The 121,896-nt window shown below is 44.8% G+C and overlaps 3 protein-coding genes and 3 long non-coding RNA genes across 7 annotated transcripts; 5 read left to right on the plus strand and 1 right to left on the minus strand.

Annotated features, from left to right (window-relative positions):
* The first annotated feature begins 10,896 nt into the window (after positions 1-10,896).
* IRF2BP2 (interferon regulatory factor 2 binding protein 2) lies at positions 10,897-15,330 on the plus strand. The gene is made up of 2 exons (XM_066994038.1): positions 10,897-12,136; positions 12,418-15,330. Exons 1-2 carry the CDS (start codon positions 11,074-11,076, stop codon positions 13,131-13,133), a joined length of 1,779 nt encoding a protein of 592 aa, XP_066850139.1. The 5' UTR covers positions 10,897-11,073; the 3' UTR covers positions 13,134-15,330.
* Positions 15,331-25,387: 10,057 nt separating this feature from the next.
* LOC136790397 (uncharacterized) lies at positions 25,388-29,672 on the plus strand. The gene is made up of 3 exons (XR_010830281.1): positions 25,388-28,284; positions 28,556-28,778; positions 29,203-29,672. It is a non-coding gene; the product is annotated as an uncharacterized lncRNA (long non-coding RNA).
* Positions 29,673-29,797: 125 nt separating this feature from the next.
* LOC136790399 (uncharacterized) lies at positions 29,798-32,086 on the plus strand. Its single transcript, XR_010830282.1, has 2 exons — positions 29,798-30,921; positions 31,878-32,086. It is a non-coding gene; the product is annotated as an uncharacterized lncRNA (long non-coding RNA).
* Positions 32,087-51,750: 19,664 nt separating this feature from the next.
* LOC125180034 (uncharacterized) lies at positions 51,751-74,793 on the plus strand. Of its 2 annotated transcripts, XR_007158254.2 has the most exons (4): positions 51,751-52,013; positions 59,061-59,173; positions 60,263-60,342; positions 74,517-74,793. It is a non-coding gene; the product is annotated as an uncharacterized lncRNA (long non-coding RNA). The 2 variants fall into 2 exon arrangements; XR_010830283.1 differs by lacking the exon at positions 60,263-60,342.
* A 1,150-nt stretch (positions 74,794-75,943) lies between these two features.
* On the plus strand, positions 75,944-119,192 carry TARBP1 (TAR (HIV-1) RNA binding protein 1). The gene is given in 31 exon segments (XM_066994039.1): positions 75,944-76,583; positions 76,586-76,844; positions 77,068-77,165; positions 78,195-78,264; positions 79,094-79,242; positions 80,435-80,487; positions 82,316-82,413; positions 83,420-83,555; positions 84,550-84,646; positions 85,560-85,649; positions 87,393-87,531; positions 95,111-95,207; positions 95,511-95,686; positions 98,702-98,799; positions 99,918-100,079; positions 101,608-101,801; positions 102,519-102,771; positions 102,870-103,058; positions 105,569-105,768; positions 105,932-106,003; positions 106,962-107,082; positions 108,573-108,683; positions 109,690-109,839; positions 111,134-111,220; positions 112,050-112,246; positions 113,297-113,382; positions 114,677-114,844; positions 115,105-115,296; positions 116,262-116,386; positions 117,560-117,696; positions 118,812-119,192. Coding segments are annotated over 31 exon segments (4,746 nt in total). The 5' UTR covers positions 75,944-76,004; the 3' UTR covers positions 118,975-119,192.
* Positions 119,193-119,860: 668 nt separating this feature from the next.
* Positions 119,861-121,443, minus strand: COA6 (cytochrome c oxidase assembly factor 6). Its single transcript, XM_048047913.2, has 2 exons — positions 121,224-121,443; positions 119,861-120,302 (listed from the first exon to the last, which is right to left on the minus strand). Exons 1-2 carry the CDS (start codon positions 121,365-121,367, stop codon positions 120,207-120,209), a joined length of 240 nt encoding a protein of 79 aa, XP_047903870.1. The 5' UTR covers positions 121,368-121,443; the 3' UTR covers positions 119,861-120,206.
* Between the last annotated feature and the right edge of the window lie 453 nt (positions 121,444-121,896).

Below are 121,896 nucleotides of genomic sequence, written 5' to 3' on the forward strand. Positions count from 1 at the left end.
ACAGGACTCGGTCACGTTTGGGTGGAGGCAGGGGAAAAACTGTTTCACAGGCCTGCCCAAAAATCCTCGTGCTGACTCTGCCAAAACCACACCAAACATATGGTAAATGAAATAGCTGGCATGGAGCTGCTTTGGACGGCAGGAGTGTTTCAGCACTGTGGACTGCTCTTTAGCTGTCTCGAATGTTATTTACACTGTTTTAAGTATCTCCACATTTAAGGGAGAGAAGGCAAAGACAAGGGCAATGCCAATTTTTTTGTGCTTTTGATGCTTCTTAAATGCACATTATTTTTATAGCTGTGTTAGCACGATCCCAACGCTTGTCCCATCCTGTGGTTAAGGACAGGAACAGCATTGCAGAAGGTTTCCCCTCCTTGTGTAGCAACAGACCTTTATGGAAAAGCACACAGAAGTGTTTTCTCTCTCAAAACAGGAGCTCTGGCTACTTCACCGGATAAATGTCCTGCACACTTCATGTAGCTGATGAAATCATGTACAGATGGGATCCATCTTAACAAAGGCTTTATTCACACAGCAGGTTTCTCCACCGTGGATCTTTGACCATATTCCAGCTTGTGCAGCCACCTCCACCGAGCACGTCCACGGAGCCAGACAAGTTTCTGGGCAGATACCAAATGTGGAGGTGCTCTGCCCCCAGCGCTGTGTGCTCCACGGGAAGCCTGAGACTGGGGGTCAGGGCAATAAATACACCTTTCTTTCCTCACATTGCATTGCTTGAGCACCCAGTACCATTTCCAGGGCCTGTCAGGTGCTGTGGAAAAAGCACTGCAGAGCAGCAACATCCTAAGAAAGAGCATCCAGAGGTGCCCAAGCTCTTCAGTGACTTGGGAGACAGCCATAGGAACAGAGGTGCAGTGGCTACACTCGCAGAAGGATGAAAATAAAGCAGCCAAACAGTAATGACCATGCAAAATAACAATAATCATCATCATCATCATCATCATCATCATCTTCTCGAGTTCAGGGTATAGTTTTTGCTCTTGGGGCTATACTGGTGGAGTGCCAGGGGGAGAGCTCACCTCCATGTGCAGCAGCTGGCAGGCTGCTGGGCAGATTTCCACAGCCATTTGCATGTTGCAGCTTGGATCCTGACCCTTCTCCAGCCCGAACCCATCCCTAAGCTTCTCCCTTCTGTCCGTAGCCTATGGTGTCCAGGCCCTGTACTGCATTGGAGAGGGGCTTTGTGAGAGAAGGCAGGGAGGCTGCTGCCCTGCTCTTGCCTCACCTCCTGACTCCCTGCCCACACCCTCCCCAGGCCGAGCAGATGGGATGACCAAACCCCACATAAACCATACATTTAACAACCCGGTCTAGAGAAGAAAAATGGCAAACTGATCGAAGCTGCAGAGCAGGCGTGTTGGCACAGTCCAGCATCGTGCATCAATGAACTCTTCTCCCTGCTTTTCTTTTTTGCCATACGTTCAGTGCTCAGTCAGTAATTCCTTAGAAACATCTTGCGAGCTGCCCACGCTCAGAATGAGAACAGCAACAACAACAAAAGGAAATACAGAGAGGGATGACTTCAGTGAGTTTGGAAATCTCTTCTCAAGTGAAACGCTTCTTCACTTACATATACAAGAAAGCATCAAAATTCCCTGCCTCTGATGTAAACAGCAGAGAGAAAAAGTCATCTGGAAGGACAGGATGATTCATACTGAGGACCTGACTGGTAATATTCATCAGTGTTGAAATTCTCCCTGCAGGATGACTACACGTGAAAGCAACACTGGCGAAATCCCAGCTTTTGCCACGAGAAGCGTCACTAGCGGCAGAGCAGTGTGGCCAGGATCCAAGTGCCACAACCCTCGCTCATGTGAGTAGTCTTTAGTCATCTGAGTGGTCACAGCTAACAGCCAGGTGCGGCTGCTTTCCGTACGGGCAGCAGCAGCCCGGAGCACGCAGAGCTGTCGTGGCCCTCTTGCAGAAGGGGCTTCTGAACAGAAACAGAAAGTTCAATAGCAGAAGAGAAGTTTTTTTTTTCTTCTTCTTCTTCTTGCCAAAAACTCTTCCTAGGTTTTCCTTACGAAGATGCTGCCTGCCTTGGGCGCTTCAGGAAGGCTGGAAAATTCAGCCAGTCTTTCCCTTTATGTTAATTGCGCTGACCCAAACGGTAACAGGGCACAAAAGGCCATGCTGACTTCATGCATTGTTACGAGACACTTTCCCTTGCATATTTGAATCTGTTTACTTAATCTTCCAGGCCTTTATCCATGAATATTAAATTCCTTGATCACTATGCATTAGGAGTCATCTTTGCACCATCTGTTTGTGTTTGTCATCTAACCCTTGTAAATAATAAAATGTACTTTGTTCTCAAGTTCATGAATCCTAGCAGGAGAGCGATTACCAAGGAGGAAAAGTACTGTGTGAAGCTATTGGCAGCCACAGGACTCTGGTTTAGCTCCCTATCTCCTGCCTGCCCTCTGGGAGACGAATGCACCAAGTCACAGGTTTCCTATTGTTCTTTGCATTGGCCTATTTCTGCCGCCAATGCATTCGCCACTATAATACAGTCATTAAACTACAGCCAGAGCCTGCCCTGAGGGGTGATCGTTAACCTCTTTGGCTTCCTTGGAGTCCCAGAGGAGATGACTTAAGTCCACATCTCTGAAAATGATGCAGAAAGCCTTGCCTACGCTTGCAAAGCAAGCTAATAGCGGAAAAGAAGGTGGGCTGCATCCCGGACGCCAGGGCACAGCCAAGAGGTACAGCTGAGAGGCACACTTCACAAAAGGCTAGGCAAACACACAGGGAAAAATTGATAAAGCGCAGTGGCTATGATATAAAATTAATCCTTAGAGAGAGCTCTGGCTGAAAATTGTATGCAACAGGGAATGTGCCTCATGTTACTGAGGTTCAGTTTTGACTTTATCCACGGAGACAGAGGTGGGTTTTACCTTGGAGAGAGGTCCACAGCTGCAGATGCCCGGTGAGCGTGCCTCGTGTGCCTGGTACCTTCCTGCACTGAGGAGAGGCGCACCTTGCACCAGGCTTGGGATCACGTACATCGCCTGAGGATTTGCCTCTCGGTGCTCTTGCGAACGAACCTGTATGTCAGGCAGCTATCAACAAGCACCCAGGTTGTTGTAAGCCTACTTAAAACCTAATGGAGTTGGTTAAAGAAGGGATAATTTAGGAGATGATACCGGATCGTATTGTATCTATCTGACGTGTTGGTAGCGATAAATTTAGGCAAGAAAAAATCATTGCCAAGTATTTGCTTAACTGGAAGAGTTATCTGGGCTTGGACAAGATAGCACTTGCCACTCTGCTCAGCCTTGCAAACATCCTACAGGAGGAGGTTACCTATTAAGTGATAGACAATAGATCTTGTTAATTGTTAGAGCATTATGACCTTAGACTTTGCCCAGGTATTTAATAACACCATCTGCTGTCTAGCTCTGCAATACTATTATTTTTACATGAGGATTGCTCTTCTTGCTTCACAAACAAGGCTGTAATAACAGTGCTAAACGAGAGCAGAGCAGCATGGTACTTAAACCTTACAGTCCAAGTAAAACACGCGGGAGGTGCAGCTCGCCCCGAATTTCCAGACGTATTGTCTCCAGTCCGGAGCCCTGATCTGCTGCCGGCTGAGGAGCTGCAATCCAGCCTCGTGGGCTGCACTCAGGAAAAGCTCTCGTCTCGCCTCAGAAAGAGCCAGGAGTGAAATCCTGTGCAGGCTGCCTGCTGCTCTTGTTGCTGTTTTCTTCTCCAAAACGACAATAGCAATGGCCCACCGGCCACGAGTTAGGAGTCACCATGCCTCCAGACCTCTCTCTCGTTAATAACCTGCTTTCCCAGCACATGCGTTTATCTCCAAATAATCACATTTATCTTGTTTTATATCTGTAGCTATAAAGGGTCCAGTGCAGACAGTGATGTGATTTTTGGCTCCGTCTTCTTAGACAATTTTGGGTAGGGAAGAAACGAGCACTTTTCTCGATGCAGTCGGTGTCCTCTATGCAGTGCTCCCACGGCCTCTTGCAGCCCGACGTTTCTTTTAATGGCATCCACCCGAACCTGAACCTACTGAATTCAGTGACAGAAGTCCCATCAGCCAAGGTGAGTCGGTCTCTCACCCTGTAGTGATGCAATTTTTGGGAACACGGTCTTCTCTTTCTAATGTAGAGAAGCTGAAACCCAGTAGCTGGTGAGCTGCTAGGTTATGGAGAAAACACCGGAGGTGTGAACACGAAGCGCTCAGAAAAACAAGGCAAGGAGAAAGAACCCCGGCTGTACTTCAAATTAAAAACCGCACGTTTGCACTGGGGATTTTTTATTTATTTTTTGTTTCATTGTACTGCTTATTGGGGCCTGGCATTGTGGCATATGCACGAGGCATGCAGTGATCACGAACCCCACACGCCCTCCTGCTCCGTTCCTGCATCAGAGCTCAGAAGAAGAGAGCTTTCCTTGGCGCTCTGTTGCAACAGAGAGGTCAAATACGAAACCAAACATACGAATGCAATTAGGAGGCTATGTAAAATATGGGGGCTGGACGTCTTAACAGTGTCCGAGGCAGGCATGTCTTGACATGCTGTTGGTTAAAGAGGATTTTAAGTACTACAGGCTGTCGGCTGGCGTATCTGGTTACATCTGGAAAGAGCTTCTCAGTCTTTCGGTCATATTATTTTTCTGACATTTCAGGTGTATGTTTGATTCTGGAACTCCAGAATACAGAAATATGCACATCTTTTTGAAATACGAGAAACTATCCTTCTGTTACCGATGCTAGATTTGGAAGAAGATGAGAAAAAGTCCAGATTCTTTGCATACTTGCCCTGTACCAGTTCTGAAGCAAAGACAATTGTATGGATAGTTATATGTGCTATCTGGAGGTGAATACAGCAGGTTGTGATGTTTTCGGTTTTTTGTTTGTTTGTTTGTTTTTTACCATTTGTAAACAGAGAAAGTGGTATGGTCATACTTTACATAGTTGCCTGGGGATTCTTGTTGCTTAACAAATGACAAGGGAATGTCTAAAATCAGTGTCAAATGTATCTCCTAAAACACATCCCTGCCCTTTGCATACCATTTGCATTTTCTTTCAAACCTTTCCAAATTAAGTAGCAGGCAACCCCCCTGGCAACTAAAAGCATGTGTAAGGATGCAGAAAGCTTTAGAGCACATTTCCACACCCTGCTGACCTGTTCATCAGAAACACGTAACTCTGGGTGTAAAACAAAATTCAGAAGGAAGAGCCTTGATTGCATCAACCTGCTCCTTTCCCCCGTGGGCTAACTGCAGCCCTGGCACAAATTCAGGGCCTCAGTGGAGCAGCCCCTGGCAGCAGCACGCCCACCGTGCTCACCAGTGTCCTGAGATCAGAGGTGGTGACTGCAGTCGGGTCTAGATGTGCCCTTCTTCCCCCAGCCCTCTCCCATTTAAAACATTGTCCTGCTTCAGCAGCATGGTGCAAGCCTAGGCTGAAGCTCACATGATGCCAGGGAGGGTTTGTGCAGGCATAAATGTGATGGCAGTTGCTTAAAATGAATCGTATCCCCCCAGACTGAAGTACAGATGGGACATATACCTCCCTTGCACATACCTGCATGCTGTGTGCAAATTTCCCAGACTTTTATATGATAGATTTTGTGGGCACAGACACAAGTGCGTGCATGCACACACACACGCACACACGCACACACACACACAGTCTGTTTTATACCAGTTGGAAAAGAGGCTGGATAAGAAAGAACAACAAAGAAAAAATCACGCTCACAGTCAAACGTTTTCACAGCCCCTCTCTCGGGTGGTGATTTGGCCTGGCATTATGTAAGATCTCACAAAAGCTGTATAACATAACTATTTTAAGGAAGAATGTTAATTGAAGGCTGAGTCAGGCTGCAGCTAGTACAGAGATGTTTTTGAGAAGCTCGTACCCTTTTTCATTTCGTCTGTATTTTTTCCACTTAATTACAACGTGTGCGGAACTGCGTTTAACAATAATAGTAACTCGCAGAGGGAAAATGGATGATGAAGGCAGTTGCCCTCTTGCCTCTGGATCAGCAGTTGAAGCCCATCCCGGGACCTCACTACTCAGTGGCTATCACCCCCTGACAGCTGCACGGGGCCAGGTGGGAGGTGAATCAGGGGGCTTTCATCTGGCCCAGGGACCAGTCCTTGCAGCCGTTTTCCCCCACTGCTGCTCTCCCCAGGGGACGTGAAGGTGCCTGCCCATGTCCTCCGCCTCCGACGGGCTCCACCAGCAGAGCAGGGAGCTGAGAGGCAGCTGCTGAGATTGTGATGCATCGAGGGGAGACAGAGAGGGGGGTGCTGAGGGATGCCTGGCTGGCAACCCCAAGACAGAGGGCAGGTGGCGAGACCCCTGAATCGGCAGCAAGCGGTGGCTGCACCAGCACAGGCAGCTGCTCCTCGAGCATGACGCACCCTGGCAGCTCCCACTACCGAGATGACTGGTCCTTGGTCCCAAATCCAGCCCCATCTGGGAGACGAGGTGATCAGCAAGCCCCAGCCCTTGGCAAGGTGCTTTAATGATCGAAATCCGGAGGAGGAGACGAAGCTTAATTGCTGGTTCTAGCACGGGCGCACCGGTTATTAATTTTGCTGCAGTTCTTTTTATCACACAACAATTCAGTTGTGCTTCCTGGCAGGCACCTCCTTCTGGAGCCCAACGTGAGTGATTGGGCAGGAAGGATGTAGGTGCATGGGAAAGGGATGTGTTTGAGTTTTTGGGCTCCTTTGGGCTCACCCAGCGGGGTTGGAGGGTGATAATGGGGGCCCAGAAACAAACTTCATCCGCGTTTTATGGTTCCTCAGATTTGGGTACACTTCTGTTACGTCTATTTATGTGGCAAAATTGAGATATTACGGCTGCAATGACTGCCCGTGTGGAAACCCCAAGGTCTGCAGCACCAAAACTCACCTTCCCACGTGTCTCAAGCCAGCACTGCTCCAGCACAACCCCAAACCACCACGTGGGCGTCTGCAGAGGCACAGAGGCCCCAGGGATGTCTGTCTGTCCTGGCGGCCCAGTGGGGACCTGTCAGCCGGTGCTGCCAGCACCGACCTGCTGCAGCGGGGGGACACCTTGGCAATGCTCCTGTGCTGAGAACAGCTCACAGCTCTGGCCTGGGCTGTGGGAAGGACTGGGCCTTGATTTTATTTCATGTGAGAAATAAACTCCCCAGAAGTGGCAGAAAGCAACTGCGAGGCCAAGCTCCCCAAGCTGCCTGAGAAATGTTTTGGTGCATGTTTCCTGTGCGTCCTGTGCTTGCTTTGCTGAGGCAAAAAGCAAGGGAATAAAGCACAGGCGGGGAAGGAGGCTTCGGCCGAAGGAGTTTCACAGACCTCCGTCACTTTTCCAGCAGACGGTCTGTTCCTGCTCCCGTTGTGCAACGCTTCCCACCAAGTCCTTCTCCTCGCCCGGTTTTCGGAGGGCGCCCGTCGAGCTGCAGCGAGCAGAGCTGCTCGCTGGTGTCGCCGAGGGGTCACGGCTCCCCGGCCTTCCTGTTTATTTAGGGCCGGGGTCGCCCGGCCGGCCGGCCACGCTGCGCACCCCGGGAAGCCCCCGGCCCGCACATTCCTGCCCCCCTCGCCCTCGCCGCAGACAATCGCCCATTGTGGCTCGCGGTGTCAATGGGATCGCCCGACATGCCTATTTACCATGCTGGGGAGAGCGGGCGGAAGCTTTTCCACATCAATTGCCCTTTCTTCTGGCATCTGGAAGTGTCCCTCTGAAGTTTTTATTTCTCTTCGGAGTGTAGTAACCTCTGAATTTCTCAAGCATTTCCATAATCTTTTCCTTGCCGTTTTTTTTTCCACTGCTACTTGAAAAGAGGGCGTGAAGTCAACTGCTCAGTTAAAAACAGAACCGTTTCCTTTTTGTAAAAAAAAGCATACAATTTTTGCTGCAAATCGCCTGGGGTAGAGCCCACCAAGGCAGCAGAAGCTGCAGCACCCAGCCCCCTGCTCACAGCGCGACTCCCTGCTAACTAGCCCCAAACTCCTGGAGCAAAAATCACAGCAAAATAACCACAGGATGGCTTCGGGACCACCATCTATGTGAAAGAAGAACATCACCTGCGCTGCTGTTTGAATGGTACACCTCACAAACCGTACATAAAAGGTGTGTGTGTGCTGTATGGGGGGGTTCTCTTTCGAAATGACATATTTCAAATGAAAATCAGATTTTTCAGTGTTTCTAAAATGGCCACCAGTAGCTCGCTGTTACAGACAAAAATGAGCAGCTGTCTACAGGCAAGAGATGGCAGCTGCTTGGTTTAGGGGCTCTTGAAGGAGGGGACACACGCGATCACTGCCACCAGTGGGAAGGGAAATGGGACCCTGCCGGGAGGCAGGAGCGGGGAGCACAGCGAGACTTGTCTGCAGCCCAGCCCAAAATGCCAAAAAACACGGGGCGAGAAGGAGCACTTGGTGGCATTGGTGGCGGTGGCAGACGGAGCTCGTCTTGCCTGGCTCCAACTTCTCTCCTGTCCTTCCCCCAGCCACAACACGGGGCACAACCAGGACAGGACACGGGGCCGGGTCCCCACATGTGCCGTGCTGGGTGTCCTCAGCTGGGCACTGCCCCGGCCCTGCACGCCCCCAGGTCCCCCCCAGGTGTCCTCCAGTGCTCACCGCTCCTATATATCCTATATATAGCCCTGCCGTGTCATCGCAAGGGGCGTTTTGCACAGATCAGGCACAACAGCATGGTTTCTGTTTCTAAAAAAAAAAAAAAAAGAAACAAATGCCCGATCTGTTTGATTCTTGTGCAGTAACTGCTGTAACAGCAGCTCTGAGGATTTTTTTTTTCTTTTGCGATTTGATACTTAAACCACATTTCCTACGCCACTGTTTTTTATCGGCTTTTTGACATTGAGCTCTGTAACGGTTGCTTTTGCCTTTTCCACCAGAATGAATTCAAAGGCGGCGAATGCAGCAAACCGTACCGCTCGTCTCGGCTTTCCCAGCCAGCTAGTCTTCATCAGAAATAAAGTCAAATAAATACAGATCACATTTTCTGTCCTGCAGTTAAAAGCCTGCCACCGCTGAAAGCTTTGCTTTCTTCTTCTTCCCCTGCAGCCTGGGCTAGCATCGAGCTCTGCTCATGAGCTGCAATGTGCAAACACACAGCTTCTTGGCTTCCCACCAGTATATATAAATATATGTAATTTTTTCCTTCGGAGAACCTGGAGGCTAAAGCAAGAGGGCAAAGGAGTACGTGACTAAAACATCCAAACTTCCTCTTTCATAAGCCGTCACATGATGAAGTGCAATTACAATTCCTGCCTTGTCGCTGCCAATTGCAGGCGCATTGCCTCACCCGAGAAACCCGGCTTCTTCCCCGTGTGTCTGTGCGTGTGTGTCTCTGTGTGCCTGTGTGCACAGGCAGCGATCGCTGCAGCCGCCTTGGCACGCCTCCAGCTCCGGGCTGGAGAAAGAGGGCAGTGGGTGGAAGACGAAAACAAGATCTGTTTACTTTGCATGCACGGATAAAGCGTCTTTCCAGCCGGGGAGAAGGAGGGGGGGGGGGGGGGGGGGGGGAGAGAAGCAGCTTTACAGCACTTTGATGCAATGTGAAAGGAGGGCTGCTCGGCAAAACCGAGCCGCGTTAACCCCTGCAGCCCCGGGGTCGCCCGACGTGGGGATGCACCGTGGGTCCCCCCCCCCGCCCCCGCAGCCCCGTCCGCGCCGTCGGGCGCCCGCCGCCGTGTGCGGGAGGCAGCTCCCGGCCGGGCCCTGCGCCCCGCCGCCCCCCGGCGGCCGAGCACGTCGGAGCTTCCCCGGCCGGCCCCCGGCTGCCGCCTCCCTCCCCCGTAACCTACATAACGCCGTGGGAAGGGCGGCCGCGGCGGGGGGAGCAGCCTCCGCCGCCCTCACCCCGCCCGGGCCGCACACGCGTGTCGGGATGCGCCCGGCGGGGGGGGCCTCGCCCGGCCTCGCCTCGCCTCCCGGGGCGAACGGGAAGAGCGGGCAGAGCCCCCGGTGCCTGCCCCCTGCCTCCCCGCGTTCCGGTGTGCAAGCAGGAAAATGTCCGCTTTACATATATATATATACACATATATATACACATATATGTATGGGGGGGGGGGGGTGAGGACGCGGCGTTTGGGCCAGTTTCGCTCCTCTCGCACCAGGGACCCGATGAGTTTGTGGTTGGAAACGACAGGAAACCTAGGGTGTCCCGTTTCCTGCGCGAAATGACAACAGTTAGCAAAAATAAATAAAGAAAAAATAAATGAAAAGGGGGCGATGGGGTTTTTTCTTTACAGTGGTCCCCGCGCGGCCAACAAAGCCGGGCAGCCCCGGGGCCGGCCCCGAGCGGCGGCGGTGCCCGGCACGAGAGCGGTGACCGCCGCCGGGGCACGGGGCCCAGCGCCCGGAGCCCGCTCCCCGGCAGCCCCGGGGCGGGGCGGGGGCTCGGCGGCCCCCGGCGGCGGAGGAACCCCCCCGGGGCCGGGGCCGGGGCCGGGGGCGCGGGCAGGGGCCGGCGCCGGGAGCGCGGCGGCGGCGGCGGCAGCGGGGCGGGGGCGCGCACCGCGCAGGCGCGTCCGGCACTGTCGAAGAATCGAGGCGGCGGCGCGCAGAGGCGGCGGTGGCGGCTGGAGCCCGGCACGGCACGGCGCCGCCGCCAGCCCCGGCCCCGGCCCCGGCCCCCGCGGCAGTCCCCGCCCCGCCCCGCCGCGCCGGCCCCCGCCGCCCCGCGCCGCCCCGTAGTAGCCAGCGAGCGGGGGAGCCGTGCGGGCGGCAGCGGCCGCAGCCCTGCGCCAGCCGCGCCGCGGAGATGCGCGTCCCCGCCGCGCTGTGAGCGCCGCCGGCGGAGACGGCGAGGGGAGCGGCGGCCCCCGCAGCGGCTCTGCCTGCCGGGGCGCCCCCCGCGCCCCGCGGCAGCGCTCGGAAGAGGAAGGCGAGGGGGAGGGGGCCGGGCGGACCGTCCCGCTGCGCCCCAGCCGCCCCGTCGGGTCTCCGGTGGCGAGAGGAGGCGGCGGCGGAGGAGGAGGAGGAGGAGGAGGAGGCGGCGGCGGCCGGAGCCGGAGCCGGAGCCGGAGCGGGGGGCGCTCGCCGCTGCCCCGGGGCCGGGACATGTCGTCGGCGGCGGTGGCGGCTGCTTCCCGCAGGCAGTCGTGCTACCTGTGCGACCTGCCCCGCATGCCCTGGGCCATGATCTGGGACTTCACCGAGCCCGTGTGCCGGGGCTGCGTCAACTACGAGGGCGCCGACCGCGTGGAGTTCGTCATCGACACGGCGCGGCAGCTCAAGCGGGCGCACGGCTGCTTCCCCGAGGGCCGGGCCCCGCCGCCGCCGCACGCCAAGCAGCCGCCGCTCTCCGCCAAGGAGCTCCTGGCGCAGCAGCAGCAGCAGCTCGGACACCCCGCGGCCGCGGCGGCGGCGGCGGCGGCGGCGGCCGAGGCGGCGGCGCGGCCCCCGCCGCAGCCCCTGGAGCGCTACCCGCTGGCGGCCGAGCGGCCGCCGCCCCGCCTGGGCGCCGAGTACGGCGGCGGCCGGCAGGTGAACGGCATCCTGGTGCCCAACGGCTTCCCCAAGCCCGAGGAGCCGCCCGAGCTCAACCGGCAGAGCCCCAACCCGCGGCGGACGCACGCCGTGCCGCCCACCCTGGTGCCGCTGGTGAACGGCGCCGGGCTCCCCGCCGCCATCGGCGGCCTGGGCAGCCGCGCCGCCGCCGCCGCCGCCTCGCTGGCCGCCATCTCGGCCGCGCCCGCCCCGCTGGCCGTGCCCGTGCCCCAGCAGCCGGCCGCGGCGGCGCAGGCGGCGGCGGCGGCGGCGGCGGCGGGGGGGCAGCCCGGCGAGCTGGGGCACAAGCGCCCCGGCTCCGTCTCCTCGTCGTCCTCCTCGTCGGGCGGCGGCGGCGCGGCGGGGGAGCACGACGGCGGCGCCAAGGAGAAGCGCGGCTCGGCCGAGAGCCTGCCGGCGGCGGCGGCGGCGGAGCTGGGCGCCGAGGGCAAGGGCCGAGCGGGCGGCGAGGAGTGGCTGGCCAAGCCCAAGACGGTGCGGGACACGCTGCTGGCCCTGCACCAGCACGGCGGGCACGCCGTGCCCCCCTTCGACAGCAAGTTCAAGAAGGAGCCGGGCATGGCGGGCGGCCGGCTGCTGGGCTACGAGACCAACGGGGCCGTGGCCAAGCCAGGTGAGGCGGCGGGGGCACCGGACGTGGGCTGTGGGGTGGCACGGGGCTCGGGGTGGCTTTGGGCTCGGGGTGGCTTTGGGCTCAGGGTGGCGTTGGGCACAGGGTAGCATTGGGCACGGGGTTGTATTGGGCACAGGATGGCTTTGCGCATGGAGTGGCTTCAAGCACGCGGTGGCCAGGCGTGCCCGCCAACGCCAACACCTGGACACTTCCGCGGTGTTAGCTTTGCAGCTGCGATGCCTTCTAACCTTCCTCCTCCTCCTCTCCGCCTTGCTTTCCAGGGGCCCGGGCAGCCCGGAAGAGGAAGCCGTCCCCCGAGCCGGAGGGCGAGGCGGGACCCCCGAAGATCAACGGGGAGGCGCAGCCCTGGCTGCCGACCTCGTCGGAAGGGATGAAGATGCCGCTGACGGCCACCTCCTTCATGTCGCCCCCGCCGCCCACCGCCTCGCCCCACTCCAACCGGACCACGCCGCCCGAGGCGGCCCAGAACGGCCAGTCCCCCATGGCCGCGCTCATTTTGGTGGCGGACAATGCCGGGGGCAACCACGCCTCCAAAGAGGCCAACCAGGTCCACTCCACCACCAGGAGGAACAGCAGCAGCCCCCCCTCGCCCTCCGCCATGAACCAAAGAAGGCTGGGCCCCGGCAGGGAGGTGCCGGGCCAGGGGGCCAACGCGGCGGGCGGGCTGGAGCCCGTGCACCCCGCCAGCCTGCCGGACTCGTCCCTCGCCGCCAGCGTCCCGTTGTGTTGTACCCTGTGCCACGAGCGCCTGGAAGACACCCATTTTGTGCAGTGCCCCTCGGTCCCGTCCCACAAGTTCTGCTTCCCCTGCTCCCGGCAAAGCATCAAGCAGCAGGGAGCCAGCGGGGAGGTGTATTGTCCCAGCGGGGAGAAGTGTCCCCTGGTCGGCTCCAACGTCCCCTGGGCCTTCATGCAGGGGGAGATCGCCACCATTCTGGCCGGAGATGTGAAAGTCAAAAAGGAGAGAGACTCGTGACTTTGCCGGCCTCGCGGCCCGACGCCACCTTTAACTCAAACTGCTTGAATTCTGTATATATCTATAAATATATATATATAAATATATATATATCTCCAAGACAAGGGAAATGTAGACTTCATAAACATGGCTGTATAATTTTGATTTTTTTGAATACATTGTGTTTCTATATTTTTTGAAGACAAAAGGTATGTACTTATTATAAAGGCATTTCTTCTAATTCTTCTCCTTTTCTTCCCCCTTTTTTTTTTGTTTGTTTCCCCCCTTTTTTTTTCTTCCCTTTTGTTATAGCAACTATTTGTTGTGCTTCCCTGGTGACAGTTACTGTTCAATGTAGGCTGTGACTTGCGCTGCTTTTTTTAGAGAGCACTTGGCAAATCAGAAATGCTTCTAGCTGTATTTGTATGCACTTGTTTCTTTTTTTTTCTTTTTTTCCTTTTTTTTTTTTTTAAATGCCAAATACACTTTCTGACATTGTAAAGATCGCCTTACTGTCTGTGATTCCTTATTCCTGGCCCCTGTTTCTGTAGAGCTGGTCGCATGCAGGCTCGGTCCGAGGTGGTTGGGGAGCAGCGTGGCTAGCCGTGGCGGGGACGCTCTTTGCCACCCCGCGAGCCAGGCAAGCGTAGGGAGCACGAGGGGTTTCTCCCAGAAACGGCTGTCTCGTGTTGCGGCGGCAGATCCGCCGGATCGAGTCCAAAATTCCTCAGTGTTTCTCAAGGGAAGTTGCCTTCGGAGTAGGATGTGGAGAGGTGTCTGAGAGGCGCTGTTGAGTTAGGGATTTCTGGGTTGGTTTGTTTTTGTTGTTCTTTTTTTTTTTTTTTTTTTCTTTTAAGGCAAAGTTGACCGCAGTTCACGTGATCAGTTGTAAGATTACAAAACTGCATTTGTTCACCAATTGCATACTATAACGTGGAATTTTGATAGCCAACCTAATGACACGATTGGTGAATGCACCGACATAGCACTGCCATCTCTGAAGGTCTTCAGCGTCACTTAAGTTTTTTTTGTGTCTTTGGACAATGATGGGGATGTGGGGGAGAGACTGATTATTTTTTTTTAAATTTAAATTTTAATTTTCAGATAGTGCAGGTGGACTTTGAGTTTGCTTATCAGTCACCTCTGGTGCTGTTGCTATTGTTACTATCGCTGACATGGTGTTTCCAAGTAGTGGCAGGTACAGTGTGGTACAATGACAGCAGTGACTGAGGTTCTGCCAGATTGCCTGCGGGCATATCAGTGACAGCCCAAATGTGGGTGGAGGAAACCTGTAATTTCCTTATTACGTGTGCTTGAAACAAACCTAATGCTATTCTTTGAAAATGAAAATATAAACTGGTTGAAATGAAAGCAATTAGGGCTTCACATCATGGCCACGGCCCTGCCTTTTAAGCTACTTTGGAGAACTCTTTTGTAAAGCCACTTCTTTCGATCACGCTTCTGCATCACCAAGCAGACTTCTAAAATCAATAAATCATTGGTTACTAGAAATAGTTGAGTCTTATAGTGATGTTTTTGTGCTGTTTATAGTTCGTTGGCAACACTGCAGCTGGACGAGCCCTTCTGTTGAGGTGTTTATAACTGGGTTATAAGTGGTTGTTTCTGAGCAAAGGGGTGGCCAGGTCGTCCCTTCCCTGGGACAGGCTATTAAACACTCTTGGTGCTAGAGGAGGAGGAGAAGGAGGAGGCAAAATTTGTTCAGCCGACTTTAATTTGAAGAATTTTGGGTGCTTTTGAGTCAACTGTTCTTATTGTGATAATGTTCAGACTGCAATTTAATGCAGAGTAGATCTTTTTTGGAAGACTTTTTTTTTTTCTCTCTCTCTCTAAAGAAATGGTCATTATTAGTATTTGAAGATCAGATCTGCACATGCACAGTAATTTTTTATGAAGTGTTTAATGAGCACACCCACTACATTGTGTTCCATATTACAGGTCAATGTAATATTAGATAAGACTTGCATGATAAACAAATTCATTGAGTCAATATTACGCTTTAAAACTTATACCTATAGTCAAGATTGGTGTCTTATGTAAACACATTTAGCCAATTTGAAGAAAACGCACATTATATATATATATACCTATATATATACCTATATATATAAAAACTGTAAAGGATTCTTTGGAACCACTATGATCTGTGTAAATGTGTATTTAGGCACTTTATTAAAAAAGAAAATGGATTTTGAGCTGATAGATGGTAACAAGTTCTTCAAAGTTGCTTGGCATAATACCTCCTGTGGTATGGAGCTCATGTTTTTGGTTAAGGTGGTATCCCTACTTTCAATCCAAAACCAAAAGTGAAACCCCGACACCTTCCTACAGAGGCCCCCCTTTTGTGCAACGGGGCGGCCTGGTGTGCAGCCTGGTGAGCGCTGGGCCTGCTCCCGACAAAGCAGGGCCTCGCTGGGGCCCAGTGACACCCCCATGACCGGGCCCAGGCCCGAAGGCCATGCACCCTCCTCCCGACACGGGCTCTGGTGGCTCCCCCGGGTGGAGGGGACGGTGGGAGGCCCCGGGCCCACAGCTCAGTGCCTGTGCTGGCTCAGCTGGCCCACAGGCCTCCTGCCTCCATTACATCTAGTCCTGGTCACTGTGAAACCGCAGAAGTGCAAAAGGAAACAAAACATTCAGAATCTGAGGGTTTTCATGCATACCTTGTTTTTCTCAAATTCAGCATTGCTTTTTTCCTTTCTCTTGCTTTACGCAGTTACAATACCGGTGGATTCTCCATTTCTACCAGTTCACTCTTTCCTGGGCTACAGGCTTTTTTCTTCTTCCTTTTTTTTTCTCTTATTTTGAAATGCTTTAACTGCAACAGTGCTACTGTTAATATTACTTTTTAAACTTTTTAAAAGGTGATACTGTAATTTGTGTAGTATTAAAAGTGTTTTAATGAAGAATGTGTGATTTTTTTTTTTCCCCAAACCCACTTTCATCCCATTTTTTAAAAGATCTATATTTTTTGCTGGCAGGTCATCTGCATGGTGCTTTTGTTCGTAGCTGATAAACTCCAATGTCGCAATTTTTACATATTTTTTTTCCCACTCCTTGCACTAAATGCAGGAAACTTAAGAGCTTTAAACGCCTCTTGTTCTTTATATATATATATATATAAAAAAAAAAAGAAAAAAAAAAAAAGAAAAAGCTATAGTTGCCTAAGTGCAATGTTTTGTTCTATTTTTTCAACTACTACTTCTGACATTTATTTGTAGATAGGCTGATGCACAGTGCAAGAGGCGGGGCGGGGCACGGAGCCCCCGGGCGGGAAGGCGCAGCACAAGGGAGGCTTTGACAGCCTTTGTGGTGGCCTCAGGAAACCTGGTCTGTTTTGGAGCTCCCTTTTTAGATGTGCTGTAAACCAGGCCATGGCAACCGCGTGTTTTTATGAAGTAGCACTTAGGAAAAGGGTATAAATACATTTGAGAGTGCTCTCTAGTGGTTTATTATGTCAACAGAGCCCCTGGATCCTTTCCTTCTGTGCCCGGGCCAGACCCGCTCGCCCCGCTGGCGGGGTGGCCGTGCTCAGTGGGATGCTGCTTGGGGACACCCTAGGGGGTGGCTCACCTCTGTGGTGGCACCCGGGCACCAGTGTGGCCACGCTGTGTGGTGGTTGGGTCTGGGTCTCTGAGGGCATGGCTGCTGGTGGCACAGGAAAGCAGCATCTGCTAAGGGAAAATGCCGGACCGTAAAATTCGTGGCACCAGCACTGGCTGAGCTTGCGTGAACGGAGGCGTTCGTAGTCCTGACTGTTGCAGCCTCAGCTTCTCCAGAGCAGCAGCCAGCAATTAGGTTGGAAAAGGCTTAGCCCTGAGCATGTTGTATTTCTCCTCCCAAAGCGTTTGCATTTGGGTAGCTCCAGCTGGAGCAATTGAAAAATAATTTTTAAAAAAGCCTTTCCCCAGCGTGGACTTGGCTTGTTCAGGCACCACAATCCAGTTGGGGATAAACTACAACTTCAAGCCTGCACTCCAAGAGATAATGAGGCGAGTTAAAAAAAAAAAAAAATCGCTCAAAACATGTTTTTTTTCTTGAACGCGGCAATTAAAACAGAAAGTGCATCTGGGCAACAAATACATAGCTTCATTTTCTGACGCTGGTGAGTACCGCGGGGCGGCACCTCCCATGCGATGGCCGGGCTGGTCCCACGGATGACATGCGGGCCACCAGGACTCCTGAGTCACCCTCCTTCCCTCCTCCTTTGTTCCCAGGAGCGGGACCGCCTTTCCTCTGCGGCCGAGGTCAGGCTGCGCAGCAGATGAATGGAGGCATGTTCACCCGCTGCATCACTGCTCGACGGGGCTGCAGCTCTGAAGTAACTCTTTCACTGCCTTCGGGCAGCTGCCGCAGCACGCCCTGGGCTTGTGGTTCAGACTTGAATTGCTCGCAGCCCCCTAGATGCTCGTGGATGCTCAAGAAGCCTTCCTTCTGGGAAATAAGAAACACAGATGTCTAGCACAGGATATTTGGAGGTTTCCTAAGTGCATGTTAGGGTCCGTACTCTCGTCTTGTTTGATTGGCATAGGTGTGCTGGAGCCTGCTGGATGGAGCGATAACCACATGGTTATTTTTACGCACACTTCAACCAAATTTGCTTTTCTTTCTGCTGCTCGAGAGAAATTTTTGTAGAGATTTGTCTAGCAGAGTAAATGCAAAACCTCCAAATGCTGCATCAGGTGGAAGCTCCGTGTACCATGAGCTCACGGAGACGCCAGGAGCAGCTGGCGCAAGCTTCCCGCTGCAGCCCACACCTCTTCCTCCCATTGCTGTTAACTCAGGAAACCCTGCAAGCAGCACCGCTGCCTGTCAGCCCCTGCCGCCCCGCAGGCAGCGGGGAGAACCCATCCTGCCCTGCATGGCCCTGGGACCCCCACCTCCCCATGGGACAGAGGGCCGGGGCCAGGCACAGGAGCTCAGCAGCACAGTGGGGCTGCCCTCAGGGAATACGGAGGAGACTTTGGTTTTCCCGGAGACCTCAGCCTCTAAAGGAGGGCAGCTGCTGCTCACTCAGTACGGACTGGAAAAATGCAAAGTATGCATTTTCTTTTACCCTTTTCCACTACAAAACATTTACTCCCCCCCCCCCCTCCCCCCGTGCCCTTTTTTTTTTTTTTGGCAACCATTTGAAAACAAACAGAAGATGAGTAAACAGAGATGAAAGGGGTTACTGGTTCACCAGGTCGCTCCCCGGCAGCTGGAGACAGGCCCTACCGCTCCCGCATGGCCCCGGGAGCTGCTGGGCAGGGGGCTGCCCCGGCGTGCGGGAGGGAGCTCTCCCCCTGGTAATGGGGTCTGGGGATGCCACCTGCACCAGGGCCATAACAAAGACAACCAGATTTTCCCCTTCTTCCTGTGGCTTTGTTTTTTTGTTGTTGTTGTATGTTTTTTATCTTTCTGAACCAAAGGAGGCCCAAAGATTTTTTGGTTTTGTTTTAATCAAAACAAATAGATTCCCTTCATTTTCTTCCCAGAAAACCAGTTTTTCTCCAACCCTTTTTTATAGGACTGTCATACTCTCCAACTGTCTAGTAGTAAGAAGACTTACAGATATTAGGCAATAACTGTATAATGGAATGAGGCGTTTAATTTCGTCCAGACTATTTACAACTCTTTTTATTTCTGTTGACTTGCTGAACTCAGCTGCTGCTAAGCAGTAGGAACAAATAATTTTCTCTTTTAAGATGCATCATCCCTGGCTAGTAGTTAGCTCAAAACATGAGGCTACTCCATGAAAGACTTTTGTGGGAGCAGAGAAAGGTGCTGCTGAACGTCACCTTTCATTCATGTCAGAAGAATCAGGAAATAAACCAGCTCCTGCACACTGACTCATGTCTTTGCAGATCTGACTTCATGCATTGCAGTGAAGCCAACCCACTGTAAGAACCACTTTTTCCATTGCACTTCTAAGACCTAATTGGACTGTAATAATTAAAGAAACCCACCAACTTTCCTGTGATTTAGTCGTGGTGTTTGAATGGGGCTCGACCGATTTTCCCTATGAGAACACAGTTGGGGCAAAGCCGCCTTCAGAAATTACAGAAGGAAGGAGTGTTTTCTTGCAGAAAGCACTGTGCTGTCTTTGTTAACGCCGGACAACAAAACGCTTCATGCAGGAACTGTGATGGGTTTCTGGTTCCCCGTACCTCGGAAGAAGAGTGCTGAATGGGCCCTGCTGGGGCTTTAACTTGCAGTGCCAGGGACTGTAATTTGTTCAAAATTTCTGCTTAGGCATGTAGGCTGCGTCTTCTGGCTTTCCCATAGGAAACAAACAATGATAAACAGCATGAAGCAATGATGTTTAGCTGTGCCATTAAATGGCTGTTTTGATGATTACTTTCATATTGTGAGAGCCCTTATATATATGTAAGCCCTTCTGAAGCCCTCTGAGGAGACAAACAGCCTGTGTCCATAACCAAACTGAACACGTTTTACCCCCAAACTGAATACGTTTTGCCCCCTCAGGGAGGGCAGCAGTGGTGGCCCCACTGGTGTTGTGAGGTCCTTGTGAGGAAGAAGGTGCAGGCCGGCAGCCTGGCTGAGTGAGGCTGCCTCTGTGTTACCTGCCCGGCACGGACATTTTGAGCCATGTCAGCAGTGTGTGTTTCTTCATCCCGTGTCAGTAAAGTTTCCTGACAATTAGTGTTTTGGGGTGGATCCCTTCCTTTTCTACAAGAAGTGCCAATTTTGGAGCCGGTTTTGATGGAAAACAGTCCGCTAAGCACTGGAGCAGCACCAATAATGCTGCTTTGTGTAGGCCCTCTGGGCTCCCTGGGGAGCTGAGCCCTTGTTGCATGAGGACGGCATCGCTGTGCTGCAGGCACTTGCTCTGGGAGAGCGCCTTCAGAGGTGCCTGCAGGGGAAGGTACTGCCCTAGAGGGTTGGATTTTGGCCACCTTCAGCCTTCTCGCTAGAGGAGCCTCAGGGCTCGTTTGGGCTCCCTCCTGATCAGCTCCATGGCGAGGTTGTGGTGCTGCCCGTCTCCTGATGCTGATGGCCAAGGGGGTTCAGCTGGTGGCCCACCGGCTACATCTGGCCTATCAAACGCTACGCATGTGGCCACTTTTGCTAGAAGGGGGGTTTCTCTTCCTTTACTAAACCTAATTTTATTACAGGTTTTCAGCTAATATAAGAGAGCTTCATGCCCTGAAAGATGAAGCTGTGTTTAATCCATAGGAAGAGGTACCATTGCAGCTCCAGCACAGGCTTCTTGGAGGTGGGAAAGGGAAAGGGAAAAGTGTTTTGCACTCTGTGCTGGAGACATGTCAGTGCCTCGGGCCTTGTGTGGGTACCGGGTGCATTTCATTGCAAAAAGAAATGGCAAAAGGTTTTAACTCTTCACCAGCAACAGGATTCTCCAGCACTGGTGAGCAGCACCAGGGCAAGCTGGAGTGTGTTGAAGCCTGATTTCAAAGAGAAGATAAAGGACTTCATGGGGACTGTCTACTTAAGAGGGCTACCCTGGGTGCCAGCCCTGCTTCTGCCAGTTGGTGGTGGGAGCTGTAAGCTAGCTGGTCTACATCGCTCATCACTCCTTTGAGCTGAAGTCCAAGCTGGCACCAAGAACAGACTAGAGATGGCAGTCTGAATTTTGATCCCTCTTGCTCAGATGGTATGGGGCATGCTGCTTCAGGTCGACCTCCTCCCATCACTTCTCAGTAACCAAACTTTGGGTTTTATCATGCTACCCGCAACCATATCAATTGGGGTCCAAATTGCTGGGAGCCATTGTACAGAGTCAGAGAGCAGTGGTTTAGGCCAGCTGTGTGCAGGACATACGGTAAGCAATACATGGAAAATAGTGTCATTTGGGTTTCATTGCCTTTTAAAGTGGGCTTAAGGATGGCAAAATAAGGTGTGTTTAACCACCAGGTGAAAAGCAAAGGCCATCTTTTAGGGGCTGAACTGCTGGCTCTCAGTTGGCTTAAAAAAAAAAACAGCAGCACACACACACACACACACACACAAAAGCATCCTTCTTTGCAATCCCTTCTCCTTATAACCCACCTGAATGGGATGCCATCCTGCCAGCAGCTCTGTCACTGACTTCACTGGTTCCACGGGGGTCCCTGTAGGTAACATTACAGCAGACATGCAGGAAGGATCAGGCCCTACATGCAAGTGATGAGTTACAACACGCAGTTTTGCTCTAATTATTTATAAGAAATCATTTCATTATAAATAGGTTTTTCAGTTAAATGTATTGCTAGCATTACCTTATTACTTATTCATAATTAACTAAATCATAGCAGATTTCTATGTTATTATCATTTCCATACACTATAAATTATTCAGAAGAAATGTTGGTCCTGTCAGGGTACTCGGTACATGCAGATAAGATGAAGGAGCTCCCTAGGCCTGAGCAGAGAGAAGTTTCTCTGTCTCGAACCTTTCCACAAGTGTGTGTTTAGAAGAACTGGGAAAGAGAGGGGCAGGGGGTGACCGATGGATACAGTGAAATGCTGGCTCCTGCCATCACTGTCGAAGGGCTCCCTGCACCATGCCAACCATCTCCTGGCTGCTTTTCAGAAGAAGAAGGAATTGCAGAGCTTATGGGTGAAGGACTTAAGGCTGCTACTGAGCCACTGGCCTGCCTTTTCCACACTGCATTTCTTAGGACTGGAATTCAAGGGAAGGGTTTTGTTGTCACTGCAAGCTCTGCTGGCCTCCTGAAAAATGAACAAGAAACGCTGCTGGAAAATTCACAAGCAAACTAAATTTAGAAATGTACGTATAAGGGACTATAATGATTTGCTTCAGGTAAATTTACCTGGGAAACACAATTCTTACTCATGAATAACAAAAGAAAAATTTATGTCCCCAAGCAGAATCTCACGAGTATTTTAAGATTTTTCTCATTGGTACTGGCATCTCACTGGCGTATAATAAATAGGAAAGTCTGGGAGAGTTCTTTGAAGCCATTTATTGCTGATGCTGTCTCCTTAGCCACGTCCTAATTGGAAAGAGCTTGGCGAGTCCTGGGCTGCAGGCTGTGTGGGACGGTGCTCCATCACCCTCAAGCATGCCGAGGAGCTGGCAGAGGTGGGAACCAGGGCAAGCGTAATGGGGTCAGACGAGTGGAAGGAGTGACAAATTCAGGAATGGCACAGTTGAGGAAATAGAAAGAATAAGGCTAAGCACCCAGCTGAAACAGGGAGCTTCATTTGAATAACTTGATCCGCTCCCAGAGCGGCTTTCCTGCTGCCGGCATGTCTGCACTGCACGTCTGCGTTTGCCCCTCGGGAAATGTGAGTGTATCGTCTCCACGGGGAAATCCCTCGGGAGCACGGCTGGCCACCAAGCCACGGCCGTGCTGAGGCGAGGAGCCTTGTGCCCGCTCTTCCTCTTCTCATTTCTTGCTGGGTGCCCTTTTGCACGGGCCCTACTACACTGATTTCAATCCGTTTCCAGCTTTGCTTTGGATAAATGCAATAAATGTTTGAAAATATTTCTCTTAAGGTGGAACAAAGCCCCGTGCTGTGCTGTTCTGCCTGGAAACCCCTGCAGGCTGCTGAGGCGGCAGGCCTGGAGGAAGGGACAGAGCAGCCATGACATGGGGCACTTTCCACCCCTCTGCTCCCGGGACGAGCCTCGAGCCAGCCAGGCCAGCAGCACCAGTCACCTCCTCGCCTTGGAAATCTCCTCATCCACTGGAAATGGCCCCGCTCAGAGAAAGGAGGGCTCAGCAAAGCCCCTGAGTCTGGGGGTGCTCAGTGGGCAGGGCCTCGTGCTGCTCTCCCCTCCCCTCCTGCTGGCCTGGTGCTAGGGGAGGGGAGGAAGGCAGTGGAGGTGATGCGGAGGAAGGAGCAGGTGAGCTGCACCCCCCCGTGCAACCTGTCTGATATAAGGTGGTCACGGTGGCTCTGCCACTGGTGTGGCTGTGGAGTGTGTGCAGCTACATGCCGCGTGTCTGGCATGCAGATGTTTGACTTTCATTTGGCTACAATCACCCAGCAGCGGGTAGGTTTCTTATGTATACACGTTTAATAGAGCTATCCTCAGTTATTGCCAACAGAGGGAGGTTTGTTGGATTTAATCCTCCGCAGCAGTCTGTGGGATGCTGGAGACAGATCCGCTCCTGCTATCCCCTGCCTGACGCCGAGCCAGGAGCAGGCTCGCTCCCCTTCCCTGGGCCATAATCACCATTTCTGCCGAGCACGGGCTCCCCGGGAGCCAGCTGCTCCCTGCTCGGCTCCAGCAGGGCACTCAGCAGCTCACGGTGCTCGACCCATCCTCCTTCCCCATGTGGGCCTGGGGCCGTGCCGCTGGCTTTGCCGGCGTCGCCGGGGGCTCACAGAGGATCTGGCTCCCGTGAATTTGCTCAGAGTTTCACTCGGTAGCGCAGGAGGAAGCAGGGGGCCTCCTTACAAAAGAGCAGGGTTGGTTTCCTCGGTCTGGCAGACGGCACTGAAACTGTACTGTTCTTCTTCTGGAGAGTTCCCCAGCGGTGCTGGGAGAGTGGCAGGAGGGGAGAGCTGCAACACGATGCCTCTCGCGCTTGCAGCAGCTGGGGCTATCAACACTCCAGCCCCCCCTTCTCGTCATGTCTGAGCCTCGGCCGAGCTCTCTGTTACACCAACCGCCTGTGGCAGTTTCCAGGAGTCAAGACTCCAGTGAGATTAGGGGAAAAAAAAAAAAAAAAAGGAAATTATTAGTTTGAAAATCAGTGGTTTGGACGTGCGGATTTTAGTGTGGAGGAATGTCTCTGCCTGCTGCTGTGCCCAGCATGCCATCCCCTTGCTTACACTGGGGAAAACGCACTCTGCCTCTGGCCTTGCAGTATAGCCCCTACCTGACATAGGATGGGCCACCAGATCTGGTCGAAAACCCTGTGTGTGTGTGCAGTAGTGGTGGCACAAGGAGAGCAGTGGCCAGCTGAGACCGAGGGAGGGAAGGGCTGCCAGGGCAAGCAGCAGTGTGGTGTGGGGTTGGCTTCAGTGCCCTGCAAAACCTCCCTTTGCTTCTTCTCCCATCCCGTCCTGCAATTACAGAGGGCCTGCTGCAGAGGTGTGGGCTCAAGGTGCCCAAAAAGAGGTTCACCAACAGAGCTGGACTTCCTTTCCTTTCCTTCTCCTTCACCACCCTTCTGTGTGAACTAGCAACTGATACTCGTTTCCTTAAAAAAAAAAAAAAAAAAAAAAGGATGGGATAAGTGGGCCTAAAGGTCAACAACCTGTCTGTGTCCGTCCACACCACTGGTAAGAGCAGGAGAGGACGCAGTCCCTGCCCCGGGCCCCAGGGAGCCCTGGCTCCCCTCCGGGCACAGCGTGGCAGGCAGGAGTAAGCAAACAAGCAGAAATTGCCCTGACTTAGCAAGAGGTCATGCAGAAAGATCCATGCTGGCAGACGAGACAGTGTGCTAAAGATAACTGTTTGACAAACTATATTTACTCTCCCTTTCTGGGAGGACTTAGAGGGGATTTGGAGCATTGTACTAATACAAGCCATTCAGTGCCTGTGGTGGAGGAGGTGCCTCCTCCGGGCTCCTTCACGTTTGTGTCTTTACAAGCCGTGAGGGGGGGTACCGATGAAAGTAGCCTTGTCTCCTAATTGTTTTGGGAATGCTCATCAGCCTGCTTGCCCGTCCCAACCAGAACAACCGGGCAGCGATACACTATGAGCAAACGCAGCTGCTGCCTTCCCACCACCATTTTGCTCCTCAGGCAACGTGAGATGTCCCTGCTCCCGCTCCCCTTCTCACCTGTGGGGGATTTGACCCATTTCAGGGCTGTTGGAGCCAGGGGAAAGCCTGGTGGCTGTGCTTTTCGGGAAATCTCTGTGCTGACCTAAGTAAAGGCAAAGAGGGGGCAGTGCTGAACGTAGGGGGAGGAGTGCAGAGACAATCCTCCCCAGCAGGCGCAGTTTTTCAGCTGATGCTCATAAGCTTCCCACTGTACGGGGAAAGAGGCACTTGAGACTTTGAGTATGCAGTAACCATAACGAATACAGAAGTACAGAAACAGCTCTAGGCAGCTAGAAAGAACAATACCGAACAAACAAATTAGCCATCTGTACCATCTCTAGCTCCTAAAAGTAAACACAAACACAGGCCCTGGAAAGAACCGCACTCGTAACACACCACTTAGCTCTGCCAGCCCTGGGGGCAGCAGGGACCAGGGGAGCAGGCTCCTCGCTGCCTCCCTTCAGGTTGGCTCTGGGCTGCTGGAAAACCTTCCTGCAGGCTCTGCAGTAGGGATGGGCCACCGGGGCGCTCCCCCCGCGAGTGACAGTGGCAGTGACACCATGGAAAATCTCGACCCCGGGAGGGAATGTCCAGCAGTAGCATTGCAGAGACTTCCTTTCCCAAGCCCTAGGCAGTGAGGGTCTTGTGATCCTTCCTCTCGCCTCTCCTTTGGGCGCAGCGGGGTGTTGGGAAGGTTATAAATACAGGCAACTGTTTGCTGTAATCCATCTCTGTCCATGGGGATCAGCAGAGCATCAGGCTCCTCTTTCCTCAGTCCCAATTTATCTCTGATTGACTCGCCCGTCCCATGGCCACCATTCATAATCCTCGGCTCGTTGCCTCGCCTACTGAAGTCTCCTTATATGCCAAACACCCACGGATAGCTGCCTTAAAAACATCATCCTCTTGAGATGGAGAGGTGCCAGGGTGGTGGTGCTAGGGGCAGTGGGGCAGGTGCTTTGGGAGCTTCGTTCCCTTCTGCCCTGCCTGGTGGGAGATTGGTGTCTTACTCCAGAGAAGAGCAGGTGGAAATGGTCAGATCTGCTAACACACTGCGCTGTGGGAGCCTGGACTCCTACACAGAGTATGAAGACGTGGGCATTTGATCCTGTAGAGGACCTGTGCTATGTACCTAAGGAAGGGAACCAAGCCCCAGGTGCTGCAAACCAAGGCCATGCTCCCTGAGCTGCCCCAGAGGTACCTCTGTGCAGCACCACGTCCTGCCAGCTGGGAAAGGACACTGGTGGGACACGTCTCTGTGGACACCCCAGCTGTCCTTCAGCATCCCAGCCCGGGCTGCATCATGGGGGCTGCTCACTACCCGACCAGGTTCAACTTTTGGGTCCCCTGGGCTGTCCCTGGCCTCCTGCAATCGGTGCAATGGCTCCACAGTGACTGGTTGTGTGGGAAGTGCTCAGCCAATACCACCACCAGAGGCCATCTGGGGCATGCTTGCAAAGCAGCGTTGCCATCTCATCACTGTTCCAACCTGTAGGCAGGAACACGTTTGCTGTTAGTGTAGAGATCAGCACTATCTAGGCCTGATTGCATCCTTTTGGGGAAGGGCAGAAGCAGGTGACACCCGAGTTGGGGGCAAGGATTAGGAGAGCAATGCAGACTGCAGGAGAAAACAAACACACCCATGAAAGGGCGGCAGACCAAGCCTAAAATCTGTCACTGTCAGAGAAAGAGCAACAGCAGCATCTGTCTAACAGCACATACTGATAGGGTAGGAGCTCTTTGTTGGAGTGTGACCTTCAAGCCATCGCCAGGAATAGATTTTGGCTCCAATTTCAGCCCTAAGTAAAGCACCTTCTCCTGTCACGGTTTTGAAGCGGAGGTATTTCAGTTTCCAGAAGCAAGCAGAGCTCGCAGGAGGCAGCCGATGTCCCTGGCATGGAGGAGGCTCAGAAAAAAGCCGGGCTCTGCACTTTGTGAATGACACGGGGACAAAGGGACTCGATGGGCAGCGTCCCCCATGTGCACTGTCTCGCACCAGCTGGTAATGAGGCCGCGTCTTTTCTTCTGGCCTGTAAGGAGCCATTACATTTTTTCAGTTTGTCCAAAGCACTGAGTATTTCTAACAGTGTAACTCAGCTGTTGTCCCAAGCTCTTGCTGCTGCTTGCCATACCAGAGCTCTACTTCTTTTTGAAGCCCCCAGCCAAGGGGAAGCATAGTTTCTGAACCAAGGAAAGCGGGCTCCCATTCAAGTTAGCAGAGGTGCAAGATGGGACCCAGAGGCCAAACAGCCATCTATTTTGCATGGCAGCTGTTGCTTTCAAGCCATATTAATCAAGCTTCCCTCTTTGACATCCTGCCCCATCTATTTCACAAAGGTGCCTATGAAATATGGTGTCCATGCTGTCCTTGATGGGAATGGCAGCTCAGAGATCAGAGGGTGGCATGAGGAGCCAGGAGGCACAAACCCTGTCTCAAATGTGGATCTGCACCCCCAGCAGCCTCCTGCACAGCCCAACCCAGATAAAAAAAATGGGTAGCGTCCCATGCACATGCTGTTTGTCCTCTCACATCCCGTAACCACCTCCAGGAAGAAAATATTTTGCTAAACGTCACCCAAAACGAGAGGTTTCAGTTCACTGGAAAGCCACATCTGATCTGCCTCTGGAGCCTGAGGAGCTGAAGTGAAAATCAAAACAAGCTCCTGAGAGCAGGCAGGGGGAGGGAGGCTGCTGCTTTTACCTCTCGTGCTTAAATCTCTGTGCCTTCAGGAACATTTTCTCTGCTTCTCTGGAATGTCACATCAGCAATCGCAGAGGGGAATACCAGCCTCTTGCTGCTGGCTGCGTCCCCCAGCTCGCTCTACTGGGTGAGCTGCGAGGCGCGGGGATATTCCCTGTCACGCAGGTAGGAAGTCTGCCTGGCAGCCTTTCAGAAACAGAGGAGCAGAGAGGGATTTACAAGGACTGCTGAATGTGCAGAGGTCTGGCACCATTAGACGGCTTCTCGCAGGTGAGGACCGCACTGCTGCTCTGTGGACCGGGCACTGCAGATGTTTGCCTCGGCCAGTCAGCCGCAGCACTGCCAGCAGGTTGGAAAGCCGCCAAGACACGGGGGCAAGGCTTTTTATTCACCTTGTGTCACTTGAAACGAGCACGAGGAATGCAGCAGAAATTCACTGTGTCTCATAAAAGCCCAGCAAAGCTGGGGGGGAAAGTTTCTTCACAGTCCTTGTGAGGAATCTAGGTAAGGGAAGCTGCACCCTCCCTTCCCCAGGAAGCCAGGACCTGAAATTTTCCAGCAGTGGAAGCTGTGGTGGAGGCAGGATGTTGTCCTCTGCATCCCTGTGTCTCCTGCTGTTGTTAGCACATTTAGCAAATTCTGGGATCCGGTTTTCTTCCTAGCAGTAGCATGCCAGCAAGATCCTACATAACCGGAGATGGAAAGAAGAGGCTCTGTGCACACAGCCTGTGACTGGTAGGAGACGCAGTGACATTTGGCATCTGCAAGTAAGTTGACAAAGCTGTTTCCTCCGTAGGATGCCAAGCTGGTGCGGCAAACAGAAAGAAGGGCCTTTGTAGACACCTGGCTTAGGATGAGCATCCTACATATGCACAGTAATGGCTGTGGTATTTTTGATGCATCCGAAAACATCGCGTGGTATTGCTTGATTCATAGTGGGTTGGCAGAGACCAGAGGGAGTGGGGGGGGAGCTTCTTTTTATTTTGTCCTTCTTTTTTGTTGTTGTTGTTGTTGTTTTCCTTTTATTATTATTATTAGAAACCACAGCAGTTCTCTGCAGTGCTGCAAAAATCCTGGAGCACCTGAAATTGCCTGAGATGCTGCTGCAGAACTCATAATCCTGCTCCCCGTGCCACCAGGAGCCTGCTCACACCGAGCCTCTTCAGAGAACGAAACCCACAGCAATGCACGGTGCCGGCTGCAGCCGCCCTCTGTACCCACAAGCAGCCTTTCTGTACAGGGCAATTACAAAACACACAAGGTTAGTTTTATTACCACATCCAACAGGCATGAAAGATGCCTCACAGGCCTGCGGGATAATTACCGGTAGTTAACACTCTCCCCAGTTCCTGCCCAGCCACGGCACAGGTCTGCAAGCTGGGAGGACAGGAGCTGCCTTGTCAGGACAGGGTGCGCTGGCAGCACGCTGCTCCCGTCCCCAGGGCTGCAACCCCTGGTCCCCACCAGCCACCAGCACGGGGCCTTGAAAGGGGTGTAGGGACCCTTCCTAGGGTCTGCCAGGTGTCGTGGGGTCAGGGTGGGAGGAGGAACAGGCTGGGTGCCAAGGGCTGCATCTCAGCCACGGAGGCCTGGAGGCAAGCAGCAGGAGGACCAGAGTGGTTGCGCCTCGGTCTGGGTGCTGCAAGGGAGGCACAGCAGCACTGCGAGCGCCCTTTGTTTTACAGATCATGGCAAAGCTCCTGGAAATTAAACTATTCTTCATGCGTAATGAACTGTGCACGCCCCGCACAGCAATAAAGATATCAAAAGTAGTGCTAACAACTAATGTGTGCCATAAATACCAACTCATATTCATAGTATTTTTGCATGGCCGTTACAACTAAAATATAAATGGAGTTTTTATTTTAAACATTTAATATTAATCAAATGGTTATGAAAATACATAACAAACAACTGTGACACGCTCATGGCCTAAATAATAAAAATGAAATGGGTGATGAATTCCTGTGAAAATCTAATTTGCAAAATAAAGAACATTGCATTAATAAGACATAATTATATCATCAAATATTTACCATTATTTTCTGGAATCCGTTTTATTTTTATTTTACATAATAAAACAGTGGGTACACAAAGCAGCAGGCTGGGCCCTGTCCTAACTCTTTCTCTGCCCCCGGGTCTTGCAGGCTGCTCATCTGTAACTCAAGTTTTGATGCTCTGCCTCATTGTTTTCCTTTAAAGGAATACCAAATATAAGATATTAAGAATCTTAGTTCTGGCATCTCCTCTCCTTTGTTAATCAGTACATACTAGTACATTTGTTTTAATACTCATCTCTACCACAGATGAGGTGGTTGGCTGGGACAGGCCAGGGATGGACATCAGTCTCACTTGGACCGGGGAGGGGGCACATGAGTTTCCCAAAATGCGACCGTGGAAGCAGCCAAGGCTGCCACATCAATGTCCTCCTCCATCCGACTGCCAGGACTGGGCTGTATCCAGCAGAGGGTGACACGGGTTGATGGCTGTGCCCCCACATTCAGCGGGAAAGACCGTGGGGGTGGTTTCTCCCTCAGCTTTTGGAGGGTATGATTGCTGCTGCCGAGCTTGGTGTCATTCTTGTTTCAGGCTGCCCTTGCTTAACTCAGCCAACGTCAAGAGACTCAGTGGGTTCTTGTTTTTTTTTTAGGTTAATTTGGAAAACTTCCCTGATTATACATCTGCCAGTGCAATTTACACCTCTGAGGATTGGGTTGATTAGAGAATCAGTGAGAATGATTAATTTTATTCATAGAAGGCAGGGCTATGAGTGTGCTGCAAGCAGAGCCTGCGACTGCGCTGATACTTCCTTGAATTGTTCAGCTGGGTCCCTGGCAAGCCCGAGCCGAAGCTGCACGAACTCGCTCAGCAAACACTTGTGCTAGCCCAAGCTTCAGCAGCCCTGCAGAGCCGAACGAGGCCCGGCCTGTCTGCTGGCTCTGAGCTTGGGGCACAGCCTCCCCACATGCAGGAGCAGCCTTCTGGCTTTGGGCTGAGGCACGGCCACGTGAGATGCGAGGCTCTGGCCCTGCCTGGTCAGGGGAGGCCTGGGCAAGCCGCTGGAGGCAAGAGTGCAGCGGCCTCTGCTCCGGGATGGGGAAGGGGCCGCCCATGAGGTACTGGTGGTCACGCCAGGTACGGGGACGGGGACATCGCCGTTCCCCCTCCTCAGGACCCAGCCAGACCGAGGACAGAGTCCCGTTGCAGGCCTCCTGCTCCTTGGGGGAGAGGCCGGAGAAGAGCAGGAGCGGTGGCAACCTGGAGGAGGTGGCTCTCAGGGGAAAGGTTAAAAGAACTGGTTTGCCCAGTCTGCAAGAGCAGAGGATGAGGGCAGACGTGGCAACGTGTCAAATACGTAAGGATTGCCATTAGACCAACTAGTCTCCAGGTAGACAGAGAGGGAGGTGAGCTGTTCCTCAGTGAGAGTGACCTGGGTTAGGTCTGAAGGAAAAACACGTCTAACTACCAGGAGAGGCAAGCCCTGGCAGAGGGCTGTCCCTGTCACCAAAGATATTTTAAAAAGGTTAAACAAATACCAGTTGGGGAAGACAGGAAGAGAGGGAAAGGGAGGCCAAGAGGGGCTGGATGATCTGTGCAGGCCCCTTGAGCCATACATGTCCGCAGCTGTTAGGATTCAAGTTGGGGCAGTGCCCAAAATACGTCTGGTGAATTCCAGTCATGAAAGTGACTCCTCAGCCCAGGTTGTGTGTCCTCCTAAAATGGTCCTTGGCTTTGCAGAAAACCCATGCCTCTTGTAAAACAGGCCACTTAGGGCATCAACAGCACCCATATCCCTGAAAATATGCACTTTTTTTTTTTTTTAATATTTGAAATGATTTTCTGTAACCTTACTTCAAGCCTGGCTGAGTTTTGAACTCATTCAGATCAAAAGTTTCTTTATTGGCATGACTACAATGCCGGCACTGCCAAAGCTAACATATAGTACAAATTAAATGATAAGTTGTATGAAATATTCTTTCATCCATATCCAACAGTAATATTGTAAGATGTAGAACCCTAGCCTCCTTCCTTAAAAACATGAAGAAAAAAAAATAAGAAAAAAAAAGAAGTGCCAAAAAAGAGCAGCCAGGAAGAAAGGAAAAGTTATTCACTGTTGTGCTGGGTATTAGCCTAACTAGAAAAAGGGGCTGAGGTTAAGCAGAATGAAGCTAATGTGTAGAATAGGTCAGTTTAGTCAATCCTATCATAAAAAGGCTGCTGTCTCACTCGTGGTCTATTTAAGCCAGGAAATTTAGTTACAATGTACTCAGGGATCTTACTTGGACTGCATTTATTTAGACCAGAAAATGTTTTGAGGTCATGTTATTTTAGGCTCAGCTAAACTCATTCACCTTTTCAGGTCCTGTGCCATGGACATGCTCCGCAGCCTAAGCTACACAGTGGTTCTTGGTGTTCATCTACAGCTCTGAAGATGGACCAGAAGTAGCACACACATTTCACAATTTATAAAATATTTATTGAGCCAGATATGTGTGGAAGAAGAGCTAAAACAGGGAGAAGAGAAGCACATAACGATTGCACAGTAAAAAAAAAAAAAAAAAAAAAAAACTTTACAAATGGTTTTGCTGCCTGTTGCCCTTAGTTTAAGCAAACCTTGCCTGTAGCCAGGCGGTGACTTTCTGGCTTGTCCCTATTTCTGCCTGCCCACCCACCCACCATCCTCTCTGTGCTATTTCTCGCTGTTTCCCCAGCTGACCCATGCCCTGTCAGACTGCACCAGTGCCTTTTACTGCAGGGATGGGGAGGCAAAGACACACAGCCGAGGTGGCATGAGCAGTGGGGAGAAGGCACAGGAGGCCAGGGGGTGTATTTAGCCCAGCGAGGAGGAGCGCTATGAAAAAAAAACAGGGCAGCCCCCGCTTTGCAATGGGGCCACGCAAACCCGCCTGTGCCCATGCTCACTCCTTTGGCATCGGGGTGGCTGCCGTTACCGCCTCCCTGCTGACACAGGGGTTCGTCCCGAGTGCAAAAACAAATGGCTGAGGACCCACGTGCTTTGCTTTGCACAGGGCAGAAGCTAGGGCAAACCCTGTCACTCACCCGCAGATATTTTGGCAGCGTCAGTGGATATCTGCATGGCTGGGAATTTCAGTCCCTGCACATCTCCAGTGACAGCACACTCTCTAGCTGAGCGTGGCATTTGCTGATCATTATTCCGGTGCAGTGAGCAGGCTCGAAGCTTTGCAGTCACAAGAAGCACATTCCTCCGGGTTTACCCTTCTCACGTTACCGGTGGCGGTGTGACCCGAATAGTGATTCGCACCTCTCAAGTGCGGCGGGCGCCGGGCTCCCACGTCCCGCTGCAAGGCAGGCGAGTCCCTGCCTGCTTCACCTCCAGGGCTGGAGGCTTTCCCGGCCGCTCGACAGTCGGGAGAGCTGTCTGAAAGACACCGACCCGCCAGGCTGGTGTACGTGTTCGGAGTCAATCCTGCGTGTTGCCAGGGCTGACATTTGGGAACTGGCACGTGTGGATGCTGCCGCACCTACGTGTGTATTTGGGGGGGGGGGCTTAGCTGGGGAATCTGATTCATTTCAGATATGCCCACCATCTGGATGACCCCCAGATCAGGAAAACTACAGCAAATGTGTCAGTATAATTTTTTTCCCCAGTGTTAGAGCTTTATTCAAGTAGGTATCACAGGTATCTACCAGGTCCTTAACTCTCAGTGGGGTCTGGCCCTACCTAGGGAGCTGACTGCAGACAGTGAAATGTGCAGTTTGTATTTTTGAAATTAATGAGGCATTCACATGTGAAATGGGTGGTTGGTTTTTTGGCAGTGCTGAGCATCTACAACTACTACCACATCCACTCAAAGCATGTTGGCACGGAGCACTCTGGAAAAGTAGGCCATGTTTCTCCAGTGCAAGAGGCTTGTTGATGTGTGGGATATCAAATGTGTAAAATTATTTGCACTTTGCTTCTTAATAACAATAAAAGGATGAGTCATAATTACTTTCTGGGAACATTAAAATCCTAGACACAATGCTTCTTGTATCGTACAGTGAGTCCGTGCAGCACAGTGTATTAAATGCTCTTCTTTATTACAGAATAGTGATGTCTAATAACTCCCGAGCTCGAGTTTCACCGCAGTATTTATAATTCACATGCATAATAACATTTTTCCATTTAACAGCCCGGGGCAGACGCCGCAACATGTTACATAGCACTGGTGCAAATAACGAGATAGGATGATGTCATTTGGTAGCGTTCCTCCTAAGCGATCTAAAAATATTCCCTCTCCCACCTTTCATTACAGCCTTCTCCCTTCTGCCTGATGCTTTTGCGCCAGTTTCCATGGTAACAGCTTCTTTTGTAGCCCGGGCTGCGAGGGGAAGGATTCATGCAGATGTTGTCATTGATCCAACACCTTGCGGCAGCTTTTATGGCGCATTGTCTTCTTGTTTCCTGCCCTCGTGTCTCCCTTCCACCCAGTGAGAATGGCTCTGGACTCTTTCTCCTGCCCTCTGCCTTTGATCTGGAGGAAGGCAAGGCTAAAAGTATTGATTAGATTTTATTATGAACCCTAATCCTTCTCCGGGCACTTTCTGAGAGCTTAAAATAATGCGCCACGGAGCCTGCCACAGGTTTCCTCGTCCAGTTGTTAAAATGGGTGCCTCGTACAAAAATACTAGAGGGATCAAGAGTGTTAAGCGTTGGGAAACCCTAATTAAAACCTCTCTCTGACAGGACATGGAAAACTTCTGCTTCATACAGAGCTGCTGCAGTTTTACTGCTTGCATAGCCTGATCAGAGCTTTTTTTTTTCTTCTTTTTTTTTTTCTTCTTCCTTTTCTTTCTCCTGTTTTTTTTCCCCCGCTAAGCGCCTGGGGAAGTTTCCACATTTTGGCTGCGTTCATTGTTCAGCTTCTCCCCACCCATGCTTGTCGTTAAGGCTTGGCTTTAAGGAAAAGGGAGGGACACGGCAGAGCTTGTGCTGGAAAAGCTGCAGCATGGGTTGCTGCAGACATGAAACGCAGCAGCTGTAAGAAAAAGCAGAGAACAAGGAAATCTGCTTAATCACCTATTGTCTGCAGTTGTTTTGCATTCTTCACCTATCACTCGGTGCTGAAGCTGGATGCTATTCTCTCGATTGTCTGAACCTGACAGACCGATCCTAATGAACGTGTAACTGAAGACCTGGGCTTTTGCATCTGCATTATTTATTCACCTAAAGCAGGAACTCTCCTATATTTAGCATATGATGTCAGCGGGTTGTTTGCATCCTTAGAAAACTGGCAGGAAGCCACGTCTCACATGTTATATGAAATCACTGATAAATGCTTCTTTTCACTGAAAGAAAAACAGCTTAATAAATGCAGCTCTTCACTGCTTTCATCCTCTCCCTCCCCGCCACGCTCCCTTCCACTTCTGGGATTTGTCTCCCCATGGCAGAGCTCAGCAGCATCTGTGAAGTGGAAATGAGCGCACAGGACCGCAGCGAGGGGAGGCTGTCGGTGAGCTCAAAAAGCCGCTGCCCTCCCAAGCCCCCCCCCTTGCCTCTCCCCCACCCTCCCAAATCCTGGAGCGCGGCCAAAGCCCTGGTGAATCAGGCGGAAGGGAAAAAAGGGAGCGAGGGAGAGCCGCTGTGCGGCAGAGGCTTTGCGGGGACGCTGGTATTCCTGGTATGTAATTAGTTTCAGTTGTTTTTAGCAGGCAGGGAGCAGGGGGACAGGGAGTGCTCCCACGCTGGCTGCGCAGTGCAAAAATGGCACCCTGACAGATGCTATCACTTATCTGCCCTGAATGCGTCTTTGAAGCAAGCGTCCAGCAAAAAAAAAAAAAAAAATCTTCCATTCGCGCTTTCGCAAGGGAAAGGCAGCCTGCACGCTTTTCTGGTGCTGCTGTGAAACCAAAGGTCATGCAAAAATAGCTAGTTTTATGCATAAAAAATAGCTTCTGGTGCCAGCGCTTCAGCTGCTGCTGCCTGGCAGGGCTCCACCGAATTTCCATGGGCCGGTTCACGCCAGCTGCAGGCCTGATCCTGGATCCAGCTGTGGGGCAAGTCAGGGGAGTAAACCAGCTCCATGCAGCCCACGCTGCCGGGGGCATGCCCGTGCTGTGGGTGCAGGGCTGGCTTTCCAAACCCAGCAGGTGCTGGGGGTCACGGTGTGTCTGCGCCCTCCGTGGCAGCACCAACAGGGCCATTTCCCTGCCACGGTTTAGCACAACAGCTGCCCCAGCAGTCCCAGCAATAACCATGAAGGTGTGGGCAGAGCTCGGGCAGGGAGCAGGCTGAAAAGGAGGCTGGTATATCCCAAGCAATGCTAAACGACAGCGTTGCACACACGCCGGCCGCAGCTGCTTTGCTGGCTGTGTCATGCCACGAGGAGGGGAGGAAAACCAGGAAAACTCTTTAAGGAAAACCAGGAGGGGGGAGATGTAGCCTTGCTGCAGCACCGTGAGGCTGCAGATGAATGACTTCGCCTGCTCATTAAACAAGCCCATTCAAGCTTCCGCTCCACAGCCATTCGCTTGATGGGTTTGAACAATAATGAACCAGGAGGAAAAACCTGCCCCTGAGAAATTCAGGCTGTTCCAGCAAATGGGATCAAATAAAGTTGGTAGTATCATGTGGCCTGCTAATGTTCAGAAATGACATCCATGTATCCCAAGCTTATTCAAAACAGCATTTTGCTTTGTTTTTGGTGAACAGGGCGACCCGCAGGTTAAGCATCAGAGAGACATTTGGGAGGAATTAAACAGGGAAAGGTGGGGACAGAGCACAAAAGGAAATTCTTTCAAGAGCCTTAGCATAAAACATCCTTCTATAAAGGAGCATGTGAGACGAGGTTTCAGATGAGACAGTTGTCCTCCCTGGAGAAACATCATGAAGTCGTTACAGAAAAACTCATTAAAGAATAAAGCCAGCCAATGCCACAAGATGACGGTATCTCAGTAGTCCCAGATGTTTGCTGCTCTGGGAAAAGGGAGGAAAGACTACTCCCCAAATTCGCCCCATGTCAGCAGGGTACTCGAGGAAACTCAGAGTGAGGTTGTAAAATAAAGAACAACACTGCTCATGTAGGCAGCTGCTATAAACAGCTAGCTGCCATCTCAAAACACCAAGTGAGTCCAGGTGGCCAGCACTACATGGGCACCAGTTTTGCTTCACACCTCTCATTATTTTGAGAGGCGTTCTCATGGAGGTTCTCGTTTTGGTGCAGCAGTCCGCTGTGGTGTGAATCCCAGCTGTGACTTCAGTATCATTTAGCAGCTGAGGAAATGAAGTGAGGGAAGGCTGAACTCACAGCAGGTTAGGTGAGCATGGACACCATCGGGTGGCTCCAGGCAGCAGGAAGCCCACCAAGCAGGGACTGAATTAGGAAAGCTGCGATTATTTCTTTTCCCCTCCAGGGAAACGTTGGAGATAACCTGTGAAGCTTCGCTCACAGAGGTGATGGAGGTGGCATTCAGTGGATGCACCCTCTGTATCCTCCTTGCAGCTCCCTGCAGCATGAAGCTGCTCTCTCCGGGCTGACAACTGCAGCAGAGGCACGTTATGCTTGCTGCTTCAGACTGGAGAATTTAAGGGCCATTCAGCAGATTATCTAACCCTAAAAGCACAACCAATTAGTTTTGGTGCTGTTGAATTGCTATACTAAAGCAAGAGAGATAAAACGATAGGATGTCAGCAGCAGAGCTGGGAGGTTAAGCCAGATGTGCTGAGTCTCTCTCCAGGGCCAAACCACACCTTGCGCCTTCCTCTTTGGCCCCAGCAGTCACATCTCATGGGCTGCTCATCACGATCAGTAACAGGGCTGTTCTGCTCTAGGGGGTCAAAAACACTTTTCACATATTTTCACATATTGTCTTAACACAGCAGTAACCTGGTTCTTTACTAGTCTAACAAAAGACAAGCTGCTCTCTGACTTTTTCATTATCTAGTATTTTGCTTCATGTGAATCTGCAAGGAGAAAAATACCTACGTATGCCCAAAGTCCCTAAACCCAAAGCATTTAATAAGAAATAAGCCATTAGTGACCTACCATTCTCTCACATCCAGAACAATTTCCATCTGAAATCCTGACAACAATGGGGTGATTCAAAGCTCACAGATGTTTAGTGAAGATTTTCTGAGAACATCCAGTCAGATGGATTTCACAAGTGGTCCCTGTTTGCCATCAGACAAATATGATACATGCTAGATTCACCTTTACCCATAAAGCACTCGACTGAGGCTTCATCAAAGAAAGTATGCTTTTCATCATGCTTTTTACTGGCAACAGAGCTGTGCCCAGAAGCACTTTGTGCTAAGCCTTTTTCTTGTAAATACTTACAGGCTTATTGCTCATCCCCCTTCATTGAGGACATGGTGGGGACTCACTAAGGGGAGTGACACTTCCAACACAGTTGTGGTGTGGCCAGTGGGGCGCCTTATTTATGCTGGACTGGGGAAGAGAAACAGATTACTTTCCCCATACCGTGTTTTTGGAGCTCAGCCTTAATCGCAAATGTGATGCCCTTCAGCATAATCAGTTATTCCTTGTTCTGTGCTCTCCTAAGTGCCTGATTGACCTTCACTGTCCCTCCAGTTCTTTGTCCCGCCTGGCAACAGATAAGATAAAACTTGTCAATGTGTTGGAGAGCTCTAGCAGATCTTTCTCATGTGCATTAAGCTGTAGTTGTTCCCTGACATTGTGTTGCCCACTTGTCCAGCTTTGGCTGTGACTGATGGAAACTAGCAGAAGTTATTTAAGCAGAAATGGCAGCCCTGTGACAAGGGAAAAGATGGGGTCAGCTTTGGCTCTCCAGAATGAGAACTGCAGTGATGAAGCAGAGTCACCCCCTACATCTTTTCCACATATGTCAGGACCCATTTTGTATCCCATGCCCTCTTTCTTGTCTGCTGGGGATCAGAAAAATATTTACTGGGACCTGTCAGGATTGTCTTCCCCTTCTTCTCCCTCTTCCTCTCAGCTTCATCTCATTTGCCCTCTCTGCTCTTTCCTGACCTTGTCCTTTTCACGCCTCTTCGTTAGCTCTCTTCTAATAAAGACCTCAAAACCCACCGCAAATCCCTTTTCACATTGATCATGGTCTGAAGGCGGTATTTGCAGAATCATTTTCTGTTCCCTCGGCTTTCTTGCTCAATCCCTTTTATTGTCTTGTCTCTCTAGAGAAAGTTCTTCAGGTCAAGGACTGCCCCATGTTTCAGATCTGTAAAATGCCTTGCAAAATGCAGGTTTGCCTGGCCCCCCTGCACAGTAAAAAAAGGAAACCTCACATGCATCCAGATCCACCATAAAACTCAAGAGACGTATGCTCTGTATTAAATTTGCCTTAGTGACAAGGGGGCTGGGCTTGTCCCATGGGCCAGCCCTGTTGGGATCAAGGGCCCCCATGGCTCTAGAGTGTCTGGCCTATGGGAGCTGAAGCCAGAGGGAACATCCTCACTCTGCAGCCTGAAATCTCCTAATGGCAACGGACTTTGTTCCCTGGTGGCGAGGTGAAGCAAGGTGTTTGTGGAATGCCTTGTGACTGCTTGGCAGGCATCTGTCCTTCCTGCTGCTGATGAGGGATGGAATTAGGTGTTCATTTCTGGGATTGTCTGATGGGCCCCCGTTCAAAGCACAACAGACAGGATGGACTCCTGGAAGCAACTGTAGGAAAACATCTTTTGGTTGGTTCATCTGCAAACTGAACCTAACGGCCTAGGCAGTGCAATGTGGAAGGGGGAGATGTGACGGGGGTGCCTGGGTCCTTGCAGCCGACAGGCCTTGTCAGTGCAATCCCCCAGCCTCCGGGGAGGAGGCCAAGGGGAAGGCGGCTGACCAGAGGCAGCTGACAGGGCGAGGCGGGCAGGGGCCGGGAGACCCAGGCAGCAGTGAGGGGTGGAAGGAGTGCCTTCATGCAGAGGATTAATTGTTCCTCTGTGCCGTTTCCTGACTCTTTGAGAAGATCCTTATAGCCTGAAGTGGAAAGAGTGATGCAGTGTTGGGGGAACCACTACCTAATTTCCTCCTGGCTGTACTACGTGCCGCCTACGGCTGGTGGGGTGAGGCTTCCCCGAACCAGCAGCTCCCCTGATAGAAGGTCGTCTGGCTCACAGAGAGTGGGCACAGAGAGGGAGTGAACCTCTGGCTGCTTCGCAGCTCTCCCAGGTTTTCAATTTGGGAAAGCTGCTCGTTCTGTGCTTGCAGGGTGGGTGGAGGAGACTGGTGCTCTCCTGCCATGAGTGACTCTGGCCTGCAGGTCACACACAGCTCCCTCAGCTCTCTAGGGGTGTCCTGAACCCCTTTTGGGACTCCTCACCATAACTGGTAGTGTTCGTGATTGCAAGGAGGCGGTGGTGTTTCCAGAAGGTGCTCTGGTTCGGCCAGTCTGGGGTGCTGCTAGCATCTTTGCCACCATGCAAGCCAGAGTGGGTGCCTGTCCCTCCCTCCTGTGCCAGCCCAGCTCTCCTGGTGCTGGTGGAGACTGGGATCCAACTCAGTATGGAGAAGTGTGAGGGATGACGTATGCTTTTATCAGTCCTATGTTAATCATGGTGCCATACAGTACATGCTACCAGGCAGAAGTAAATCCACTGACTACCCAGGGGGGCCTTTGGGTGGGAAGCTGTGGTCCCGTGAGCAGTGGCAGCTTCTTGCCCTAGTCATGCTGCCTCAGTCAGCCTGTTCTGCAGCCTGTGCTGCGCTCAGCCAGGAAATCATGGTGGAGGAGACAGGAAAGGTGCCAGCGGCAAGGGTGTCACAGCAGGAGGGTGTGAGGCAGCCCGCGTTCGTAGCCTCCTGCAGGCTCCCCAGCAGCGTGGGCCAGGCCGAGCCCAGTCACGCTGGCAGCCATGTGCAAGTGGCCGCCCTCGAGCCTCGGGCTGTGGCAGGTTGACACCTGCCATCACCTCCTCACACCGTGCCCTTGGCCCGGCTCCTGGGATCAGATATCCCAGCCTTGTGTGGCTGCAACTCCCACTGCCTTGGGTCAGAGGTTGGCTGGAGGGACCCAGCCGTGGCTCCGGGCTGTGGCCTGACACAGGTGACTCACAGCTCCCTGGCTCTGCGCACACGATGGACCAGGTCTGGACTTCTCCTGCTCCATCCCCAGAAGCCTTCCTTCCCACTGGGCTGAGCATGCAGACATGTGAGGGGTGGACATCTGTAGGGGGAAGCCAGTGAGCGTGTTTGCTCTGATTCTCCTCCAGATGGGTAGCAGTGGGCACCAAAATAAAAAAATAATTTTTAAAAAAAGTGCTCTTTTTCTGCTCATTTAACTCTGTTCCTGCATATCAAATGCAGAACCAGCTGTGGGAGAAACCGGCTGCATGGAGGCCATAAACATTGCAGTGTATGTGTGTCTCTCTTTGTAAGAGCCCACTGCAGCAGAGCTTGCTTGCCCTTGCCGTGACTGAACGGTTTTCCTCAAGGGTCTGGTCAGCATCAGATGTGCACATGTGCAACATCCATTTAAATCCACAGCAAACACGTGCACACGTTTTGTGTGGTGACAGGGCCCCCAACCCACACAAAAATGCATTTTAAACGGGCTTGGAGGATTCGTGTTGTCATTAAATTTCAAGGAACAAGGCCCACTCCCTCACTCCTGTGACCGGGGGATCTGGGGATGTGTAAGCGCGAGGGCCCAGACCCCCGGCCGCCTCCACGGGACGGAGAAACGCGACCCCGGCACTTTCTCGCTGGCGCAGACTTCCTGCTGCAGCCCTCCCCTCCCTCCCGGCTCCTGCGCCGAGGCAAAGGAAATGTGCTTAGCCCTTACTTTCTCACACATGTTTCAGATGTGCAGGGGTGTGATTGTAAACAATGTCATCAGCCGTGCCAGAGCTGTCTGCTCCTACCGCGCTCTGTTCCCAGCACCCCAGGGGTTCCAGTAATAGGGCGTAAAGCAAACAAAGCAAAACAGTAATCTGCTGTTCCAATTGCATTTTTGTTTTTAGAAAATGTTAATGATAGGTTATGTGATTACCCTAGGTTTGGCTCCACTTACTCTTTATTAAGCACATCTGGTATTTAGTAACAGTGTAAGTAGCAGGAGTTTTTCTGGCGCACAAATAAGATTATCCAACGTTGCCATGCAGCATGGAAACTCCTCAGGGAAGCCAGCGAGCTGTGCGGAGATACAAGACTTTCTTGTCGGCCGGGCAGCCGGCCAGAATAGCTAAAAAATGTGGATTGGCACGGAGCTGTTGCCACGCAAACACTTCTGGAAATTTCTGTGTTGGGGCCTGCCAAATCCTTTATATGTAACATGAGTTTCTGTCTTCCTCAGCAGCCCGTCCTGAGCCCGAGCTCTCCTGTGCACTTTAAAAAGGAAAAAGAACAATCCAGCGCAATCCTTCGGTCCTGTTTCCAGAGCGCCACTGCCAAGCTAACAATTTCACTGAATTAGGGGGAATTTCCTCAAACATTCGCTTGAGCTACATTAAGTGTAACATGTGGGAGACAACTGTGTTTCCTGGAGAAGAAAGGAAAGCTGTCTCACTCGGTGGAGACTGCCTAACGTCTAGCAGGAGAAAAACAACCAGCCATGACAAGAAAATGTTTTTTAAAACTTGGCACAGGAATAGGGTTTTATTTATTTTGAACGCCTTTTCCAGTCTGGCCAACGTAGCGTGTGCAGGGAGGGGTGGCGGAGGGAAGCCGGTGTTTCAGCTAGGGCCCGCGGCTCGGAGTCAGGAGGTCTGGGCTCTATTTCTGGCTCTGCCGCGGCCTTCCTGTGAGGCTCAGGTGAAGCCCTCGGAGGTGAGTCCCTCGGTGCCTGAGCTCCTCCGCAGGTTTAATGAAGGCAGCGTTTGCCAATTTCATACATGTTTGTGTGTGCGTAGGCTCTGTGTCCAAAATTACTAATCCTCTAGCTTTCTTAGGGAAAGGACCGGGAAGGATATGGAGCAGAAACGCAAACGTTCATCTGCTGCTCCACTGTGCTTGGCTCCTGCCAAGGCGCTGGCCTAGGGAGCTTTAAACTTGGTTGCTCGGCGTCTGGGGATCTTTGTGGGTGTTCCTTACAAACCCGGGTCAGCTTTGGCTATCCCACCCTAACAATGGGACACATGTATTTATACCACAGCCTTGTTGACTTAGTGATGGTGCCCTTGGGAAGGAGTTAGCCCAGCTAGTTTCTAGATTTTTTTTTTTTTTTCCTGTGAAGAGAGCATTCAGCATGGAAGCTGGCCATGAGCAGAAGGGTTTTAGCACAGCAACTTAAAAGCACACTGTGCACAGTTTTGGCACGGCCAGTGATCAGCACCAGCACTTCATCTCTGTGTGGCTCTCCTGTTGGTGGGTCAGCTCTCAGCACGGTGGGGAAGTCCCTGGGTGAAGCCCATGAAAAGAGTACAAAAACATCCCACCAGGCACTGGCTGGTGGCTCAGCTGTCCTCAGCGGTGAACTTCTGATGCAACTTCCAGCCACAGGAAAGAGCATCTCATCCAAAAGGCTGACTTGCCTCCAAGCTGCATACCAGCATAACTGGAAGAGGGGATCTGGCTCTACTGCTGCATGCCTGCGACCAGAGCAACCATTCCCACCTACAGGATGGGCAAAGGCAGGGGCAACCAGCAGCACTTTGTCTGTGCGGCACCGACAGTGCTCTTTGGGAAAGCGGGAGAGGATTAACAACAGTGACAAAACAGCCATAGCTGTCTAAAGGAGAAACTGATAAGCCAGGGATTTTCCTGTCTGCTGACCCACCCTTTGATAAGCACAACTAATAACCTCCCTGTGAGTTCGCAGAGATTCTTTTCAGCCTTGTCTCTTGTCTGTAAGCATCCCTCCCATGGCTGTGGCTCCTGTGGCTGTAGTGACATCCGTAGCTGTGAGGGATATCTTGCCAGGTCACTAATGAGTAAGGACAGAGAAGGTTTGCAGAACAGTGAGGTGAAAGGGGATGAGAATAATCCACAGTGTACGTAAGGGGAGGATTGCAAAAATCAGGAGGAGGAAGATGCGAGACTTGGAGGGAGAGAAGTGAATTTCCTCAGGGAGGCAAAGACTAAAGAAAAGAAAACACCAGGCAGGGAGAACTGGGTTGGAAAGAAAAGCAAGGGAGAACTGACAAGCTGGAGCAAAGAAATTGAGGATGGTGGCCAGGAATGAATGGGAATGGCCAGGGAGAAAAGAGAGAAGTAGGCAAAACCACTGTGAATAGAAAAGGAGCGTGATAATGAGCAGGAGAAGAGAAGTCTTTTGAGAAGAGGGAATTTGAACCAAGAGAGGAAAGAATGATATGAAGATTAAAAAAAAAAAAAAAAAGAAAGAAAAGAAAGAAAGAGAGAGAGAGGTGGAAAGAGGACAAATAAGAGAGAGACGTGGGAGAAAGCAGGTGAAACAAAGAGACTCATGCTGCTCTTAAGTTAATGGAGTTTCTTCTTTATGGTTCAATACTGTGTTGCAATGTCCCAAGAGGCGTTTTGTTTCTGTGGCTCTTTTGACCACTTCTGGCTGATTATTCTGGGTTCCATGACAAAGTAATTATAAGAAAAGGAAGAGAAAATAGCCTAAAAATCACCAGAATGTGTCAGAAGGCTTTGTCTGAAGGACTGCTCCCTTCAGAGAGAATTGTTTCTAGAAAATAGTTCAGATGCTGACACCCCCCGTGTGCATGTGGCTGGCCTCGATGTTGCCCGGGCAAGCTTTTGGGGCTCAAAGATTTCTGAGCCCTCCCACCCACTTTGCTTTAAATGACTCTGTTCTGCTTGGGAGGGATGATGAGGAAGGGAGGATCCCAGCAGAGTCCTCTTGCCAGAATGCCTCAGAATCCCAAAGCTGGCTCTGATCCTGCAAGACTTGACCAATATTTGTTGAAAGTGGAGCAACTCACAGCTCAGGGTGGCTTGGCTCCACACACGACTCAATGGGAAGTCAGAAAAGCAGGAGTGGGCAGTGATTTCTGTTCTCATCTGACCCTTCTTTTCTTTCCATGCTTTGCTTATATTAACTTGGTGTCTTTCATTTACTTACTGAAGTGAGACATAAACATTTTAAATTCAGGAGTTAGATGGGCCTGGCAATTGCTGCATCACTAAGAAACCTGAAGCCCTGGAGTAAACATCAAAAGAGAGCCTTTTCTCTGGAATTATATAATCCCTGCTATGCATATGGGAATTGAATGATTTCTTATAGTGAAGGGGCAGGGCAGTTTGGTTAATATAAGCAAGACATGTAACTGCACTGCACGTCTTAAACGGCGGTTCCATGGAACAGCAAATCTGGCATAAAGTGCCCCGTGCTGGACCAGAACATCATAACTGTGCGCTGCCAAGCACTGAGCTAGCACAAACTTACAGCACTGGTTCAAATATGTTTGACAAATTCTGGCAGACATCATACCGAATCAGGTAACGGCTGTCCTCCAGTCAGCACAAAACTGGCATAAATACCACATTGTGTGCTCTGGCTAATTCAACAGAAACATAATTGTGTGCTTCGGCCAGATCTGGATCCAGTATGCACAAGGAGGGGCTCCTGCAGTGCCAAAATCTCCTATTAATGAAGTTGGAAGCAGAGCCACATGCATTAGCTGCATGCTCTGAATTCTTAGGAGTGGCAGCAGTTCATGGCAGGGGGCTTTTTCAGAACAATCATAAAAGGCCATATTTTTTTTTCCTGGGGTGACAAAATCATTTCCTTTGTTTCCAATAATCTTAGCATTTGCAAATAGTGGACCAGTCCTTTTGTTTGCTGCACTCGTTTATTGCAGTTTGTACTCTCAGCACAGCTAGTGTTAGAATGACCAGTTCCTCTGCTCTCCATCACTGTCATATTGTCAAACGCAGTTATGCTGCTCTGTTTAAAGATGCTGACCAAGCACCATGTTGACTGCATTGCCGTGAAAGTAGTTTGCCATACATGAATTGTCACTTAAAATCAAAGATTTATCTCATTGAAGATAGAAGGAAGTAACTTGGTGGATCAAAACACTCCCCTTGTTTTGTCTTAATGTACATATCTCAGTGATGTGCCAGAATGGCCCTTGGTATTTTCTTGTTAAAGTTTCATGACCAAATTGAAGAAAAGCTTGGAATGATTTCTCTACCTCTGGGGAAAATCATAGACTCTCAACATTATGCTTAACCATCCCTGCTAGAGATGATTTATTCCTGGAGCTCATAAAGCATTCTTGAAAGAGTAAAATTTTTGCCTTGTGACTGCAGCATATTGCAGCAAGTGTCGGGCACTTTCAAAACAATTTCCTGAGAGGATGTGAAAGGTAGATTGAGATCCAAGGGGACGCATTTTTCTCCTTTCTCTCATGCTCCCAACTCTCCTTCCCTGTTGTGTAGGAAATGCAGTGCAGAACAGAAATCTCAGTAGACTTGGAGGAATACTTTTCCTCATTTTAAAAAGGAAAGCAAGTCTCAAAAATTGAAGCTAAACCTGGGTAACTGTAATACCACTTGGCACTTACATGCAGGTTTTCATCTTCTAGCCACTTTACATTAAGTAATGAATCCTCAGGACTCCCCTGTGGAGTAGGTGGCTGAGTATTATTAGCCCCCTTCTGCAAATGGAAAACTGAGGCAGAGATGTTAAGTACCTTGCCTAAAGCCACCGAGGGATTTTGTTGTAGAGACAGGATCAGAGGTTAGGCGTTTTTCTGCTTTCAATTCCCATATCTATTGTGTCACTTAAGTACAGAGCCATAATTGAATATCGTAATGACCCAGGGGTGGAGCAATTCCAGCTGGTCAGATCTGTGCACGGCTCCTCTGATGGCCAGAGACTCAGCCGTACAGTTGCACGGAGCAGAATGGAGCAAGCAGACCTAGCATGAAGTGTCATTTTCTTTGGCTTCCCCAAGCATTCCATTGGGTAATGGTCACTAGGCTGGTTCTAGCTAGCTCTGCATCAAGCTGTGGCTTCATTTCAAGGCACAACGCTAAATATTTTCCTCACTGGGTGTTTTCACAGTACGAAATGCACCTTTAGAAGGAGATGCCACTGGTAAGACCAAGGCTAGTGTGTCTTTACTTCTGCATGGAGCAAAAGTTGTTGTAGTGGAGCATACAACTCCCTTTCTGGCTAATTCATTCTTGAGCAGGAGTGCAAAACCAAACCCAGACCCAGTGGTCTGGACTAAAGCAGATTCTTCACTAGCTTTAGAATTAGGACTTGTGTGCTTTGTGGTCCTCACGTTACACATTCAGATGAGCCTGGGTGTCCATCCAGCAGAGCATGTGGGCGGAAAAGAGAGCACAACATGAAAATCAGAGAGGTAAACTATTACCAGTTGACACACAGTTGCTATCATGAATAAAAGGAAATGCGTTCCCATAAATTCACAAAAGAGTGCTCCCATTTCAGTGTTCTTCAGAGAAAGAAAGGCTTGTTTTTCCTTTGCTAAATGCCTATTTCCATGAGCTGCATTTCCTGCATGTTGTTGAACCGTGTTGCTGTCACATCAAGATGTCATCAGACATCTAAGCATAAGAACAGGCTTGTATCTCTCACAAGCTGCCAATGTATATTTATGTGGCACAGGATGATACATCCAAAAGGGGAGGTCCGTATAATGCTCTTGGTTGCTGATGTTTTCTTTCTGACCCTTGCATTAATATGGAACCGGCACAAATGCATTCAACTACTCACTGACTGCAGCTCTGCACGTAGCGCACATATTATTCCAGTTGGGAAGAGGAGTTTATTTTGCACCTGATGGGGCCTTCATTTTGGAATAGAATCAGAGGGTTTGGAACTAGAGACCAATCCACACCCCAGGCTTATTTTGTTTATGCACAGGAAAAATGTGGAAATCCCCAGCTGCTGCATGAAGTGGTCTGGGTAAGGATGATTCTTACATCGACAACACAGGACTATGTTTGCTCGGAGAATGAGGAGCTGACATCTTCTCACTCCTGTGAATTTTGTCTAAGGATTTTGCCCTGAAAACCACCTAGTTTTACTAATTGGTCACTAGAGATTATGAACATCAGCCTTGTGTGAACATTTGAAAAAAAACACCACGATGATCTTTTTGGAGTTCTTTCAAAAACTCCAGGAGTAGGCCAGTGAAGTGGGATGATTTGAGTAAAAAAGATTATGTAATAACACAATCTGAGTCACATTAATTGGATTGTCAGAGGTTACTGGACCACACCAGGAGGGCAATGAACCTTGCAGGGCACTGACACTAACTGATATTTATCTTCTACTTTAAAATTTAATAATACAACTCCACCTAGACCAGAGTATTAACCTGTCTGGAGTCTTCTTGCTTGGGCTATGTGTTGTCTGGACAGAAGACTTTACCACTCAACTGTTCTGGGCCCCGAGGAATCCAGCTGAGCTGCATGCAGCTCTGGAAAAGGTCCTTTTGGCTAGGGTTTTAATGCACGATCCTCTGGTGATCACCTCGCTTGATCAGAGCACAGATCATTTAGTGCAAAGGAGGTTCTCTGCATTGTATTGATGATGATTGTATTTTTGTTGAACATGAATGTTTCCAACTGTGCAAAGTGTTTATAAAGCACACAACACATGTCTGACTGAGTAAAATATGTTTTTAATATAATGTAGTATGAGCATGTGGAAAAAATAATGGAGACTGCTCTCCATTCAGAATTCAAGCACAACAAACTGTAATTACATCAGCATTTTTAGAATGTGTTTGTTCTTAAGCATTTCATTAAATATTAAGGAAATATAAACACATATGTTAAAAGTTATGCAAATGTCCTATGGATCGCATAGGAAGGACTGGATTTTCCTTTCACGTTGGCGTTGTGTCATAATTCCAGGAGGTCATCGCTGACTGCCACCGAGGAGGACTGGGCCTGCAGTTCCCTCCCTGTTGTGTGTGCATGGGCTGCAAAGGGAAGGCACGTCTGGCGCACTGCCATGTGTATTTTGTATGAAAATGTGTATTCTCTTAAGCTATGTGCCTTTCCTATTTATTCTGAAGTGAGCAAAACCAGCTGAGCCCTTTGTTTAAGAGTAGCTCTTAAGAATGGCTCTTTGGTCATCAAACATTTCACCTTTTCACAAGTCAGAGGAAGGGTAGCATAACTGTATTAACGTTCTCAACTGGCCTGATTTGTGGGGCTGTTATAACAAGGCCATCCATTCAAACCAAGCGTATTCTTCTTGAAAACTAAAGGCAATTGTTTGGTCATTAAGAGAATTGCACTGCAGTGGAAACCACTTTTTTTTTTGTTAGCACCGAAGAACAGAAATTCCCAAAGGCAAGGGGTTGGTTCAGGCACGCTGCTCACGGGCTCCATCAGGAATGCTGCTGAAACAGCACGTAACGGAGGAACTACGGGATGGTTAAGGCTGGAGATCGTCTGCCAAGGCATTGTAATGGGAATGCCTCTGTTTTCCTTACCCATTTAAACCCCACCACAGCTGGCCTACAGGCAAGGCCTACTACTGGCTGATGGGGTCTCTCCTGAAAAGGTGAGGCCTCAACTTCTGGCTGTGTTTGGTGCAGCCCTGTGAATCATATTTCTCATTTGAGAGAAGATCCCTGATGTTGGGCTGGGCAGCAGCGCGCGTCTGTTTTGGGAAGGTGAATGTGAGGGGGTCATGGCTTCTGGGGAACCAAGGTGTAGAAATTGAGTAAGAAGCCATGAGGCCAAACTCTGTTTATTCCCTGCTTTCTCCTCCCCACATCTGCCGTGCCATTTTCAGCCCCTTCTGCCCATCTCTTGCCTTCCTTCTTTTGCTCCCTGAGCCTTTCTGCCTGCTGGAGGGACCCAGAAAACCCTCCACACACTGCAGCCCCCACATTGCTCCCACATGCAGCCCAGCCTGCAGCCATTGCTGCTCTGGCCAGGGCCCAGCTGGCAGGCAATAAAGAGCAGAGGAGGAAGAGGGGGCCAGAAGCAGCATCGTGCCATGGCAGCTCCTGGCAAAAGGGAGGCAGAAATGCAAGGAAATGCCTGGCAGATGTGTGAGGTTGTGTCTGAGTGCTGATGAGTGCCTCAGGGGAGGAGCCTCATGCCGTGTGGCTGCTAGAGGAGTTATGGGCTATTGTGGGTGGACACTGGTGTCCTCTGATTTTGGTGCCACGGAAAAGTAGGGGCAGTCACTCAGTCAAATCAGCTCTGTCTGCAGTGGAAAGGTTGCCTTGAGCAAGGCCTGGGAGTTTTGCCTTTTTCATCTCCATGTAAATGGATTTTCCTGTAAATACCCAAGACACCAACCCAGCTCTCAGGTTGTTCTGTGAGGCTGACCCCCTCTGGAAAACCAGAATGATGAGGTTAATGTTCTTTTCGCATCTGGCAGGAGTTAACCCAAGAGCTAATAGTACTGCAACAGCTTTTATTTGGAAGCACCCTTCCCAAAACTACCTTTAAATTTTATCTGAAAAAAAGAGGAATAGAAGGAAGCAATGCATTGGCCTGCAAAGGTGCCCACAGCACTAGGTGTTGGACACAGGCTGGGATTCATCTACTTTGCTACCCACAAAGTTCACCTCAAGATTTTCTCAGGGGCAAGAACACACCTAGCAATGTTCACAGTTCTGATACCAGCATCCTGGGAATTAAAGTGGTGTGAGCTCACTGCTTACAGGCTGATGATACAGGAAGCTGCACGATCAGCTAGTAGCAAGCCAGTGCCCTAAAGTGGTTTTAGGGTGCAGTTAAGGACTGGAAGGGCTTTCCATGGCATATGGTATAAAGTTGGGACTATATTCACTGGAGGTTACTCAAGATTTCATCGTTCTTCTCCTATGAGCAAGCCAAATTACTACTCAGGTAATTACGTGGTAATTCAGGATCCCTGGATTCCTCTCCCGGATACTCCCCTACTCATTTCTTGTCTCAGGGTGCTGGTGTTGGTGTCCGCTATGACGAATTGTCACTGACTCCGGGGCTGACGTGTTTTGACTGCTGAATGAAGCAGCTGTGACTCCTTCTGCCAGCCTCAGTGCTGTGTACCTGGGTAGTCCTGTCTACCCTGTGAGACTTTGTTAATCCCCACGGAGCCCTTTGCTACTCATAGAAGTGCGAACTGTCATCATTAGTACATAAAGAGACTTTTTCTTCCATACTACTTCTGATAGCACATTTTATTTTCCAGCCCTGTTTTGCTCATGTGTCACACAGTAGAGGAACTGGAAGGCTCTTCTCCCCCTGGTGAACACCCAGCACTTGCAACGCATGGCCCTCGCTTGGACTTGCCATGGTTTGGGGCATATATGGGTCCGTGAACAAGCCTGTGCACACATGTGTACACTCGCAGAATGCTTGGGGTGAGTTCCAGGTTAGCCATTAGATTTCCCCTGCTATTACTCTACTGTACATATTCCTGGTAGATTAGAGCAGATTTTTTTTATACGCTCTTCTATAAAAAGTGTGCTGTATTGATTGCAGCAGAGTGAGCTGCTGTGGTTGATATCCGAGAGCTAACCCAGATAGGGATTAGCATTACATCAGACATCAGGCGAGGGAACCTGGCGAGCTGCCAGCCTGTAAAAATGGAAGACATTTGCGTCACTGTTCCCTTGGTAATGCTTCTTGGAGCCATGTCAGCTGTCCCCCGAGGTTGTTTCCTTAATATGTCAACAGACATTCCTGAATCTTTAATGCTGAATAGCTCTTTTTCCTCTTCCAAAAACACTTAGGTGACAGAGTAGCTAGTGTCTCCCGCTGCCCAGTGCATTAAAAAATTATATATCTCTGTAGATCAGGCTTAATACCTTTTGGGGGAGGGTTTACATTCAGATCTGGGGGAAGCAAAAAGCCCATCTGCAATGTGATTGCTGTTTGTGTGTGCTGAGAAAGCGGCAGCCCTGCTTGAAACCACTCCTTTTTTGCCTCCGAAGCATCCCACTGGAGTGAATGAAAGCGTCTGTGTTAGATTACTTGTTGGAATTTGCTAACATTTGGGGTAAACCATCTGACCTTGCTTTAGGAATTCAAGTTAAATACAATAACTTCAGGTTAATGCCTGAAAGCTCTAGGACTGTGTGTGCAGTGACCTCTAGCTTCCGGAAGCCATTTGTTAGTGCCAATTGTGAGAAATACTTGAAGGTTTTATCCAATGACATTTTCACCTTTCTGCTTCTCCATGCAGGCAGCTGCTATTTTCTGCTTGAAGAATTAAAATGCAGCTAACGTACAGTTTACCAAATTAGAACATGTGTCCTTTCAGCTGAAAGTAAACAACTCCTATCTCAAAGACCTTTTGTTCTTAGGTGACGACTTTAAGTTTGCCTTGCAGTTGCTGTAGTGATTAATCACAGAAGTGTAATTTAATAGTTCGGGAAGAGCAAGCGGAGAAGTCATTCTAAGAAATCACTTTGTGAGTAACTTAATTTTGGTCGAGGAGTGTTTGTGACGATTTATCACTGCCGTACGCGTTTCATGCAAGTCACTGATCATGTCGGTCAGATCAGAAGGAAGCTCCGCCGGTTAAAGCCCCATTCTGCCACGGGGGCAGTGAGCTCTGTTATTTTGCTGTCTTTCCCCAGTACTGAAGGACTTCCCGATTCTTTGCTTGAGGAATTTGACCCCGGTGGTGGAATTTGCCTCCTGCGTAGCGCCCCGCAGGGAGCTGTTTCCTCAGGCTGCAGAAGGTATCAGCACGCCTGACACGGTGGGGGGGCGCGATGGGAGCTGTGGGGCAGGGGTCTGGCGGAGGCAGGCAGGAGGTCTCTGCCGTGACAGAGCTGTGGGGTGGGAGAGGGGGTCCTCAGCAACCTGAGTAGCAACCCAAATTAGCAGCGGGGCGAACTAACCAGGTCCTTCGGGCTGGGAGCCGAGCTTTCGCGTACACCCATGTACGTACATTTGTGAGGGGGGCTGATGCTCCCGGCCGAGCCATGTGCCTGCTTGCGTGTAGGGTTGCCACCTGGCTGCTCTCCAGCTGGCAGGGCTGCCTTTACTCCACACAGACAGGGGCTGGTGACTCAGTTCAGCCTGCCTCTTCGTTATGTGGCAGAGCGTGGGGCCCCCACGACTGAGCTGAGGCAAGAGGCAGGCAGCCCTGGGGAGCAAACAGCCTTGCCCTTTGCTGTCCTGGGCCGCATCCTGGGGAATTGGCTTTCCCATGAGCCCAGTGACCCCTGAGCCCCACACAGCAGCAGGCATTGCTCGGCCTCTTGTCCACACCCCAGCCCCCCCAGCCTCTGCTGATCCTCGGTGCCAGAGCCAGGCACCGCTGGGCATTTGTTCTACCCTTGTCCTTGTGCTACCTCTGACGGGGGCACCGCTGCTCTGGGGAGGCTGGGAGAGGGCGGTGGAAAAAACGTGACTCACGGGGGTAATCCAAAACTGGGACGGGGTCATATGCTGGCGGCAGGTGGAGAGCGCTGACTTCCAAACCGAGGGGCATTTGGCTGGAGGTTACCAGCCCTGGCAAGAGAGAGGAGCGAGGCCCCAGCCGAGCAGCTGGGCTTGATGCAGAGAACACAGATGCCGGAGACAGGACTCGCCCCAGCTGGAGCTGCTTTTTCCTCTTGGCTGCTGCAGAGGCCAGCGCGGGAGGAGAGGCTGCAGGGCTTTGCTTGCCTTGCTGGGGAGATTGCCTCTGTGCTGCAGGTCTCCTGCGGGAGAGGAAGCCCCCACAGCAGGGCCAGTGACGTGGGGAGGGCAAGGAGAAGTGAAATGGTTCCTTCTTTGAGGCAGAGCTTGTAACTCCCTGCTCCCAGGATTGCCACCTTCCTTCCATTCATCTGCTGCAAACCCAGGGTTTCTCACCAGCAAGACGATCCATGGATCTTCCTTCAAAGCCCTGGCCCTTCCCTATTGTCAGCCCTGTGGCTCCTCTCTGTCTGCTGCTATCGCACACTTCTATATTTAACACAAGACTCCTGTCTTCTGCAGAGGGCATTTTCTGAGGTAAAGTTAAATACATGGCAAAACCTTCAGAAACAGAGCCTTGAAAACACAATTGCTCCATCCTCACTGCTTGTGTCATTATTCAGATAGATAGCTGAATGAAGGTCAGCTCTTGAATAGGTTTGAATTTTTATGATGCTGTGAATGAACTGTCTCCTAGTCCCAGAAAGCTGCAAGTTGAGGTCTTTTGTACTGCAGAGAGCTAGGCTTTGAAAAATCCCAGTGATGTTTGAATTCCTGAAGCTTCTGTCACACAGGAGTACAGCTTGCAGTCACTGAGGAGCTACAGCTGTAGAAGGTGGGTGCCAGCTTGCTCCTGAGCTGTGCACATCCTATCAGCATTCTGAGTGTGCTTCCTCCCCACCTGTAGGTGCAGTTTGACCCCTGCTGCCCATGCTCCCAGAGAAGGCAACAGGAACCTCGCTGCTGACCCTAGTGAACACTGCCGTAGGCCTCACAACACTGACAGCAATCTGCAAAGCACCATATAAGCTGCATTTTTATGTCTTCTTTCCATGTGTGGTCAGGATGACGAAGAAAGGCTGTAATTTTGACTGTCTGAAGCAAGCCGTCCTCAGAGGTTGTCACCGATTCGTCACACCATGTTCTTTCACCTGATCTAAGCATGCCAGCTTTTTTCAGGATGGTCTGAAATGGCTCACTGGAACTGCTAATTGGAGGACTAGACAATATCCCTGCTCCTATTTGTGTTGCAGCAATATTTCATTAAATTAGCACTGGATGCAACTCCGGCAAGCTAATGTACATCTATACCAATTTGCAAGGCTGTCTGCAGGTACTCCCCTTGGGACTGGATTCCACAGTGACTTAGTGTTAGTCATTGTTTCCCCATGACTCTGTGCTTTTTAAGCCAAATGCTCAATATTCTGGGCAGGTGTCATAGAGTGCAACTTGCTGCTGCTGCAAGCAGAGAAAGTCAGACTCAGCCCAAGGAAATACTGAGTTAGGAAGGTGTGGCTTTCTGATGGTTAGCACAGGTCCTCAGGCTGAAATCTGGAAGGCAGCATTGCCTCGGTTTTGCCCATCTCCTTTTCTCATGGAAGAGAAGGTGACTGCATGGCAGTAACTCGTGTATCCAGAGACCCAGCGCTGGGCATATCGCCTTTTGCTTTCAGAGTATAGTTTGAAACATGTCATCTCCAGGTGAGTCAACTCCTAAATAGCACAGAGAGGGTGACAGCTGCTACGGTCATATAGGAAATCTATGCCAGGCCTGAGCAGAAGGGCATTGTACATCCTTTTGTGATGCCGGAGTATTTAGAAACCCAAGCCTGTCTGCTCAGCCAACTGTTCATATTAAAAATATGTCTCGTCAGCTCGTGGTGTTTGTCCACACAAAGCAGAAGTTCTGCGTCCAGCTGTTTCTCCTAACGGAGGAAAGAAGTCTGGTTCACCTCAGCTGGTCAGCTCAGTCAAGACTAAAGTGCAGGGGAAATTCCATGAATAGCATGGAATTGGGTTAAAACGCTGTGCGCAGGGACTCGTTTGACATCCCAGATGTTTTTAATTGCTTTTGTAAAAATAAAATGAACCTTTAATACTTCATCAGTGTTATAAAAATCCTTTCTGTTTGTTTTTAACCAAGACTTGTGTTTGTCCTGGATGTTTTATTGGTCCGTGCTAATAGATATCAACAGTGCTATGATTCCCTCCATCAGTCTCTGAAATCCAGCTTGTCCTCCTGTGCCCTGACTTAGGAAATCTTCTGCTGGATACTTGGGCCAGAAAAAGGAGCAAGTGAATGTTCCCTTGCGTAGCTGCAGAATGTGGGCATAGTGAATGCTTGGAAGACCAAAGGGTAGACAGCCGTGCCTGATGGAAACACTAGCTATTTCTGGCTAGAACGTGCCTCATGTGAGAAGTGTATGCTGTATTTTTGGACACCTCTGAGGGCAAGTGAGTTCTCTTGAAGGTATGGATGGGAGCATGAGGCAGGGAGATTTCTGAACCGTAAGGACAACCACAAAGGATGTCTATGAAAATGCCTTGATGGGTCAAGGAAGGAATGTCAGGGAGGCATCTTGAGGCCTGCTGTTAGCTGTGGGTAATGAGCGTATCACAAGCAAGGTAATGTTTCTAATTGATTTCACTGAACAACAACAGTATGCGTTGAGTGTCACGTTCATGAGATGAGCTGATTCTCAATGAAATCTTTCAACAGAATGCCTGCAATAAATGTAAGTAGCACATAGATGATGGCACAAACAAAAGCAGATAAATAAGGACACCATGTAAGGCAGGTAAAACTGAATCAGGGCTGGACTTCAGGAGGACTCACAGGTTTCTGGCAGTATCGTATTGAAACGGGTATCTGCTGTGGGGAGAAAGGCCGTTAATCGTGCTGGTTGACATGGCTGTCCTAGTGTGGGGTGGGTGGTGGAAGGCTGTAGTGGAGCACTGTGCCAACAGGCGACCTGCCACTGCCACTTCCCTGCTCTCTGCACATCAGGTCTCTGGTGTTGGGAATGCACAGGGAGCCAGCCCAACCAGTATCCGCCTTCACAGACTCCTGCTGTTCACGAGTTCTCCAAATGAATGCTTCCTTTTCCTTTTTTTTTTTTTTTCATGTTTTGGGAAAAATTTAAAAGCCTCTGATAATTGATAATTCTTTTATTGAGGTCCCTGCTGTTACAGTTCCAATGGAAAAGAGGATGTCCCCTCCCCCAGACATAATGTTTTCACAGGATTCTATTTTCTACGCCAATAATGGTAACTCTTACCATGCATATTCTTCCAATTTTACCCTTCTGTTCTGGGACTTCCTTCAATACAGTAATACATTCCCCAGTCCCCATTAATTTCTGCAGATTCTTCCAGCAAAGAGTGGTGTTCAGATATCCATACTGGTTTTGGGTGTGTAGCAGATTTTGGGGTGGGAGCGTGAGTGAACAGCTGCCCTGATTTTAGGCACTGGCATGGGTGAGTGACAGCGAGAGGCAAGGCAGTGACTGCCCGTGCGGAGGACGTTACCTGAAGCTGTTTCCCAGGAGGTGGAGGGTAAGAGTCATCTGACCAAATGTAGACGTCTGTATCTGAGTATTCATCTCAGTTCCCTTTATAGTCAATGGAGAAAAATAAGCACTTCTAGTGTGTGATTCATCTGAGTCTAAAGGAGATGTACAAAGTAAATCAGATGATTCACACCCCAGACATGCCTACTTCTCTCCATTGAACATGAAGGGTGACTGGCTCAGATGTAGATCTCTAAAGCAGGGTGAGACAAATCCCACTCAAAGCATCGTGTTTGAAATGTCAGCCCAGGAAAACATGCAGGAATAGTGTCCTCCCAGCTAGGCACTGTGGAGGGAGTACCTCATGCACCTTTCCTACAGATTTTCTCTACACCTGCCATTATGAGAAGCATGTGCATTGTGGAAGAGATGCCACAAGGTGTGGGTTTTTGCTTTTTGTTTTTTTAATCCTCATTTTGCTGACCTCTTTTACAGGGAGATTAGGAGATTGCAGCAGGTTGGTAATGTGGAGGGGAGAAGAGAAGGTCTGTGGGTCTAACCCACTCAAGAAGTTTGCTGCAGAGGTGGCGAGCACGGTCTGCAGGTCAAGATTCAGCACTGTGGGAAAACAGTATGTTAAAGCTTGACATTGCCGTGCCACATGTCTCCTGTGCCTCACTGAGTGGGTCGGGGAGTATTAAACACCAGCCAGGCTAAAACAGCCTCCAATCTTTGTCCAGAGTGATGGAGAGGTTTCAGCTGGGAAGGGAGTTTAAATTCCCCTTGATTTTGTAGAAGAGCTTCCCCCCGCAGCCACACCGGGCTGAGTGCTGGTGACACCGTGCTCCGTGCCGGTTTCTGTCCAGCCTCGTGGAGCTCTTAAGCCCTGACCGTGCTGAGTCAGTTGCTTCTTGGCTGCCCTGATAAATCCTCCTGTTGACAGTGGTAAGCTATTGCAGTAAGCACAACAGGAATAACTAGGCCTGAAGTCAAGTTAGAGCAGAGACAGGCTTTAAAGACATAAACAGCCTCCTCTACTTGTTTCTGCCCAGTAACATCCTACGGTTACGTGCACTTCGGAGGGTTTTCTCCAAATGGGAATTTCCATCTGGCCGCGGCACTTTCAAGCCAGGGCCCTGCTGATGCTGGGTGTGGAAACCTGACAGCTCATGGGTTTCTCCTGCTGGATGGGTGTCAGTGTGGCTGCTCACCAGTGCTGGATGGAGGGCAGCATCCTGCCAAGGTGGTCCCAGCACCGGGAGGAGCATGCAGAGGGTCGGTGCAGATGTGCGGTGACACGGGGTGCAATGGACGTGGGACAGCGATGTTGAAACCACACCAACGTTAAAGGGACTCTGATTCTGTCACACAGTTGCTCTTGTTCCAAGGGGGAGTGAGGGGGCAGGATGTTTCCTGCAGTCAAGACATCAGATAATTAAAGGGGGAAAAAAAGAAAGAAGTGGTGCATGGAAGCAAGACGCTCTGAGATGCACTTTTATGAGTCTTTGTAATATTACACTTCCAAGACTGCCAGACATCAGTGACGGGTCCCTCATTTGCTTCCAAATATGCTGACTGTCAGAGCAGGATGCCAGGCTCTGTGCTGGCTCAGACCAGAAAGGATGATTTTGGAGGTCTTGTGCAGTTTAACTCTGTAGCAAGTCTACTTAATTGTGTGCAGGCCTTTGCTGGTGTATTTTATTGATTGTTATATGAGGCCAGGGAGGCTGTGATGGGACCTTTATAAACAAATAACAACAAAATGCTTGCGTTTCACATCGAAGCCTGATGCTTAACAGCTGAGGACCATACTGGAGACCTGCAGTGTGAAATGCTGCGGCGCTTGAGAGGTTAACAGGGACTCTGAGCACAAGGCCAGCAGCGTGGTTGCACAAAGGATCAGAACAGTGGCTCTTGCCTCAGCACCAAGTCCCCAAGAGGGCAAGAGCTGGAATACTGGAAAAACTAGACTGTTCCCTTCTTTCCCAATCGGTCCTGTGTAGCAATCACAGTGAAAGATTGGCATGTGACTCTCTTAACTGCTGGCCTAAGCTACTGCACTAGTGCCCTGGAAAGGGGCTTCCAGGGGTTTTGCAATGCCTGTACCTCTCCCCTGGATAGCCAGCAACTCTGTTGATCCACATTGCACATGGGACACGGAAGAAAAAGCCAAAACTGTGGTGCACATCTTCCATCTTGCGTGTGCCACTAGTGCTGCGAGACTTTGTGATCCTTCTGCTCCATTTGGGCAACTCTTAGAGAAAATGGCCTCACGACTTTTCAACGTTTAGATGCTCCTGATCTCTGCAAACACCTGCCGCCACTTGTTGATTGTGTTCACCTTTAATTTCTTTCCCACCGATTAGGTGGGCCTGATAAGGCTGAGAGTAATGTTGCAGTGACAGGAGTTGCACAACCAGTGAAGTGCATGTGATTGACATAATGTGGTATGAGGGAACCCTCAAAGGTTTCCATTAGTCCAGATCAGGAAGTTCCTCCTCACCCCCTCACTCAGAACAAAATAAGAAACGAGGAAAGGAAAAAAATAAAAATAAAAACCTCCCACATGCAAACCAAAGTATAAAGAACAAGTCAGGTTCACAAAGTTCAGTCCTTGAAAAAAAAAAAGGAAAAGAAAACACAGAAAAAAATACAGATTTATACTGATAAGCATATTTTTAATATGGTTGTTTTGGTCTTCACAAAAAGGAAAGAAGAGAGTACAATTGAGGTAATCTGGGGTATAGACTAATGCCAGGGGATTTCAACACTCTAAACACATGCTTTTTTAACCTTTCCCTCTTTCTCCAGCATATTCTTGGACCTTTTTTCTTCATCACAAAGCCATGGCACTTCCTGCTGCATTCCCTGTGATAAAGACATATGGATCTGGGAGAAATGAAGGGGAAGTGAAAGTAATGCAGGTAGATGAAATCACTGCTGAAGCCTGGGAGCGCATGGGGGGGGGAGAGTATTTTGTTACATAAAATCCGTGCTGGAGGAATGTGGCTTTTTTCCCCAGAAATGATTGCCTCATGTGATCAAGGCTTGTGAAAATGGGGGTTGACTGAATATTTACTTAACTACATGAACACCGAGATTAAATTTTGGAACATCTTGCTAACCCCTTGAGTAATGTTGACTTGTTCTCATTCCCTACCCTTTGGCTATTATCTGCTGTTTGGTGTCTCTTGTTTAATCTAGCTGGCTAATGGGTCATCTTTTAGTGTTACCTGACTCAGTAACATGGTTAAAAGCCTGCAGAGTGTGTCAATACAAGCAGAACAGAAATGGGTGGCCAGCAGGACCGAACAGGAGGGACTGGTTACAGAGACATTCAAGTTCATCAGATAGCAAACTGTCCAGTTGCCTTCCAGCTCTCCTGTAAGGGGTGTTTTATTTGTTTATTTTGATTAATTTTTAAGCCGCACCCATAAAACCCCATTGCTTTGGTCAGAAAGCATTTGGTTAAAACTGCTGCTGGAGCAGGTACATGTTATTCATATGACTTTGGATGCATGACTAAGTATTTTCAGAAGTACTGCCTGACTGGAGGTGCCTCCATTTCTGAACTCTGTGCTTGAGCCGCTTGGAAGACATTTCAGAAAAATTGTCCCCAGACTGATTCCTATAGCATTTAGTAAGATGAGCAAACACTCAGTTCTCTGCGATTGCGTTGTAAGCTTGCAAAACTGGGTCCTTAGTCTTGCTGTGTTCCTGATTTCTTCCATCTGTAATGATATATTTGCCCTCTACTGATGGAAGTCAAGAAGTTTTAGTCAGTAATACTTAAAGTACTGGGAAACCCAACCAAAAATTATCACTAAAGTGAAATGCATTGGCTGTCTTCAAATACTACTTTTTTTTCTTTTTTTTTTCTTTTTTTTTTAAATATATATATATATTATTTTTTTGCCAGTGAACAGCTTTAGAAAAGCCTGTCTGATTTTCAGCTGGAATTAAAATTCCATATGTGCTATATTAACTGGTTAATTGTGTCGTTCATTTTACAGCCTTCCTCTGAATGGCCTGACTGAAATGAATGGATTTTAATCTCAAGGGGGAAAAAATAGAAGGAATTAAATGCTTAAAGGTTTGTTCTTTTTCAGCACATGCATTTTGCAACATAGGTTACACTTTTAAAATAAACGTACAACGTCTTTCCTGGAATTATAAACTGTCCACTTTTGCAGTTTGACAATCCCTGCCAGGATGTGGTGGCTGTGTATGTGACTGCCGGGTAGTTCAGTGGGCAATTTGCTGTTTCAAGGGAGCAAAGGAAGGCAGTGAAGGTAGAGGAGGTGAGGAAAGGACGAGGGAAAGTGTTCTAACTTACAGTCTTACTAGTTTGGTCATTAAAGTGTATTCAGTCATTCATTAAAGCTTATTCGTGAAATTAATTATTCATTAAAGCACTTTGGGGGGGCGTGGGGGTGTGGAGAGAGCTGAACAGCACCAGTCATTATTTACACTAGCAATTTCATCATGGAGTGAGATTACGGGGCCAGATTCTTCTCTGCATTTCAGCAGCTGGGTTTCACTGACATCATGGAGCATCTACCGATTTAGACTAATCTGTGGCAGAATAGAGTACAGCCCATACTGCTCCTCTAACAGGATGCCTTGGGCAGTTTCTTTGCCGTTTTATTGCTGGCTAGGTTTCGGGATGCTTTACAAATGGATAAAAAATTAAAGAACTATGACAAATGGATCTTCTCACAGCGTGAGGTTCGACTGAATCATTCCATGACTCTGTGATTCCATTGAGATAGTTAGGAGGAGATGGATGTGAAAAGCATTCACATTAATAATTAGTAGCTCATTTTAAGGCTTTTTGTTTGTTTATTTATTTATTTATTTATATTTCCTACTATCCTGTCAATTTTTAAATAAACCGCTTTGATTTTCAGTCCTCACATAAAAGGTTCAGGGTGACAGCAGGGGACAGGGAGGGATCACACCAAAGCTCTTATTTTGTTAATATGATATACAGTGTATGAGAGCACAGTAGTCAGTAATGGGAAAGGACTAGTAAATCACTGAATTTGTGCCTTTGCTAAGAGAAGTGTGTTAGGTAATGATCATCCTTCTTCATAGCAGCACTTCCCAGCTGTGATTTTTCATTGAAGCTCATGGATGGAGCAGCACACATGCAGCTGGATGGGTGACTTAACACCTAGCAGTTGATGTACACAACTGCCCGGGGCCTCTCTGCCTAGGGGCAAACGGCATGCCCTTGGGATTTTAGGCAGAATTTCTAGAACTCATTCCCACTGGCATTGCTTGTCTGACAAATCCTACATTGTGATTGGGGTCCTCACTGTAAGGCTGAGATGCAGAATATTCTTTTCTATACTAATGAACAAGTAGATCAGGAGTCAGCTTTTAAGGCTTTCCGTGTCTGTACCCTGATTCTGCAAGTGCTGCACTGTAGGTGGGGCGGGACTGGCTCGAAGCAAAGCCGTGGCACAGCTGCTCCGTGGGTCCTTGACTTTACCCATTGCCGGTGTCCCCTGAAGGACTTGGCACTAGGATCTGGCACCAATCACATGGTGATTGAGGATGTGGGAAGGTACTGCTCCAAAACCCTACTAAACCAGGTGAATGACACGAACTTGAGCTTTTGTTGGTTCTTTTCCTTTACTTCCTTAAAAAGCTCCTACACCGTGACCTTGGACTCTCCTTGTTGTGCAGGGTGATGATGCAAGTCCCAGGGAAAGAGCCATGTGGAAAATCTGCAGCTCACAGTCATGGGGCCAGGTCCTCTGATGACAGGGAGCGTGGAGTTAGTGGACTTATTCTAGCTGGCAATCTGACCTATTGAATTTCCAGTTCCTTTTGTGGGAATAACTCAGTGCATGATTTGATCTGAATTTCTGGGGCAGGGCAAGCCAGGAAGATTTCAGGCTTCTAATTGGCATTAGAATGTCTTTAGAAATTCAGCCTCTGCCATTTTATCTTCTGATCATCTTTCAGGCTGCACAGCTGTCTCTTGCTTTGACTCCTGCACAAAGCCCACAGTCTCAGTTCCCCCAGCCCTTCCCTGGTTCATTGTTTGGGGCTTGCCCTAGCTGCCTGGTGCACCCCCAAGAAGAGCTGGCAATTTCCTTCTGGGGTGGGCTGCGTGAGCTGCAGGAGAGGAGCTAGCTCTGCTTGAAAGTAGGGGGGCTCCTTACCACTGTGCACTCCCAGGAGAGAAGGGAAGGAGAGAAGCTATGGGCCAGCAACCAGCGTTGGCTCCCTATTTCTCTTTCAGGTTCACATTTGGTGTGGACACTGAATGTGGTGGCAAAACAGACTAAGTATATGTCATGAGCAGCTGTGAAGACTGAAAAAAAAAAGAAGAAAAAAAAAGAAGAGACACAACCCCACGCTTTCCCTGAACACAGAGGTATGGAGAAAACATCATGGGTTCACACTGCCTTTCTGTCCCAAAGCTGCAGAAAATGAAAGAGGAAGCATCAACAATAGCTCTGTTAGCCATTCTTTTGAGTCACATGAGAAATCTAACACATTGCCATGGGGCTGGGTAAACAGGAAGCCGAAATAAGCCCATTCACACTGCTAGCTGAACTTGGCAGTGGCTCCCATGTGCTTCTGCAGCATCTGGATATATACCAACTGCAGACTGGAAGAACCCCATGCAAAATCCTAGAAATGTCTCAGAAGCATTTCCAGTCCTCAGAAAAAAAAATGACACATTCAGGAGGTATCTGCCCCACAGTTGTGTAATCAAGAATCTGGAGAAACAATAGGTTGGTATGCTGCCAAACTACATGGAAAATGGCTGACTCATGGGAGTAGGAGATCTTAAAACCTGAAGTAATTAGTGGTAGATTCGTAAGTGAGAAAAAAAGGGCAATGAGACTGCTGAAAGAAAATCTGTCCTCATTGCTGGTAAACTACAGGTGTGTCTAAAGCTGCTGCAAAGGCACCCAGCCAAAAACCGAGCAGCAGTGGGGTGGGCATAGCCGGGTAGAACTGATAAGCGTAAAACCTCATCAAAAGCAAAAGCATAAATATGAAGCAGGGGACGTCAGGGAAGACCTTTGGTGCTGTGAGAAAAATGTGCACAGCGTAGGAAAGTTTGCACGGTGATGACATTAATATGGTGCAAAAGGGCAAAAATAAAACTCTCCGCTACGTGCCAAGAGACAGCAGTAGCACGCCATCAGGGGAATGAATGCTAGGAAGACAGTAGGACATTACTAAGTGTGCTAGGCTGCAAAGGCTTCCTCAGAACTACGCCAGAGACGGAAAGGAATGATAACCATGCAAAGCTGAATTAAAGCAATGCAATGTCTCCGTGCCATTAGGCAGAGTAAATTGCAAGTCAAATCAGTGTTGCTGGCAGCACCAAATCCTCTGCTTTCAGCTGTACCCAGCGAATTCATCACCACATAAGGGCTCTAAGTTTGAAGCAAACAATTCATGCAGTCAATGTAAGCAGAACAAATTAAAAATAAAAATATGCAGAGCTAGCAATATTCACTAGCATCCCTGTAATGAAGCCATTAGGACGCGTATCAGGAGGTGTTTGAAGGGGAGGATGTCTTCCAGGCATACAATTGCCTTCATCTATTTCCATCTTTACAACTCATGCCTCCAGGAATAACTACAGCATTAAAGGAAATAGAAAAAATAATTGGAGCAATAGAAGGAATGGAAAAGTAAGGCATCTTTCCTAATGTCACGGGCTACCACAAGTCACATAGGCAGTATGGGTGCTGCTGAGAAGCCAGGCAACCTACCCCTTCCCAAGGACAGAAGTGACTTCAACAGGCACTAAAAGAGTGTTCAGCTGAGCGCTTACAGGTGAGGAAAGGCCCAGCTTGACAAGAACAAATATATCCATGATGCAGAGAATATTGTCAAAAACTGTTGGATAAAGAAAGAAACTACCCCCCGACACACACATCCAAGAAAAGAAAAGAGGCAGATGGCTGAGAGCACTGCAGGGATCAGATGTGAGGTGGGAAAGCACCGGCGCTGTCAGCAAGATGTATTAAAAGGGCTCTGAGGGATCAGCGTAAAGGCCCAGAAGCTAAAGGCTCCTGGGGATGGAGGCAGAGATCGTGTGGCAGAAGCTGTGATCCATCACGAACCCGTCTTCCTCTGTCAGTTAGAAAGAGTCAGGGAACAGATCTAAAGCTGAATAAAGCCATAATGGCGTTGGGATTGTTTGCACTACCTTGTGTGAGACGTCTGGTGATCTCCCCAGGGCTGGGACTGACCCCAGCAGCCTAGAACAATACAACCAATTCCCACTCTCAGAGGCACAGAATCCATCTGGAGTCTGTTGGGATCTGTAACTTATCCGACAACATTTCTTCCACAGTTTTCATATACGTGTCCTTGACATAGCTCCTGAACGAACATGCAATATGGACAACTGGTATCATCGCAGGATGCAGCTATCACACATGTGAAAGGGTAGACAAAGAATTATCCCACCTTTAATAAAGAGGCAGATATGTAACACATTGCTAATGAGGCATGCTATGCTGAAGAAAAAGACAGGTTCTCCTTGCTGACCTGTATCTCGAGTTCAGTACCTCCTGCAAAACGCAGAGATACATCCAAACAGAGAAGATAAATCTTTCAATATTATCTACAAGTGGAAAGTGTCATCAGATGATGAATAAGAAACCACTTGAGCAGAGAGTGATCATAAACTATTGGCGAGCATTTGAGGTTGCTGCTGGAAGCCCCACGTCAGCTTCAGCACATGCCTCTGGAATATTCACGCTACATTTTTAGGTATCCAAAACCAAGGAAAAGGCTATTATGGATATAGCTGCCACTGTACACAGCCCAAAAATGCAGCAGCTCAATGTAGGCCTGACAGAAACAATATAAAGACACAGAAAGCCCCAGTCAAGCCAAGCTCACCACTTGAAGGATTTGGAAGAAATCCAGGATCAAATCATGTGGTCACTTAGTTTCTCTATCTGAAGGCCAGAAAGCAGGGGAAAATGTACCTTTTTTCAAGAGTATTGGATCTTTTGAGACAGGCTGAATGCACAGGAAAACATAACACCCAGACTGCAGGGAATTGATACGTTCTTTGTGAATTGCCCAGCTCTTGTCTGGGTCTGGCCTGTCTACAGAGAGCCAGTAACACTCTGTCTTGGTCAAATACGACAGAGGCTGTCCACAGCCTAATGGTCTGTTGTGGCCTGTATGGGGCAACTAGCAAAGAAGCAGTGGGAACACACTGCCTTCCCCACTGTCCGTGGGGAGAATAGGAATGCCTCTTCTCCCCCCAGATCTGGTTACTGTGGGCTGCCGCTCAGACTGCTGGTCACTGGATGCGTTTAAAGCATTGAGTTACTGTGTCAGGGAGAGCATCACATGCAGTGGGAATACAGATCTATTTGCTTGCAAGCCATCCTCAGATTCACTCACTTGAATCATCACCACAGCATCGCCACCAAATGGCAAAGTCAAATCAGCACTTAGCATTCTTGAAATTTTCCTAATGCCGACGGACATGAAGAAAATACACAGCATATCTGTTCTTGAACACAGAAACAATTGCACAGAAAGCCCAGCTCAGTCTGCTTACATCTTCTGACGCCTTGAGCACTGGCATCATTAATGTGGCTATCGGTGATGAAAGGAATCACAGACAAACAGAAGAAGCAAGTGAAAGCCAAAGCCTCCTATAAGTGATGAAATAAAGACCTCCCAGAACTACCACCGGGAGAAAGCGTTTTTATCGGACTGTTTCCTCTGGACATACCATGTTCTGGGATGGAAACTATTTTCTTGATATCTTTGCTCCCAAAAGAAATGAAAAATAAAAGATGTATGTTATTTATATAATGAGACAGGTGCTAGGCATGTCCAATGGTACACATCAGGTTGGCACTGCAGCTTTCCCTGCCTGCTGCAAAGGGCAGGATGGGTGACTTACCTGGCTGTCGTGGGAGGCCTCGGAAGTGCTCTGTATAAATGCATGTAAATGTGCGCTTTTACGTCTCTGAAGGGTGTAGAAGGTGGTGTACCAATGGCAATCTCTTCAGGCATGAGCAAAGGGCATCCACCAGCTACTACCACTAGGTCTGCAAAAAGTACCGACCAAAATAAGCCCACTTGGAGTAGCTCAGATGTGTGCTCCCATGGAAAAATGACAGGACAGCCACTAATCAGAAAAGGGCCTAAGCTCCTATCAGCTTTATTTTCAGCCTGCTGCAATAAAATAGTCTCAGTTGTTTGAGAACTATTTGGAGACTGAGTTTTTATGGGCCTTCTGCTAAGGCCAAGGAGTGCTTGAGGTGCTTGTGGGATGGCAGATTTAGGTGCCAGAACTGCAGATAGGAAGCGGTGCATCACACTGACACTGCTGCTGTGCCTCCTCTCTTACTACGCTTCTTTGGAACAAGACATGCAGGCATTCCCCATTGCCTACATTTCTGTCCAGGTATTTCTGAAGCCTATTCTAATCACTGAAAGTACCTCCTAAATTGCAGCAACACCCTGCACTGCTGCTGGTTTTTGTAAGAGTTGATCTGCTACGCAGAAAATTCAGGATGCTACTGATCTGGATCATCTCTCAGCTGTTTAATATCTATCTTGATATGCCACAAGCAAGGCACCGAAGTTAGAGAGAGATAATGTTTAGAGAATGAAGCAGATAAAAGAAGATGTCAGCCCCCCAACGTACATCTCTTAGGATTACAGCAGACATATTCCTGGCTTCTCGGTTGTCACTGGGAGGAAGCTGCTTCAGATAGGGAGCTCTGCAGGGGCTTGTCACTCACGGAGGAAATATGGTCTGCAAGTGTAATGTCTTTTCCCTCTGCTACAGCTTTCGGTAATGCAGGTATGATCATCAGCTACCAGCTGAACAATAAATCAAAATGCTTGGAAAAAAAAAAAGACAAAATGCAGTCCATCCTCAACAACTGTTAGGCACAGAATAAAAGCAGCCACCAGCATGTGTATTAGTTAAGTAATTTTGTACTGTCACTGATGTCAATTGGCTTTAAAACGAAGCCTAAGATTTAGAATATATAATTAGAATATATAGATACACCACTTAGAATATATTTGTCTTTACCATGTAAGTCAAAATCAGTCTTACATGACACCATCTAAGTTTTTAGACACGACATGCATGGCCTAAACAATTCTGGTCCTATTTTTGTTTTAAGCACTGCATTATGAATAATGACAGGGGCTTCCTTGAAGGGCTCATATCCATAGCTGGAGAAAATGCACAGCACTCCTTTCACACTGTGGTCTGCTTCCACCATCTGCTGGATTTTCTCTGTTATTGCATTATTGCAGGAATTAAAATTCAGAGATTTTTTTATTATTATTATTTTTATTTTTTAAGGACATGATTACTTATTTTAATCTTATTTTTCCCTCATTTCTCAGGTCTGATATGCTACTAACAAAGTCCCGAATGAATGGCTGAGTGAGAAAGTATTGCTAAGTTTTAATGAAATGTCGTATCTTACCAAAATTATGGCCAGCTATGAAGGTATTTTTTTAGAGAAAGGAAAGGTTTAGTCTGTTGTCATGAGTATAAAAAAAAATAATCATCTGTAGGTATTTTTCTTTCATAGATATATATATATTATATATAACATTTTACAGACAGAAGTCGGTTGAGCTCTGTTTCTAAATGACTCTTTCTTAAGTCTGTATTACTCCACACCAGCATGAACAGGATTTTGGCTTGGACTTCACAGCATAAGCAGTGACTAACCAAGCATCTCTTACATTTTTATGAGAGTGATGCACACATGAACAGCTACACAAACATTCCTTTTCTTAAGGGTCCAGGATGAACTTGCCTCAATGGTGTTTAGGTGAGGAAAGTATTTATTTAATATAAACTGCGTACATATACATAAACATACATATATGTTTATACATTTATTTATACATAAAATTATCAAGAGATGAGAAATGCTAAATTCCTCTTCCATACACAGCCACCCATGCGCACATCCCAACACTATTTTTAGGCTCGTTTTTCAGAGTAGCAGCACATTTTAGTCCAGAATATGGAACTAGTTCAGTGTCAAAATTCAGTGTCAAAAGTGATGCATCAGCACTGGTGTTCAGGACAGTTTGATACATGAGGGGCTCTATCAGAAAAAGGAAAGAAGAAACATGGGTTTCAGCCCAGTAATGACACTGAGTCTAGAGCAGACTTACTACAGATTGCCTGAGAACATGCTTGCAGAGCTAACCAAAAGGCAGGCGTTTCCTCTGTGGCTTTTGTTTTCAACATGTTTTTGTGAGGAAAAAATCTACACCAGGATCTGTAAAAAAAAACATTTTTTTTTAAAGCACAGCTGGTGCAGAACTGTCAGAGATCTCTAGGGTGGGCTTACAAACATAACTCCAATGTGATTATGTATTATAAAATTGTTTTCCCACTAAAAAAAAAAAAAAAAAAAACAGGGAGATCTCCAAAGAACTGCAAAGCTTTGCTCAGCATTTATTTATGCAGTAATTTCAATGGAAACCAGAAGGAAACTAGGCTAAGGTTAAACGCTTCTGGAAAATGCCATCTCCATTTTCCTTTTTTCTTTTTTTCTTTTTACAATACAGTGCTATGCCTCTACAGTGGGAATTTTCAAGATTTATGTGACACTGAATAAAAAAATAGAACTAATTAGCTATCATGGCAGGATGTGGAGGGGGAAGAAAAGATTTTAAGGTCAAGATTCTCAAAGATGGATAGTTATTTTGGATGCCTCCATTTTTGGGCAGCTACTGGAAGAGAGCCATACTTTCAGAAGTACATTCAGCTCCCGAATGCTGGGTCCCATTACAGTGTTTCTACTGTCCAAATACTGATGACTAGTTATTTGGGTTTTCAAGTTGTGTAATTATTGTGGTACATCTTCCTGAGTGTAAAAACGTAGTAAAAAATGCCTCGGTAGTGTGCTTTGAGGCTTCACACATTACTGTCTATAAAATGCTTTGAATGGACTCTAATGGAGGACCTCTTGGATGGGTAGAAGACCACCAGCATCACTCTTTACATGCCCAAGATTTAAGGGATGAAGTAAAGAAGAAATGTTGTGGCAACAAGCTAAATGCCTCTTTTTTATTATTCCTGTATATAGGACAGGAAAAATTAGACCTGCAAGGCCAAGTTCAAAAATAAAACAAAACCCACTGCCTTTATAAGGAGGTTGTAAAAGAGTTGTATTTCTACAAATGAGCTGATCTGGGGGTTTCTCCTTTGATCCCGCTATCTTTAAAGCTCATTGCAAAAACTGAAGAGATTGTAGCCTCTTGGAAAAGCTTTTACGGCATCAAATGAGAGCCCTCCTCTGACTTTGAAGATATCCTGCAATCAATTAAGAAGGCCCTAAATGATGTTGGAGTGAGTCAGGAGTTTTGCAGAATAACTGGCAAGCTTCCACTTAGAGAGAATCACTGGGAATATGAGAAAACAGAGAGGATTAGCCATCCCCATTAAAGACAACAGCATTAGGAGCTGCTTTCAAAACACCAGAGCTTCTTCTTGCCTAATGCTTTCAAAGTTGCTGTTCTCAGCTAAACCGATGAGTTGTTCTGTCTTTATTTTTAGTATGGAAAATTCAAAATAGACTTAAAAAAAAGTTCTCTGAAGTCAAATGCGCAATTCAAAATGTGAAGACTACATCTTGAAACAAGTGCCTATTGCCTTTTCCTTGTGAGGTTAGTTAAGCCTAACCTAAAATACTATGGAAGATGAGGGAGGATATTTAAAAACCTTTTTCCTTTGCTTTATGGTGATGTAAAGGACTGTTGGAGATGGAAGGCAGCAGTGGTGTGGGTCTTTTACGCCCAAACTTCCCACTGATGAAATAAACCTGCTTTCAACCAGTGCCTGACCAATTTCTCCACTAATCTGAAAATCTAAAATAACTTCTGTGTATGTAGCAGGCTATGTCTGTGCTCCCAGAAGGGATAGCAGATTTGCTTTAGCTCACCACAGAAAAGCTATTCGCCCATGCTGCATCTTCTTAAGCCAAGGCCCTAAAAATCTCTTCATACCACGTATTTGGAAAAGATAAGACTTTGCAAACCTTCACCTCTGCAAAGAAAAAATACCTAGGAGTTGGAAGCAAAGTGGAAGCTTCCTCCCTCCCTCCCTGTGCCCTCCCCTTCCTCCTTCTTTCTTCCTTCCCCAGAATAAACTGGCATTTTGCTCTGTTCTCACTGAACTAAGTGAGAACTATATTGGTTTTTGTGATTTGGTTATATCTGGGATTGTTTTAATCTGCCTTCCTGTAGTAAGGCTCTACTCCCAGTAATATCACCAGGCATTTAAAAAGACTAAAGGCTCCCAGGGTTGCAGCTGGTAGATATTCATACAGGAGTCACAGAGTATTTTCCCCACTACCACAGATCCTCTTATCTGGTTCATTATCAATAGAATCCCCTGTACACTAAAATCCAGAACAGCAAAATACTCAGGCGTGTACTTAGAATAAGCTCATGTTTACATGATTTGCTGGATGAAGACCTGGAGACAAAGGCTGTCACAGAGAAACTATGCGGTGCCATATGGACATTTTCTCAATTGTCACATTTCTTCCACATCTATACATACTTCCTGGGCTGAAATCTGGAGAAGGATGGATTATGTACATTTTAACAGCCCTTTTACTTCTCTATTGAGCCAATAGTAAAATCTATTTAAGCTTTACCATCTGGCTCAGAGTCCTAGCAAAGGGGAGAGGTTGAGAATGAACGGTGTAGCCTACAGCTGAATGGAAAGTGCTAAACTTTATTTTTAATAAAAATAAAAAATAAAAAATAAATAGGGCCAACAAATGGGAAAGCGGGTTGTGACTGGGCAAATTTTTGATTCCAGTCTGTACAGCAAATGATCTTCAGCTATGTGAAGCAGATAAAAAACAACTGCAGATTTCAGCAGTGCCCTGTCAAGTAGGTTAGCAAAATAAGGACAGATGGCAAAGGATTACATCTAATTCTTTCTCCTAATTCATCTTTTCCAGACCATTCCACTGCATTCAGTATAACTAGAGATTTACCAGCTTAACTTCCTCCCTATAGCTCCTAGTGACAATCCACATAGCACAGATTTGTGAATTCCCATCACCGGGAACGTTCAATTGGACTCAACTGCTTTTCACCCGCTGCCTTTAAAAGTGCTTCTGAGAGAAGGATGTTTAGTGTTGGAACAGCAACTTTATTTTTATAGCAAACATCCTAAAAAGCACACAGATAGCAGTGTGTTTCTGACAAATGTAGTCATCCTGCTCAAAGAACGACTTCAGACTGAACATCTCTTACCTTGGTGTGGGTAAAGTCACTGCGCAATACTACCACTGCTGTCCTAAAGATACCTTTCTGTTTCCTTTTGTTGTGTATTATCTGTTTTATCAGGTACCTTCTGACCATTCTTCCTTCATGCTCCTTTTCTTGCTAGAACAGATAATAAAGGTAGCTGTGCAGCACAGCCCAGATAAAGCTGAAAGCATGCGGTCCATCACTGAGTGCAAGAGGGCCGGTTCTGCAGGCACAGCTTCTCATTACCTGCCTCATTCTGCTCTTCCTCCTTCCCCACTCAAATATTTAAAACTATTTTTTGAAAATTCTCAGGGTTTTTCAATGTCTCTGATTTCAAATGCTTGGCTTGAGATACACTTCCAGGTGACAATAGCTCCTTATAAAGTCAGTGGGGAACTGCCAGTATTCGGCACCTTCCTCATCAGAGTTCAGGGTGTCCTGAAAGCAATGGGGAAGGAAGATCCAGAATACAGCCTGTGCTGCCTCTCTGCCTCTCCTAATTGCTTTTACACCTTCCTCTGTACTAGCACCTCTTGAAAATTACAGATCTGGTCTCTCTTTTAGATAGCCCTTTTGATTTTCTGTGCATTTATCATTCTTCTCTTTGAGTTTCTTACTTTCACTAGTTGAAAATCCAGGAAATGGCAGCTATCTTCTTCTCCTATACTTTTTCTTTTCCTTTCCTTTCTGTTTCTCCACGGTCACATACTTTCTGTTCTCCAGAAAATAAACTGGAAGGCACTTGTCAGTGACAACAGCACCACCTGCTGTTCTGCAGAGATTAGGAAGCCTTCACTCATGTTTCTGAATGAAACCCACTGCATGTTATGAACTGTGCAGAATTACCTGGAAATGTGCAGGTGATGGTACAAGGCTATCTTTCTTCACGAGAAGGGAGATATTTTATGTGATCCAAAACCACCATCAAAACTAAACTTTTTAAAAGACATCTGCGTGGCCTTGCTCTAATAATCTATCATGGTGGCTCAGCTCAGCAGTGGCTTTCCAGAATTGTACATGGGGATTTCCAAAACTTTTAAATAACTCTCTGTAGTTTATACTGTAATTTTGTCCGTGACCCTTTTCCAATATAACTGAGTGCTGGAATGGTCATCACTGGACTGTTCCTCACACAGAATTGCCCGACTGTGTGATTACAGGGGAAATATTTACATCAGAACAAGGATCCAGTTGACTAAAAGAGTGTGCACTTAACCAGGGCACTGATTTTTTAACTAGGGGCATGAGGAAGGAACCTTAGTCCTCTTGTATTGCTAAAGAGGTGTAGCATTACAAATTACTGAAAAAAAAAAAAAAAAAAAGGATAAAAAAAATACTGAAATCCAGTAAACTATAGTTGTTAAACATGTGAGTTGTAAAATCAGCCTGAGCTTGGTCAGCTAGGTGCCATGTGCTGGAAACCCTAATTCATCATCAAAGGCAATGTTACACAGTTCAGATATGAATCAACACTAATATGCATTTCTCATCTCTGTCCTGCCTCCCAGAGGCTGAGTAATAGTATTAAATGGCACGGACAATCCACTTAAGGGAGAGGAGAGTGCAGTAAGCCCTTCATCTGTTACCGGGTGTTGAGAAGCATTTTGTGGCCTACAGATAGTAGCGGCCTGTGACAAGGACACGTCCAGACTGGCCCTTTATTTCAGGACTGGCTGCTGCCGTTGTGGACCAGTTTTGATGTTTCAGGTAATACCTCTCAGTCCCAGGTTTCCAAAGCAGACTAATCTGAATGAGGGTGGATATCTCATGTGGCAGGGGTAAAGAAAAGAGCTGCAGGCTGTCCTGTTTAGAAAACAAACAGCACAACAAAATACAACCCACCAACAAACAGATGAAAACCAACCAAAGTATTTCAGCCTTTGATCTAGGCAATATGCTCAGGCTGGAGGGCACCTGGATAGGTCAGGAACTACAGAACATCTTCTAAATAGAAGTGCAGAGGGATCGGCAGGGGTGGGATGCTCTGAGTGCCGGGGTTGGTACATTAAGTGAAAAGGGTTGAAGGGTGAAAAGGGTTTGGGATCCCAGAGGTGCCTGCAACTGGCAGGCTGGGGCCCAGGAGCAGGGCTGTCTTGGGAATAAGGGTGGGAAGGAATAGGATTAGGAAGTGGGGAAAACAGAACGGGACATGGTGTTTGGTGAGGTAGGGCTACGTGTTGGGAGTATAGAGCTGGAAGGCACAAATTCAGGGTTCTGAGCATTAAGGAGCGTGGTGTGGGGGTGTGAATGCTGTGGCTCTTGCCACCTGAAAATTACAAAATGCTGCTTCTTGGAAGAGGATTTTGGACAATCCCCAACATACAGCAGAATTATCAAGCTGTGGAAAAGTCATCATGTTCACGGACTGTCTACTGATGTATAAAATTTGTGGAACCTTCTCTTGGCATGTGGCAGAACCACCACTACTGTTACGGTTGTTAACATACTGCTAATAGTGAGTGTAAGGCTTGCTACATATGTATCGACTAGCTTGTTGGGTACTAAAGAGTGCCTTTCTGCTGCGTTCAGCACCAGCCAAGAAGGGAAAAACATTTCCTTTTGACGATCCCTAGTGTTCCTTTTTTTTCTCTGAACTCCATAACCACCTTTCTGTTTTTTTTTTTTCCCTTTATCTTTCTGCATCACATTCTGTGCTCAGATGCTCCCCCCGTCTATAATCTCCCACGGGCATAATTTCTCACCCACTTCTTTTTGTCTGATAAAATGATCTGTAGTAAACCAGTCCGAATTTAAATGCTGATGTTTAAGTTGATGTAATAGGACTTTAAAATTGGCACCCCATTGTCATAAAAATAATAGCAAGGCTGAAATCAGGCAATAATGGAGACCAGCAAAGCACCCAGTATTTTATTGTATTGATTACTACGTGTTGTACAGACCTTTAATGCTTCATTCAGTTAAGTCCTACAGGTGCCTGGAAGACAAGATAGATTGTAAGATTGTAATAAAGAAATGTCCCCTTTTCAGGACTTATTCAGACCTGCTGAAAGAAACACCCACAATTCATCTTGACTGCGTGCTGTAAGTAAGAAATGAAGAATTTCTGAAGAAAGATATCAAAGCAACTGGAAGAGCAGACAAAATGTATTATGGCATGAAAGAGATTTCAGCTGCAAGCATCGTATTTAGTAATTTAATGTATTCTGTCATTCCTCCTCTGAAAAAAATGTTTTTGTGTGTGTGAAACAAAGCACTATGTTTTACTTTACATTTAAGTAAATGTATGAATTTGAGTTGTTCTCTTAAGCTTTTTCTGGATTATGTATTTTATACGTAACTAAACATGCAGAATGTGAAGGCAAACAGAAACCACGTTAACTAGCAGGTCTAAAATATCTCCTTTTCCCCTTCTTTTTCTGGAATTTATCTCTTAGGCAGTCAGTCACACTATAGGTCCCTTGCAATAACAAGCTTCAGCTCTTTTGCAGTCAGTAGACTCTCAAAGATCACAAATTTCAAAAATGTATCGGGGAAGTGGGTAGCCAGGGAAAGGAGAGAGACTATACTTGTGTGATTCAGAGAAAAAGATCAAGTGGGAGCTCACAGGGAAAACTTCAAGAGGCCTTTCTTTTTCATTAGACGCCTGAGAAGTTAGCCATGGTAACTCCCATATCCATCAGAAACTATGCTTTCCTAGTGCTGCTGTGCAGGGAATTTGCTGTCCTTCGCTTTCACAGGACCAGAAGGTTCCACATTTGCCTCTCTCTGTGACATCTTCCTGGAGAGCGGTCTGTGACCATTTTCGAGGTGCTAATTTCTATCTTTTTTTTTCACAGGCCTTGTGGATCCTGTGTAGTGAATTTACACCCCCTGGAAATCAGCCTGCTTTGTCCCTTTTGGCTACATTGGTCCCCACACCAGCTGCTTGCAGCTAAGGAGCTAACGGCATGGTCAGCGCCCTGGAACACCTCCTACACAGATGCAGGGCACTCAGGTAGGCTTCATTGCCATGATTGTGGGTCAGGTCTCGATGTTTTGTGGGGCAGATGCAGGGCACTCAGATCTTCGACCGTGGGTCAGATCTTATAGAAAGTGTTTTATGGGGCAGATGCAGGGCACTCAGGTAGGCTTCATGTCCATGATTATGGGTCAGGTCTCAAAACTAGAAAATTATTTATTTATTGGAATAGATGGCAACAGCAAGCACGACCGATGGGAGAACATCTCACTTTCTGCATTAGAACTGGAACAGCACGGTTTGGTTGGAAGGGGCCTTAAAGCCGATCTCCTTCCAGCCTCCTGCCACCAAACCCGTCTGCCCGAGGCCCCACCCAGCCTGCCATCGACTCCTCGGGCTGTCCCCCCAACATGGCGGCCCCTCCCTCCCCCTCAGCGGGGCGCAGCGGCCCGGCCCCGCCTCCCCTCCCCTCCGGGGCCGCGCCTGCGCAGCGGCGCCGTGCCGAGCCGAGCCGAGCCGAGCCGAGCCGAGCCGAGCCGTGCCCCCCCGCCGGCGGCATGGAGGTGGTGCTGGCCGACGCGCTGCTGGCCCGCGGCGGCGACCCCTGCGCGCTGCTGCGGGCCGTGTGCGCGCCGCTGTCGGCCGAGCGTGCGGAGGCGCTGCGCCTGCTGCTGCAGCGCCTGGCGGCGGCCGAGGGCGAGGCGGCGGGCGAGGCGCTGCGGCGGGCCGCCTGGGAGGTGGCGCTGGAGCGCTGCCGGCCGCTGCTGCGGCTCGGGGAAGGGGCCGGCGGGGCGGCGTGCGCCGAGCGGCTGCGGCTGGGGCGGGCGCTGCGGGGCGCGCTGCGGCACTGCGTGCAGCTCTGCGGGGCGCCGCTGGCCGCTCGCCTGGCCCGCGACGCCCTGGCCGAGCTGGCGGGCGGCGGGGCGGGCGCCGAGGCGGCGGTGGAGGCGCTGGCGGCGGCGGCGCCGCGGCTGGAGGAGCCGGCGCTGGTGGCGCGGAGCGTGGCGGCGGCGCTGGCGCTGCTGCGGGACGAGGGCGAGGCCGAGGCGGCGGCGGCGCTGGCGGCCGGGCGGCTGCTGCCGGCGCTGGGCGGCAACGGCGCGGCGCTGGGCCGCGTCTGGGAGGGGCTGCTGGGGGACGGCGGCGGCGGGGGGGGCCCCCGCGGGCCGGGCGGGCGCTGCTGGCGCTGAGCGCCCTGAGCGACGCGCTGCTGCCCCGCGGGACGGCGGCCGGGCCCGACGCCAGGCTGTGCCCCCGCTTCTGGCGGCTGGTGCAGGAGGGGCTGACCGAGAGGGACGGGCTGTGCCGGAGGAGGGCCCGCTACCTGCTGAAGAGGGCCGTGGACCTCTGCGGGAGCCAGGGAGCCCGCCTGCGCTGCCCGACGGACGGCGGGGACGGTAAGGTGGAGACGGAGGGAGGCAGGGAGGGGATGGAAACACGGCCCCGCATCGCGCCCCGGCCCCTGCTGTCCGCCTCCCCCAAGGGGCTGGGGGCTCCTGGTCCCCCGAGGCGGGCACACTCGGGAAGGGAACAAGTGTGATCGCCTGTCCTGGGCAGGGGCTTTTGTGGGAGAGATGCTGGAGCAGCCCGGTCTCAGCAAGCTCTCTGCCTTGCCTTTAGAACCCAGCCTGTTCTGGTGGTCTGCTGAGGAGAACGAAACGCTTCTGCAGTTCTGGGAGACATACATCTTGGTGATGGAAACTCTGGAGGGAAACCAGGTAAGGGCGCCTCAAAACGTTAGAATCATAGAACCGTAGAATGTCCCGAGCTGGAAGGGACCCATAAGGACCACCGAGTCCAACTCCTGGCACCGCACAGGTCTGCCCAAAAGTTTAGACAGTGTGACTAAGTGTCCCTTGTGACAGCTTGTACACGATACGTTAACTTCTGGCACGTACAGTATAAATATTTCATTAAGGTAAATCATTTCCAGTTTTGGCGATTGAAGGCATTTAAGCATTATCAGGCATGTTTTTATTTTGAATTTTAAATATTTAAAACGCAGCAAGCATAGTTTGTTTGGCATAAATTCACAACTCTATCTCTGAAATCTGGTTAAGGCAGTGCATTGAACTAAGGAAGGAAAACCTGGGTTGCAGCTTATTGCACGACCCATTGGGCTACCCAGTGGGGTAACCCATTTCTCAGCAAAAATCAGGCTATTACGCTCAGTAACTTCTTTTTAGTAGAGGGCACTACATCTCCAAGTAAAGCACTTTGTGCCCTTTGGTGGGAATAATTTTGAGTTTGACTCAGAGACCAGTGTACTTGGTAGAAAGATTGCTTTTGTCTTGAGAACCTCTGTAGTTCCATGGTATAAATTAGTTGTGACTACCTCTTTGTAGTTTACTTATCTTGTATTATTTGTGCATGATTGTCCTGTAACTGAGAGAATAGTAATTATCAAAATGTTTAACTGTAGAGTTTTCTGCTGTTTGACTTGAAAGCTTCACACTGTAATTGTGATGAACAGAAGGGTTGGTTATTGGGAAGGATTGCTTTTATGATACAGTAGCATGGAAGTATCAATTCATCTTAATCTCTAGAGAATGATTACCTGTTACATACCAAGTCCTGGGATCAGTTGCACAGGCATTGCAGGGTATGTTTGTTTATTTAAATGCAGCTTTATTGTCAGTTGCTATGTTGATGCTGTTGATAGTAAGTTCTAGCTCATGACTAAGTGCCAGTTCTTAGATTTGAAATTGTAAACTGACTACTTACATTGTATCTGATTTGCATTTCAGATCCATGTCATAAAGCCAGTATTACCAAAACTAAACAGTTTATATGAGCATGCTATATCAGGGGAAAAAGGTAAGACAAAATTTTCTGAAGCATCTCTGAAGCATTAGGCGATTTAAGTCTCACTTTTTTCTTTGTTCTAGTAGCAGCTTTTTATGAAGTTTTCACAGTCAGTGTCGCTCTGCTCAGAGATGCAGCAATAAGAAATCCTAGCATATGACAAAATTGCTTATCTTATTATGAAGTATTTTTTTCTCTGCCAGCAAACCTAACTACATGGTTCTTTCCTAGTATGTTTTGTTTTGCTTGAGCTAATGTGAAAACAAAACGCAGCCAGAGATTCTTAGGGTAGGTCTTACAAGTCAAGTCACCTGCAGAGCTCTGTAGAAGGAAAAAAAAACTCAGTGGAAGTGGTGAGAGAAAAAATAAAAGGAGTGCTGAAACAGCAATGTGATCTTCTATAGGGCAAAATGGAGCACATCAAATTACTTAGCGCGAGGTGTTAGAATTTAAAGTTCCCACACGTCTAAGGTAGAAAGATGGTAAATAGGACAGTGTTGCAGGTGAATACAAGGAGACTTCTTGCAAGAAAAAGGACATGCCTTTCTATTTGTTAGCTGTTTTCATTTGCAACTACTAAAACTTACCCCAGGTTTTGGAAACCATGTTATTGTTTTTTGTTTGTTTGTTTTCTATGGGAGATTTAGTAGGGTATTTTTATAAATCTAGCAGCTATAATAATATTTTTGAAGTGTGTTGTGTATTGACTGTCACATTATCCAAAATGTCAGTGTATTGTATGTGTGTTTGATAAATTTCCTTAAAACATAGATTTGTATGAAGAGTATATTAATGCGTCGCTGTCATTTTTGTCAATTTAGAAGAATTTTTTTTTTAACAGGTTGTTGGTTGTTTCACCCATCGTGGCACATGTGCATCTATAAAAGAATGTTTGAGAGTGAGAATAAGACATTGACAAAGGAAGGCATTCTTCATTTTTTAGAGCTTTATGAAACAAAGCATCTTCCAAATTCTCTTGGTTTTTCAGAGGTAAGGGTTTTATTGTTACTTGCCAGAACAAACAGATGTTTTAACTTCTAACATATATCTTAACACTAATTGTGTCAGTATGGAATTAGGTGCATTCTGTAAAAATACCCTCTTATTTAGCTGCATGAGCAATGGCAATATTTGTAAGTGGTGTCAAATATAAAATTAATTGGAAAATGGCCAGGCTACAGGAAATGGATTCTTAAACACAGTCATTCATTCACATATTTGAAGCTAATGCTCTCTAATTAAATGTAGCACCCAACTTACTGAAACTTTTATCAAGGGTTACATTAGCAGGGGAATGATTGATGCTTCAGAGTTCCACAGCTCCTGAACTTATCCAAAATTATTAAATCAATTGGTTGAACAGAGTTGTGGGTAAACTTGGTCAATTGACTTTAAGTCTGCGCGGTGTCTCCTATTCAAGGACTGATTTTGAAGATCCATGGATAACCCTGCAAGATATTTTGAATGTGTCTGTAGTATAATCAGTATATTACTGCATCTCCATTCAAAAATACACATACACGTATCCCATATATGGAAAGAAGTATTGTAAGTTTTAAGTCCCTAGGTTTTTTTGAAATGGTAACGTGTGTAGGTTGATACCCCAACCAGCCCACATAATAGTAAGAAGTGATGCTTCTTTCTCCTCTTTATAGAAGGAGTATTGCCCTCAAAGGCTAATGTTTCTGATTTATAAAATTAACTTAGCTTCTTGATCACTAACTTGAAATCCAGTTAACCTTTTTTTTTTTTTTTAAATATAAAATACAATAATACATCCTTAATCTCTCTAGTGCTGGTTTAGTAGTATAGTGTTTTTTTTCTATTACTTTCTTCTACCTCTAATCTTTCCTCTATTTCATGTTGAAATATCTTTTCTCTTTTTATGCTGAACACCATCCATTCTCCATCTGTTTCCCAAAATGTTTTATATGCCTGCACCTTTCACGATGCTCTGCGAAATTTACCTATTGAAAAATACTGTTCTGCTTGTTTAGTCTCCTGCTCCGCCTTCTCTTTAGTTTCCTACTCCTTTTGTTACTACTAGTTATTATTGCCAAGTGTGTTCTCCAATTTCTGACTCTTTTTATACTTTTAAAGTGAGGTTGAATAATTCTGGTTAGTCTCTATGTATCAGTGCCTTGGAATTGTACATTTACCCATTGTTCTTTCTTTTTATCAGTTTGTTATCGGGCCGTTAATGGATGCCCTCTCAGAAAGTTCCCTTTATAGTAGGTAAGCCACTGATTATTAAATGTGTTGATTATTGGAAATGTATTCTAACAATAGTGGTTTGAGCATGTTAGTAAAATTTTGGATAAAGGAAAACTAATAAATAAATAGTGTTCGCTAAATTGACTGACAGGTGGAGAGTCTCAGGAAAGACGGGTGGCTGTGAGTAAGATGAAGCAGGTTCAGTTTCATACTAGTGATAGTCACGTAGGGATGCCCTAAGGTCCCACTTAGCACATAAGTGTTAAAATACTAATTTGGAAATGAAGTGAGATATGATAAATGAATAACTTTCTGAAATATTTATCTTCTCTTTTCCTTTTTGCACAGATAGAGGGGTTGCTCTAGCTGTTGCAAATTCATAACTGATAGATTTTTTTTTTCCTCCAGTGGATGACTATATTTTGGCAAATAAAAGATTTTTCGTAGCAGATTGTTAGAGTTCAAGAGGTGACAGTGGCCTCCTTGGGTATAAATACGTAACGAACAGATAAAAGTTGGAGGGGTTACGAGTTGCAATATATTCAGTGTACTGATGGCTTTCAATCCTTTGTGTGAGTTGCATGGAAAGTACTAAGAATGGGAAATAAAGTGCTGAATGCACTTTATTCCAGATGAAATGTCTTGGGTGATGAACGTTTGGCTAACAATCTGAAACTCCAACTCAGTTTGAGTAGCCTTGACTGGCAGACCTTTTTCGGCAGCTAGAAGAGTTGACATTATTTTTCCACTTTAGGAGTGGGGGAAATATGGTTGTGACTTAACCAGTGGTCAGTTTGGATTTGGTTGCTTTGGATACCTGTGTAAGCATAGTCGGAGTATGTTGTTTCATCTAAATGTGACAGGACATGTGACTTTTGCTTCAGGCTCTTGCAGCAGTTTTGTGTTTGTCACCTCAGTTAGCTGGCTGCAGTATGGTTTGCATGGGCATATGCTTCAAGTTAGCTGAAGCAAATGCTGCATGATTTGGTGTGCTTCAAGTGGATATGTATGTTAGAACAGTGTCGGGTTAAGGCTTTATAATCTTCTGTCATAGCTTTTATATGTCTGGTGAAACATGTTGGGATATATCTGAAAGTAGAGGAGGGGTATGTGTTTGATTATACCAAGAGTATACAGAGTTGTGGGGGTTCATGCCAAGCCATATGAAAGGAAACTGTACGATTTCACAACTGCCTCCTGCTAATCCTTGATAGGGAGGATTTTGAGACTTCTTACATGATTTTGCTTACCTCTATTTGTCTCATGAGAAAATTTTTGCATCTTTACATAGTCTTTTGTGCCAGTCAGATGTTTTGTTTATACTGACTTCATAATCTGTTTCAGGGAGAAATCCTTCCTCCCTACTGCATTTGTATAGGTAATTTTTCTTCACTGTTCTCCAGATCAGACTAGTCACTACATACTGTTTGGAGAATTCCCTGATCATCTTACATAGGCTTTGGTAACCTGCTTGCCCGAAGGCCTGTAGAATACTGTGAGTGCAGACACAAAGTTGAACCCACAATGCCATTTCTTACTGTGGGCTCAATACTTCATACTTCCAGTCCAGTAACTTTTACCTCAGTGTATACTTGAATGCCTGAGTGTGCTGATGCTGTACCACATCCTTGTAGGTGGCTAGGGAGATTTGTATTGTTGTGACCTTCCCCATCCTCTCTATATTTACTCTTGAACTGCTGGGCAAAGTGGAGGGAGCAGGCTGATGCATTCCATCTCTGTTGCCTGTTGGAACTATCTCTGCAGTGAAGTAACCATTCTGGTTTAAGGTCAGTCCTACTTGTAGCTGTTAACATGTCAGTTGTGTATTTCCTGTTTTAAAACTCAACAGGACACCAGGTCAGTTAATGGGAGCCTGTCCTCCATTGGGAATGAGGCTGCAGAATTTTTTGGCTACTTATCTGATGCTTCTTCCAGAGGAAGAAAAAGGTATGTTTCAATATCACCTTTATCTTTTTTTAAATAAACAAACCAAATAAAAACTGTGGACTCATTTTCCATATCCCATGTAAGCATTTACCCCAATTTTTCCACTTTACTTAAGGAGGAAAAAAAAGAGCAGTTCTCATTATGACAGTGAAGTTCCCAGAGAAGAGAGAATTCTTCAGAGACTTAGAGGGATGCTGCTGTAACAAGTTACAAAATTGTTTTAAGGAAAACTCGGGGGCACTTATTTTTTTATTAAAAAAGAGACAAAAATAACCACAACCCGTTGTTCTGAAGATGAATAGTTTTTGCAGATTCTTTTTTCTTTGTCAGTTTAGATAATGCTGTGCTGTGTAAAATCTTTAGAACTATTCTGTGTTGGTGTTCATTTCTTTTTTGTTGTTGGTTGTTTTTTTTTTTTGCTTGTTTGTTTGTTTTTATAAATCAACCTATCTGCCAGACCTTTTTGGTCACAACCTGTGTAGTTAGCACTCTTTCTTTTGAAGCCCTAAGGCAGAAGCTGAATAAGTTTTTTTTTTTTTATTTGTTTTTGGTTTTGTTTTTTTGTCAGGTTGGATACAGGAAGATTTCTGGGATGTCTCCCAAATTTTGGTGGTAGCATAGGATGAAAAGGAGCAACCTGTTAAAGACCAGAATTTAATATATGGTCTAATTGGATGAAATCAGGGTAGAACCAGTTCTATTCAATATACTCTATTCGCAGGTACATATTGTTGTAGGAAACACCTTACATGCTTGTAGTGCCATAGATGCTGTTATTTCTTTGCCCTTTCCTATGGCATGTATTTTGTTTATCACAAAGTCAGGGGTCTGTGATTAGCAACTTGGAGATACCGTTTGTCAATCATTTAGTTTTCAGAAATGATTTTAAATGTGCAATGTGAGTGCATCATGATGTTCTCCTGCTGGGATCTTTGTCATTTAAATGCATTGGAAAGCAGAAAATCACACTTGGTTTGTTTATATTTTGTTTACTTTTTATTTTAAGGTAGTTTCCTGTTAAAGTTTATTCAGAAGATGACAAGTCGGCATTGGTGTGCTGTTCCCATCTTGTTTCTTTCTATGGCTCTGGCGTGTATCCCTGCATGTAAAGTACTGGGAACTGATGGACTTCAGGCTTTAAGGTAAAATGTGTACTGCCTTGCATTCTTTCCTACTTCTTGTAAGGAAACATGCTGAACATCTGGAGAGCCAGGATTTTGTTCATGTTTGTTACTTCTGGGAGGATGTGGTGGTTGCACATGAGAAAGGAAAGTTGTCTCTTCTTTATACCTAAATCGCAGAAGAATGTAATTCAAGAACTAAAGTATTTGTATCACTATGTGACCTAGAATTAGTTTTACATTTTAGTCATTTGCCATTGCTTCTTTTTTTGGCATCGTTTTTTTTCCCGATCATCCATACTTCCTGACTGATACATGTCAATCAACTTTTATTTTAAATACATTAAAACCTTGTGTAATGGCAGTTGAGCCTACATCTGGAGACAGCCCGCAAATTGATACCTGAAAGACCTGTAAATAGAAAGCTAGGTGAAAGTTACTGGCATGCACTTTGTCCTTAATTGCACTGATTTTTTGGAAGTGCCTGCATTCACTTTCCAGATCTGTTAAGTCAGTAATTATTCCAGTTTAATTGAATTTGAACTTTGAAATAAAATCTTATGGGTGGACTAAGGAATATTGAATAAAAGTAATTTACAAAGAATAAAACAGACACATCTGCTGATAAGAGAGCAGTGAGGGTTTCATCCAGCTTCTTTCAGTGCTAGTGTAAGAATTTGATGACATACATAATTTACTTTCCTATTTGTTAGAAGTAGAAATGCAAATATTAAATTATCACTTTGAACTGATGTGATCACAGAAAATTTTCCTGTACTTTTTCAATACTTTTAATATTGTCATATACATTTATCCAAGCTTTAACCTCAGTTTTTGAAAGTACGTAGAGCAGTAGTCTGGAATTAGGATTGTATTCTGTCTGATTAGGGCAAAGATTGTTATACTTAATATGTATTTTAAATACAATCTAATATGTGGAAAATCGTTAGTAAGTAGGAAATGTTTAAACTTCCTAAACATGTATTTTCTACAGTACATATTTTTCTCTTTGCAGAGATGTGCTGCAGTGTACCATGATTACACATCAGATTTTGTTGCGTGGAGCTGCTCAGTGCTATCTTCTTCAAACAGCTATGCATTTGACAGATGTGGTGAGTTTTTTCTTCCTGATGGTGATACAAATACACCAACGCTTGTACTGTGTAAACAGATGATTAAAAAATTGCTAGACACAACATTGAACAACTGGTTTTATTGGATTTGCAATTTTGTTATTGACTTCTTAAAAAAAGTATGAGTACTTAAGAATGAGTATACTTCTGTTAATTCTGGTTTTCATAGAATGAATTTCATTACCATTTATTCGTTGATATTATCTTGTAGGGTTTTCATTAATCTAAGGATTAGTATTCTATTATGATATTCACTATATAAACTCCAGGTTTTAACAGATAGGAACTGAATGGACTTCTGTGAGTACCTAAGAGAGTAAAAGTATTCCTGATATCAGAATGATAAAATTATTGTTAATGATGAAATAGCAAAAAAGCTTTATTCAGTAGTCAAATTGTTTATGTTCTGGCTGTCTTATGATATGCTTGTTTTCTTAGATGAGTGGAGTATCAGCATTCCTCTTCAATTATAGGCTTCTGTGTTGTTACAGCTAGAGGAACGGAAATTTCCTTTCAGAAATAGAGAAATAAGACTTACTGGTGACTGAACATTTATGTCATTCATTTAAAAGATGTTAATAATGGATATCACTATTATTCTAGTCATTCATTAATTTGCAGATATATTTCAGATGGGTGTTGGAACTAGATGATCTTTAAGGTCCCTTTCAACCCATTCTATGATTTTAATACTTGAGAGAATTAAGTTACATTCCTTGATAAAGGTACGCTGGTCCCTAAGAGCCAAAAATGAGTCTGTACCATGGAAAGGCAAGGTCAATTTCTTCTTCTACAACATTTGCTAGATGAAAGTGACTTCCTGAGTCCTTAGGTAGATGTTATTCATTGTATATTATGTTAACAACTATTATATCTTAATTGATTTCTTCAGGAGAAAGTGTCTTTTCCAGAAGTTTCAAGCTTTCTTCTGTGCCTTAGACCAGATGAATCCCTAAGGAGAGATACTATGTTATGGATAGAGGTGAGAACTAAAGGTACTTATATATTCACCAAACACTTTTTAAAATACCTGTACAAATGCATAATATATTATTGTTAATATTTAAATGGTTAGCAACTTCTGCATTGATGCATTCAGGACTTTCTGGATATGGAGTCCTAATGGATTTGTGTTTCAGTTGGAAGCTGTGATTTTTTTTTTTTTTTTAATACTACAGAGTTAATGTTAACCCTAAACAAATTATTTGGCAGATTTGAAACAAAAAGGAATTCTAAGGTATGCCATCATAGTTGTTGAAAGTAAGGGAGGGAAGAAAAAGGTGACTTTTTCCTCTCTTCATGCAGAAATTCTCAATTCTATGGAAGAAAAATCTTTTTTGAGGCAGAGGCTTTTTTGAACACGGGAGCTTGTATACACCAGTTCACCACGTTTCTTAGAGTTGCTCTAGTATATCTAGTATTGTAGCTGTTGGGTTTAACCATGTTGAAATGCAAATCAGAATCAGTTCTTACTGAGACTTTGGTCCCTGAATACTGGTCCTTCAAGAGGCTTTGATGTGTTGATCACAGTCCTAGTCTTCTGCATCCTTTGCCATTGTTGTAGGAACTAAAATAACTACTGGTAAGCCTGTACTAGTATCTGTAATCTCTCCCATCAGGGATCCATGCTCACTCCTCTAAATCGTTGGTAACTTCAAGGAGAGAGTGCGAAGCAGGGCATCCTATGGAATCCACGGAGCCACGACTTGGGCTTCTCTCTCTACTTTTATTAAGGATACCAGGTGGATGTAACATCCTCAGCTGAAGCTGTTCTTGGTCATCGGATCCACAGGCAGTTATTTCTCTATATTATATATTTTTCTCTCTCCTTTGGCTAATTCCTTCTCCTTCTTTCCCCTAGACTATGTTGTAAAACTTCATTTGATGAAAAACTTTTTTTTAAGTTTATCTTTAGAGTGATAGTCTGCTAGAATGGTGCATGTTTTTCCCTTTCTCTTAGTTCTGAAGGTAGTGTCTGAGTATGCATCCTGAGACTGTCTGAATGGGCCAGTATATGGGCCAAAAAAATGTATGAGCTGCCTCTGATTTGCATGTATCTTGGATGAACCCAGCACAGGCAGGAGTAACAGGGTAATCTCTAAAGGAAAAATGTGCCTAGGGTGTAGATTGAGATTCTGAATTGCAAATTTACAGAGGATGTATGTGTTATGTCTTTGTAAGGTGCAAAATGCTATGGAAAAAAATCAAAGAAATTATTTTGTATGTAGGATATGCAGAACCAGATGATTAAGTAGCCATAGTTTTGGTTGATTGTCTAGCAATGCGATAAGAAGGTTTGTGCAGAGTGACCTCTTGTTATATATGCTGTACCTTCATCCTATTCAATTGTTTTTTGGCACAGAAGTTGAAATAAAAGCGCAGCTCTCATTAGATAACATTCAATGATCAGAAGCCTTTTTGAGATAAGGGGATTTTTTTACCCGCGTTATATTGAAGAGTTGTTTTTTTTCATTAAAATGGTACCAATAATTTCATTTTTTTGGGTACTCTGAACTAGTCTGTGGAAGAAACGTTTTCTGTATTTGAGGAGAGTAGTCTGTTAGGCCTCCCAGTAGTTCCAGTGAAAGCCTTTCATGGTGCGGATCTGTTGATGTAACAGTTGATATTTGACAGTGCTTCAACATACTGCTGTTACCTTGCTAAAGTAATGTCAGTACAGAGCTAGCAGATACAGTTAAATAGTAACATACTGGTTTTAATTTAGCTTTGCAGTTGGCTGCAAGTGAATGACAGAAACTTCAGAAAGTCCATGCGCTCTGATTTTGAGCATCAAGAGACATCATCACTATGTCTGTATGTACGTGGCCTTGTGGTAGAGTATCTTAAGACACCAGCATCTGAAAGTAAGTTCAATATTTGTTAGTATAAAAAGTTATTGAAGATAATTAAAAAAAAAAAAAAGTACTTTGGATTTTAGAAGTTACTAATTTGTTTATATTGTACTGTTAGCGTAGCAACCACATAACCACCAAGTGATTATATGAAGGTGCTTTATTCAGCGCTGGAAGCCGGGGCAGGTGCCCAAATCTGGCTTCAAGTCCCGTTACTTCCCAGCCATTATTTATACATTCAACATTACGTAAGGCATACATATTCATTACAGGTTGCAACATCAGCCTTGCATTCCATTCTAATTAGCTCCCCTCCCCTTTGCACATGCGTGGCGTACTCTGGTGGTCGTCCAGGTGGTCGTCCAGATGAAGTAAGGAGTCTTCCTCTCCGCTAAACTTTTCACCTTTCTTACTCGATGCATGCTCCCTCCGCTCCTTGGTTCTGCTTCAACTCATTTCATCATTTCCAGGCCCTTATCCAAGGTCAGGTTGTACCTGTTCCCTCCCAGGGTTCCCCTTCAATGATTCTTTTGATTGTTCAATGTACTCCCTAAGTTTCCAGTATACATAGATTAATTGATAATGTAAGTACATTTGGCAAGGCTTAATTATACTGTATGTCCCATTACCTAAGAGACATTAGTAAAACATCCATTCGATTCTCCCCAACACTAACATTTCCCCCCTTTGAAAATACTTCACTCATACCAAGAGCAAGTATTTTCATTACTATTAAAACATAATTATATACATCCTGTTTACCGGTAACATGCATATTCGGGTTCGGTTCAGGAGACTGATAAGGTTTTCCATACATGATTTCATAGGGACTTACTGACATCCCACTTCTTGGCTTTATTCTAATTCTTAGCAAGGCTATTGGTAAGGCCTGTGGCCACTGTATCTTAGCTTCCTGACAGATTTTGCTTAATTGTCCTTTTAAAGTTTGTTCATCCTCTCTACCTGACCACTAGATTGAGGCCTCCATGGGGTATGTAAGTTCCAGGTAATTCCCAGTAACCTACTAACCTCCTTAACCACATTGGCAATGAAATGTGGTCCCCTGTCTGAAGAAATACCCAATGGTACACCAAATCTAGGGATTATTTCCTGTAGTAACCATTTTACCATTTCCTTTGCTTGGTTGGTGCGACAGGGAAGGTCCTCCGGCCATCCTGAAAAAGTATCAACCCCTACCAATAGGTATTTATAACCTCTTGCTTTAGGCAGTTCCACGAAGTCTATTTGCCAGTAATCTCCAGGCTCTATCCCAGCCCTAGTTCTTCCCATCTCAGCATGTTTCCTTGCTACCGGATTATTCTTTAAGCAAAGCTCACATTTTGACATTACTGACTTTGCCATTGTTAACATGTGTACTGAGATGACACCTCGTTTCAAATAGGTCACCATTGCTCCTGCACCCCAGTGACATTCATTATGTTTTATTTGTAAGATTTCTCGCATTACTATAGGAGGCACTATGAGTTGTCCTGTCGTAGTCACATACCATCCGTCAGGATTCTTCTGGGCCTTCATCAAATTTGCAAGTCTCTCATCTTCTGCCAAATACTTTGGGTCTTTAGGTAATTTAAAACAAGAGAGGCCTACCTTTGATGGAATTAGAGCCATTACTTTCCATACTTCACGCGCAACCTTCCGGGCCGTCAAATCTGCCAGTCTGTTACCTTCTGCAATCTCTGACACCCCTCCTTGATGGGCTTTACAATGCATTATGGCCACCTGTTGGGGTTTCTGTACAGCTGTTATTAATTTCAATATTTCTTCCTGGTATTTTATATTAGTCCCTTGTGAGGATAGCATTCCCCTTTCTTTCCATAATGCCCCATGTACATGAACTACCCCAAATGCATATTTTGAATCTGTCCAAATATTCACGTTCTTACCCTCGCGTAGTTCCAGGGCTCGTGTCAGGGCGACTATTTCTGCTCGTTGTGCTGAAGTCCCTGGAGGTAGGGAATTTGCCTCAATCACTACCTTTGATGTTGTTACCGCGTATCCTGCATAACGAGTCCCATTTTCCACAAAACTGCTTCCATCCGTGAAAAGTTCCCATTCCGGTCTCCCCAGAGGCTGATCCTTTAAGTCTGTTCTGCTGGCATAGGTATGTTCGATGATCTCCACGCAATCATGACTGAGGTCTCCTTCCTCCGTAGTTGTTCCTAGAAACACTGCTGGGTTCAATAAGTTAGTAGTTCTTAAGATTACATCATCTTGCTCAGTTAGTATAGCTTGATATTTCATCATTCGGCTGGGCGACAGCCAATGGCCTCCCTTTTGCTCCAATACCGTAGTCACCATATGTGGCACGAACACCTCAATTCGTTTCCCTAATGTGAGCTTCCTGGCTTCCTGTATTAAAAGGACTGTGGCTGCCAAGGCCCTTAAACACGAGGGCCATCCAGCGCTTACCGCATCCAATTGTTTAGAAAAATACCCCACAGGTCTTTTCCAGCTCCCAAGTCGCTGGGTCAGTACTCCTAATGCCAATTGTTGTCTCTCATGCACAAACAGCTGGAAGTCCTTTGATAAGTCCGGCAAGCCCAAGGCGGGCGCCTTTATCAGGGCTTCTTTTAATTTCTTAAAGGCCTCTTGTTGTGGCTTTCCCCAGGTAAATGTACAGGCCTTTTGGGTTTCATAGAGGGGCTTTGCTATGAGTCCATAGTCCATTACCCACAGTCTACACCACCCGGCCATACCTAGGAAAGCCCGTAGTTGGTGCAAATTTCGCGGCTCGGGGATTTCACAAATAGCTTGTATTCGGTTAACTCCCAATTTTCTTTGTCCTTGAGAAATTTCACATCCCAAATAAATTACTGTTGTGCACGCGATTTGTGCCTTTTGTTTAGAAACCTTGTACCCATTTAGTCCCAATTGATTCAAAATATCAATAGTTACCTGAATACATTCTGACTCTCCTTCAGTAGCTATTAATATATCGTCCACTTATTGTAACAGCAGGTATCGATCCTTTGGTACCTGAATCTGTCCTTGGTTAATCCAATCTTCTATTTCTTTAGCTAGTTGACCGCCGAAGAGGGTCGGGCTATTCTTGAATCCTTGAGGCAATCTTGTCCAGGTCAGTTGCATCTTTCGTCCGTTCCGTGGACTTTCCCATTCAAAAGCAAAGAGTTTTCTACTATCCTTGTCAATGGGTATGCAGAAGAAGGCATCTTTTAAATCAATTACCGTAAACCACTTATATTTCTCTTTTACAGATGTTAACAATGTATAAGGATTAGCCACCACTGGGTGAATATCTTTTGTTATTTCGTTTATTGCCCTAAGGTCCTGCACTAGCCTGTATTCCCCATTAGGTTTCTTTACTGGGAAAATTGGGGTATTATATTCGGATTTGCATTCCTCCAGAATGTGGTAGCTAAGAAATTTATCTATAATCTTTACTATTCCTAGCCTAGCTTCTAGCTTCAATGGGTACTGTTTAATCCGTACCGGTCGTGCCCCTTCCTTAAGTTCAATTTTTACTGGCTGGGCTACTTTTGATTTTTCCAGGCACATCCGTTTCCCAAACTGCAGGCATTACTGCATTTTCTACCTCTTTTGGGATATGAGGAACAGCCTTCTCTTTAATCATTAATATTTGTCCCACTTTTGATTCCGGGATTCTCATAATCAATTCTCCATCTTCAAACATTATGGTAGCGTTTAGTTTAGTTAGCAAATCCCGTTCCAAAAGAGGAATAGGGCATTCTGGTACATATAAAAATTCATGCGTAATTTCTTTGCCTCCAAACCGTGAATCAAGGGGTTGTAAGAACGGCCGTATTTCCTCCTTCCCGGTGGCACCTACAATAGTAGTTTTCCTTTCCCCTATTTTACCACTTAATCTATTGAGCACTGAATATGTGGCCCCTGTATCAATTAAAAATTTTACTTCCTTATTTCCTATTTGAATTTTTACCAAGGGCTCTTTAGTTTCTGCTACCGGATCTCCTAGTCAGCTACTGTACTCCCCCAGAACCATCGCCCTAGCTGCTTCTTGGTTTCGGAACGAATTTCCCCCACCAACGATCAGCTGTCCACGGAGAGGGCACTCGTTTTTCCAATGACCCTCCTCCTTACAATGGGCACATTGGTTAAGACCCAGCTGGTTTCCCCCTGAGCTCGGGTAGCCTCTCCCTGTTCCTCTACCTCGACTGTTAATATTTCCTCTTCCCCTGCCCCTTAATCCTCCATGTTCTCTCCCTTGAATTACTGCTAATAAGTTCTGTTGTTGCCTTTTTGTCGTTTCCTTTTCTCTGTTATTATACACTTTCCAGGCTATTTCCAACAGCCTATCCAAATTTCTCAAATCTGCACCTTCCAACTTTTGCAATTTCTTCCTAATATCCTCTTGGGCTTGTCGCAGGAAAATGAGTGCTAACTGAGCTTTAGCTTGCTCAGTCTCTACGTCTAAATCTGTATATTTCTTAGCAGTTTCTTTCAATCTCTCTAAAAAGGCGGAAGGTGATTCCGCTTTTTCTTGCCTGACATTATACAATTTTGACCAATTTATGGTCCGGGGCATGGCATTCTGTACCCCGACTTGTACCCAATCTTGATATCTCTTCAGCCTCCTTATTCCATCCCCTGTGTTATAATCCCATTGGGGATCCTCGGTGGGGAAGTTTTGATCTAGATTTCCAAGCACTAATCCATTTCGTATATCTTCTCGGGCTCTCTCTCTGGCTGCCCGCAATACCATGTCTTTTTCTGTCGAGTCCATCAAAGTATCCAGGATCACCTGGAGATCATCCCAATCGGGATTTTGGGTTTTAATTATCATTTTCATTACCCTAGCTACTTTATCTGGGTTTTCCCTGTAGGTGCCGGCTGCTTGTTTCCATATCATTAAATCCCCAGCTGAAAAAGGCACCTTAACATATACCAGTCCTTCTGTCCCCACTCCTTGCCTGAGGGGAGTGATTATTTTCCCTCTCTGTTCATTTATAGTTTCTCCTGCACTTCCCTGTTGCCGGGTCCTATGTGACACAGGGGAGGCTAAAGTCGGGGATTCTCCATCACTACTGCTATCTTCCTTTTCTCTTTTCCCTCCCTGTTCTGGCTCTTCCGGCAGAGCCGACGGCGCAACTTCCAAATCAATATTTCCATTATTCATTTCCCCATAATACTTATTATTCTCTATTGCCTGATGCTGTATACAGCGTCCCTCCTTAGTACATGCACAACAACGTTCCTCAGTTGAAACTTCAAGCACCATTATTCCACAAGCATGCTGCCATTCAGGCTTTCGGCGCAAATAAAAGAATAATTCCACATATGGCAGTTCATCATATTTTCCTTCCCGCTTGCAAAATAGCATCAATTGTAAAATTGTATTATATTGCAATGTTCCATTCTCAGGCCAAGTTTCTTGGTCCTCTAGTTTATACTGTGGCCACCAAATATTACAATAATCAATCAGCTTTCCTTTCCACATTTCTTGACCAAAACCTCCCTCTTTCCAATGTGCTAGCAAACACCCCAGTGGGGATGTTCGTGGGATAGGTACATCTTTTCCCAGAATTCCTTTAATCTTTTTCATTTTGAGCTTATGATACAAACCCAAAAGCTGCCAGAACAGCAGCACACTCTCCCAGAAGCTGCCGGAGCAGCAGCGTGCTCTCCCAGAAGCTGCCGGAGCAGCAGCGTGCTTACTACATACCAATAATACCAGGTGCTGACCCTTCAGCACAAACCAATACAATTACCAATACCAAACCACCAATGCCGAACCTGCAGAGCTTTCGCTCTGTCTAACGGACAGCGCCTAGGCTTACCCCGGGAGCTCCCTGCCCAACTGAGCGTGGCTTTCGCCGCGTCTGACCGGCAGGCTTTCCCAACCAAATCGGTACCGAATACCCAAAGTTGAAAGCACCTTTGCTTACCACTCCAGTGGTACGTCGTGAGCAGCGGAGGTTGGTCGTGGTCGACTGCTCCCCGAGAATCCCTCAGTGCCGGCTGGAGCGAAACCGAGACACGATCCGCCTCAGCAGTGCCCACGCAGTCCCATCTGGGTCGCCAAAATGTTAGCATAGCAACCACATAACCACCAAGTGATTATATGAAGGTGCTTTATTCAGCGCTGGAAGCCGGGGCAGGTGCCCAAATCTGGCTTCAAGTCCCGTTACTTCCCAGCCATTATTTATACATTCAACATTACGTAAGGCATACACATTCATTACAGGTTGCAACATCAGCCTTGCATTCCATTCTAATTAGCTCCCCTCCCCTTTGCACATGCGTGGCGCACTCTGGTGGTCGTCCAGGTGGTCGTCCAGATGAAGTAAGGAGTCTTCCTCTCCGCTAAACTTTTCACCTTTCTTACTCGACGCATGCTCCCTCTGCTCCTTGGTTCTGCTTCAACTCATTTCATCATTTCCAGGCCCTTATCCAAGGTCAGGTTGTACCTGTTCCCTCCTGGGGTTCCCCTTCAATGATTCTTTTGATTGTTCAATGTACTCCCTAAGTTTCCAGTATACATAGATTAATTGATAATGTAAGTACATTTGGCAATGCTTAATTATACTGTATGTCCCATTACCTAAGAGACATTAGTAAAACATCCATTCGATTCTCCCCAACACTAACAGTACTTACTCAAATTCTGCTAAAGTTGTGGCATTCATCATTCTTAAATATGAACTTTTATTTTCTAGTTCCAGTTTTTCTTCACTAAATATTGTCCTGCAGTATTAATTGAAAGTTAAGCCTTAATATTCAATTTTATTGCTGCACTGATGCTAGTCCAGATTTCTTCTGTTAGTCTTTTGGGGATGTATGAAAGTGCTAGAGTATGGGGGCAAAGGAGAACACAAGCAAATGTGGATACAGACAGGTCTGGTAGCCTTGAAAGAAAATCTCTTGCCTTTGACAGGAAAGCTTTGTAAAAGCTTTTTTTACAGCAATGTTTCTAACTTGTTGCATTTACATGAATCTTAGTTTGTAAGCAGTTCTAGGTGGGGGGAGAGAGAGGGGAGGGCTGTATGCAGCTGCTTGGATTGGACCTCCAAAGGATATTTTGCTTTCTAGATTCCCAAAGCCAAAAACATACCAATCAAAAATCCCAAAGCCACTTATGTACTATTTAAGAAATTATTCATAAATACGATGTGTTCCGGTATCATTGATGAAACTTTGGTTAAAAGTTTTTTTAAAAAAAAAAAAAATTCTTTTGATAGAATAGCTTTAGTTTTTGATACAATTTCTAGCTAGTTAAAATAATAGGTGATGTTTCTGAGGAAGCATAATGGAATTATGTCCGTGGTTAATTTCTTTTGAATATGCTAATATATTTTTAAAAGCAGTAGATAAGTCTGTGGGGAATCCGCTGCTAAATGCAGCTCATTGCCTAAAATTGATTTTGGTGCAGAGGCAAATGGGATCAACTTCTATGATGTGTAGAGGAAAAGTACTTGTGTTTGAGTTTGTATTTAGGTAAAAGAATGCAAAAAAATAGTAGTAATATTATTTTTAACAGTAGTTGCTTTTATACTATTAATTTCTTTCAATAATTTATTTAAAAAATGCTATTTTCTAAATGCTGTGGAAACCTTAAAATATCTTTAATTAGGAGAAAATTGCTTTATGCCTGACTGGTTTGAAGCTAAGCTTGTTGCAACAATGATTCTGTTGGCTGCCGACGTGGAGCAGATGAGGAATAAATCCAGGTAAGTATGAATTATCTTACTTCACATTTTTGCTCTGTTTTTCTTACCTACCTATGCCCTAAGGGTCTGATAGAAGCCTAATCAAGATGGGAAATTGTCCGTTTGTCTCTGTAGACATCGGGTCAGCCTGATAGACCCTTAGACCTTATCCAAGTATTGCTGCAAACATACTGGGTAACATGTCTATAGATACTTAAGTGGCTTGGAAACCTGTGTCCTGTTTATTTCCATAAGTAAGTGACTTCAGTACTTAAGGCAGATACTCAGAAGAAGACTTTCTTTTTAATTTTTGTTTTTGTGTAGTGGAAAAAGCAACATAGAATGGATTGAACTAGAGGCTTTCTTGAACCCTCTTCTGGATGTCTTGATGAAACTTGGCAGTAATGCTTACATACCAACACTGAAAACAGATAAAAGCCTACAGCTTCTCTTGAAGTTATTGCAGACCCGTTCGTTAAAATGTTCCAATACGCAAGATGGTTAGTGATGTCTTCAGTATACTGTGTCTTATATTAATTATAGTCTAACTAAAAATAAGGTACTTAATGTTTTAAGGCTATCTTGTCAAATTAATACTAGCCTAGAAGTGAAATTTTTTTTAAGTGGACAAGCTGACATAATCTTTTATGAAATCAGGCTGTGGGTCCAGTCCTACAGAGGCTCTTCTGAAGGTTTCCCAAAGTGGGAATTGAGAACATGGAACCCTAAAAAAACATGGTTATCTATTAAGATTAGATTTGCAGTTAGTTAAATTTTGTAGAATGTGCCCATATTACAAGTATCTATAGTCCTGGTCTTTGCTGATGTATGGATTTCAAAAATCATTTAGCCACTTGAAAAAGAAGTTAGTAACCTGCTTAGTTACCCCAGGTTCAGGCAGAAACTTACTCGAGTGCATAAAATGATCCTCCTAGACCTACTGTTCTCTGGGTTGACTGGTAGATATTTTTGTCTCAATTAATGCTGTTCAGACTGCAAAAGTTAGGATGACGCTGATTATTTCACAATCTTAGGCATGATTTTAGTTGGCAACTTTAACTGTCTTGTTTTAGTTTGATATTGGTCAAAAGCAGGACGGTTAAGTGGTGCTCATTTAAGCACAAGCCTGCTGGCATGATTTATGTGGTCCCCCACAGATTGAGCACTTGTAGCCCTTTCAGCTACAAAGTCAGGGCAAAAGCTGTGGAGTCCTTACTACTTTTGATCAGAGGTTTTGTCAATGTGTAACCAGCACAGGTCTATTGTTTGTTTTTTTTCCGGAGAGCAGGTGAAACATTGCAACATTGTCATGATCAGAATGCAGAACTAAAACAAGAGGGAACTTGACATTCGATTTCTGCTTCACCAGATTGTCTTTTTTTTTCTGTCTGTGTTTTATAACATGAAAGACAAGAGTATACTTTGGAGCAGGGGCCACAAATGTAGGCTCTTACATGGGGGAAGAAATGATTTTGGTTTCTGCATCCAGGTTTCATAAAGATGTCTAAACGCAGTCCTGATGTTAAATACCTAACCTTATTTTAAAATGTGCTTTATAGAGTAACCCCCCTCCTGAATTACAGCTGTTTGACTGAAATGTCAAATGCTAATTATGCAGGCTGTTACAGTTGGTATTGTGGGACGGTCTCTGACTGCTGAGGTGGATTCCTTCAGGTGAAACTAAATTGGAAGATGTGTTTCAACTGCCAGTGTGCTTTCAGATCACAGCACTGGGCTAGAGCAAGCTGGAAGCAGAACCCTCTAAAACACATGAGACTACATGTTAGGTTTTTTATTCCATAAATCATTTCCTTATGTGCTGCTATGCTTGCTAATGTAGATGCAGTAAATTACTTCTGCTTTGGGAATTTGGATGCCTAACTTAGCATTAGTTCTGCTGCCAGAGTTCCGAAGCTATTGCAAGGCTGAGCATTGCAGTATCTTTGTCCTTTTGAATGCTTCCCTCCTGTAGGTGCTATACTACAGCTCATCATCAGTAGCCTTTCAAGAGGCTTTTGGAGTTGGACTTGTAGTATTACATCTGTTTGTGTTAAGAAAAGTAATTCTTCTGTTATTTCCTACAATGTTGTCATGGTTCTTCATCTTGCACAGGGGAGCCAAGTAATAAATCTTGCTTCCAGAGCTGCGAATAGACTGCATTGGTGGTTGGGGGGGTGGGAAATGTAATGCTGTAGAATACAAAAGCTTTGCTGCTATGAAGCTGAACAGTCCTTTCTGTCAAATGGAAAATGAGAAAATGTTAGGGAAGAAGAAATGATTTTTTTTAAGCTTCTAAAACAAAAATAATAATTAGAAAGTGCTTTTATTTAAAAATGCTGTAATGGGGACAGACATATATCTGAAAGCAGCAGTATTTTTCCAGAGGTCTTGCTGTCTGTACAGCTGTGAGACTTCACTGTTTTAAACAGTAAGCATTTGCTATTTATTGGTTTTGATAGTGTTATAGAACCACTGATAGCAAATTGTGGTTTTCTTTCTTAAATGTTTTATCTGAAGAATTTCTGAATTTTAATTGCAGAAGACTTTTTAGTGATTTGAAACTTCAGTCACATTAAGAAAAAAATGATTAAATGTTAGTAATGTGACGTAGTTAAACTGCTTGTTCTATACGCATAAAGCATTAGAAATTCAGCCTGGTGAGCCATTTTAATAGGGACCATTGAAGATAATCACAATATTGATTTGGAACTTCTGGAAGTGCATCCTGTTTTATTTCTACTTTTTGAAGGTCTTCCTCTATTTCATAAAAACTTGTGCTGAATTAAGTTTAACTCAAGGTCAACAAGTGAAAAATAATCAGTAGATATATCCTCTGGGTAACTCCCCTAAATACAGAAACTAATGACTTACAGTTTTAGAACAGGATGGTCATGCAGAGGATTTTAGCTCCATTTTCATATTGATATATTATTTCTTTGGCTTTCAGTGCCAGCTAGCTCTCACCCTTTTGAAGCACAGATTGAAGTGTGTTTGTAGATAAGTGTGTTTTACCAGGGGTAAAGATTGGTCTCTATCTAAATCTCAATTGTCTTTAAACAGTAAAAACCAACAAAATAAAACCAAAAACCCCACAGTTTTCACTTCTGTACATATTAGAGAACTACGTTTTTCTTGCATACAATTTATTGCTGGATGTGAAAACTCTGTTCTTTATTAAGGAATATGTTTATGAATAAGGTGTTTGTGCACAGGGATGGAACTACGGTGAGTGTGCATTAAAAAATGGAAAATCAAGCTTTTTATCTTTGGGTTTCCCATGGATTTTTTTGGCTCGCCAATTCATGATAAACCACAGGAAAGGTTATCATCTGGTTCGATTCACTTGGCTCTAATGTTTGTGTTGCTAAACAGTACTGAACTGTTTTTAAGGTATTCTTAGGTATTTGAATACTTATTACTGTATAACATTGGCACTGTAACAAATCTGTATGATGTAATTAATTTAAGAAAGTGCACTTCTGTATGTTAATGCATTTATTTTGCTTTTCACACAGATAAGGTATTGTCTTTTATTTGGAAATCTCTAATGACACCTGTGGAGAGTATTCTTGAATTTATACTCCGTCAGCTTACTACAAATGAATTAAGTACGGTAAGTAATTATTATGAGACTTACTTTGGCATGACTTTGCGTGTTAATTTGATTTACCGATGTTCTTAGTTTTTGTACCAAGTCTTCAAGCACTTCAGCATTTCTGTGCAAGTCAACTTTTTTGTAAACTTTTTTTGAATGGACACAATAAGAGTTATTTAATGAAGAGTGAGTTATTAAAGAAAGCCAGTTCAGATTTCATGGAGAAAGTTATATGGAAATGCGTGCAGAAGTTATAATAAATAGAAGTCAAAATTCATTTTTTTTTTGCTTGGGAAAGTGGAAGAAACATTGTATGTGGGAGAATATAGCAACAACAACAGCTGAAAAAAAGTTCATGTTTCTGTGAGGGTAGAAACTTGGACAGAGGCATGAGGGTCTGGGGTACCTTCTTGGAAATAGTATGAAAAGTACAAAGTAAAAGAAACACAAAGAAAATAAAGTTGATAGCAGCCAGTTCCCAAGATATGAGCGTGATAGAAGGCAGATAAGCAACATGCTACTGCATCAAAGCAAGTATTAGTGTTGAATCAGGAGAATTTCAAAGTCTGAATGTGGGTGAAAATGCAGAGGAGCTACTCTGAAAGCTAAAGGATTTTTTAATATGATTCCCTGAGTGAACAGCTTAATAGACGGGTAGTTTTATGGTGTGGAAAAAAGATACAAGTACAATAGGCTAGGAGAATAAAAAGCCATAAAGCAAGATATAATCATGAGATAAAATCCAGTTGGAGAAGTGCAGGACGTACCATTGTATGTGTGTAGGGTGCAATGCAGTGCTATGTTCTGATAACTGAGTTAGATTTGAACGCTGTTTCAGGCTAGCTCGGGGGATTTTATGGCGCATTCCTTTGCTCCCCGTAAGGGAAATAACCTTACCAATTAAAAGAACTGGAGATTTCTTACAGAATTTCAAACTGCGTCTTCTAAGGCATAATCACAAGCCCTAAACTAAAATAACCTATAAGATGAAAAGACAAGATTTAAAATACTAATAAATTTGTTTTCCTTCCTGTTGCTTTCCTTCTGCTATCATTGTTGATATTAGGTTTTTTTCTCTTTTTGAGTTTGTTTCTACCTCTTAATGCTTCGGTTTACTTTTGTATCCTCTTTCTTAGGTTGGCGATCTGGATCGTTGTGATCTATACTTAGCCTTAATTCCAGAGATTGTGAATTTGTGCTCCCAAGTCAGCTGGAAAAAGTTACCAACTGTCAAGAATTTCATTTTGTCCCTCACTAATGCCTCTATTCGTAATTTTCGGGAGACAAATTGCAAAGAGGTAATTAATTCAGTATTACTTATAACAATATTTATTAATATAAAGTAAATTAAACTGTAGTTATTAATACAGATACCAATGATATAGTTATAGCCATATTTCTAGTATAAATTTTGTGTATGCACGTATACATATATTTTCCCGCATGTGTAATTAGTTGGGAATATAATGTCAATGTAAAATATTTGTAGCTAAGATTTTTAGTACTTTTGTTTTCCTACTTCAGTTTCATTTTAGTTGTATCAACTTTTTTTAAAAAAAAGTGAAACTCCAGTTGTAATAGTGGACAGTAGGTACTCAAAAACTCTTTTCCTCGAACGTGAACGGATCTTACCTAGGTTGTTATAGTTAAATGAAAATGCCTTTGGTATGCCTTAGTATCAATGATCTTTACAATTTCAAAGTTTGAACATACAGAGAAAAAAATTCCAGAACCTAGCATTGCTTTGGATTTTCATACAAATCATTATGTTCATTGTTCTATAGTCGTATTTCAGGTATACTAGCCTAATACATACATTTTCAAAAGGTAAAGAAACATTACTGTCATATAAAAGGAGGGGATTAAACTAAGACTTCCTGGGCAGTATAAGCTTTGGTATTGTCTGGGTTGAATTATTGATCAAGAACAGTTAATAGCACAGTAAAAAAAAAAAAATTAAGTATTGGATTTGCTAGGTTTACTTTTCTAACAAAGAACAAGAATGAATTTCTAATAAAGAACATACATGAATTATGTGCTTAACACCAGTAATTTCGAAGTAAACATTTTTCTGGTTCAGACATGTTCAATGATGCCTTTACAAACTTCTTTTGAATTCAGTGACAACTATACTGTCATGATGACTTTTCCAATTGCTCATATAGCACATTTTCAGCTTAGGTTTATTTAAGAAGAAAAAATAAAATGTTGAGTAATTCAGATGGGAAAATGTTTTCTGTGCTCTAGACAGCTGAAAGTAGTTTGAAGATATTTAAATAACACTTAGCTTTTAATATTACTGGGAAACTATATGCTTATTGGTGCTTTAAGACTTTTTGTTTCATTCTGCTTTGAATATATGCATACAAAATACACAAAACACAGTATGTGTTGTGACCATGCAGTGGCTGTTCCAAGAGGCTAAAAGGAATTCCAGATTTGCACTGTCCTGTTGCATTGGGTTTGTGACTACATGGACGTGAATCTTTAATTGGTGTCCAGCAATATATAGACTGCTACCTGGCAATATACAAGTGTTCCAAGCTAGAGTGTCAAGCTAGACTCTTGCACTTAACGAATAAATGACTGTAATCTGTAAGGCTTGTACTTTTTTTCAGTGCTCCCAACTTGTGCTTGATTGCACTGACGTAGCTAAGGCAAAACTGTGTTATGCCTAGGTTAAGAGAAAGGAAGTACAGGGGTGCAGAGTTGCTAGTTTGTGATGTCCAAGGTGATAGAAATAGGATTACCATATGTATCGGTTGGTTATTATTATATTAGAAGAAATGGATGCCTGTTTGTTCATATTTAATTTGATCTTATTAGGAGCTGAAGCTTAAAGAACAAATTAAAAAAGTAATAAGCATGGCCTCACTCACAGTAGTTTGCGAAATAATGGATCGGAAACCTGAAGCACATCTTGAAGCTCTGCCTTCTGTGGATGCTCTAAAGAGATTTATTTCCTTTTTCCAATTTAATGAAGTATTGAAGAAACCATCTTACATTGAAGAAAAAAGTAGGTACGTCTGTGAGGTAGCTTAAGCAATACTTCAGAAAAAGTTGGATTAGAGAGTGAAGAAGCGATTAAAGTGCTGTTTTTTTTCCTTATCTTCTCTTTGATAACTTTATACCAAGGTAAAAAGGAAAAATTCTGAACATGAAAGATTCATTCAGGTGCTCTTCTGCCTTTACATTCAGATTTTAGAACATTAAAGCAGCCATAGTAGGTCAGACCAAATGTTCTTGAGCTCAGTCATCCAATGCTGTAAAGCTATTTACTTTCCAGTACTATGTAACCAGAACTGGTTTTAAATACTGCTGATGCTTACGCCAGTTTACCTATCTGTAGAGAGCACAAAGCCATGGCATGTACACAAGTTGGTTTAAAAGGAAATTATTTACTGTTGGGGAAGGGAAGGAAGCCCAGAGCAAGCCAGAGGGTTAAAAGACAAATTCTTTGGGAACATGAAGGTATGGAAGGCATATAGTGATGTTTCCACAGAATACTGTCCCAGAAGTTTGAATAATGAGACTACTTGATCCCAGAACTCATTTCTCTGTGTTTAGAAAAGTTTACTTATAGACTTCTCTTCCGTGAGTTTGCCCAGTCTCCCTCTGCACCTGTGTAAATTTTAGCATCTCAAAAATAGTAAGTACGGTTAAGCTCTTCCTGGTAGATAGGAATGCACAAGATGAGTTAATATAGTATATATTTAAGATGGATACTTTTCTTACAGCTTATGTGAAGAAACATCATCTCAGGGATGGGGAAAAATTGTTGCACGCTATGTTCGTGACCAGTGGATTTGCCTGCGTTTTGTTTTAAATATGTTTCCAATGCTGGCTCAAGAAGAAGAAACTTCAGAATTGTCCTCGTCTACAGTTGAAAGGTCAAAAAAAATTCTACAGTCTGCATTAGAAGCCCTAACTATTCTTCCTTCGGACCAGGTTTTACCTGTGTTTGACTGCATGAAAGTCCTTGTTCCCAAGGTAAAAGATATAACCAGCTGCAAGATACTAACAGTTTTGTTTGGTTGTTTGTTTTGTCAAATGTACTACTTCTTTTTTTTTTTTCCTCTTCGTTCTAGCTTCTGAACTCATCAGAATCTCTCTGCATAGAAGCATTTGATTTGGCTTGGAAAATCATATCTTCTTTGAGCAACACACAGTTAATATTTTGGTCCAATCTTAAAGCATTTGTTCAGTTCATCTTTGATACTGAGGTTCTAGCTGTTGCTGCAAGTGCAAAGGGTCAAGCATATGCCAAAATAAAAGAGGTCAGTTTAAGAATTCTTTTTGGGAAATGAACACAAAATTTACCTGAATCTAAAAATGTGTTTTACTTCTTATTTTCTCTTTGGTGTTTTTGGTGAATTTTTTCCTTTTTGAAAAGGTACTAGTTTGATCTGAGAATTAGAGTGAGGATAAACAAACAGAACTTTAAATGAAAAGAAATGATAGTTCTTTTTGGTAAAAAAAAAAAAAAAAAAAAAAAAAAGTAAAAAGATTTCTGAAGCCTTCATCTTCATTCATTCAGTCACCTTTTTCTCCTGCTCTGCTAGTGAAGGTAATAGCAAACAATTGAAGGATATCTGCAATGCAGTACAAACCTAAGATCAAAATGCATATTTCTAAAATGTTGTTAGTTTTTTATTGTTTGCAAATTTGTGCTACTTCAGAGTAAGGCTTACAAATGAAAAACTACATATCTGTTGTTTGTTCTTCTAACACAGAAAATGAAAAGTACCGTTTCTATGATTTTTAAACTGGTATGTTCTGCATTCAGTAAAACGTATTTTGGTCTTTGTTCTATACTTATATTAGGCAATTCTTTTTTGTTGTTGTTGTTTGGGATTTGCCAGCTGCACTGGCAAAAACTTAATATTCTGGGAAATTTTTCTAACGGTCTTTTAAGAAAATACTTTCTCAGATGAAAAATTACAACCCTTCAGCACTTAATTAGATGCTATGAGATAGATTTAACTACTTTAACTGCATCTTTAAAGATCTTTTTTTTTTCTCTGAATATCAAGGTGTAGGAAACAACAGAAAAATCATAGTCTCCTTACAGCGTGGTAGAACTGGCTTCATATTTTGGAAGACAAAAAATGATTTTTTACTGTTTTTTGTAAGATGTATGTAGTTTTCTATATTTCTGAAGTCCACACATGTCATGGTGTTTTCATTTTGAGTCACTGTATTCAGTACTGGGGCTTTGATTCAGCTTGGCTCTATACGCAGGAATGACATAAATATTTTTCTCTTAAATAATCTTTGATGTTTCCCTGCTTTTTTAATTGCTTTTTCCCCTGAACATTAGATGTTCACACAGAGCAGTCCACAATTACTGTAACACATTTACCAGAGCAGTAATACTTTGTAAATGTTACCCATATGTATGTATGCTTAGAATTATTGTCTTGTGCTGCTTTGCACGTAGCACAGAAGTTACCCTAAAAGGGGCTGCAGTTTTGCCTTGAAGGTCCACATAATTAGCTTTGTCCTGATCTCAGGCTCATATTTGTAAATAATAATTAAAAAAAAAAAAAGTATTAACTTTGTTTTGGCCCATTTTCTTCAAAACAATGTTGCTGTCATCTATTTTAAACATTAGATAACACTTTGCGTTTGTAGTCTTAATGTGGACCCAAGTCAAAATAAGATGTATACAAAGAGATGCAAATGCCTAGATCTAGAAACCTGCTAGCTTTTTCTTTTAATGAATGTCTAGAATTAGTAATTGTGTGTGGAAACTGATGAGCTGTAGCTTTTATTTTTCTTTGATCTTTTCTTTTTTAATTTTCAAGAACTACTTGTCTTAACTTCAGTGTTAGTGTTTGAGACATTATTTAAGGTGTATTTTGCCAGTGTTGAATCTTGAGTCTCTGTGACAGCTATCCCATTGTCTGCAGTGGGGCATACTACGACAACAAGCATCAGGAGGTAATGAAGGTCTCCTATATTCAGCAAAGGGCATCTGGTCGAGCCACCCTCTGCCCCTTCATAAGAAAATGAAGATAAAGTTCCCAAGCAAGTGTCTACTTACATATATTCTTATCCCACTCCTTGGCACTCTCTTTTGCCGTGACCCCTTGTGCAGTGGCTGTATAGTTTTAGCTAGAGACAAAAAAAAAATAAATTTGAATTGCCTGATACTGATTCACTATAGAAGTGTAATTTTGCCTGCCACAGTCCACTGTCTTTTGAATAATAGTTAGGGGTGTGGAATGAAGAGATACTTTTGTACCAAAAAGGAAGTATTGCTGTGGTAAAACAAAGAACGTCTTCTAGAGAGGTGCCCAGAGCACTGCGGTTTTAGGCTTCGTTTCTTCTGCTTTCTTCCTTGTGATTTATGCAAATATTAATTGTGCTAGAACTTAAATTTCCTAAACTTCTCAAATATGAACTTGAACTTAAAAATAGATGTAATCCTCATTAAAGAGAATTAGTGATATAGCTACATATGGAAGAAACTATTTTTTTTCTAAATTCATGCGGATTGATTAAAAACACCAGGTTTGTGCACTCAATGAAGTTAAGGGTGTTACATTTGCATAAGCATTTGTTTTGTTTTCTGTTCAACATAAACATAGTGGGCCAGTTGTTAGCCATTCACCTGCCAATATAATCAGAGAATTGTGAATAAATTCAAGATAGTATTAACCTGAGCAAGTCTCAGATGCCGGAGGGAATCACACCTGTTCTAATAGGATAATATTGCAGTAGTGTTTAATAATTCTAGCAAATGTGGAAACTAGACTTTTAATCTTTTATTTCTTCTTTTCAGATAATTTTCAAGCTCATAGATTTGTCCGCTACAAAGACTGGAGTTTTCAACGTAGTCCTTAGTCATTGTTGTCGATCTTGGATATTTCCCGCCGTTGATGACAGAAGTGCTTTGACAAATGCTTTCTTAAATGCTGGGAATTACTGTGAACTTATCACTGAGGCTTGTGTCTTTGGAACTGTATTTAGGAGAGATCAAAGGTAAAAAAAAAAACAAAACAAAACAAAAAAACCTTCAGGTCCATGTGTATGATTGTTACAACTTTGTGGTCTTTGATTTCTTTTAATCTTTGAGATATTTGAGAAGAGTTTTTTCTGTGCTATTCTGCTAACTTTGTTTCTTTGTCTTTTATTGTCTGAGAAGACTTATACAGGATGTGCATGCCTTTGTAGAAAACCTTGGAGAAAAATGTGCAGCAAATGTTGTTACGGAAAGGTATGTATCTTACAATATTTAGTCTGAATTGTGTCTTCATCACTATTGATGCTGTAATAGGAAGGACATTTTTTGAGCCAGCTTCTTAGGAGTATATTCGTAATCTTAAATATCAGTGAAAGACAATGATGTCACATTACATTCAAAATGTAGATAGGTATTTTCAGGAAAGTATATTCAAATTTGATAACCTGGATGGAACAGAAATAACTACTTCCTCGTTATTTCACCTCATAAAAATAAGACTTTTTAGGGTGCAGTTACATACGGAGTGCTGATGTGTATCTCATCATTGCAGACTTAACGGTTAATAAATTTAGGATTTAATTAATGCAGCTGCATTTGGAGCTTGACTTTTCAACATGGGCTGTAGGCCTTTTTATTTCGACATACCGGCAATAAGCTCTGCATCCAGTTTTCAAAAGGGGGGGACATTGGCTGCTGGAATATTGAACTTTTTTTCCACCTTGACTCCTACCTTTACTCAGTGGAAAAAGAGAAACAGTTACAATGTAGTATTTTGGGAAAGTGTTGTTGACATAACCTAAACTGGAACTCAACAGTTTTCTTCATCATCAATGATGGTCTGGTTTGGGTTATTTATGTATTCTGTCATCTCACTACAGGCAACTTGATGGCAATTTCTCAGTCTTTTGTGACAAATGGGAGGTTTACTGTGTTTGTTTTGCCTTCCACTTTCAAGATTTCCCAGCATATTTGCAGCATTTGTCATTCTTCTCAAAATTTGAGCTTTCTAATGTCTTTTTGGCATTAACTGAGTAACAAAATGCATTCACCTTAAACAAGTCCTTTGCCTTCTTCTATGGCCCAGTCTTTTCTGCAGTTGAGAGCATCGTATGTATGTTCAAGATAAAGCTTGCTACTTCCTTTAATTTAGGATTTATCTTTATATCTGAACAAATAGTTTGACTTTTTTTTTTTTACTAATATTTTACAGTACAAACCGAGATGATCACTATGTGAGGGTTTGTGCTATTAAATTTCTGTGCTTGTTGGATGGATCAAATACCTTGCATAAGATGTTTATGGAAGACATTGTCAGCAAACTACTTGATAAAGTAAGCTTCATTTTTTCATATATAAATTTAATGTTAATTATTAAAATGCAAAGTACTTAAACAACAATTCAACTTTAAATACTTCTGTAGTTGTTTGTATAGCCTGTCTAGATTTGCCCTTTAAGACATTTCTTTTGCTCCTTATTATAAGACATGAGTTAATTCATCCAAATTGCCAAACTGTAATGGTTAAAAAAAGTCTCTTCCAGGTTTATTCCTGTATTTTAGGGGATGTTCTGACTTCACTGAGTAGTATCCAAATTGTAACCATTGTTCCATTAAGTATTTTCCTTTAGTCTGCATTTTGAAGCACTGCATTTCACTTTAACAATTGCAAACTACTTTTTGAGTTGTGAGAGCTATTGTCTAATTAGGCCTTTATAAATGAAATTAATGGAGAAGATTGGGGTCTGATTTTCATTTATATCATGACTGCTTATACACTGGCACTAGTGTAAAACCAGTGGTAATTTACTATAGCTGCTGTTAGATCATAACCTGTGCATTCTCATAGTATAGAATTCTGATTTTGTCTAATGAACGAGGAAGGGGTAATCCTTTATTCATTCCCTCCTGTCCAATTAACTGGTAAAGAAAAGTTGGTAATATTTTTGTTATACAGTAAATCAAGTGGAAAAAGTAACTTGAGCTTTAAAATGGATTTCCTTTCTTCCTCAAATATGAGGCTTAAATGTGTAAAAAAAAAAAAAAAAAAAAAAAAGTGTTTGCATTTTAATATTAATATGGAACTTGCATCACTGCGTAATTTTCTTTTTAAAAAGTTAAGCAAATAGTTTTCAGTGTCATGTGTTTACTAAGAAGGCCAAAACAGAGTACATAAGGAAAGAATCTAAAACTATACGAGTATGTGAAAATGTTAATTTGTTATTTTCAAAGTTTCATTTATTTGATCTATTTTCTTTCACATAAGCATGTTTTTTTATTGCAGAATACTAGTTTCCGTCCCAAAACTAGAGCTGCAGTTACAAGCTGAACTAATCTAGAGCATGATTAAATCCATTTTTATATGTATATATTAAAGTAGAAATGTTTGAATGTATATACTCATTTCTTCCCTCAGGTTATTTAGTTCTTGTTTTAATATAAATAAATGACAGCTTGTCTTCATGCTCTATTTTACCTAGTATTATTTTAATTGTTCATGTACAGAAGGTGGTGCCTTTACATAAATTCTTCAACTTTCTGCTCTGTGACTATTCTTAATATCTAACATTTTTATGCTCTTAAGTAAAAAATACAAAGTGTAATTGTGTGTGTGTGTTTATATATATTTTTCTTAACTTCCAACACTTCTCACATACAAGCTTCAAAATTTATTTCTAAATTAATAAGGCTAACGTATTTTTCTTAGCTTTGTAGTGCTGATTACTAGTTGTGCAGTAGATGCTGTTCCCAGTACAGTTAAATACACTTCCATGTCTTCAATTTTAAAGGAAAGATAGATAATACAGTCTCTAACTTGCTTTCAGGATGAACAGGTGTCCAGATCTAGAACACGCTATTATGCGAACTCTTTACAGCATAGAATTAAAAACAGGATATGGCAGACTCTCTTACTACTTCTTCCTAAGCTGGACCAGGTATTACTCTTCAATATAAATTTTTTTAAAGATTTTTTTTTAAATCTACTTTCAACAATATTTGTCATGCAAACTGAATGCATTAATTGTAGCATGGTATAGAAGACATCTAATCTCTGTGGCTGATTTAAACGTTGTGTGTAATTTCATTCTTTCAGTTTGAAATTGTGGATTTAAGTATTTCTAGAGGTCACTAAAACCTGGATCGTGGATTTGTGAAGTATGGCAGAATAGATTGTTGAGGCTAGCTAGGACTGTACTGATTGTCTGATTTCAAGCTTTTCATTTAGTAAAAATGCTGCTATTTTATGAATATCCAGAAAATGTAGAAACTTTATTTCTTGATTTCATCTAATGCTTCTTCATAATAAAATGTTTGAAAAATTTAGTAAATTGCTGTGAAGTCGTGAAAAATAGAGTCCCCTTGAGTGTTATATCCAGCTCTAAGTTATTCAAATGTCAGTGAAAATTTAACTTATGTAGGTGCTATACTTGATCTCCTGTAGCAACCTTGCAGGGATGCAAGTTCTTCCCTAGGGGTGCTGTCTCCTTACTGTAACATTGTACCTATGAGTTTGAACATTCTTTAATAATTCTGTATCCATCAGTTAAAATTATGAATGTTAAGTATGTTTTGCAAGGAGTCTGTATTTTAAACAAACAAAAAAAACCAACCAAACCTTCTTTTCCTCAGTTCTTCCATATGAGGAATAGAGAACGATATGGTACGTGTTTTTAATGTGTGCGTTGTTTAATTTGCCTGTGCTATAGCAATGCTTCTGTAGCACTTTGCTGTCTGATCCCAGCCACCTTTATAGTCTTTTGCCTGTAAGTATTATTTACATTAATTGTATAACAAAGAAATTAGATGGTTCTAGAATGTTTTAGTTTGAGTATCAAAAGTATTTCCAATATTATAAAGCTCATAATGTTTATTTAGATTTTTTTTCTTTATAGAAATAACTTTAATAATATCTTAAGTGATTGTCTGATTTTGTTTTCTCAGAATTTTTTGTGTGGAACCCTTGACAAAGTTTTTCAGGCTGGATTTGGTAACAATCAGGCATCTGTGAAATACTTCATAGAATGGATTGTTATCTTGAGTCTTCATAAATATCCCCAATTTCTTAGTAAATTCTGGGACTGCTTTTGCTATGTAAGTAGGAACTTTGGCTTTCACTCAAAGTAATTTGAACAAAAAGGGTAAAGTGTTTTTTTTTTTTTCATATATTGTGTGTATTTTCATTTAGAAGAAGTGGGTTGTTGAGCTTGGAAGTGAGTCTGGACTGTTGTCTGAGCCATTTAGAAGTCTGTGATATAGAAGTGGCTGAAGACAATTGAATTCTTCTTGTTGAGAGATTTCCCTTTATAATGTAAACTCTACTATGGGCTCAGTAGAGCTGGTGTAGTGAATCGGAGTAGTCTGTTCAGTAGCCAATGTAAGTGCCATCAGGAATACATAGACAACTTAGATTCTGAGTGTGGGAAGGTATTGCCAAGTCACTTTTTGTTTCCACACCTAGCTTCTGCAAGGCTTCTACATAGTCTTGTTTGTCAGAGGAGGAATGTGGCTTACATAACACATACATAATTTGCAGCTTTTAATGTAAACTTCTGTCAGAATGGCATTCTAAAATGCAGTTCCAAACTGGAAGCAGATTTTGCATATGGTACCCAAAAGTCATGAAAGGGTTGACTGAGAACTTGCTAGCATTTAATTTTTGTCTTGGATTCGTAAGTAATCTTAAGATTTGACCTAGAATAGAAATAGTCATAGTGTGTTCTGACGACCTTGAATTTATTAGCATTGTACATTTGGGCTGAGTAGATAACATGTACTTGCATCACATCCAACGTATAGGAAGACATTACATGTGGGCCTCTGCTGAAGCTCACCACTCAACATAGTTAATTGGTGATGTTGTCTTGATTATCAAATACAAATAGCCTAGTTGGTACTGTAGTTATTTTTCAAAAGTCAAACAGTAGGAGAAGAATTTAAAAGAAAAAAGAATTGAAAACTGTATTTGTATATTTTTGCCCCAAACCAGGCTGGTATTTAATATCACCCTGTGTGACAACTTTGTTCACTGATGATGTGTGCTGTACTTTTCTCTGCACTGGGGACAAGTCTCTATTTCAGTGTGTATTTAAAATCCTTTGATACTTAGAGGGTCAGATTAATCTAAAAATTTTAGTTTGCTTAAATCTTGTAACAGTACAGTCTAAGTTCCACCAATTTGAAGTTGTCAAAAATACTTAAACATTTCCTGCCATGTTTATTTTTAGTGAGACAACCTAATACAATACCAATGGTTCTGGAATGGCAGTGCAGGAAGTAAGCTTCTGCACTGTTTGGGTGCACCATAAGCACACAATACCTTATGCTGTCTTTCACAAAATATTTTTCACAGAATTTTAGAAAACGTGGCATTCTTTTTTTCCTTTAGGATGAGGAAAAGCTTAAAACAAGCATCTGCACATTTTTATCAGTGTTATCACACTTTGACATCATTCTTCAAAATACCTCAGAGAAGGTAAGTTTGACTAAAGTTGTTGTTTATTCAGTTGCACTGTATTTGAATTTATGAAATAACTGTTTTTGAAATCTGTCTTCAAAACCTTTTTAATACATGCTGCTGAGGTACCTTTTTACACAGAAAATACCAGCTCTTCTCGTCCATATTGGACTTACTGAGAACTAGATAAATAGCAGATGTTTTGGATACATAGGGCCTTGATTATCTGTGAGTTTTTTTAGAACAGCTATTCCAGTTTAACTAAGCTAGGGTTGTTTTTCTTGATCTGAGTTTAATTTGCATGGTCGTGGGCTCAGGTAACCTGAAAGAAGGTCATCTTTCTATAGAATAGTAACACTCATACAGAGCTCTTTGGAACTAACTAGTCCACGTTACATTAATATTTTTTTATTTGGAATTCTAATTTTTAAATGGAACTTTAAATACAGTCAGAAATTACGTGAAACAAAATACTACATATCTGCAGCAATCCAAGCATTTCTGTTGTTTTTGACTGTTTGCATAAATTTACAAAAATAAGCATCCTAAGTACTAGAAGATAAGCATGTTAAATAAAGGCTTCTATGTATGCAGAACAGTATTTTTATTTTTTTTACAATAAACTAATACATTTTCAAAACAAGTATCTCTGTGCCATAGTGAGAAGGAAGGAAGGAAGGAAATCATAACCATGTTCAGAAGCCTGTATCTGCATGTATAGGTGCTGTTAAAGCTTTTGGACTGAAAGACTTCCCTGAGAGCATTGGTTCTTAGGCCAGCCTTACTTTTCTACTTCCAAATGATACATTAAGACTTAACATAAATGAAAATCTTTTTTGTTTTTTAGAAGCCTGTTCTGAAGAAAGCCCTCATAGTAGTTCTACAGTGGTGTTTCAACCATAATTTCAGTGTTCGACTTTATGCATTAGTTGCCCTTAAAAAAATCTGGGGTATGTGCAGAATGTTGCATGTGGAAGAATTTGAAGCTCTGACACCAGTCATTGAATCTAGCCTTCAACAAGTGGAAAACATGCATGGCACAGGGTTAGTAACATTCTGCTGACTTAGAGCTTAACATTATTCTTCAGAGACATTTGCAATAAGTCTAAATTTCTAAAATGGTTCTTGATAATTTCTGTTGTTTTTTTTATTCCAATTTAAAAGAAAGCAAGTCTTGGAAAGTGAAGTCTGTTTATCAGCAAATGAAGTGATAACTTACTGTAGCACAACAGAAAAAACTGAGGCACGTTTGAACAGTGCTCATAGTTTAGAGGTGGTGTGAAAAAAAAATGACAGTCATAGGTGCTAAGTCATCTGATGGGTTATGGAGAAATAAAAAATCATTCTTCCAGACTTTCTGATACCAGTAAATTCTCAAACATAAAACTGAGATGTTCTAGGTGTCATATTTTTCAAAAGTCTTCTGTGTGGGCAAAAAAAAAATTGGGAAATTAATTTTGGGTGATGATTAAATGAGGTTTACATAAATGCTTTTCAGTTTAGTGCTTTGGAAATAAAATATTTTTATACTATATTTGTGGTTTTATCTGTTTTTACCAGTTGTTATGAGTTACTTAAAATTAGTTAGAATTTCTAATAGTCTTGTAAGCCAACATAAACTTGGACTGCTTTATTTTTTCTGAGAACATTCTCATTCATTTCCTTGATGAGAGTCACTGTTACCCAAGCTGGTATGTCAAGATGTGGGATACAGATAAGCAGCAGGAAATAGCCTTTTTTGTGTGTGTGTGTTTGATAGTGCGCTTTGATAATTAAAAGTAACTCACTCAACCATAGGCTAATATTTGGTTTCTGTAAGAGGCCCACACAGGATACCCTTTATTGCCGGTCTTTTTTCTTCGAATAATAGAATTTGGAGACATGTTAGGGGTCTTTTTTGAAACATAAACTGATTTCCCAAATGCTGTATTTTTTTAAATTAATTAATTTAATTTAATTAATTAATTTAAATTAATTGTTATTTTCTTTCCCATATAGTAAATGCAATTGGGTTGCCATGTTCCAATTTGACAATTAAAAAAATCTGGTATGTTGCATTTTGTGTACCTCTTGCATTACTTTCTGCAATTGCAGGAATGCTAGAAGAAACTGGCAGCGAATCCAAGATCACTTCTTCTTTGCAACTTTTCATCCACTAGAGGACTATAGTCTAGAGGCAAGTCCTAAAGAATACTGTTTATCATTGTATCTGCATAGTTGTACAAGTATATTTTAACTTTCTTTATATGCTCTACTGTAGCAGAAATAATGATAGACTATTATGCATTTAAAACTCAAAAAAATTACTTTGTGATAGATTTTACATTAAGACTACAACTTAATTCTCTTATTAATGCTCTGCTATAGAATCATAGAATGGTTTCGGTTGTAAGAGACCTTAAAGACCACCTGGCTCCAACCCCCCTGCCATGGGTAGGGACGTCTTCCACTAGACCAGGTTGCACAGGGCCCCATCCCACCTGGCCTTGAACACTTCCAGGGAACACTTAACTAAATTGTTGTCTCATGTGAACAGAATACAAATATGTAGCTTCTAGAACATCTTTTTCAGCTATATGTTTTGCCATAGCTTAAATAACTGAAAGCTGAATAAACACTGTGATGGACAGAAGGCAAAAATACGAGTGCTGATAAAAATAAGAGATGGAAATAGGAGGTAAACTGAAAATAGATGAGAAACATGAATACGAAAGGGGATAGATGAGTTTTGGCACAAGCAGTGCTGTCTTTCAGAGAAGGAATTATTTGTATTTTTTTATTTTTGAAAACTGATGTTCTGTAAGGTACTTATGTGAACACTTAGATGTGTTAGATATGATTTACCACAATCAGGCAGTGAAAATCTTGAACAATAAGAAAAAGCAAGGCTGATACTTGTTGAGTGTTTAAATGTATTCAGGGTACATCTTAATAGGATAACCACAACATCTGGGTTTTAAACTCCTCATTTTATTCATACGTTCAGTTCGAGCAGGGTGATGGTGGTGTTTGTTTTTGTCCTTGATTAATTGTGGCTAGCTGTTTTGGTGGTGCTGAGTTGGATTTTAGGACTAGATTTTAATGTTTTTGACCATATTCCTCTTGCTGTTAAAGCAATCTGCTTTATTTACTAGAAGTTCATGAGGGCATCTGAAAACCCTTCAGTGTGTTATGCATAAAACATTTTCACAAGACCTCTACTGAAAACTATAGAACAGTAATCAATGTAGATCCTTAAAAACATGTAACTAGAGAGAGTAGTGTAATGAAAGTTCGGGATAGCACTCAATGTAAAGAGATGATTCATGAGAGTTGTTAGCAAGTTAAGTCAAGTGGCAAGAAAAACTACTATTAAAATCATGGGATGATAGATAAAAGATGTGTGCTTTAAAATTGCCTAGAGGTTAATTTATTATCTGCTATGTTTGCTTTGAGTGATGCTTTGCTAATAATGTTGTGTTACCTTGCAGACAGTATTTTACACTCTTCCACGCCTTTCAGAAGTGGCTGAGGATGAATGGATCTCACTCTGTAAATTTGACAGATTCACCGACATTCCTTTGCCACCAACATTTCAGTGGTATCAATCTCGAACTGAACTTCTTGATCTAAAACCGAGTGACTGGTCTCAGCAAGACATGGGTAAAATATAGCTAATCTGTGTTAAATTATTGGTGTGTGGCAATAGTGTATTTCTGTACTAAATCTTGTCTTAGTATGCGCACAATCTCTGTTATCCTGCTGTATTAGTTTTGTATCTGCATGAGCATAGTACGTCCCATAAAATGATAATAGATGACTAATGTTGCTTACAGTATTACCATCTAGGTAATCTTCTTTACTGAAGCAGTAGCTTCACTACGACTTTTATATCCATATGACTTAATACTTGGTTTTTATAGGTTCAAATTCAGTTGAAACAGATGGCCAGACAGAATGGACTGATGTTCAGAAAAAGATTATACCCTGGAAAAACAGTACTCCTAGTTTAGACCTGGAAATGGTATTTCAGGACCGTGCCGCTAAACTTGGTAAATCAAACAGCAGACTGATTGTGGTGGCTTCACTTATTGATAAACCTACCAATTTAGGAGGTAAGGTTGAACGGACATTTTAAAACTTTTATTTTAGACTTTAGAGCACGCTTGGCTAATAAAAACTACTTGTAAGAATTTTTTTAGTATGTTGGTATAAGAAAATTATTTTAGTACTACCCAGAAGAATAGATCCTTATCCTTGAAGAACTTGGTAACCAAATGTTGCCCCCTTCACAAAACAGTATTCTGTAGTTATTTATTAAAAAGAAAAAAAAAAAGCACTTGCATGTAGCATGCATTAATTAAATAGAACTTCACTGTAATTTACAGCTAGGTTTCTTTCTGCATTCATATTCTTTGTCACAGTTAAGTTTTTCATAATTGTGTATGCTGTTAAAGGGAAATGATTTTTTTTTGTATACCAATTAAACCAAATCTTGTAGATATACTAGTTTCTCATGCCAGTTGGACAACAGGAAAGTACCCATTTCCAATTTTAAGTACTCCTATTGTGCAAGTGCAAGCTGTGATATAACAAGTCCTACAAATACGTTATTGCATTGTGCTTGCTGTTGTCAGGAGTTTTAATAACTAGAGGTAAACTGTTAATAAAAAATACGCCCACAAGCCAGTGCTGTCTGCCCTGTAATGCTGTGATGTGTCATTCTCAAGTTTTTCATTTAACTGGTATTGGATTTAGAGCTTAAGTGTGTGTGCACATGTCCATCCATCCACACCTAGGCTGCTATGCTGCCCCATTACTGTGGGTAATTAGTACTGTAAAAGTGTGCTATCCAGACAAAGAGCTTTTTCCATTTTTATCTGTCTTCTAAGTTACAAAACACTTTTTTTCTGGTAAGATATATGGAACAAGGTGTGACTTGGAGAAGACCTAAAAGTACATGAAACTGATTAAAAACAGAGGGCTAAAATAAAAATGTCCTTTTTCATTTGCTAAAATATTCTGGCATGGTGTTTATATTATTTTCTATACAAAAATCACTTTAATTCTTCTGTTGTAGGTTTGTGTCGTACAAGTGAAATATTTGGGGCATCTGCACTAGTTGTCGGCAGTCTTCATTACATACAAGATAAACAGTTTCAGCATCTTAGTGTTTCTGCAGAGCAGTGGCTCCCCCTTGTTGAGGTGAATGGAAACAGTTCAATAGCTAAAAACTATCACGTCTTGAGTTTATTAAATGCATAGTTCAGTGTCTTACCTTTTTTTCCTCTTGCAAAAAATGAGCTTCTTATTTAACAAGCTCCTGTCATTTTTGACACTTAACATTGAATATTTTGGAATAACTTTTGAGTCAGCCTGGTAACAAAGAATTTGAAAACTTTTTATTTTGCTGTGATAAATTATGTGAGCTGCCATTATAGCTTACTGAGTGTTTTATAGTGGAATATTCAATTGTGATGTTTGTTTATAAAAGTTGAACAACACTGCATTTATCTTGCTTAGATCATTGCTTTTGGTAAGTTCATGAGTATAATCATTAAATTTGCCTGAAGCTAGCTTGTGCTAAGCTTTTCGAACCTATTGTCTAGCTTATAAAAATGAGGTTTTCAACCTGTATCTTTACCATTTGGTAGAAGATATGGTTGTGGTATTTTATAGCAATTTGTTTTTCAGTATCAGCTTTAGTTAAGTCATCTGAACAATTCAGTTTGAATTCTTCATTTTTTTTACATAGTGTTTATTTTCAGCATATTAAGATTTTATTTTGTAGAGCAATAAAGCTGTAGAGTGCTTTGCCTAAAACAGAATGCTGATGAGCACACATTTTCTTACCTAATCTCTCTGCTTCTTTACTGATGACAGAACTTCTGTTGCGTGGAAAAAACTGCAATCTAATACAAATAGGCAGTATAGAGTTGGATGAAGAAGGAACAAAGAAATTATTTACCTCTATCTTAAGCTATCACAAGTTGTAATACAGGCATGTAAGGCAACTGGGTTACAATACTGACCAACCACTACGTTATTTCAGGAAGGGATTGCATGGTTAAATAGCAAGTATGCAACTTACCTCAACTTACCTTATGCAATAGTGATTCTTTTACATTCAGCTGTCAGAAGTGTAGAAATGACTTTGTTCATTGTATTTATGGAGTGAATATTTGTGACATTACCTACCTTTTCTCCTATTGCTAAAGAGCCTTTAAAATAGTAATGTACGTATATGGACAGTCTTTGGGAATAAACCTCATCCTGCTAAAAGCTGTCCAAGTAAATCTTTTTTTTACAGTAACTTCAGAAGTTTACAAATGGCAATATTTAAATATTTGTGTATTTCTCCCTACTTCTGATGGACAGGTGAAGCCATCTCAGCTTGTTGATTATTTACAGCAGAAAAAAACAGAAGGCTACACTATTATTGGTGTGGAACAGACAGCAAAAAGTTTTGATCTTACAGAATATTGCTTTCCAGAGAAGTCACTGTTATTGCTGGGGTAAGAACACGTGCTTTTTGTAAATCTACCTCTTGCCATCCATCCATGCCCTTCTACTAGTCGGATTTGGGTCGTGTGAAAACCGAGTGACACTGGTAAAGGTGGAATTAGAACAGGAAGAGATTGGGAAAATGACAATGAGTTTGGCTTTGGGTGCTGATAAGTATGGATATCTACTCCTGAACGATCCTTTATCTCATATTTAGTAACCAGTCTGTATACTGCAACTCTTTTTTTTTTTATGGGACATCCTTTAAAAGATCAGGATGAGGCAGATGTGGCACACAGATGCAGGTACAGTACTTGCAGTTTGAGCAGAGGCTGAGAGGACTTTAGAGAAAAACAATTATCAGTTCCTACAACCAGAAAGCCTCAGATGTGACAAAGGGGAGGCTAAAGCAATCTATAAAATGTCTAGAAGTCAGAAAGATCCTGGAATTGCTGGGCCACCAAGTGAGGTCAGGAGGAAGGGGCCTCTCTCTCCTTTTAGGACAAAGTAGGCAAAAATACCTCTGTTTTTCAGCCCTTTTTGAATATAGTTTGTTTTCAGACTGTAGTTCTCATAACCACTTTGTTCTCTTCTAATTAAAAGTATAGCTTTAATTACTGAAAACCTTTGGTATCTTTTGATGTGCTCATTCTAAAGAAGTGAAATACTTCCAGTTCAAGATTTTGGTTAGTCTGAAATTCCCTCATACCAAGACCTTGTCACAAGTGAAGTGGGTAGTTGAGCCTTCCCCCCCCCCCCCCCTTTGTTGTGTCAGCAGCTTCATGCCCTTATTTATAACTATTTATTTTGCTGTATATGGATTGTTCAAAATAAATACAGTGGGGGAAGTCTGAGTGATAGGTGCTCAGCTGTTGCTGGCCCAGTGAACTAAAGATGGAATGCTCTGCCAGTTTTCCTGTATCACAGCTTAGGTCACCCACGCTTTCTTTGTATCAGTAATGTAAAATTGCTTTAATAATAATACTCTTGTGCTCACCAGTTACCTTTAAGGGCAGATGCTTCATTTTCCAAATGGTATTTGGTTGCTATTGTGACTTCTGTTATTATCTTCCTTCTGGAACATCTGTCTTCTCCCAGATGTAAGTTGCTGTTTCTTCTCTGTTAGAAATGAACATGAGGGAATCCCAGCAAACCTGATTCACCACCTGGACGTCTGTGTGGAAATTCCTCAGCAGGGTATTATTCGATCTCTCAATGTTCATGTCAGTGGAGCTCTGCTGATTTGGGAGTACACAAGGCAACAGGTGATCAAGCAAAAACAGAAATAACTACCAAGAATTTTGTGCCTTACAGTACATCTGGGTGACTTCCTATGGTGCTACAACATGAAATTCTGAACAGAGGAGATACAACTCAGGGTGAATGAGGATTCTTATATTTTGCATGTTTTGTTCTCTGTAGTTCAGAGTGATTTTTTTACATGCCTTAATGCTTTATCTTCTTAAATAAACTGGTTGCATTGGTAATAAATACTATTTATATTGCACGTGGTGTGTGATTTATTTTGTGATCATCAACACAGTACCATGAACAATCCTAAATTCAAAACATAGGATTTTTGCTGTTGTCATTTTGATTGTCAGCCATGTTTGACCACATGCACTAACCACAGTGGAGGCACTAACCACAATCCAAACTTGTAGTATGATTAGTGTTTAATGCTTCCAACACGAAGTAGTGTAAGTGAATTTAATTTTCAAAATGTATATAAAATCCAGTCTATAGCAAATTTCCTATGCTGCCCCTTGTTTAAGTGTCCTTTATGGTCGAGCTTACTAGTCCTGCTGTAAACCCTGCTATGTATTTTTAATGGAGTTATTTCAGTAACATAATAATTCTAAATCACACAGAAGACCATAATGTGAGATAAACAACTGCCGTACTTGTAACAGATACTGATTGGAAACCACTTGTTACAGCTAACAACAAACCTTACTGTTTCTAAAAAAAAAAAAAAAAAATACTCAAAATATGTATCTTATGTATCATATACACAGGCTACATTAGGCTTTTTAATGGCTACTGTAGTAAACTGACTATACTTTAAAATATTTTGAAATACTTGGCCAATGGTAAATGCAGATTACATAAGCCACCCTCCCCTGGCTTTTGACATGGAAGTGAAGTTGGAAAAGCTTTCTTAAGAAAAGTTAGTTCACTTACTGAAAAACACTTTAATTCTTTTTAGAATATGTACATGATGCTATCATATAATCATTTATTTATTCTTGTGAAACAATGACTGTCATTACATGTTCAAAGCCGTAGATTTGCGAACAGCCCGGCACTATACTACTTTGACTCATACTCAAGTTGTCCATGACCATCCTTTTTTAAGCAGACGTGAGACCCTGCAACAAGAACAGTGGCCTGCATTTTAGGAAGACAGGTTACCAGTTCTTGACCTCGAGTTCTTGCACTGAAGCAGGTTCTGTTGCTTTTTCCTGCTTCTTCCTTCCACAGCTTTATTCTCATCAGCTATACTTTGAAAGCAGAGTACTTATGCCTTCCCAGCAGTTTCTGGAGGATGAAACCCTTCTGCTTCAAGCTTCTTTTTGTATTTTAAAAAGTCTCTTCTTTTGTCAAAGTATTTAACCTGTTTAAAAAGAGAAATAACTCATGTTCATAATAAGAAACTAGCAGAACAAGGAAGGGCCTTTGTGCATCGTAACAAGAATGAGGAATACATGGTCTTTTGACTACTAAATTTCAGTAGGATTTTAGTTTTCTACCCCAGTTAGGAGCTTGTTGCTTGACTGAAGGAGAAGATTCAACCTGTCATCACCTCTCCCCTTATTCCCGTGAACATCTAATAAAAGTAGCCCACTAAGTTGCATTTTTTTGCTGCAGTGAACAGGGATTATGGAAAACAGGTAAATTCAGCAGCTTTTCTATGGTATCGCAGAGTGCAGGACCTCTGCAAAGTGCTGCAAACAACACCACCAGCACTGGAAATGCCATACAGCAGAACCGCAGCCCTGAAAGTGTAAGCCACTGGGAGCATACTGATTTTTTCAGCTGATTTTGGTTCATGGGCTCAAATAGGAAGTGTTCAGCCCCTTGGACACCACTGCTGCCAAGGTGCAACACCTCTTAAATCAGATAGGAATTGTAGCTCGTGCTTAGGAAACTGAAACGCATGCAGGCCACAGAAGAGTTATGTGCAAGCAGACGGGTCATTGTGAATCCCTGCTGTGCAAAGAAGGTTTTTATCCGCAGCAAGACGCCAGGTGTGGGTTTTATGACGTAGCTGCACCCCCTGAGCCTCACCTCCCTCCCCCATGAGCTGTTCTCCTTTACCAACAATACTTTGTGTTGCTTCCTAAACCTTCCCGGTCCCCTTCAGCCCTTTTGAAGTTCCAGCTGCCCAGCTGTGCGCCCCTACGGGCTGCCTGTTTACCGGGGAGCCCGGGCTTGCGGTGGTTCCCTCTCCCCCCCGGGCTCGTCCCCCCGCGGCCCGCAGTCGCTCGGCCGTCCCGGCACGGCCCTCGTGGGGCCGCCCGCGGCCGCCGCTCACCCACTGCTGGGGGCACCGGGACTCGAAGGCCAGCCGCAGCTCCTCGCACCGCGCCGCGTCCTCCGCGTGCGCCTCCAGGCACTGCCAGAACTCGTCCCGCGCCCCCCAGCACGCCTTCCTCTCCTGCATCGTGGGCGCCGACATCTTCCCTGCCGCCTTACGCGGGCACACGGGGCGGCCGACACCGCGCCGCGCCCCTCGCCGCAGCGCGGAGCCCCGGCCCTTCCCGGCCCGGCTCGGCCCGGCACGGCCCTGCTCGGCCCGGCCCAGCACGGCCCGGCCCTCAGCCTCCCTCCCGAAGGTCAGGAGCAGGCGCAGGCCCAGCGCGGCTGCGGGCGGGGCGGAGGCGGGGCGGGCGGCGGCCATTGCGCCTCCGCCGGGGGTTGGCACCGGGCGTGAGGCCCGCGGCGCTGGGAGGAAGCGGTGCCGCGGTTGTGTTTGGGAATGACAGAACCACAGAGTAGCCGAATGGGATCCACAGGGGTCACGGAGTTAACTCCTGGGTCCCCAGAGGACCACCCAAAGAACAAAGCATGTGTCTGAGAGCGCTGTCTGAACGCTGCTTGAGCTCTGGCAGGCTCGCTGCCGTGCCTACTTCCCTGGGGGTACCGGGGGGTGTTGTGGTGCTGCACAATTAATTAATGGTCTTTGCCCAAATATACGCCAGCCGCCT

The sequence above is a fragment of the Anser cygnoides genome, chromosome 3 (assembly GCF_040182565.1).
Source record: "Anser cygnoides isolate HZ-2024a breed goose chromosome 3, Taihu_goose_T2T_genome, whole genome shotgun sequence".
Classification (NCBI taxonomy): Eukaryota; Metazoa; Chordata; class Aves; order Anseriformes; family Anatidae; genus Anser; species Anser cygnoides.

Excerpts from the sequence above, each read along its gene's own strand:
- IRF2BP2 (XM_066994038.1), top strand. The coding sequence starts at position 11,074 with ATGTCGTCGGCGGCGGTGGCGGCTGCTTCCCGCAGGCAGTCGTGCTAC. Across the intron at positions 12,137-12,417 it reads CGGGGCCGTGGCCAAGCCAG|GGGCCCGGGCAGCCCGGAAG; the intron begins GTGAGGCGGCGG and ends CTTGCTTTCCAG.
- COA6 (XM_048047913.2), bottom strand. The coding sequence starts at position 121,367 with ATGTCGGCGCCCACGATGCAGGAGAGGAAGGCGTGCTGGGGGGCGCGG. Across the intron at positions 120,303-121,223 it reads CCCGGTGCCCCCAGCAGTGG|GTTAAATACTTTGACAAAAG; the intron begins GTGAGCGGCGGC and ends CTTTTTAAACAG.